At 39.5% G+C, this 143,792-nt stretch overlaps 8 protein-coding genes across 16 annotated transcripts in view; 4 read left to right on the top strand and 4 right to left on the bottom strand.

Moving 5' to 3' along the window:
- pcdh20 (protocadherin 20) overlaps positions 1–484 on the top strand; it is a 4,529-nt gene extending 4,045 nt beyond the window's left edge. Inside the window, exon 2 of the mRNA XM_036567919.1 lies at positions 1–484. This exon is cut by the window's left edge and continues 2,462 nt beyond it. Coding sequence (XP_036423812.1) covers positions 1–25 — 25 coding nt within the window. The 3' untranslated portion in view covers positions 26–484.
- A 23,841-nt stretch (positions 485–24,325) lies between these two features.
- Positions 24,326–37,255, top strand: plp1a (proteolipid protein 1a). Its single transcript, XM_036569360.1, has 7 exons — positions 24,326–24,421; positions 28,908–29,094; positions 31,013–31,169; positions 31,376–31,544; positions 34,819–34,892; positions 35,053–35,118; positions 36,681–37,255. The coding sequence occupies exons 1-7, from the start codon at positions 24,418–24,420 to the stop codon at positions 36,759–36,761; spliced, it is 738 nt and encodes a 245-aa protein (XP_036425253.1). The 5' UTR covers positions 24,326–24,417; the 3' UTR covers positions 36,762–37,255.
- Positions 37,256–40,673: 3,418 nt separating this feature from the next.
- rab9b (RAB9B, member RAS oncogene family) lies at positions 40,674–44,358 on the bottom strand. Of its 3 annotated transcripts, none has more exons than XM_036569362.1 (2): positions 44,309–44,358; positions 40,674–43,357 (listed from the first exon to the last, which is right to left on the bottom strand). In XM_036569362.1, exon 2 carries the CDS (start codon positions 43,314–43,316, stop codon positions 42,708–42,710), a length of 609 nt encoding a protein of 202 aa, XP_036425255.1. In that variant the 5' UTR covers positions 43,317–43,357; positions 44,309–44,358; the 3' UTR covers positions 40,674–42,707. The 3 variants fall into 3 exon arrangements, with proteins under 3 accessions (XP_036425255.1, XP_036425256.1, XP_036425254.1); XM_036569363.1 differs by having other exon boundaries at positions 44,224–44,315; XM_036569361.1 differs by lacking the exon at positions 44,309–44,358 and adding an exon at positions 43,436–44,195.
- A 1,450-nt stretch (positions 44,359–45,808) lies between these two features.
- Positions 45,809–55,390, top strand: fut11 (fucosyltransferase 11 (alpha (1,3) fucosyltransferase)). The gene is made up of 4 exons (XM_036569359.1): positions 45,809–45,968; positions 47,777–48,460; positions 52,502–53,124; positions 54,485–55,390. The coding sequence occupies exons 1-4, from the start codon at positions 45,966–45,968 to the stop codon at positions 54,630–54,632; spliced, it is 1,458 nt and encodes a 485-aa protein (XP_036425252.1). The 5' UTR covers positions 45,809–45,965; the 3' UTR covers positions 54,633–55,390.
- znf185 (zinc finger protein 185 with LIM domain) lies at positions 55,370–104,243 on the bottom strand. 6 transcript variants are annotated; one of them, XM_036569353.1, is made up of 44 exons: positions 104,044–104,243; positions 101,106–101,158; positions 100,531–100,642; positions 97,444–97,548; positions 97,307–97,339; positions 97,167–97,226; positions 96,984–97,031; positions 95,048–95,131; positions 93,758–93,838; positions 91,730–91,789; positions 91,550–91,648; positions 89,487–89,603; positions 87,894–87,950; positions 86,396–86,503; positions 85,060–85,158; positions 83,050–83,133; positions 82,566–82,658; positions 82,270–82,347; positions 81,903–82,010; positions 81,553–81,630; positions 79,649–79,744; positions 78,808–78,882; positions 78,485–78,580; positions 78,183–78,266; positions 77,629–77,718; positions 77,316–77,423; positions 76,851–76,919; positions 76,471–76,533; positions 74,746–74,829; positions 73,648–73,719; positions 73,509–73,565; positions 71,319–71,402; positions 71,056–71,130; positions 69,341–69,391; positions 69,199–69,234; positions 67,314–67,391; positions 67,132–67,191; positions 66,547–66,615; positions 63,628–63,654; positions 60,795–60,869; positions 60,653–60,712; positions 58,015–58,071; positions 57,613–57,715; positions 55,370–55,909 (listed from the first exon to the last, which is right to left on the bottom strand). In XM_036569353.1, the coding sequence occupies exons 2-44, from the start codon at positions 101,113–101,115 to the stop codon at positions 55,811–55,813; spliced, it is 3,282 nt and encodes a 1,093-aa protein (XP_036425246.1). In that variant the 5' UTR covers positions 101,116–101,158; positions 104,044–104,243; the 3' UTR covers positions 55,370–55,810. The 6 variants fall into 6 exon arrangements, with proteins under 6 accessions (XP_036425246.1, XP_036425248.1, XP_036425247.1 ...); XM_036569355.1 differs by having other exon boundaries at positions 87,894–87,947; XM_036569354.1 differs by having other exon boundaries at positions 104,169–104,218.
- A 4,122-nt stretch (positions 104,244–108,365) lies between these two features.
- On the bottom strand, positions 108,366–121,773 carry nsdhl (NAD(P) dependent steroid dehydrogenase-like). Of its 2 annotated transcripts, none has more exons than XM_036569350.1 (8): positions 121,711–121,773; positions 121,470–121,557; positions 119,914–120,075; positions 118,680–118,826; positions 118,356–118,484; positions 116,455–116,597; positions 114,676–114,778; positions 108,366–109,500 (listed from the first exon to the last, which is right to left on the bottom strand). In XM_036569350.1, the coding sequence occupies exons 2-8, from the start codon at positions 121,488–121,490 to the stop codon at positions 109,168–109,170; spliced, it is 1,038 nt and encodes a 345-aa protein (XP_036425243.1). In that variant the 5' UTR covers positions 121,491–121,557; positions 121,711–121,773; the 3' UTR covers positions 108,366–109,167. The 2 variants fall into 2 exon arrangements, with proteins under 2 accessions (XP_036425243.1, XP_036425244.1); XM_036569351.1 differs by having other exon boundaries at positions 121,470–121,533; positions 121,711–121,772.
- A 3,090-nt stretch (positions 121,774–124,863) lies between these two features.
- Positions 124,864–127,462, top strand: cetn2 (centrin, EF-hand protein, 2). The gene is made up of 5 exons (XM_036569349.1): positions 124,864–125,061; positions 125,240–125,398; positions 126,357–126,485; positions 126,564–126,701; positions 126,814–127,462. Exons 1-5 carry the CDS (start codon positions 125,059–125,061, stop codon positions 126,901–126,903), a joined length of 519 nt encoding a protein of 172 aa, XP_036425242.1. The 5' UTR covers positions 124,864–125,058; the 3' UTR covers positions 126,904–127,462.
- Positions 127,463–133,003: 5,541 nt separating this feature from the next.
- Positions 133,004–143,792, bottom strand: part of gcna (germ cell nuclear acidic peptidase) — a 10,907-nt gene continuing 118 nt past the window's right edge. The window contains exons 2-13 of the mRNA XM_036567918.1: positions 141,669–141,765; positions 141,194–141,374; positions 141,040–141,103; positions 139,646–139,695; positions 139,476–139,542; positions 139,314–139,390; positions 138,113–138,520; positions 137,777–137,936; positions 135,942–136,086; positions 135,717–135,852; positions 134,626–134,830; positions 133,004–133,356 (exon numbers count right to left, since the gene is read on the bottom strand). Coding sequence (XP_036423811.1) covers positions 133,125–133,356; positions 134,626–134,830; positions 135,717–135,852; positions 135,942–136,086; positions 137,777–137,936; positions 138,113–138,520; positions 139,314–139,390; positions 139,476–139,542; positions 139,646–139,695; positions 141,040–141,103; positions 141,194–141,374; positions 141,669–141,758 — 1,815 coding nt within the window. The 5' untranslated portion in view covers positions 141,759–141,765 and the 3' untranslated portion in view covers positions 133,004–133,124. The remainder of the gene's footprint in view (positions 133,357–134,625; positions 134,831–135,716; positions 135,853–135,941; positions 136,087–137,776; positions 137,937–138,112; positions 138,521–139,313; positions 139,391–139,475; positions 139,543–139,645; positions 139,696–141,039; positions 141,104–141,193; positions 141,375–141,668; positions 141,766–143,792) is intronic.

The following is a 143,792-nucleotide window of genomic DNA, read 5'->3' as shown; positions in this document are numbered from 1 at the left end:
CCTTGAAATGAATCTCTTAAAATAAAAGGAAATTGCTCCACACAAACTTTTTGTAAAGCTATGCTATAAACAGGACATCTGCAATGTTCATTGTACAAATATAATGTGGGTTTTTGTTTTCTGTGTTAATGAATTTACTATGTAAAACCTAACCTGGGCTGCTTCACAAAAGCATTGCAGCATAATAAGGTGAGCAATGTGGCAAACATCAGGTTGAAGAAATGTTCTCAATATTCCATACTTGTGATTTAGTTTGCAAACAAGATGGAACGGACAAAATACACCAGCAAAACAGCTGTTCCACATAAAAAAAACAAAGACTCTGAGTACAATTATTTTTTTTAGTTCACTGAGGGTGTTTATATGCACTCAATAATCCGATAACTGCAGAAAATCAGTTTTTGTCAGTAAACCGATCAACACGTGTACATGCACTTGAGTAATCAGATAATGGGGAAACTCTGGGTCTACATGAGTCAGGCAATAATCGGATTTCTGCTTTGCAACCAGCCAATAAACTCACAGAAGACGACGTGACGTAAACGTCATGTAAAATTCAAACTTCATACCGCAGTTTTTTTTTAAAACGTCGTGCCACTTTACCTGAAAATATGAACATAGATCATCTAGAATATGAAAAATATTCAAATCTTTATTTCGTGTTTGGTTTTAGCGTCACTCTAACAGTGTTTTGCTGCGTATCGCGACATCCACCATCTGATCTCACACATACAGACTGAGGAGTCCGACAGAAATCAGAGTAAGAGTTTACATGCACTGAGAAATCTGATTACTGAGCTGAAATTCAGCTCTCTTTATCAGATTTCTAGATCGGAGTATGGTGTTTGCATGACCATTTGAGTAATCGGATAACTGCAGAAATCCGATTATGATCGGATTATTGAGTGCATGTATACACACTGTTTGCAAAAATAAATTATCTGAATGAAGAAACAACGAAGAAAGAAAAAAAATTCAAACTAAGAAAATCATAAAAATCATAAAAGCTTATACACATCTTTAGTGTTTTTATTTTAATGATACAAGCTTCCTGAATATAAATGTGTTAAAAATTTTCGTATATAATTGTGATTTTATATACCCTAAAAAACACAGGCGCCATTTGTTTCTTCTTTTTAGACAAGGTGGGACATTTTGTCTGCAAAAGTGGGATAGTGCATTTCAGCCTATCAGGATTTTTACTATACTTTTTACTATAGCCCACTAGCAGTACAGCAAAATCCAGTGTACCCCAGTCACATTTGGCTAAATGAGTGATAATAATTAACTGAAGTGGCTTAATTCTTTTTAAAAAGCAAGCACTCATGAAGGACAGGCTCCAGTATGTTCCATGCTCTGCTCAGGCCTCCTTCCTGACTCAGTATGTTCTGTATATTCTTCCATACTTCTTCTCTGTCCACTCTCCATTCATTCTCTTCTCTCTTCACTAACATGCAACTCTCTACTTCCTTTATGCTGTCTTTTCTTTCTCTGTCTTCTCTACATTTCTGTTCTGGTTCAGGTGCCATTTTGCTAAAAGTGATAAAATGTTTGTATTAGGTCTATTTGCACCAACAGCTTATTGAAACAGAGCCTGCAGGCCTAAAAAGAATGATCTACACTTAAAGGTCAATGTCTGTGGGCTTCTTTATGCCACACTACACAGAAGTATTAATACAGCAAGCTAACACTAGTAGCCTAATGTTGGTAACAGTGTACATCAATAATTAGGCCTGTTATGAAATATGAATGTTATAGTGTTTGAGCATAATTACTTACTTTTAGATGTTAACACTAAGTAAAATGCTTCAATCAAAAATAACCCGTTTTAAATGTTGGTCGTTTTTAAAGAAACATAAACATATTGTATCTGTACCAGTATTGGCGGATACTCAGCATTTCAATATTGGAAAAGAAAACTGGTATCATGTCATAATGGATGATCTTAATATACCACAGTGGCTCTAAAGGTGTTCCACTATACCTGAATGCTGTGTCCCACTTTGTCTACAGTGTTGAGCGAAAATAAGACAGCACTTAATTAGAATTCTAATTATTTGTCGAATAATTATATAGTTGTATGCAAAAGTTTGAACACCCCTGGTCAATTGACATGATTTGTGGATTTTCTATGTGAAAACATTGCATCCTCTAGAGGGAACAAAACTAAATATGGTATTTTCTGCACATTTTAGTGCATAATTTTGGATTATTTGCTGAGTTTATTGGAAAAAAAAAACAAATTATGAAATGTGCCATCTATTTTGCACAGGCTACATTTTATGATTTACTGTCCAATATGTTATTTTCAGCGAAAAAACAGTAATTATCCGTTACAAAGTGCAGACGTGTATGTCCCCTGTATAGATGTGTGCATATTTTCACTTAGACATGAAACATGTAAATAAAACCTGCAGTTTAGGCAGGGGCACCCAAACTTTTGCACATGACTGTATATGTTATACATAAGTCTGTAATAACAACTGAGCAACTAATACAACTAACTAATATATCCTGTCTCTCAGAGAGCAGTGCTGCATGTAGCTTATTCGTCTCACTGAACCCGTCCTACTTAGACAAGCGTACAGAGCTGTAATTTGCCACGATGCTAGATCATATTGCTCACCCCTAATTCTGACTCCGTGATGTTTTGGGAAACGGAGCTGTTTCTTAGCCCTATAACAGATTTTCAACCTAATGTTCAGGGCTTTCCAGTCCCTCCGCAGCTTTATTATTTCAGCTCCCAGATCTGAGCCTGGTAGCTGATCAGCATTCTGCAGGCCTTCGTAACTACGTTTAAAGGTGCTGGAGAGAGAACAGAACAAAAATGTGGATTGACTGGGGTACACCAAGGACTGGGGGGAGAATCTGCACACCCTGCAAAAGCTCAAATGGTCTTAAGCTCAAACAGAGAAGTTCAATAATGAGGAGGAACTGAATCAATGTGAAAGTAAAGGCATCTCAAACACAGGAATGCACATCACCTAGCAGGAACTTCAGACTAACCAATTTTATTTCAGGTTTTCATGCCAACAACAGTTAAAAGATAGAACAGAAAGATAAAGTCACAACAAACATTATCGTAATTATGTGTTCACTACGATCTGTGGGAATTCATCTGTACGTGTGAAGCAATGTTTACTGTTTGGAGAGCAGAAATGTGCTTCTCTGCACTTAAATCATTCAGCCTGAAACATTCTTCGACCTGAAACAAATTCCTTACAAAAAAACTGGCAGTTTCTTATTATTATTATTCAGCGGTTGGTTCAAAGTCCACCTGAATATGTCAAGAGGTCAATAACTTAAATGGATCTCGTGCAAAAAAAACGATAATTATTAACACAAAGAACAGCAGGGATCAGCTGGTGATTACAGGGGCAGTGTTGCATGGTGTGGGTTTCTGTGAGGGCTGAATTCTATGAGCTGAAACGCTGGGCACCCAGAGGGTTTGGTAATCCTCCGTTGTCTTGATTGGCGCTCTCTCAGATTCCCAACAATAACTGATGGAAGTCTCAGGTATTGGTGTTCACAAAAGGCTCTAATGTTTCTCTTAAAGTGAGGTGATGAAAATCTCTCAAGGTGCTGCCTCAGAGGAGGCCGTTTGCACAGCGGTGAGAGAAAGTGCTTCGTCTCAAGTCACCTGTCATCCGATAGCAGCCCTTCTCATCCCACGTAGGTAGATCTGGCCCGGGGGGTGGCGGAGGCTCACCGTAATGTATTTCATTAGAACTTACAGTCATTCAAGATGGGCAGGAAGCATTTCTGAGTATGTTGACTTTGACTATCAGATCCTGCAGTTAGTCTGATACTCAAATGTCACTCATACTCCTATTTATTACAGAGCTGAGTGGATATCATGTTTCAAAATCACAGACAGATCTTATTAAATATCCTCGTCTTTGATATGGGAAAGCTTGGGGTAACGAACATGGGGTAAAATGTAACATGGCTTTTATTTTTATGTGGTTAAACCAAGTAAAACATGTTTTGGTCAACTTCTTGTATTCCAATGACACTGTAATCTGCATATTTTCATGAATATTTCTCAAGATTTCTCACTCTGGAGACTATTTTTGTACCATAAAAGTAAATTTTATAATTGTGTTTCTTAATTTATCTCTGTTGTTCCCTCTATAATCAGAATTCACCTATACGATTGTACTCACTTGGTGTAATTTAGCACCATTCTGAATAGGGCTGAACGATTTTGGCGAAATGTCTAATTTTCTGTCCAATATTGCGATTATGATTTAAATTGTGAATGTTTTCTATAAAATGATGTCTGAGCTTTTTTGGTTTGACTAAGTAGACCAGTGTATACATTTCTAGCTTGAAGCTTGAACACTTAACACAGAGCACCAGCCTGCCAGTTATTTGTGGTCGTGATGTCAAAGCACATGGTTGTTTGGTTGCTTCTGATTGGTCAAATTCATATAAAGCTGTTCACAAGGTCTGTGTGATTAGGTTAAATTTCCCTACTTAAACCTCGCAACATATTAACATTCACACTTAAAAAAGATGGTTCTTTATAGGTTCTTGAGTAAAGAAAATGGTTCTATATGGAACTATGAGCCCTTAAAAACCTTTGGCCTGATTAAATGTTTTTTTTGCATTGTGCAACGGTTCTTGATGGAAGATGTGTTGTATATGGTTCTATATAGCACCCAAAAGGGTTCTGCTATGGTTACTGGCTTGACACCGTAACAATAAACGAACGCTTTTGGGTTCTATATAGAGTGTAGTTAAAAAATAGACTCTAAGACTATGATCAAAATTGCAGCTCTTGTGATTTGAAAATTGCATTCTTTAAAATTGTGATTTTGATATAAAAACGATTAATCTTTCAGCCCTAATTCTGAAGCAGTTGAACTCACAGTGAGAGCTAGTGGGATAGTTTTAACAGGTTACAGACCTCTGACTGCCAAATATATATATATATATAATATATATATATATATATATATATATGTATGTATGTGTGTGTGTGTGTGTGTGTGTGTATATATATATATATATGCATACACACACACATATATATACAATGTAAAGGGTAACAGGCATTTTCAAATTATGTTAAAAACTGAAAAATGGAGATAAAAGGTTTTCTTCTGACAACAGCGATATACATACGTTTTTATGCACAGATCAATCAAAAACCTGAGGAATGATGTAGAACATATTTCAGTTTTATTATGCTTCTATTTTCTCAACTTGGTCCTCAGAATAAATTTGATGCAGATATTATTACATATTCAGATTGGAAAGCTTATCTGAGTCAAACAACAGAGATCTGCACTGAATTAATAGTTTTTTAATTGATTTATCAGACTTTTCAACCACCGCTACAACTAACCCTCAGCCTGTGAGAATCAGCCCCACATGTGGGGTAAGTTGTAACATTTGCACTCACTCCACTTTGTGGCTGAAGTGTTCATTCATGGTAAGTACTGGAACGTGTTTGTGTTCACTTGAAGTCGAGATATTTAGGTTGTTTGTGTAAAACAAGTCAGTGCAAGTCTAGTTTCGCTGGACTGTCATCGGCTGCACGGCATTTGTCACACAAGTGTCTGTGATACTGGTGGCAAATGCTGCCTTAAAGTTATGTCGGAAATATTGTATGTCATATTTACTAGTGGGAAACTTTTCATTTTTCCACTGAGAGTTCTGGATTAGGAACTTCCGAGTGTTTACCATGGATTCATTAGATAATTAATTTCATATCTGACATGGTCTCTACGGCTGTAGATGAATCCATGAAGACAGATTTAGCTACACTCTTAAAAAAAGATGGTTCTTTAAGGGTTCTTTAGTAATGAAAGTGGTTCTATATAGAACCACGAACACTCAAAGATCCCTTTGCATGGTTAACGAGTTTTCTGCATCATGAAATGGTTCTTTAGACTGATGGAGAAGATGGTTTTATATAGAACCTTTTTGAAAGGGGTTCTTTAAAACACCGAAAAGGGTTCTTCTATAGTTACAATGTTAAGCTTGTAACAATAGAAGAAACTTACTGCAGATATAATCAATATGACTATTCTATGATAGTGTCGTATTTACATGTATGGATCATTATCGATCATCAAAAGTATTTATGGGTCATTATCGGTATACTGTGCCTTTGGGAACTCATAACTATTCCTTTGAATATTCATCATAAAAGAAAACAGCCGTGTCAAGCTTAAGCACTTTTCATTATATATATACATACATATATATATATATATATATATATATATATATATATATATATAAAATGAAAAGTGCTTAAGCTTGACACAGATATGTGTGTGTGTATATATATATATATATATATATATATATATATAATATGATATTGTGTCCCCTTTCAACAGTAATTCTTATGGCTCCTGAAAATCTTTTAGAGTTATGGATTTGGTTATACAATTAGATCTTTTCCCACCGTATCCGCATCAGACGTCCCTTTTTCCCCAAACAATGGTAACAGTTAACATCTTTGAACTAAAAATTAGAATCGAATTTATTGACCCACTCTTATGTGTGATAAATTGAGTATAATGGTTTGTTTACCTGTGAAGAATTACTGATTTATCTTAATAAAACATGATGATGACAGGCTGGACCAGGATATGACAGGGCGCACAAGAACATTTCATATTTACTATTTACAAAAATGCCATTAGTTTCATAAACAGTGTGTCCAAAGTAAATACCTCAGCTCATATGTGACAGTGGAGGCTTTGGGTGTGTGAGTGACTGAATGTGTTTGCATTTTGGTCATGCTTAAACGTTGCCCTTTGCAGTGTGATGAGTGACAGGAGGTAAAATAAGCTGTTTTAAAACTTTGCGAAAACAGTTAGCCTCTTTTAACATCAGCAGTTTAACAGTTAAAAGAAACTATTATAATATTTATAATAATAAAAAAATAGGAAAACAACAAAGAAAAGGCATGTATGTGTCACCCTGTCAAGGCAAGATGCACAATAGGGTGGGCAATTTTAGCTAAAGTTAGCATTTGATGTACACATGGTTGATCTACTGTTGCAGACATGTATAAAATGGCCAAGATTATGAATTCCTAATTATATGAATCAAGAAAGACATCAAAAATAATCTCCTCTGTCTTTTTTTGTATTAATAATAAGAGCATTTTGTTTGCATCAGTCTACCAGCCTGTTAACATCCTGTTGAAACAGATTAATGTTATCGTTTGCCATCAACAGAGCTGGTAACGTAGAATCATCAGAATATTTCAAAATAAAAGCTTCATAATCATTTGTATACAATATAAACAGAAGGAGGACTTGTGGTGCTCCAGCATTAGTAATGGTGGGCAATGACAGTGTTTTATTTACTTTGACTTGCTGTACTGTTAGTAAAGAAATCCTTATACCAGTGAATAAGATGCGGATTAATATCTAATTGAACCATTTTTGATAGTAGAATATCAGGTCATATGGGGTTAAATGCAGAAGAAAACTCTGTATATGTATTAGGTTTGTCTGTCAACACAAAATGGACCAGTGTGACTGTGTCTTCAGTATTACAGCCATGTTTATATGCAAACTGACATAAATCTGATTTACTATTTGTTGCCTCGGTGAGATGCTGAACTAGAATACACTCACAAGATTTCATAACAACTGATGTGATCATTACTGGGTGTCAATCATTGTAATCTTTAGGATGAGATGTCTTAGAAATTGGTTTGGGATGTAACAGAATATGAGTATAGGAAACACGAATACAGAATACAGAAATTATCTGTAATTATCCTTTACAACTCCTTGAGACCACCAGTGGTTCCAAAATGCACTTCGTCATATTCTTCATAACATTCATATTTCATAAGCTACATTCTAAAGGTGGGGGTCGTATGAGAGCTGTAACTGTCTTCTTTCCAGTCAAATAAATGGGTGATGTAATTTTAAACCTTTATAATAAAAGAAGCTGAACTCACAGTTTTTTTTTCTACTGAAAGTTGACCCATTTTTCCACAAATCTGGGCTATAAACTATAAACAGATGGCATCTCTTCAGTGATCTGCTCTGTAAAAATTATTTTTATAAAAAAAATACAAAGAGTGTCTAAGATTTTTGGCTTTCAGCAGTAAAGTGTAAGCATATAGCAATATGTGTGATCATAAAACACATTCTGTTAATTTAAGGGAAGCTTTTACAAAAACAAAATATACCCTGGAGAGTAAGAGGATCTCTAAAGAAATTATATTAAGTATCTGTTTTCAGTCCAAATTACATTTTGTAAAGGCAGTATTCAGAATACAGTTACTTTTTACATTTTTAGGAGAATACTTTTAGAATACTTACCTACTCACTTAAAAAATAAGGTAACACTTTATTTGAATAGTCCACTTTAGATGCTTTGTAGACACTTAATGTACTTTCAAGTTGAATTCCACTAAATATCTACTCAATTGACCATAGTTTTCTTTAACTTTAATCCTGATTCTAATCCTAACCCTAACTTTAACCTCAACCCAAATCCTAAACCCAAACCTCATCCTGGTCCCAGCCCTAACCCTGGTCCAAATCATATCCCTGACCCCACCACAGTTTAGAACCACGTTTCAGTTTCAACAGATAGTTTGTTAACAGTTTGAACATCTGTAGATAATCTATAGGGGACTATAGTGGATCATCCAAAATGAGAGCAGAAATAATAGTACATTTTAAAAAGCACATCAAAACTTGTTTATTAACTATTTTTAAAATCATTGCATTTAGCCGGTTTGACACACTCCTAAAAGGAACTTGATGAACAGCTTCTTTGTAAACTTTCCTGCTAAAGCCTGAGTAGACTGATAAATCAATGTGATGATCAGTTATTAATGTCTGCGTTATTAAACTCTTTTGAGGGATGATTGAACTGAGCAATCTCTTCAGCAGTGGACATGTTCCCCAGCAGTGATAAGCTTGGGGGGTTGTGGAAGCAGCAGTGGAGCGATGAGTGCAAAAAAAAAAATGTAACTTCATGCAAATGATAAGTGGAATTTTTATTAAACATATAAACAGGAGGATTTCACAGAGAAAACTGCCAGCAAGGAACAGTGAGAATACAGTAAAAATTACACAGCAGAGTTTTTCCCATATGCTTTATCAATATACATTCTAAATGTATTCTGAATATGTTATTTTATTAAGCATAGTAATGGAATATGTTGCTGAATACATCAAGGAGTGTGTTCAGTATTCAGCCATCAACTCTGTCCATATTATAGGAATAAAGGAATAGTGTGTGTATTAATAGAAAATTGAAAGATTGCTTGCCAAGTTCTCTTGCAAACTATTTTTTAAAAAAACACTGATGTTACCTGGACTGGTAGGTTTCCTTGCACGACTGCATCTAAATGTACTTAACACGTCATCAACACAGACTGTTACCTATCAAAGCTGGTTGGCATAATAGCCCCGAGAATAACAATACATTTATCAGGAATTCTACAGGAATTGGAGGACATCCCTGTCATGTTCTTCATAGAGTCTCTTTGGGTTTTAAAAATATCCTCCAGTCTTTTCCTATATGCTGTTTCTGCCTCTCTCAGCTTCCCTCTCAAGGTTTTTTCCACCAGTTTAGCAGCACCCCAATCTCTAAAGGCCTTCCTCTTCTGATCGATCATGTGTTTGAAGAGGAACTCTACCAATTTTGTTGTAAACTATATCATTCTGAGTGGTTTGGTGGGTTTCTAGAGAAATTTACTGAGTCAGAATTGTTCACCATTATAGCACTAGGAACCAGACATCGTTTACATAGCTACATCCCATCATTTGGGAGCTGAGGAGACATTGCTATAGTTTTGAAAGTGAAATGTTTTCCCATTCTTGTGTGACATAGGATTTCAGCTGACCCGGTAAAACTGAACCAGCCTGACTCAAAATGAAAAATATTTTCAATATATGTGAAAAGGTGACTTACCTTGTCATTGCACCATGAAGGTCACTTCAGGTCTTCATTATAGTGCAATATTTTACCCCCAAAAATGCAAAAAGCATGTCAGAATAAAAGTCCTTTGTTGATGGTTGCGCTGCATGACATTTGAGTAATTAAGAATTCGTGGTTTGTTTTATGGTAAGTTTTGCAAAGAGGTGAATATGTTTAAAGCTGCCATATTTTGCAACATGTTATTAATTTAAAGGTTTCAAATATAAAATAATCTTTTATTTTGAATTTTATGAAACTAAATTTCCCTTTTTTAAAAAATGTGTATAAATGGCTGCAGAATAATATGTCATGTATTTATTAAATTTATTTTTAAGGAAAATAATTGTCTTGAATGAATGTCATATCATTGACCACTGTATCATATTAGTACTATACAATATTATAGTACTATATAATACTTTCACTTCTGTAGAAACTATTGTAGTATCATTATAGATAGACAGTTACATAGGAAAGCCACCTCTCATGACCTGTGCAGACAGACATGTGATAAGAAGAACATACACAACAAGTTGGGGCAGGAAGCCCAGGAATACACAGAATGTAACCATGAAATATGTTATCATGATGAACGTCCAGCACATTCAAAAAGTCCCTTTATCTTCCACTTTAATCTTCTTTCAGCAAAGCTGCCACAACAAAACAGAGGCTTGAGAAGGAGATAAATCAGATTACCTGGCTCAGGCTTATGTTGGTGTTAACAAAAAACAGCACAAGCTAGTGTTTTTGGTAAAACAGAACAGAGAGAATAAAGATTCAGATTAACCATTTCATTATTCAGTGATTAATATTAGGTCTTATTAATCACCTCTGGCATATCCCCTTTGTCTCAGAATTAATAAGTGCGCTTTTAGATGAGCTCTAAATGCTTAATATGTCGCTGTGAAAAACCTGTGTAAAAAGGTTAAATCCTCTGGGGTGACTTATTATGGTTATATATAGTTACTACAGCAGAGTAGACATTGAAAACGTCACGAATGAGCTTGAACCTATCCAATGTATTAATTATGCTAATGAAGATCCATGATAGGCAGCAAAACAAGCATCAGCTGGCCCTCAGTAACGGGCAGCACAAGTACCTGAGCTTGGATACAGAACCTGTTGCTCGACAACACATTGCCATCTGAGATAAACACCACCAGGATCGTACGTGAGGCGAGGCCCTGGATGCCACACCAGTAAGTCAGTCGCAGTACTCATGCCATTTCCCACGGTTCTCTATAACCCATGGTCCTCAGGTGTGGCCTCATGTTGTCTCTTGCCTGGCACTGTTCATGCAAAGGATACAGGTTCATTCTGGCTCACTGAAGCTACACTGATGCAAGTTTTAAGCAAAAAGACTCAAATCTAAATGAGTAAGCCTGTATAATTGTGTGTGGAGCTGTTAGCCTAAGCTCCTTTTGTTCTGTGCTTGACAGAAGCTAGCACTAGCTTAACAACAAGGCCCAAGATTTACACACAACCATGCAGGTACATTCTGGCTCCCTGAAGCCTCGCTGGTGCAAGTTTAGAGAACAAAGACTCAAATCTGAGCAGGTAAGTCTGTGTTTTTGAGTGTAGAGCTGTTAAGCTACATTATAGCTAAGTGAGAAAGTCTAAACCCCCAGAAATTCTGGCGCATTGATGCCACACTGAGCCAAGTTTAGAGGATAGAAGCTCAAATCTGAGTGAGTGAAATCAAATAAGTGGTGCCAGAGTGGCAGAAAGACAGAATCTTTCTGATTATTATTGTGGAAACTTATTTTTTTCTGTTCTGCCTCATTAGAATCAGGTTTGCTTGCACATACAAGGAATTTGGTTTTGGTTACAGGAGCTCACAGTGCACAGTATCAGACATTCACACGTAGTGAAAAAATAAATAAATAAATAAATAAATAAAATAAAATACAACACGCATTCCTACCATCACTCAGTCATACACACACACACACACACACACACACACACACACACACACACAGTCATGCCTGTAAACCTTACATTGTGCAAAGTATGAGTCTAAAGTTAAAGTGCTGAGTGCAGCAGCAGTTAAAGGGTGTAAAGTGGCAAAGAAAGGGATCAGTGAGGTAACAGTCAGATAAGTGGGGTAATAAGGCAGGTAAGTGGGGTAAGAAGGCAGGTAAGTGGGGTAATAAGGCAGGTAAGTAAGATGCTAGAAGAAACACTGGTCTGTGACTGTAGTTTCAGAGGATGGAGTTGAGTGCAATACTATACCAATATATTTAGAAGTGCTGGAATATTGTTTATGTGCAATATTTCATCTGTTCAGTCTGTTCAGTCATAGACTATCATAGAGATAGAGACAGTGTGCAGGGTTGTATGGGAAGGACAGGATTTAGAAACAGGACAAAAAGAGGGCATTTATAATTTGCATAATCATGCATATTCCTTCCTCACATCTTCACATTCCTAGTGGAAGTTCAGATTCAGGGATGCTCCTGTGTCATTTCTAGTAGTTTCTTGGACATAAAATATTTAACAATTTATGATTCAACGTAGATGGTATTTTTATATTTTGATTCAAGACTTCAGGGTACTTTTAAAATGTCAGGGTGTTTATGTCCATACATTTATAAAAGGTCTTCAAAATACCAGCCTGATCACAGTGCTGCTGTTTCTCATGCCCGAACTTGCCGTTTGTAACTTCCGCCCCTGCCCTCAACAAATGTCTGAAGTATGTCTGAAGCATGCAAACAACATCTGGATTAGCCAGAGGCATTCTGGAATCAAGTGCTGTGAACAGAGAAAGTAAAATATGACTTTTTAGCCATAATCACCAATTTATGTTTGGAGAAAAACAGCATTTGATGAAAGGAACACCTTGCCAACTGTTAAGCACGGGGTGGATCTATTTTGCTTCAGGGTTGGGTGGCAGCCAGTGGCACAAGAAACACTGCACAAGTAAATGGAAGAATGCAGTCTACTAAATTCTAGAAGCAAGTGTGACACAATCAATCAAGAAACTGAAGCTGAGAAGAGGCTGGATTCTACGTCTAGACAATGATCTAAAGCATATCTCAAAATCCACCATGAACTAATTTGAGAGACGCAAGCTGAGGTTTTTGGAGTGGCCCTCACTGTCCACTGACTTTAACATCACTGAGTGCATTTACATGCAGTTAATAATCTGATAACTGCAGAAAATTGTCTGTAATCCGATTTATATGTTTACTTGCACTTGAGTAATCAGATAATGGAGAAACTCCAACAGTAATTAAGTTTCTGCTTTACAACCAGCAAATAAACTCACAGAATAAGGCGTGACGTAAACGTAATGTAAACTCAAACTTCATGCCACAGCCTTTTTCGAAACATCGCACGATTAACCTGAACATATGAACATACATCATCTAGAAGATGAAGAATATTTAAATGCTTTATTTCGTGTTTGGTTTCAGCGCCGCTCCAAAAGTGTTTCCTGCGTCTCGCGGCGGCGCTTCTCGCTTATTTCTGGTACCGCCGACTGTTTTCACACATGTGCAGACTGAGAAATCCAAAAGAAATCAAAGTATGAGTTTACATGCACTGAGCTAAAATCCGGCTCTCTTTATCGGATTATTGAGTACATGTATATGCAAATCTGTGGGATCTTACACACGCCGTGCATGCAGAACAGCCCAGGACAATCTGCAAAGAAGAGTGGGTGAAATTCTTCCTGAATTCCTGAAACATGGATTGAAAGACTCCTAGCTGGCTACAAAAAGCATCTGGAAGCTGTGATATTAGCCAAAGGAAGTGTTACAATGTACTGATTTCAGCACATGCCATAATCACTATTTTATTTTTTCTATTTGTGAAGTTAATCAAATACAAAGTAACAGTGCATTAATATTAGCGAGACATACGATTGTTCAAAACAATTGCAGAGGTTATGCGCTCAGAATTTTGCACCGTATAGAAGAGAGTAATAAAAGTCTGGGGCCGTTTAAAGGGGTCATTTAAGGGGTAACTCAAGGTCTGGGTAAATCTGAGCTGTCTGTAAGCCCAGATAGTCTGTAGGCACCACGTCTACTGATAACACTGTGCAGCGATGTTATCAATCCTCGCACTTTCCTGAGACAGGTTTTGCAGCTCCTGTATTGTTGAGTGCAACATTTACATTTCACTTACTCATCATCATAAATCTGTTAACAGACTCAAACGTAACACAAATAAATTAACTCATTTGTCAGCAAAGCTCCTGATCTTTGCAGCAGCTCTCATCACATAACCTGTGAGTTTGTTTACATTTTTACAAATCCTGCATGCACACTGGCAAGATGGCAAAAGATTAAGCCAGCTTAAACATTCCTAGAAGCTTAACTTGTACATACCAAAATCCTTAGCTTTTGATTAACTCTTAAAGCGTTAATTTGCATCCAGTTGGACTTCATTCAGCACATTTGTGTGTGTGTGTGTATAAATGAGAACCAAGGAAGATTGAGAAAGTCTTAACTTTATCTCTAAGCAAGTAATCAAGAACTACAAATGCACATACAGTATTATTTATTCAACTGGGGATGTTGTTATCTGCAACATTCCACTTTTGCCTAAAGACCTCAGGCAAGGTATCAGGTATGACTCAGATTCACTGATCAAATGACAGAGCTTGATAAGCCAGTTACAGCAATCAGATACTGAAAACACCACTTCTTTTATTTTTTTTATTTACGCTTTTCCTTTTTTTGCTTTTTTCAGTCTAGACCCACATACACTGTATGTCCAAAGGTTTGTGTACACCCCTTCTTATTAGTAAATTCAGCAGCATTAAGTTGGATTCACTGCTGATACAGACGTTCAAATACACATACAGCTTGTATAGTCTCCAAAGAAAAGCGTTGACACTAGAACAGGTTGCTCTGGAACAGCCACACATGAGTCTAAGGTCACCATGTCCAATGCCAAGCATTGGTTAGATGGGTAAGAAGCCCCCCAGCATTGAGCTGTGGAGCTGTGGAACTGCATTCTCTAGAGAGATGAAGCACCAATACCTTTGGAATGAGTTGGAGTGGCATTTGTGATCCTTGTGAGCTTGTGCTTTTCGTAAACACAGTGGCAACAACCTGGGTTACCATAACAACAGCCTAGCAACACCTTAGCAACAACCTGGAATAACATAGCAATGGCCAAGAAACACCTTAGTGACCACCTTGGACACAGTAACAACAGCCTAGCAAAATCTTAGCAATCACCTGGAATACCATGGCAACAGCTTTGCGACACCTAAGCAACCCCAGCTATGGCTAGCAACATCTTAGCAACCACCTGGGATTTCATAGCAACAGCTTCAAGACAACTTGAAATTTGTTCATGAACTTTAGAAAGGATGATATCTTAGAATTATCAAAGCTTTACATATCATAAATCATAAACCCAGTTTAGTCTAATTTGTACATAGACACTATACAGTAAAATGAACAGTGTAAATTAGACTAAACTGAGTTTTTAGGAATGTTAAAAAATAGTGCTTAAAAAATAGACAAACATCCAAAGTTCTAAACTTATCTTTATACTGTCAAATCACATGACCCCTGATAGCAAGAGGATAGTGGACCACTGTCAGCCCACTGATGGCAAAGCTGGTGGTCCACTGGCCTTTTCCAGGCGGCCCACTGGTGGTTAAGCAGAGTAATATATTGTCATTATATGCTGTTACCTGCGCCTCCTTGTACAGTCACTATTGCACTGCCTTTTTCATCTCAGGTTATAGATTTTATTGCAGATTTTTGTATATTTCTAGTTTATATTTGTATATTTCTGTATATATGCCTGTAGATAGTTTTTACTGTTTCACCCTTTTCACCCCCTATTATAACTGTCCTGTGTTGTGTGACTGATACTGGCTGCTACGTTTCCTACGGGATCAATAAAGTCTATCTATCTATCTATCTATCTATCTATCTATCTATCTATCTATCTTTTTCCTTCCTTCCTTCCTTTTTTAGTTATACTTTGTAAATTATTTTAGTAAATAATTGTAATCCAGCACAGAGTCAGCAACATTTTCCATAAAATCATTTTATATCAGGCCTAGTCATTTTTTTTTCTCTCAGTTGTTTGTAATATTTGTGTTTTATTTTGTTTATTTTCTTAAACAGAAGTCTGTGTGCATTTAAAATCTGTTTGAGGAGATTAAAAACTAGGTAGAGTTCGTATGTAGGACAGTACTCTGGGTGGTCCGAGGGTGGACCAGCAGTGGCAAACAGCCAGTGGGATGCCGACCATGTCAAGCCAGCGGACCGATATATGCTCACTATCTGGGACAATGAACAATATCACAGCACTTACATTCCACAGCCTCTCCAAAGTCTTAGTAGTTCTTAGTGGGACTCTTAACTGTGGTTATTTCATGCTTAAAATTTGGTCAGCTCCTCAGTCAGACTGCCCTCAGACAGCACTGCATTAAAAACAGATTTTTTTTAACGGTGAACTGCTTTCACAGACAGTGGTTTTCGGAAGTGTTCCTAAGCCCATGGAGTGATTTCCACTATAGAATTGGGTCTGTTTTTAATGCAGAGGGCCTGAAGATCACAGCCAGCCAGTACAATTTTCAGCCTTGTTCCTTTGCATACAGAGATTTCTCTGGATTCTCTGAATTGATGAATGATATTATGTACCATAAGTGATAAAGTTCTTTGTTATTTTTCGCTCAAAACGTTATTCTTCAATTGTAATTCACAGTCTTTCACAGAGTGGTGAACCCCTCATCATCTTTACTTCTGAAAGACTCCGCCTCTCTGAGATGCTCTTTTCGTGCTCAGTCATGTTACTGACCTTTTGCCAATTAACCTGGTTAGTTGTTCCATGAGGTGCACAACTTTACTACCCTTTTGTTGCCCCTGTGCCAACTTTTTTTTAAATATCTTGCTGGCATCAAATTCAAAAGGAGCAAATATTTTTCAAAAAACAACAAAAATTCTCAGTTTCAACATTTGATATGTTGTCTTTGTACTATTTTCAATTAAATATGGGGTTTAAATGATTTGCACAAAATTGCATTCTGTTTTCTTTAGATTTTGCACAGCGTTCCAACTTTTTTTGGAAACAGCATTGTAAATTAAACAACAAAAAAACAACAAACAAAACTTGCTAACTAAATGTACAATTTTACATCCTATTTTTTCTAAATTCTAAAGAAAAATGTAATATAGACTAAGAAATATAAGTTAAATTTTTAGCTTAGCACACATGGACAGTGAAAAACAATAAACCAGTAAACAAAACACAGGAAACAGACACAGCAAGACAATAGCAACAACATAAAACAGCTGTAAAGGCAAACACCGTAAAATAAGATGTATTTGGTATCATCAATGTGTGTCCCTAACTGCTTTTCTCTTTAGGACTGTGCTACAGTCCACCCACTGATATTAATTATTATTTTGTTTATTTTCCAAAATAAAAGTCCGTGTGCATTTAAAGTCTGTTTGAGGAGATTAAAAACTAGGTAGAGTTTGTATGTAGGACAGTAATCTAGGTGGTCTGAGGGTGGACCAGCAGTGGCATACAGTCAGCTTAGCACACATGGACAATGAAAAACAATAAACCAGCAAACAAAACACAGGAAACAGACACAGCAAGACAATAGGAACAACATAAAACAGCTGTAAAGGCAAACACCGTAAAATAAGATGTATTTGGTATCATCAACGCGTGTCCCTAACTGCTTTTCTCTTTAGGACTGTGCTGCAGTCCACCCACTGATATGAATTATTGTAGCCACTGGGCAAAAAGGAACGGTCGAGTTAATGCAATGAGGAAATCGCAAATGTGTTAGCTGCTTGAGATTCCATTTGCCCTAAAGGCTCAGCTACATATCTGTATATTGAATATTTAGATAATACAGCATTTCTGCACATACATCATTTAAAGGGGCTTTCTGCATAATTAAACCCTTAATGTGTAAGCAAAGTCATTCAGAGTGATTTGATGTGAAATGCTCCATTCTAGAGACAATTACCAAGTCAGAATGGTTCACAGTGGTGGTGATGGGAACCAGACGTCTAAAGAGTAAAGCGACCTTACAGAAATGTTTTACCTGCACAAGTTAAAAATGTGCTGCCTGAGATTTTTTACAAAGGTTCTGAAATAAAGTTTTAGACCAAAACATGTTTAAATAAGTTCACTCTTGGTGGAGAGACACATACATGGTGCTATAAGGAAAAAAAAAACAGACATTGCGGACATTGCGACTCTTGGTTCCTGTCACCAGCTTGGTAAAGGATCTAGAACTAAAATCTGACTTACTCGAGTTGGAGACATACTTAAGTGGCCCTTCAACATTCCACTCAAATGAAAGTATGTAAACTGTAAAAGTAAAAGTACAGATACCATTTAAAGCTTAACAACTTAGTAAACATGTTTTGTGTTTTATTCCTAAGCTTAGTCTCAGTGAATTCCACAATCCTATCGTCTATTGAAATTTGCATGGCTATGTGAATGATTTTATACAACTTTATCAGTGCACTGTTAGAAATAAAGGTTCTATGCAGGTACATTTTCATTCATTAAGGTACAAACAGTGTAAATGTTCCCTCAAAGCTACAACAGTGGTTTTAAGGTCTGATTGTGAACCTTAAATAAGTTTTTCCAGGTGAAAAGTTCGTATTTGTACCTTTTCAAAACTGAATGTTTTAAAACAGAACAGTAAAATTAAAGCCTGGAGACGAGACGGGGTGTGTGGAGTCAGTACAGCTTAGAGAACATCATTTCAGTGGATTATGGTACAGTTACAATAGGGGAACTGCCCCGGTGACAGTTTCATACCTTTTTTTCTGAGAGTGTGGGTGTGGCTGTGGCTGGAACACCTGAACTCAATATTCAGGAGGGATGTCCACATACTTTTGGCCATACAGTGTAGGAGCGTTTCAATGCCATTTTGGAATTCACAATTCAGTGCAAGAGTAAGTTTTAGTGCAAAACCCGGGGTGACTGTAAAATCATTTTAGTAGTCAGCGAGACAAATCATTCCCCTTAATATTTCACATCTAGAACTAAAAATAACTGTGAATAAGATCCCACCACTGGGTTTTGTTTTAAAACAATTCAGTCACCTGTGTTTAGCACAAACGAATTTGCAGCAGAACATTCCTGCAAGTGCGTTTGAAGTCAAAACAACATTTGCTTTCTGCCTCTGCCTCGCTGATTTCCAAAAACCAGGAAACATGAACACAGTTTAGTAACTGAGATGCCAAACCAGCATCTGCATGGCCTCATTAAGGGCAGCATGACCACCTATGTGGAAAGAGAGAGAGAGAGAGACCTTGTTACTTCTCCCCCCAGTAGCTTACATAATCTCAGCTAGAAAGCCTAAAATGCTTTACACACAACCATGCAGGTACATTCTGACTCACTAAAGCCTCTCTGGCTCAAGTTTAGAAAAAAAAAGATTAAAATCTGAGCAGGTAAATCAGTGTTTTTGTGTGTGTTAAGCTACTTTTAACCCTTGTGTGGTGTTGAGTCTGTGGGACCCATTTTCAGTGTTTACCAAAAAAAAAAAGATGCAATTTATTATTATTTCAACCTCAGATTCTTGCCCTTTGCTTAGTTTGGTGTCCTTTTAAATATGCCCAAATACACAGTGTGCACTCAAGTTATTCTACCAATGCTGTCTCACAACACTGAAGCCCTCAAAATATGATATTTTTACGTCAGGTGTTCAGTGTATATATATATATATATATATATATATACAGTGAAATATATATATATACAGATTTTGTGCAATAATTTTCTGTAAGGGAGTTTATAGAGGTGTTAAACTCCTCAGACGCCTGTTTCCTATCATCACCAGTGTAAACTATTCTGACTCTCTACAATGAAGTATTTAACACCAAACCACTGTGAAGGACTTTGTGTACATCTCAACCATTAAATTATGTGGAACCTTTGAAAAATGGATGGAGTTCCCCTTTAAGTACACCTACTTACTGTTTATTTTATCAGCTCCACTTACAACATAGGAGCACTTTGTAGTTCTACAGTTACAGACTGTAGTCCATCTGTTTCTCTGCATACTTTGTAAGCCCCCTTTTACCCTGTTCTTCAGTGGTCAGGACCCCCATGGACCCTCACAGAGCAGGTATTTTTTGGGTGGTGGATCATTCTCAGCACTGCAGTAACACTGACGTGGTGTGTAGTGTGTGTTGTGCTGGTCTGAGTGGATCAGACACAGCAGTGCTGCTAAAGTTTTTAAACCCCTCAGTGTCACTGCTGGACTGAGAATAGTCCACCAACCAAAAATATCCAGCCAACAGCATCCTGTGGGCAGCGTCCTGTGACCACTGATGAGGATGACCAACACAAACTGTGCAGTAACAGGTGAGCTTTCATCACTACATGTATAAGGTGGACCAACAAGCTAGGTGTATCTAAAAGAGTGGACAGTGAGTTGGCACAGTGTTTAAAGTATATATTTATAAATAAATATATGCTGTAATTATTTTTTGGACATTTTGACCAAACAAAAAACTACTACATAAATAGTAGAATGACCCACATTTCAACATAGCAAAAGTCACTTAAACAGTTATGTGTGGAGTTGCGAGAGGACACTAGAGGTTACCCTTGAGCCAACTGCCTGATTGAATGTCACTGAGACTGAGTTACAAAGGAAGCGATCAGCATATGCTTAGTCTGATGGCCACTCAAGTATAGGATGTAGGACTGTGTGCATCCACTCCGCATTTTTAGTATTGCCCCCATCACATTTTCCTTTTCAAAGGTCTTTAGTGGATCTTAGTCCAGATGCTGGAATTCCCTGTAAAGTTTAGAAATGTAGTGGTCTATGAAGGACCAGATCTGCCCAAATGAAAATTAAATCAAATTAAAAAATAAATGACTCAGTAAATTAACATATGAATTAGAATTGCAAAGAATAATGATAATGAATCTAAAAATAAATAAATATACATAGAAATTAATATATTAATGAATAAAACATTACATACATAAATTAATGTCTGTATTTACTTACGTGTGTATTTAGTAATTTCCCCCTCACTAAATTTTTTACTTATTTATTTTGATATCTATGTTTCTTTATTACATTTTTTTTGTTCATTTATTTCCATAACTATTCATTTCTATATTTATTTATTTCCCTATTTATTTATTTTTGTATTTCCTTGTCCTTATGATAATAAAGGGGCTGTCAATTAATGATGTCACAGTGTCTTAATATTCCTATTGGTTGACCAATATCAGATTCTGTAGATCGATTGTTCATGTTTTGCTCTATCAGTGGTAACTAAGGACCAGACAGTACAGTAACGGCTGCTTACAGACAGCAGACAGTCAGAGATCTGAGAGTCTCGGCTGATCTGGCTGAAAATCAGGCACGGATTATTGACTCTTCGCTGGAGGCTGTGGGGACAGTTTGGTCTATTTAGCTGATCTGCTGATTCAGAGGTCGACCCTGTAGTGTTCAGAGCTTTGGAGGAGGCGGTTCATCGTCTTTTTCAGCAAAATTCAGATCACACAGACATTCGGACACCCGTCTCACACACGGCCTGTGGAAGCCATTGAGAGTTAGTTCCGGCCACGCAAGCTGATTGGTTGAGAAGCGTTCTAACCGTGCTGTATTTCACCATAACATCACGGGTTTTTCACAAACACTGTATCACTCTGCTGAGACACCGTTACTAAGGAACGACTTTGACAGCTGCAGGAGACGCTCAAGCCGTCTGAACATTTCTACTTTGTGCACAAACAGAAAATGGACCGACAGCCGATTTGGTCAGACTCTGAAGATGAGACAACACTAAATTCCCAAACTGTCATCACCACTGAGCAGCTTTTCAGTCGGCAGCTGTGACAGAAGAACAGCTAAACAACCTGGAATCAGCCAGAAATGAACCCAACACCATTCGCCAAACTAAATGGGCTGTAAGATGCTTTACAGACTGGCTGGAACAAAACAACATTAATACTGATCTGGCAAAAACTGACAAAACTGAGCTGAACTTGATATTGCAGCAGTTTTATGGCTCAGTCTGTACTTCAAAAGGTGAGGCTTACAGCAGACTGTGCAGCGAGTGGGCGGAGCTCGTTACTCTGACATAACAACGAGCTGCTTGTTAAGGAACTATAATTTGGTGAAGGAACTGCGAACATTAAAACATATTAAACGCCGCGTTCACGGCCCAGTTTATTAATTTATTACTTTATTTATTTAATATATAAATATATAACTGTTGTATAAAAGCAATACAACACTCGAGGAGTGTGTTATCGCCAATAACACCACGGCTGTGATGATCTACGGCAACCAAATCACAGCCGTGATGTTATTTCGCGATAACACACTCCCTCTCGGGTTCTATTGCTTAAGTTTGTCTGTCTGTGACACTGCAGCTCTTTGTGGAGTTGGTGAAAGAACAGTTTAATCAACTCTTCTCCTCCTGGGCTTGACTGCTAAGCCTGAACGTGAAAAACATGCCCCCTCATTATCATATGAACAAAGAAATACAGAAATAAATAAATGAATTAATGAAAAAATAAATAAACAAATGACAAAATGAATCAATAAGTAAAGCAAACAAAGCGATACAGACAAAAATGTAAAAATGAACATAGGCATTAATAAAAAAAGAAAGAAATTGAGAAATTTATAACTGCAGAAAAAGTAAATCTGTATATAATTACAATCAAAATATGCAATATAGACGTTATTTAGTTATTTTTATTTATTGTTTAATTTACTGAGTCATTTATTTATTTATTTTTTATTTTCCACTTTGGCAGACCTGGTCCTTCATAGCGGTCAGCCTCTCCAACACACCCACTGTAACCAAGTGAAGTGTGTTGGAGCAGGAAGAGCACTAAAATGTTTAGGGCATGGGCTCTACAGGACCAGAGGTTTAGAAACACTCCTGCACTGTGGAATTAGATACAGACCAAAAGCTATTTTCCACATCAGTGAACCACAAAGAAAGACGAATAAAGTTAATATTGCCTACATATTTTCAAAACCACACATGTTGCAGGCCTGTACGGTATTCAGTGAAGTGTCGAAATGTTCATTTCTGCTCTCCTAAGTCAAAAGGATATTGCCCTCTTTGTTAGTTAATGCCATGCAAATGAATGTCACTTCTCCCCAACGCTTTAAGCAGCCTGAGTCTCTGAAGGCAGGGAACCTTGACCTACTCATTCTTCTCCGTGCTGCACCCGGCCCAGTGCAGTGCGGCCACTGCAGTTCATTGAAAAGCGCCATTCAGCTGCCATCATCAGGGTCTGTTCATTGTTTGGGAGCCAGACGCGTTATTTCGTTCTCCGCCCGTATTCGCACAGACTCCGCCCCCTGCACTGCGATTGGCTGGTAGTTTATATACAAAAGCAGGCCGTCTGTCGCTCACAGGTGGGTGTAGAAAACGTACCAACAAAAAACAAAACAAAAACGAATCAGTCGTTGGAATAAAAGTGAAAAATAGTCCACATTTACCATATTACCAAAAAAGTTGGTGCTGCATCATAATCAGTTTTTTTTTTTGTTGCAAATGTTCCTCTGAGGCCCTGGCTCTGGGACCACCGGCACAATCCTTGATTTCCTGCATTAGCCTTCTCTATCTTTTCCAAGTCGACCAAGGGGGAATTCCACAAAGCAGGATTTCTCAGTTAGCCAGATGACTTAGGCCCAAAGATGAGGACTGTCCAGTGGGAATGTCCCTCAGCTCTTTTCCTGTTGGACAGGCTTGACCTTGGGCTGAACTGAGAAATCCTGCTTTGTGGAATACCCTCCAAGTCGAGGACACCACAAAGCAGGCAATCACCTGGCTGAAGGGAGTTGAGAATCCACAGCTATCCCAGGTGGTTGCTAGGGCTCTGATTCATAAAGATGAGGACTGTCCAGTGGGAGTGTCCCTCAGCTCTTTTCCTATTGGACATGCTTGACTTTGGGCTTATGTTATCTAGTTAAACTGAGAAATCCTGCTTTGTGGAATACCCCCCAAGTCAAGGACACCACAGTGCAGGAAGTCGCCTGGCTGAAGGGAGCTGAGAATCCACAGCTATCCCAGGTGGTTGCTAGGGCTCTGATTCATCCCTAACCAGATTTCAACATATGGAAATTTGCTGGTGACTACAGCATATTAGCTTCAATTGCTGCTGACCAGCAGACCAGCATCCAAATCACAGCATAGGCTGGTATTACTGGTGATCAGCCATACCAGTCAATGGTGACTACGTCACATGCTCGTCTGAAGCACCGCAGTTCTACAGAGTCACACAAACATCTTAAGTGCTGAAGCTTTGAGTGTGTGTGTGTGTGTGTGTGTGTGTGTGTGTGTGTGTGTAGGATACAGCTGGGCAGCCTGTGGGAGACTTCTAACCAATCCCAGCGCAGCAGGCGGGCTTTGTCAGAAAACGGGTGGAAAACAAAAATAACGCCAGTCCTGCTGAGCACCGACTGAGGCTGATAAAGGATCCAGCCTCAGTGGATTTGGGCACGTTTGCGCTGAGTTACAGGCCAGTTTGAACCAAGACCGCTTCCTTGCAGTGATGGGTGAGTAAATCACGTTTGATTATTAGTTTGGGCCAAAGAGTTCGCTGAGTTGAGAAGAGCTTCATTTGAAGTCAGGTTTCCATGTGGACAGCGTTCTCTGACGGTCACTTTCATACACTGTGGCCTGGTTAACTTTTGACCGTCCGTGTAGGTTCTGAGTACAAGTTTTGTTGAGAGGTTTAGCCTCTTGTACTGATGCTGTGTTAGCACTGGCCTAGAAGGCCTTTCAGTAAGTTTCTATGGTCCTTTAAACTCAGTTTGCAGCCTAGCACATCAGCTAAAAGGGCCTAGAGGTCGCTCCACTTTTATTTAGTGGTTTTACTGTGATATTTTAGTTGCTGGTGGTTTTAAAGTGCGCATCTTCCCACTCAGTATGAATGCTGCCCACACCAACTTCGATTTGTTTCCCATCCTCAGTCCTCGAATAGCCCACAGTTGATTTCACTGAATAAATGTAAGATGTAGGAGAGCCTGTAGACTCCTGTACCCTCTTCAAGGGCTCTTTAGTAAATTTAATGGTTCTATTTAGAACCTTTTCATATTTAAATGGTTCTTTGGATGGTGAAATGGTTCTTCAGATTGATGGGCAATGTGTTGTATATGATTCTATGTAGAAGAACTTTCAAAATTGTTCTGTATAGCACCAAAAAGGGTTCTTCTATGGTTACAAGCTTGACATCATAACAATAGAACCTTTTTTGTGCTACATAGAACCATTTTCAAAAAGGTCCTGTATAGAACCATATACAACACATTCAGTCAATCTCAAGAACCATTTAAGCATTAAGTGGTCTACACAGTAAAAAAAAAAGATGGTTCTTCAAGGGTTCTTCAGTAAAGAAAAGGGTTCTATATAGGACCTTGAACAGTGCATGATTAAAGGGCTCTTTTCATGGTGAAAGCGTTCTTCAGATTGATTCAGAATGTGTTTTATATGGTGCTATATAGAACCTTTTTGAAAATGGTTCTACATAGCACCAAAAAAGGTTCTTCTATGGTTTCAAGCTCGACATCGTAACAATAGAACAACCTTTTTTGTGCTACATAGAACCATTTTCAAAAAGGTCCTATATAGAACCATATAAAACACATTCTGAATCAATCTGAAGAACCATTTAAGCATTAAGTGGTCTACACACTTAAAAAAGATGTCTCTTCAAGGGTTCTTCAGCAAAGAAAATGGTTCTATATAGGACCATGAACAGTCAAAGAATGCATGATTAAAAGGTTCTTTGCATGGTTAAAGGGTTCTTCAGATTGATTCAGAATGTGTTTTTATATGTTGCTACATAGAACCTTTTTGAAGAGGGTTCTACATAGCACCAAAAAAGGTTCTTCTATGGTTACAAGCTTGACATCGTAACAATAGAACAACCTTTTTTTGTGCTACATAGAACCATTTTCAAAAAGGTCCTATATAGAACCATATACAACACATTCAGTCAATCTCAAGAACCATTTAAGCATTAAGTGGTCTACACAGTAAAAAAAAAAGATGGTTCTTCAAGGGTTCTTCAGTAAAGAAAATGGTTCTATATAGGACCATGAACAGTGCATGATTAAAGGGCTCTTTTCATGGTGAAAGGGTTCTTCAGATTGATTCAGAATGTGTTTTATAAGGTGCTGAGCGTTCTTCTTTGACATCGTAACTATAATGGAACCCTTTTTTGGTGCTATACAGAACCCTTAAGACATTCTCCTATATAAGACTACATAGGACATTCTCAATCAATCTCAAGGACCTTTTATGATGCAAAGAACCCTTTAATCATGCAAAGGGGTCTTTCAGTGTTCATGGTTATATATAGAACCATTTTCTTTACTAGATAACATTTTTTCAAGTGAATGTATATAGAACTAATGGTTCTAAATAGGTCCATTCCCTTCACTGAAGAACCCATGAAGAACTTCTTTTCTAAGAGTTTGGAAGAATGCACGTGTTTGTCTGTGTGGAGGGTCATGTATGAGCTCTGTACAGCTGTGGGAATGAGGGAAATTCAACATTGTGTGAAATTTAACTCCTATTGAAACAAATGGCCTCTCCTGGGGTGGATATCAAGCCCAATTCCCGTGTCAAGTGGAGCATCTCCGGTGCCATTGGTCCCGCATCCTGGGAAGGCTGGCATCCACCACTGCTTCCCCCCACCATCCCCATCAAGTCTTCCATCTCTCCTGCAGTCACAAGCCACCCCCAACCCCCCACGAGCCCAATATCGGCTTTCAAAAGTGGATCTGTTTGTGGCCGAGGTGGCTGTGGCCTTTTGTTTGTTTGACATTGCTTGCCCTTGTGTCCCTGAGCTGCTCGGAGACAAAGGCCATTGTCAGCGAAGCCACAAAAGGAGACACTCTCCCTCAGCGCCTTGGTCCTCCCTCTTTTCTCACACTCTCACACTCTCGCACCCCGGCCTGCTCCATCTTCCACACACCACGCTGGAGAAGTGCCCACTCGCCTGTTTCCTCTCTGCAGTTTTATGGCCCCAGCTGGCTGCTCAAACCAGCGTTGTGTTGTGTTGCGTGATGGAATGCCTCAGTGTTTTGACCTTGGCACGTGTTTACATGCATCGAGATGTAGTCATTGAGGCCTTTAATTATGAATAGAACTCTGTACTAGATCACAAGTCGTTCATGTAACTCTGTTTTAGGGGTTGAGGGTCTCGGGAAGACAAAGAAGAAAGCGGGACCTGAACTAAGGAAATATCCCTCTATGATGATCTCTAAGGGATGTAATATTTTTGGCACAGCTGTTCACAGAAAACCCTTTTGCACTGCAATTTCAATGACTTATGTTCAATTAATGTTACAGTTTACGAGAAAAGACAGAATGGAGATGAATCTAGGCACTGTTTATGATCATAACCAGACATTCACTGTAATCGAGGGTAATCTAGAATAATTTTACCCTTCCTGTTATGTAGAATGTAGTTGTTTTAGATCAAAAGGTTGTGTTCCTATTCCTATTATTTTGAGATGCTTGAATTATATGGGATCAAACTAAGTATATGATTTTATCCTTCGCCGCTTATTATACTCATGTTAAGCGGCAATTTGTGGTTTATATATGTCCGGAAAATAGTAAATGTGGGTGAAACAAATCTTTAAGAAAATGGAACCTGTGAACTTTACTGTGAGGCAGGTTTTCTACTCAGCTTTTAGTACTGGGATGTTAAGAATGACTCTTAAAGTTAGTCTTTAAAGTTTAGAACAGTTTAGTTTAGTCAAATGAATGAAATACGTGCCAAATTCTATTATGCCAGTAAAATCATGTTAGTTGGTGGCTACTAGCTTCAGCTCCCCATAAGCTACATTAGTATGTTTGATCTAACCTGCTGTTTCATTCCAAAATGCTGTATGTCCATTTGTGATTTTATTGATGTAACAAGTATTTGAAAGCAACAGGTGAACTATAATGGAAACATTTTATTTCTCTAATAAAGGTGGCATCAATAATAATATAGCACTGATATCTATGTGAAGCACACTCCCAACAATGTGTATAATAAAAAATGATTGTCTATAAAATGTTTTGCAGCTAAATCCTTCAGCTATTTTCCTGCCATATCAAGATGTATTTCTGAGTGAAACACTGCTTCAGGCTAAGTGTTTTCACTGGATGATCGGTGGGGGTGGTAGGAGGGGACATAACATTAAATTATTGGTTAATGTTATTTTTCTACACCTGCTTGTGCATGATGATGTAATAAAAACTCAAAAGATGTTTAGAATTTACATTTGATGAAAGATTATAGGAAAACTACGGAGCCCCGCTGGTGACATCCTATATAAATAAAAATAATGCAACTTAGTAAGGCGTGGGAACGAGATCATGGCTTACCAAGTTGTGGCCATGCATTAGAATCTCGTCCCCACGCGTTACTAAGTCGTGGCCACGACTTGATCATCTCATTCCCACGCCTTACTAAGTCGTGGCCATGCATTATTTTTGTTTATACAGGATGTCACCAGCGGGGCTCCATAGAAAACAAACTTTTTTTAGTTGATTTAAATTCATGCTTAGTATGACAAGGAACATGAACTACACTCTTAAAAAAAGATGGTTCTTTAGTAAAGTAAATGGCTCTATTTAGAACCATTACAAGTCATGGAACCATTTGCATGATTAAAGGGTTCTTTGCATCATGAAAGCGTTTATCAGATTGATGGAGAATGGGCTGCAGATGGATCCAAATAGCACCTTTTTGAAAAGGGTTCCATATAACACCAAAAGGGTTCTACTATGGCTATGATGTCAAGCTTGTAAGCATTTTCTTTACTAAAGAACCCTTGAAGAACCATTTTTTTTTTAAAGTGTGTAAAAAAAATGGTTCAGTTTGATTTCAGGTTCTCTTAATAGATGTGCTAGTTCACCCTACATAGAAATAAGAGAGGGAAGGATGATGCAGGAAGGTAAGTGTTAGGAAGATGACCAGACAAGCAAAGTTCTAGAAAATGATGATGATGATGAAGATGAAGCTTTTGTGGCTTGCAGGTTGCTACGAGTGCTGCATGCGGTGTCTAGGAGGGGTGCCCTACATCTCCCTAGTGGCCACTCTGCTCTGCTTTTCGGGCATCGCGCTGTTCTGCGGCTGTGGACACCAGGCGCTCACTGAGACCGAAAGGCTAATCGAAAACTACTTTGCCCGCAACCTGCAAGACTACATTACCCTAGCCTACCTGTAAGTGTCTATATTTAGAGGTATCCCTTCAGTACTTTGCCTAAAGGGTATAAAATACTCTTCTAACCCCTTTGCATCAAGTCTGGAAGTGTAGCGTTATGTTTGTGTAGATGTGACTGCCCAGTCATATGAAACTGATCAGCTATCAGCACTTTTGAGACACTACATATATGTTTCATGTTATTTGTGGTATTATACAGTATTCCCTCTGTATCCCTCAGCCACAATTGTTCGACATAATTCATGAATGTTTTGTTCATCAGTTCTCTCTCACTACAATACCCAGCATGCATCATGCAAATAAATAATATTGGGAATCCCTGTAGTGTCAACCAGTCCTGACTAGTAGCCCAGCCACCAATCACTGATCTATAGGCCAACAAATGCAACCAGACTAGCTTTACTGAACTCCTACCTTTTTTTTATTGCACTGCCTTTTTTATCTCAGGATAGATCTTATTGCATATTTTTGTATATTTCTAGTTGTATATATGCCTGTAGATATGTTTTTTGTATATATTGTTCTTTATATTGTATCACCCTTATTATTATAACTGCCCTGTGTTGTGTGAGTACTGGCTGCTAAACGTCCTTCGGGATCAATAAAGCATCCATCCATGCATCCATCCACCTCGGTCGTTGAACAAAATCGTAAAGAAAACAGTGATTCATCCTAATCTAAAATCTTCATTTGGTACAAAATGGACAGAACAAAAAGAAACAAGTTTTACCGGTTCAGCCAAAGAAAGGCAAAGTATCTGGAGAGCCAGGTTCCTTGTTAACTCTAGCTTTTAGCTTGTTGTGACTCATCTGACGAGTCATCTCTATCATTTGAGTTAATTTCCATTGTAATCATTTGAAGACAGATTTTCAGACTTCCTTCCCTCTGTCTTCACTGGAAAGCAAAAAAAAGAACATTTCAAAAACTTCGCCCCCAAAAATCCACCACGAAGCAGTAGTTTTCAAAAGTTCCTTCCACCTTCAAGATGCATCATTAGAAAGAGGTTTTGCGAGTCTTTAAACTGGAAATCTCACTCGAGAGACGGCTGTAGCACAACTGTAGGATTTGAGTAAGTATGTTCACAGTGAATGTAGCCATGGTTAAAATTTTATTGGTGTCCCATTAACTTTGAATGTAAACTAATGTAAAGTCATTTTTGTCTATTCGTCATGAAATTGAATGCTAACACATTGATTGTGTTTACATGCACTCAATAATCCGATCATAATGGGATAACTGCAGAAATCTGATTATTCAGTCACGTAAACACCATACTCTGATCAAGAAATTCGATTAAGAAATCTGATAAAGACAGTTGGATTTTAGCTGAGTAATCAGATTTCCCAGTGCATGTGTAATCGTACTCTGATTTCTTTCAGATTTCTCAGTCTGCACATGTGCGAAAACAGAAGGTAGTACCGGAAATAAGCGAGCAGCGTCAACACGAGACGCAACAAAACACTTTTGCAGTGACACTGAAATCAAATACATTCTCGACGAAATGAAGGATTTAAATATTTCTCATCCTCTAGAAGATGCATGTTCATATTTTCAGATAAAGTGGCGCGATGTTCCAAAGAAAGCTGTTTTATGTTTTATGTTACGTTTAATTCACGTCTTCTTCTGTGAGTTTATTGGCTGGTTGTACAGCAGAAATCTGATGAACTCATGTAGACCAGGAGTTTCCCCATTATCTGATTCCTCAAGTGCATGTAAACACGTTGATTAGATTACTGACAAAATTGGATTATTAAGTGCATGTAAACGCACTAAATGTAAAAGGCAGCTGGTATTTTCAACTAATGTAAAGAAAAAATAAAACCATTTAATTTGACAGCAGTGTTTTATGAATATCTCTCTCTCTCTCTCTCTCTCTCTCTCTCTCTCTCTCTCTCTCTCTCTCTCTCTCTCTCTCAGTATCGAGTATTTCCAGTACATTATCTACGGCCTGGCCACCTTCTTCTTCCTCTACTGCATTGCACTGCTAGCTGAGGGCTTTTATACCACCAGTGCGGCCAGGCAGACGTTTGGGGAGTTCAGGAGCACCGTGTGCGGCCGCTGCCTCAGCACCACGGTGAGTATAGAACTCTTTCTTTTCCATTTTTAGGAACAAATTTCCCTTTTTTTTTTTTTTTTTTTTTTCCCAGTGAAGCTTTTTGTCCAGTGATGCCCAAAAACTTGAGTCTTTTTTGATAAGAATCTTCCTCCTTATGGTTGTTCACCCAATCTGTTCACCATGTGTGGCGTCAGCATTACTCCCATGTCACCTTTCATTCACAGTTCATCGTGATCACATATTTCCTGGCCGTCGTGTGGCTGCTGGTCTTTGCCCTCTCGGCTCTTCCCGTCTACTTCTTTTACAACATGGCCACCACCTGCCGCACCATCGACGTCCTCTCAGAGACGCCCTCCAGCATCAACCAGCTGTGCGTGGATGCCAGACAGTATGGTAATGAACTCACACTTGAATCTTTTAATATCTTTATCGCACCTGTTTTGCCTCCTGTCTGCGATGGAATTTGATTTGGCCCCGTGTAACACTAATTAAAATTCCAAGGTTATGTCTTTTTTTGTGCTGCTGTAATAAGCAGGAAATGAGGCAATTACTAGGAAATGGGCTGTGAGTGAGGGAGAGTGGTCTTGATCTGTAAGCCAGATTCTGATTATTTGAGGATTTATTACTACTTTTAACTCCAGATTTCCTTTCAATCAAAGCAGGGCCAGCATACACTGACTTTATTACCTCCGCATAAATGCAATTAGTGATGGAACAATATTGAAACATTTGCATTATGTTGTAAAACAGACAATAACCATTTGCATAAATGGAAAAGAGTTAATTAGTTTAATGTTAGCATGTTTACAGTTTGTAAAGGCTGAATTATATTTATAGACTATATACTAAGAAACGTGTCTGCTAACACAAGCCCTGTCCTATTGGGCACACTTGCGGTTCTGCGGTCCTAGCTTGCACATGCCTGCAAGGCTGTAGGTTTCTCATTTTGATGTTTAAAGGGGCACGAGTGCCCTCTAGGTGCCCTTAGTGTTGCTTTTGTCGAGGAATGCATCTATATGGGCTCAGCATCAACCTCCCAGAGATACAGGCTGCAAACAGAGAGGAGTGCTTAGGTTATACTACCTGACTACCATGGTGGAGAAGTGATCTGAGGTAAAAGGCATTTGTTTATTAATTTATCATTGATTTGCTTTATGCTTGTAATCTATATTGAGTCACTGTAGATTAGCCAAATTAGGTCATTTTTAAAAATGCTGGGTACCGTAAGTTAAGTTAAGTGACCCTTATAAGTCCCACAACGGGGAGAGTTCACCTCTGCATTTCGACCCAGCTGTGCAGTGAAACACCACACACACACACACACACTAAGAGGCAGTGAGCACACTTGCTCACTTGTGGGCAGCCCTATCCATGGCACCCGGGGAGCAGTTGGGGGTTAGGTGTCTTGCTCAAGGGCACTTCAGTCACGTACTGTCAGCTCAGGGGATCGAACTGGCGACCTCCAGCCCACGACTGCCTCCAGTACATGTATTGTTTGTGCCATGCATGAGTCTGTCCGAAATGCATGTCCAGCGCTCTCAAGGTCTCTTGCCTTCTACATCCACACACTGTTGACGTCAACAAAGTGCTGACTTTAAGGAGGCTTAGGCTGCCTTTTGAGACTTATTCTTGCATGAAATGTGAACGTGTGCACTAGGGGGCAGACCAGAATGTGCAGAAAACAAAGAGGAAAGTATCATGTTTTTCCCCTCTCTTTCACTTGTAGAAACGGATCATAGAAACATTTCACTTCTTCTCCCAACCGGTTTTGAGTTTGCGCTAGTTCTGGTTTGGAGTATTGCTTTGAGTCTTTCCATTGCTTTTTAATAAACGAATGCCTCTTGGCTGTGTGCATGTCATGGCCTCTGCAAGCTATGAATCCCATCAAGATGCAGTGACGCAGAGTGTTTAAGGGCATCTTTGCTTAAGTATAAATCAGCCATAAAGGGTCCATATCCTACATTTTTCTAGTTTATTTCTTTCCTTGAGATCTGCTTATAATGTTTTTTTTTGGTTTTATTTACCATAAACATAAGCAACGTTTACATTACCAGGGTAAAGTGACACACATCCAATTTGTGACTTAGATCTGATGTTTTCAGGGCTGTGTGGACACAAATCTGATCTTTTCAAATCTGACCTGAGTCACTTTCATATGTGGTCCTAGATAGGATACGTATCCGATTCGTGGCCATGTGACCTTAATGTGACGCTCAGATCGGAATTCATGAGCTTTTTCTCCACTGCGCGTGCGCCATCATTCAGCGTTACCATGGCAACAGCGCCAAACAGAAGTTAAAGCCTGTAAACGGTGGAAAAGCAGCTCATCTCACCTTTTTCTCCTCCGTCTCGCTCTAATAATGAAGCTGAGAGCTGATCAGAGTTAATTATCTTCTCAGCGAAGCTCGTTCTGCTCGTTAGTTTGTGCTGATGATGAACGTGATTCATTCACGTGACGTTACTGAGTAGGATGAGCTCATGAGGGTCATTTCAGGACGCCGGTTCGTCACAATAATGACAGATTTGAGTCACTTACCTAAACGAGTGTGAACCATTGGGTCAGAGAGATCGGATTTGAGCAATGAGGCTTGTAATGTGAATTTAGCCATATTAGTTGTAATTCATCGTTACGTGACCCTTTTACAAATGTTTCTTTATCCTTTGGAATCAAACTGACTTTTTTTGTTACTGTGCTTTTAAGACCGTTACATGTAAATCACCTCTGCTCTGATTGCTCTGTGTTGTGTGTCATTGAAAAAGCACCCTGGTCTGAAACACTCCTTATAACTTCAATGAGCTTAGTTTCCATATACCCAGATAGTGAGCATATATCAGTCCACTAGCTTAATAAGGTCGGCACCCCACTGACCGTGTGCCACTGCTGGTCAACGCTCAGACCACCCAGATTACTGTCCTGCATACAAGCTCTAAGTATTTTTTAATCTCCTCAAACAGACTTGAAATGCAGAGAGCCTTTAATTTTGGAAAATAAGCCTAGACAAATATTAAAAACCACTGAGAGAAAAAAATAATGACTAGGCCTGATTGAAAAATGATTTTATAGAAAATGTTGTTGCTGACACTGAGCTGGGTTAAAATTATTTACTACACTAATTTACAAAGTATACCTAAAGAAAGAAAGGAAGGGAAATCAATAAACTAGACCTTAAATGGAAAACGAGCATTGACAAGTGGAATTTTGTCTGTTACTCTGCTTAACCACCGGTGGGCCGCCTGGAAAACGCTGAGCAAAACGCCAGTGGACCGCCAGCTTTGCCATTAGCGGGCCAACAGTGGTCCACCATCCTCTTGCTATCAGGGTATGGACTGGATGTGCTGGGGAGAATGCTGATTCCAAACTTTAGCACTTGTTACATGCTACATTTTACATACTATACAAACTCTTAATTAGACGAAGTAAAAGGCAAGTTCTGTTTTTGATGAAATGAGCCCTTCAATTCAAACAAAAAAAACAAACAAACTAAAAACCCACTAGGTTTGCTTACTTGCTTTTCTTCAGATGCACTGAAGCCTTTTACTAAAAGCTCCTGAAGCACTGAAACCGTACTGATGTTAGTTTGGGACGCTGTGTCATTTTTCCGTTGTTATTCTCGTGACAGCGAGTGATTTAAAAAAAAAAAGCTCAAAGACGTCTCGCTTCCTTCAGGTTTGCTTCCATGGAACGCGGTGCCGGGGAAAGCTTGTGGGATGACCCTGTCCAACGTGTGCAAAACAAGGGAGGTAAGTCGTGCCTCCGGGCGAAGTGTGATTCCACGTCTCGCTGCGATTCCTCGGAGAGCCAGCCTCAAAGGCTCGCCAGAGATGGAACTGACATCAAACGTTAATGCTGTGCCTGGGGGCGTCACAGCTCTGACTTTGTGGATTCTGTCTTTCTTCGCAGTTTTTCCTGACCTATGATCTCTACATCGCCGCCTTCGCTGGAGCTGGGATCACATTATTGGCCCTGGTGAGTACGAGGCCCAAAAACGTAGCCAAAATGCTGTACACAATCAGTCATGTGTCCCAGTGACGCCACACAGCAGCTGTAGGTGTGAAAGAATTCAAACCCTCCATCAGTTATGAGTCGTGTTTGTCCGGACTCAGAATGAACCCAATAGTTGTGAAAACAGCTTTTTGTGCATTTTCTCCAAATGTTTTGTGGTGGTTTCCAGCTCAGTTGAGAACGGCATGACCACATAGTGTCTGCATGTGACTTTTCTCTCAGCGTTTCTCGTTGGTATCAACCACAAAAGGGTTTTTCTTTTCAGTTTTTGCAAAATATAGTGTGGTTGTTGTGATCCAAGTCATTAAACAAATATATTATGTAAAAGTACTATATCACTGCCTTCCGCCGAATGACAGCTGGGATAGGCTCCAGCACCCCACCGCGACCCAGAAGGATAAGCGGTTTAGATGATGGATGTATGGATGGATGTATGTATGTATGTATGTATGTATGTCACTGCTGTTAGAACAGAACCTCATATCTCCAAAAAGGTAACTTTACAGGAGAAGGAAAAAAGTTCTTAACTTTGAATGGAAGTAAATGGAGAAATATATTTTTCCAAGACATTTTTGACAATTTCTGATGGTCCATTCATCATGAAATTTTGATACAACATAAAGGGCGACTGCCTTTCTTAAACTAGGTCAAAAAATAAAAAAGGTTTTATCCTGACAGCAGTGATATTTTTAACTAATTATGCTATTATTATTATTATTATTATTATTATTATTATGACATCTTGCTGTGTATGACTACTTAAAACAGGCAGATAATTATCATTTTTTATTATTTTTACACGTGTGTGTGTGTGTGTGTGTGTGTGTGTGTGTGTGTGTGTGTGTGTGTACGTACGTACGTACACCGATCACGCATAACATTATGACCATTAACATTATGGTAGATCATTCTCAGCACTGCAGTAACACTGACGTGGTGGTGGTGTGTTAGTATGTGTTGCGCTGGTACAAATGGATCAGACACAGCAGTGCTGCTGGAGGTTTTAAACACTGTGCCCACTCACTGTCCACTCTATTAGACACTCCTGCCTTGTCAGTCCACCTTGTAGATGTAAAGTCAGAGACGATAGCTCATCTGCTGCTGCACAGTTTGTGTTGGCCATCCTCTAGTCCTTCATCAGTGGTCACAGGGTGCTGCCCACAGGACGCTGTTGGCTGGATATTTTTGGTTGGTGGACTATTCTCAGTCCAGCAGTGACCCTGAGGTGTTTAAAAACTCCAGCGGCACTGCTGTGTCTGATCCACTCAGACCAGCACAACACACACTAACACACCACCACCACGTCAGTGTTACTGCAGTGCTGAGAATGATCCACCACCCAAATAGTGCCTGCTCTGTGAGGGTCCATGGGGGTCAATGAGTGTAGAAACAAGGAGGTGGTCATAACCTTATGCCTGATCAGTGTTTATCAAAGTCCAAACGTTTGTTTTTGGTGCTGTTAATGATGAAGCTGACTGTCTTCACTCTTGGGTTGTGTTTCCTCTTTTCTCTCTTTGTCTTTATAGCTCACCTATGTGGTCTCCACTACTTATAACTTTGCCGTGCTGCGCTATCTGGGGAGGAAAGGCTTAGGACCACGGTGTTAGGCTTCCTGTCCTGTCCTGCAGTCCACACTGTCCACTCTGTTACCAACAACAATGCACACCATGGGACACTTGAAGAAATCCTTTCCCCAACCTGTTCAGCGACGCAGTATTATCTCTGTTTAAAACTTTGGAGAAACCTTTCCTTCAAAATGGACATTTTAAAGCTACCCACTTGAGTGTATGTCCAGCAGGTGGTGCTGTGGTTCTGAACCATTGAGCCTTGTTTTGAAAGTTCTGAAAAATGTCTAATAATTAACACTGCTTTATTATTTACACTGTTACATGCATAAGTTTGACCACCTCTGGCCAGATTACATGTTTTGTTGAAGTGAAACTAAGTAAACGCACTCATGCTACAGGGAACTGAAATATGGCATTCTTCTGCGACTTTTTAAGTGCATAGTTTCTGTTTTTGTGGTTTAACATATTGGAAAAACTAAAACACAACATTAAATGTGCCATTTCTTCACATTTCACATTTTTCACAATTTTTGCACAGGCACATTTTATGTTTTAGTTTTTCCAGTGTGTTAAATTCATGCAAATAAACAGTAATTGAGCATGAAAATGTGCAGAAGTGTTCTCTATAGATGCGCCAACTTATTTTCACTTAGAAAATCAACAAGACGTGTTATTTGACCATGTATTCTGCAAATAAATTCACACTTTTGATAGTGCCTTTCCTCCAGTGAGGGACAAACGGCTGTCAGCCTTGACACTTTGCACCTAATCAATTCACAGTTTGGCGTTTGGTAGAAGAATTCTGTCATTTGCATTCACTTTTTCTATTTTTTGATGTAAATTGGTAAGAGTGCTGCTGTTTATATTTGTTTTGTGATTTGCAACTCAAATGGCATTCTTGTGTCTTTATCCTAGTGCCTGCATCCCTCTTAGGTGTGGGATGTTAGTTTTTCTCTAGTATCATCCAGTGTGGATGTCATTCAGTAGGATATTTAGTTTAGTAGACTTTCCCATGCATTCTTCCTGTTATTTTGACTTAAGGATAAATTGATTAGACAAGCCATCCACCAAGGCATAGATTAGCATTTACTTTTCTTTTTCTTTGCTTGGGGTGCACCAAAAAACAGGCCTCTCATGTTGCTGATGACTGGTTACTATGGTGACACATCGTCTTTCACATCTGGTTGCCATGGTGCCAGACAAACCAATGTGTGTCTAGTTGCTGTGACCTCAGCACTTTCTTTTTTCTCACAGTCTTGAGAATAAAAGAGGCCGGCCCGCTTAGTGAAAGGACCAATTGGAGGAGGGCCCTGTTACAAGCCCAGCACCCAGGGTCAGCTCCACGTGCAGGGGAAGACCCCATGACAAAAAGAGGGCAAAAACTTTTCAACTAGTTGAATAGAGCTCTTCTGTGACTGGGATACAGGGAGGGCGGGGTCCTCGGCGTTGGGGGTGATTTCAGGCTCCTGTTTGTAGCGGCTGTGTCGTAAAGACTGTTTGGCAGGTTTAGTGTTTTGTGTGTATGAAAATATCAGGGACTTTTTATTGGAGACCTAACATCGATGGAGGCTGGAGTGGAATGTTTAATATTTCAAAAGGCATCAGTCATTTAATGTTATTTATCAGAGGGAGACTTGTGTTGTGGAGAGCTGTGTTGGATGGATGCTTTGGCGCCCCCTAGTGTTAGGTGAGCATTCATGTCGAAAGACATAAAAAGCTGTGTTTTAGTTTCATCCCTGTAACCATCAGGAGAAAATGAGTAGTTATTGTATAACACTTTTTTTTTCTTAATTTAGCTAGAATTTTACTAATCCTAATGAAGATTTACTTTATTCATCAATTCTTTGATTTTGCGCTACTAACAACATTTGTTAGAACAATGTTTGTAAATATTGCGAATGCTTTACCCAACCCAGGTTTCTTTTCTTTAACCTGCCGGCTGGCCCCATGTTAGCTTATTAGGCTCTTTTAGGAGAGATTTGAGGAGACTTTGGTAATAAATGAAGTAAAATAAACAACTTTCAGTTTGTTTTTTTCCCCCTTGTGTGGGAGAGGCTTCTGGAACAGCTCTGTAAATCCATCAGGGTTTGTGAGGAGGTTCTGGATGGCGTCTTTTTCCGTTTAACAGGTTCACTGTCCTCTGCGTCTGGCCATATGGCAGCTTCTGCTGAAAGACCGGCTGATGAAGAGAGTCAGAGAGGAGGAAAGACAGTACGTCATGTTCGGCCTTCGCCTCCTGAAAGATCATAGCGGCAGCGCCTGTTCTCCTTATGCTCCCAACCCTGGAGGTCAATGATGGCCAAGCAGAACCACACATGAGTTAAAACTAAGTTGAACCATATGAGTTTACGTTAAAATATTAGGTTGCCTGATGTTAATGACACTGAAGATTGAAATTGCTTTGATTTTGATGGTTTGTGTTACCTTAATGATGGCATGAAAATAGGTTATGTTTTTGGCACTTAGTATGACTTAAAATATGTAATATTTGAAAACTTCTTTGAATTCCAGTAAAAAAAAACACAGTGGGTCTTAACTTTTGTCACTATTTAAAGATCTGGACCATTTTCTTTTCACAGAAATCAAGACACATTGTCGGTTGTAAGGTTTATTCGTCGCACTGGCATTGGATACTCGCAAACTGAATTAGTTTTGGTTTGTAAACAAAAGCAGTCTTGACCTCCTTTATTGCGCTGGGGGGGATGGGAGACAGTGGGTTGGACGTTTAAGGAGCTGCCCAGCCATTCTCAGGCATCATTACACAACTTGAACTCAGTTCAAAGCACATCAAGCAAATACTTTGCGACATTAGAGACAGCAATTTTCTATTATGTCAGTACAGCGTTTGTGAATGAATGCCCAGTGCAACACATACAGCATCTGACATCAGCTCGCCATGCCGCTGCTTACATTCAGGGCAGCGATGGCCCTCATGAATAACCAGAAACTTGACCCTCAACATCATCTCAAGCATACTATGTGGTTGTGAATAGGTGATAGACTTAAACAAGAATACTACTTCATGTGCAAATGACAAACTAATGCATACACTGATCAGGCATAACATTATGACCACCTCCTTGTTTCTACGCTCATTGTCCATTTTATCAGCTCCACTTACTATATAGGTGCACTTTGTAGTTCTACAGTTACAGACTGTAGTCCATCTGTTTCTCTGCACACTTTGTTAGCCCCCTTTTACCCTGTTCTTCAGTGGTCAAGACCCCCATGGACCCTCACAGAGCAAGTACTATTTGGGTGGTGGATCTTTCTCAGCACTGCAGTAACACTGACGTGGTGGTGTGTTAGTGCGTGTTGTGCTGGTACGAGTGGATCAGACACAGCAGTGCTGCTGGAGTTTTTAAACACTGTCCACTCACTGTCCACTCTATTAGACACTCCTACCTTGTCAGTCCACCTTGTAGAAGTAAAGTCAGAGACGATAGCTCATCTGCTGCTGCACAGTTTGTGTTGGTCATCCTCTAGTCCTTCATCAGTGGTCACAGGACGCTGCCCACAGGACGCTGTTGGCTGGATATTTTTGTTTGGTGGACTATTCTCAGTCCAGCAGTGACACTGAGGTGATTAAAAACTCCAGCAGCACTGCTGTGTCTGATCCACTCAGACCAGCGCAACACACACTAACACACCACCACCACGTCAGTGTTACTGCAGTGCTGAGAATGATCCACCACCCAAATAGTACCTGCTCTGTGAGGGTCCATGGATAAAAGGGGTCTAACAAAGTATCAGAGAAACAGATGGACTACAGTCTGTAACTGTAGAACTACAAAGTGCACCTATATAGTAAGTGGAGCTGATAAAATGGACAATGAGCGTAGAAACGAGGAGTTGGTCATAATGTTATGCCTGATCGGTGTACACTGTAACAGAACACAGTGTAAATGTTCAGTTATCACCCACTGGAAGTAAACACAGCTTAACAAAGCGTACCAGAAAGCAGGTTTTAGTCCAAACGAAAAAAATAAATGCAGCCATACAAAGTCAATAAAAACTCATTCAACAGTCTATAAACTATTATTACATTAAATAGACATTTTCAGCGTGTGCAGGACCAAGACAGCTTTGATTTACATTTAAGCAGGTACCAAGAACCTTCCTTTCAATACACCTGTAACAAATTAAATACTGTCAAACAAGATGTAATAAAACCAGATCAGAATCACAGTGAACACACTGTTGCAGCTTATTTCGGTACTTCAATTTAAAAATACCATCAGCATCTGGCAGTTAAATACCGTTTTCCAATACAGAGAAACAAACACCCCTATAGCTTTACGTACCATAACATTAGGGGAAAGCACAGTGCCTTAACTGATTCTGTTTCACAGTGACCGTTCCCATTAAACATCGCAAGGGCTGTTTTCGGTGGATGGGGACCGGCAATAAAAGGTTGAGCCTCACCATAAGCAAGCGGCAAAACGGTATCAGAAACTGTTGTGGCGTTTACATGCAAGAGCGAGCAGACGTGAAAACCATTCGCTGGGTTAATGCAACGCTGTTCAGGCTTGGAAGTGAGCAAACTTCAGTAAACTTTTAAGTGGAAGGAGCTACATCTCTTGCTTCGTATAGGCAGCGCTAGTAAATATCAAAATCATTACCACCACAACTGTATCAGGCAGGTCGATATCCAGTATGATTTAGCAAAAAGGAAAAACATGTTAACAGCTCGATAATATCAAAATATTAAGTACTAAAGCTGGGGTTTTTTTTGTCAATCAGAAACTGGGATTGTTCACAAGTACCTTTTGTAACACTACAAAGAGAATTGGCATTAAATGCAGAACGCCAGGGCAAATGTGCTTTGGTTGGTTTCACATTCAGATTAGACTGAGTTGAGGGAATGAACTGATACTGCTAATTATTTTTCCGTTCTAAAACAACCAAGGAAAAGGCAGTGAAGCAATGAGTCACAAGTATTTTTTGCTGACTTCTTAAAAAAAAAAAAAAAAACTGGCAGAGCACAAATGCCCCTTATGGTTAAACACTATGGTATCTAAATAGTGCCGACTCAGTACCAACTCTATCAGTACGCTCTGATATGAAAGACTAAATGTGGATCCACACTACTGAAAGTCATTCAGTGAAAGAGGTTCGGGGTTTGGAGCCCTCACTATTCCACAGGGAGCAAAACAGCCCTTATTTCCAACATGACGGTGCTGGAGCGAGATCAAAACACAGCGCTCCGTCTCACACGGACAGAACCACTCCAATTCACACAACAGACAGAATCTTAAACGAAGATTGAAAATAATAATAATAATAATAATAATAATAATAATAAGTGTACCACAGAGTAACTCAAGGTCAATGTACCTAGAAAAAATATGAACAAAAATTGTGAGCAACAATTCACATTGGTCACACTCTTAACACCACATTAAAAGATAATTCCCTTTTTCTCCAACATACACATACATATCTCAGTAAAATCTGACTTTTTGCCACCCAGTAGTAGAGACTCTGTATATCTCTGAGGTTAGGTTAACAAGCAAAAATATAGTACCAAGGACTGGCAATACAGCAGGAAAGTAATCTGTTTGATAAACTGAGAGGAACGTTAATGACAGGTCAGGCAAGAAAGAGAGCGATGAGTTGTGCAACAAAGCTGACTGTGCTCTTGGGGACGGCAGAGTGTTGTGAGGAACACAGGAGCCCAGTGACCTCCAGGGCAAGAAAGCAGCGTCAATAGAAAACCCAACACAGCACAAGCACAAGAGCCTTTGGCAGGAAAGGACAGCGTAGACTATGGCATTATAGGTGCCAGATTGCAGAAAGCAGACACACATACCTAAAAAATACAGTTATTCTGTTACATCTGTAGCTACGTAACCCAAAGGTGACGCCCAAAACAGGGCTACGCCCGGCCCATGCCCGTCCCCGTGTCGTGTCGTACCATCGGCTCTTGCGAGTGTGCAGGCATGGTCCACCGACCGCAAAGGCACCATGGTAACTGCTGGCGCCTCAGCAGCAGGAGGAGCGGGGTGCCTTGCGGTTGCCGTGGAGGTCGATGGTGCTGCTCAGCAAGGCGTGGTCAATCTGTTCCTCACTGGCCAGAACCTCCCTTACGGCCGCCTCGAAGGCAGCGCTCACGTTGGTGTCGTCCTTGGCACTGGTCTCGAAGTATGGGCAGCAGCCGTTCTCCTCGCACCACGCCCGGGCCTCGTCCTCGCCCACCTCGCGCTCCTCCTTGTCCACCTTGTTGCCCAGCACCACGAAGGGGAAGCGCTCTGGGTCACGCACATCCGAGTAGTACATGAACTCCTTCTTCCAGCAGGCCAGGTTCTGGAAGCTCTGCAGGTCATCCACAGCAAACGTCAGGAGGCAGCAGTCGGCGCCGCGGTAGAAGGGCGTGCGCAGGCTCTTGAAGCGTTCCTGGCCCGCCGTGTCCCAAATCTGCAGCGTGACCAGGCGCCCGTCCACCTCCAGGTCACGGTTTAGGAACTCCACACCGATGGTGTGGAAGGACTGCGAGTCGAAGCGGTCAGTCACATAGCGGTTCATCAGCGAGCTCTTGCCCACGCCGCCGTCCCCCAGCAGGATCACCTTCAGAAGGAGGCTCTTCCCACTCATGACGCCAGCGAAGGCTGGGTGACACGCAGGCTCAACATAACCTAAAATCACACAAAAGCAGACAAGTGATTAAGAAACAGCCGTGGTTCTCACAGTTACAACTCAAAAATAAGTCTAACCTTTCTGCAAGTGGGCGCCGAGCATGCTGAACGCAACAGAGCGGGTCTTATTCAACCAAAAAACAGCTGTGGCTGAGAAATGTTCATCTGTTTATCTGGGTGGATGACCCTGAGACTTTGGACAGGGCACCTCCCTCTTGCAGGACACGCAGAGATTGGTTAACTACAGTGATTTGAGGCTCTAAGTGTTTAGATTAGTTAAGTACAGTGCTTGAGGACATCACTGACCTCAGCCTGTTTTACTGGGGGGGGGATGCCTCATTAGCATACATTACAGTATTGATCCCTTACTTACCAAACTACCTGTCATACTGTGAGCCAACAGATTATAAGAGACATGCGTGAACATTTCTAGCTGGGCACTGGGTTCAACTCTTTATCAACATCTAAATGTTATTATAATAGGTAAACAACAACGAGTCGGTAAGATAAGCGCACTGAACAGGAAAACACATGATTTTATCACCCTCCTACTCTCCCTCTTTCGCGCATGCGCACACGGGCATGACAGGCAGCAGTATTTAAAGCCTGCAGCTGTTGAAACTCGGCTTTTTAATCTAGTTTCTCTCTCAAAGCGAAGGTTTGGGATTAAAATAGAACATTTTTACCCATCTACAATCTCGGTCTGCAGCCTTACTAACACCGTGTTGTGCAAAAACGAGCCGTAAACCTCAGAGCGGCTAATGTTAGCCTTCATATTTAGCTACATCATCCGGCGCCGCTCTGGAGAAATAAACGCTTTTAACCCGAGTTAAACCCGAGTTGAACCCAAACACGGTCTCCCTCACCGGCGGCCGGGACCAGCCACAAAACACCGAAGCCGAGGGTTTGTTCTCTCGCTTCAAAACGGCTGAAATGTCCCTCTTTCGTTACCTCATCCTGTGCGGTGGCGAGTCGCCGCGCGCTGCCGTGATTTTGACGCGATGCGCGCGTGAGGTCGGCGTCCCCGCGCGCGGTCCTAACGTCCATTCCTGCTGCAGGGCCGAGGTCGGCTTCCCATTCGCCAGCTTCTTGTTCGAGTTTTTCCCGTTCCACCTTAAATGGGCAGCGGTGACGCTCTGGCGACCGAGACGTTGCTATAAAAACCGCTCACCATTTAAGGTGGAACGGGAAAATTCCGACAAGAAGCGGAGCTCAGCTTCATATTCCTACCGCGAGCGGGGGTTTTATCAGATTATCATAAAATACTCACTTAGGGAAAAAACAGACTCAGAAACCTGGCATTATGTGAGATCTGTCAGCACTGAATGTTTGGGTACGGAGGCGTTGTGCGGCCACTGTTAATAAAAATAAAAATATTAGACTTCGAGAATAAAGTCGTAATATTTCGAGAAAAAAGTCGTAATATTTGGAAAATAAAGTCGCAATATTTGGAGAATAAAGTCGTAATATTTGGAAAATAAAGTCGCAATATTTGGAGAATAAAGTCGTAATATTTCGAGAAAAAAAGTCGTAATATTTGGAGGATAAAGTGGGCTAACTGTAGGGGGGTTGCCATAACGCGTTGGGGTCCCGGTTGCTGTACTGTAGGGGGGCTAACTGTAGGGGGGCTGCCATAACGTGTTGGGGTCTCGGTTGCTGTACTGTAGGGGGGCTAACTGTTGGGGGGCTAACTGTAGGGGGGCTGCCATAACGCGTTGGGGTCTCGGTTGCTGTACTGTAGGGGGGCTGCCATAACGCGTTGGGGTCTGGGTTGCTGTACTGTAGGGGGGCTGCCATAACGCGTTGGGGTCCCCGTTGCTGTCCTGGCGCCGGAGCTCCACTCACTCCTGCCTCTCTGTGGATCATTTTGATCATCATTCTCACTGTCTGTGAAACTTCATGCCCTCTTTGAATGGTGTGGAGATGGAGCCCCGATAGCCGTGTAGACGACCCTGCCTGAGATTCTCCTTCAACAACACAGACAGACAGTTTCCTCCGAGTCCGTCTGGCTCTTTATTCCAGATAAACACAGTTTCCTGCTCCGCCGTTTCAGCCGGTTCTTATACTAATAACAGGCTGGTGCTGATGAGCAGGAGAGACAGGGAGACTGAGTGTTTCTTTATGGGTGAATCGATATGAAAGTAGAACTCCACCAACTCACCGCCCCTCATTTAACACGAGGAGGGGCTGCCTTCAGTTTGCCTAGCCTTTGGCCACAATATTGACCTTTCCTGGTATTAATGCCACTTTAATGTCGTAATTCTGCGACATTTTTTCTCTAAATATTACGACTTTATTCTCGACGTCTACTAGTTTTATTTTTATTAACAGTGGCCCTAAAACGCCTTCGTATGTGGGAATATTTTGCCCGTTTATTTCCTAAGAGTTTATTAGAATCCCATTTTAGGGCGATAACGCATCCAAAACTGTAGGTGGTGACAGAGGACACAATTCCTTATCCAGTTCCCTTAAAATGGACGTGGAAGAAGAACAGTGTCCAGACCTTCCCCTCTGACTCTGTGCGGTTAAATTTCTTCTCTTTTATTAAACCTGTTGACCTGTAAACACCAGAGGAGTTCAGGCTTCATGGTACGCGACGGCCTTAAGAATGGTGAGGAGCTTTATAACGTTAGTTATTGACCGTTTAATGGTAACGACACAGTGACACAGTGGCAGCGTTGCAGGACCATCAGCTGCTCACGGCTTTGGGTTCTGTTTTAACCTGGAGGACTTTTATTTGGTGGTGCTTTTGAATTTGGGTTATTCTCACGAATGTGACAAATACTGTGACCCAACTTTAAAAAACTCTCAATGACAAACTCACTGCTTCCTTTTTTGGATATACAAACAGTGGGCGGTGGAATAATTAAAAGTAAACTTGATTTATTTGTTTAAAATAGAGTTTTAGTACCATTTTCCTATTTAAGTGACCAAATTCTTATTAGGGCAGCGCAGTAAGATCTAAGGATATGTGTAACTGTTTTTTTATTATTATTTTAATTGTATTTTTTTTTTTTTGCACTTTTACGGAGCCCCAGTGGCGACATTCTACATAAATAAAAATAATGCATGGCCACAACTTAGTAAGATCCTAATGTGTGGCTACAACTTAGTAAGGCACGGGAACGAGATCCTAATGTGTGGCCATGACTTAGTAAGGCATGGGAATGAGATCCTAATGTGTGGCTACGACTAAGTAAGGCGTGAGAACGAGATCCTAATGTGTGGCTACGACTGAGTAAGGCATGGGAACGAGATCCTAATGTGTGGCCACGACTTAGTAAGGCATGGGAATGAGATCCTAATGTGTGGCTACGACTAAGTAAGGCGTGAGAACGAGATCCTAATGTGTGGCTATGACTTATTAAGGCGTGAGAACGAGATCCTAATGTGTGGCCACAACTTAGTAAGGCATGGGAACGAGGTCCTACTGTGTGGCTGCGACTTATTAAGGCGTGAGAACGAGATCCTAATGTGTGGCTACAACTGAGTAAGACATGGGAACGAGATCCTAATGTCTGGCCATGACTTAGTAAGGCATGGGAACGAGATCCTACTGTGTGACTGCGACTTATTAAGGCATGGGAACAAGGTCCTAATGTGTGGCCATGACTTAGTAAGGCGTGGGAACAAGATCCTAATGTGTGGCCATGACTTAGTAAGGCATGGGAACAAGGTCCTAATGTGTGGCCATGACTTAGTAAGGCATGGGAACGAGATCCTAATGTGTGGCCACGACTTAGTAAGGCATGATCTTGTTCCCACGCCTTATTAAGTCGTGGCCATGACTTAATTATTTCATTCCCACGCATTAGGGTCTCGTTCCCACACATTAATAAGGCGTGGCCATGTGTTATTTTTATATATATGGGATGTCACCAGCGAGGCTTAGTGCACTTTTCCTGTTCACAGTCTGTATAAGATGTCTTATCCCACAACACTTTGACAGTCATTGTAATTTTTCTTTTTACTTATGCTGCATTTTGTTCTTTCGGTTCACATCCTCACATTTTACAAGAAAAACATTGAAGTGAAGCGCTTCAGCAGATAAAAGTATTACAAGCTCATTCTTTTCTAGTAAAAAAGATAAATATTGGTAATAAGAAACACATTGTGATGAGAATTAGTGTAGAAAAATACTTTAAAATAGAAATATGAACTTTATAAACCTTTTGCCATATAGAGCTTCAAATTATCACTCAAATATTAATGGACGTGTTTTGAGGTGGTTAACTGTTGCATTATATACTAAGATTCTAAGCATTTAACGACTGTCCACTGGCTTTTATTAGAAATCTGCTTTTTCCATTGAGATTGTAGTTTGCAGTAATTAACAGTTTGATCCAGATTAGATTGAAAAACACTGTGATTTTCCTTTTCATGCAAGAAACTAACCCAGCATCCGTTTTCCTTTTTCAGACAGGAGTACAGACTGGGCTTGTGCTGTTATGGTGGCTTGTGCAGCTATGGACAGTGCCATGCAGGGGCCAAGAGCTAGTAGACATGATGGACAAGGGTGTGTTCCAGCCCCAAAGTGCCCTCAGCGACATGGAGTTTGTCACCGTAAGCTCCTACCGAGGCCCTGGCAACAGTGACATGCGTAGCAACAAAGAATTACCCATCCTCCTGTGGTGGAGCGCCAATCTCTTCCCCCATTTCCCTGGCGACACTGAGCGGGTGGACTGCGCCCACTCGTCCTGCCTGGTCACACGCAACCGCAAGGTCCAGCTGCAACGCCGTACTACTGCCATCATTTTCTATGGCACTGACTTCCGTGCATATGAGGCACCGCTGCCTCGTCTGCCCCACCAGACATGGGCTCTATTTCACGAGGAGTCGCCCATGAACAACTATGTCCTGTCACACAGCCCCGGCATCCGGCTTTTCAACTACACAGCTACGTTCAGGAGGGAGTCGGACTACCCCCTCACCTTACAGTGGCTGCCATCACTGGACTACCTCCTCAAGCCTCCCTCAGTCTCTCTGCAAGAGAAGAACCGCTGGAGGCGGGCTGGGCTGGCGCCGGTGCTCTACATGCAGTCTCACTGTGATGTGCCTTCAGACCGAGACCGCTATGTCCAGGAGCTGATGAAGTTCATACAGGTAACCTGCCACTCCCATACTTCACTGTTGGGATTGTGTTTGTTGCAGAATGGGCAGTGTTAGGTTTGCGCCACACATAGAGTTTTGAATTTTGGCTGAAAAGCTCCATTTTTGTCACAGCTAACCACAGAACCTTGGCCAGCATTTTAACTGGTTACTCTGGTGCTTTCTGGAAAACTCCAGCTGTGCTTTTATGTGTTTTTTTTCAGTAATAACTCTCCCTAGCCACTCTCCCATATAGGTCAGTTGTATGCAGAGCTTTTGATATCATTGACCTTATCTGCTGAACTCTGTAGCTCCTTTAAAATAAACGTTGACCTCTTTGTGGCTTACCTCACAAGCTCCCCTTCTTGCTCTGATACTGTGTTTTGAGTTCACTTTAGGTGATGAATTCTAAGTTTTTGAGAAGAAGAAATAGATAATAACCTCACAATGCAAAGTTGGACTATAACATAGTAATAATAAACAGAATTTTAGGCTGTTTATTATTTAATGTAATTTTAATAAATGTATTATAAAGTATAATATTTTTAACATATGTATAAGGAATAATAATTAATAAGTAGTGAATTATAAGCAAATTTATTCTTAATTTATTTTTATATTCTGAAAAAAAAAAAAATCTCAATCTGGTCTCTGTCTCACCGCACCCAATTTCGGTCTTGACTCAGGCTCTTTCACTCAGGTCTCAGTCTTGACTCGTCCTCACTTCTAAAGGTCTAGACTGCAACACTAGGTTCTACCCCATGACTTCTGTCTTTGGTGCTGGCGTGAAGATGTTTGAGGTGGAACGGCACTGGAGGTTGTGCGGGTCAGGTGGGACGGTCGCTTTCCTGCATTTATGCTAGCCTTCTCATCTGCAGCCATTGAAGGAGAGAATGAGTGTGCTGCTCAGCTTTACCGGCTTGGTGATGGATCATTTGTCTTCCCAGGAAGCGTCATGGTGCTGCTGTGAATGGCTTTGTTCTGGAGTCAGTTATGCAGGTCAGGTGTGACACCTGTTTTCTCACATTTGTCCTTATTGTTCAGAATCTTGTCTGGTTCCAGAGCAACAATCAGTCACCAGTCAGAAGGTATTTGTGAGTCACAGATATCTTCGCTGTGAATTTCGGACAGACTCTGAGGAGCTGAGGAGTCGTTACTGGGGTATCCAGCCTAATGTAAATGTTTCAGCTTTTATCTGACTTTGGGGAGGGTTTTGTGGAGGAACGTCCAGTGAGTTAGTTTCCGTTTTAGTAGCCATAGTTTGCCCTATGTTATCCTTTCATTCTTTATTTCATTAATTTTCTTTGTCCTCCAAGTGAGTAGAATGTTAAAGGTTCTTCTCTAAAAACACAACTTATTTTCTCTGGAGGATACATAATAATAATAATAATAATATAATCATTTTTATTTCTATAGCACTTTTCATGCTGGTGGCAGCTCAAAGTGCTTTATAGACAGGTGATAAAACAGTTATACAAGAAATCATTAGTATTTATTTAGAATCAGAAGAAAATGAAAGATCAAAGTAGATGATAAAAACCACGAGACATAGAGTTTTAATTAAATGCTGAGTTAAAGAGAGACGTTTTTAGATGCTTCTTAAAAGTGAGCACTGAACTTGAGTGTCTAATAAAAGGTGAACTGAGCTCCACAGTTTAGAAGCAGAATAACTGAATGAGTCTCTCCATGTTTTCTGTATTTTACAGAAGGTGTTTGTAGGAGGCCACTCTCTGCAGATTATGTGCTGGAACATAAACAGACAGACACTCTGTGATGTAAGCAGTGCTTTTAGGTCATTTTGAGCTTAAAAAACTAGTAGCAGAACTTTAAAATCTATCCTGAACAATACAGACAGGCAGTGCAGCTCTTTTAAAACAGGAGTGATCTGATCTCTTTGTGTTGTTTTTGTTAGGATGCTGCTGCATTTTGTATGCAGTTGTAAGGGATGTATTGTATTCTTAGGAAGTCCAGTAAGAAGATCATTACAGTGATCAACTCTGCTTGTAACAAACGCATGAACACGTTTCTCTGAGTTGCTCTGAGAGAAAAAAGGCTGAACTTTAGTGATTTTCTCAAATGATAAAAAGCTGCTTTAGTGACTGTGTTTACATGCACATAAAACAGAGCTCAGAGTCTAAGATCACACCCAGGAGTCGTACTTCAGGTTTGCTATAAGAAGCTAAAGAACCGAGTTTCTCATAAATCATTTTTCTCTGAGTTTCTGTGTGAACGATCAATATTTCGGTTTTTTCATGAAATAGATTTTCTGTTCTGGGAATACTGGCTGCTGCGGTTGTAATCTTGGTCCTCCTCATGTTCTGGCTCTCCACCGCTGTGCATGACATACAAACCCGATTTAAAAAGAGTATGTGAAATGCTAATATAACCAAAAGCAGTGATTAGTAAATTCTGTCTGACAGGTCTGGACTACAGGGAGGCCAGTCTGGCACCAGCACACGCTGCTTACAGAGCTATGCTGTTGTAACACTGTATGTAGCTCAGCATGTCATGTTAAAATAAGCAGGGATGTAACTGAAAAAGACAGTGTCTAAAAAGCAGCATATGTTGCTCCCAACTGTGTTCAGCATTAAAGGTGCTTTCACAGATGTGCAAGTTGCCCACTAAAAACCTCTCGTACTATGAGAGACGTTGGGTTTTGAACTTTATGGTAACAATCGAGGTGAGTAATCCTGTAAATAATCCGTTAAATAGAAGAATAATATCCATGTAAACACCTGTATCTGATTACATTTCCAATCAGAAAGTTTAAGTCCGTTCTGATAATGTTCGTCGTGTCATAGTGAAAGTTTATACCGTTCAACATGTCTCCTACACAGACCAGTTTCTGCTCCGGTCTTTAAAAGACGGCGGTGGGACGGACGTCCAGCTTATGTGTCTCAGAACACGACGTCTTCCTCTCGGCCTTCTTTAATAAGGACATGTGAAGGACGTTTTCCTGAGTCTGACATCATTTTAAAGCAGTTAAAAACACAAGCACTGCTCACTGCTGCTCATCTCACTCTGACTGGACTCACGTGATGCTCATTGTCATGGTTACGTCTACACTAAATGATTCTCTACGCATGCAATGTGTAATTTTGGATCTGATTACTTGTAGTGAGCATGAAAACTGAGATTTTCCATCTGATTGTTGAGTAGAGTGAGCATAAAAACACCTCAGTCTTAATCTGTAATGGGAATGTATTCAGTCAGATCGTCAAAAATCTTTTCATGTAAACACAGCCGGTGTTGACAAGTGGCTTCTACTGTGCACGGTATAATCTTAACTCAGTTGTGGATGCAACAAAGGGTATTGTTTATTGACAGTGGTTTGTGAAAGCATTCCTGAGTCTATGTGGTGAAGCATGCAGGTTTTTGAATGCACTGCTGTCTGTGGAACCGAAGGTCACGGGATGTTTCTATAGATTTATTGTGTCTTTTCATGTTATTATACACTGTAGAGGTGAAATACATAAAATCCTTGCAATCGCTCGTTGAGGAACAGTATCTTTAAACTGTTGGACTATTTACTGATGCATTTTTTTTTTATTATTATTTATTCTGCAAAGTGGTGAGCCTTGACCCACCCTCGCTCATAACGGTCTGTGCCTTTCCTGGATGCACGTTTTATACCCAGGCATGATTTCATCCCCAGTTGAATGTTTCTTGTCTTAAGTTGATTCTGTCCCAACTATTTTGGAACATGTTGCAGGAATCAGTTTCAGCAAGAGCATATATTTACAAAAAAAAAACTGTGAAATTGATTAGATAAAGCATTACATATCTTGTGTTTGTACTGTTTTCATTCAAATACTGGTCAAAATAGATTTACAGTTGCCACTGCTTTCTGTTTTATTTGCATTTTTTACCAACTGTCTCAACTTTTTTGGAATTAGGTTTATATAATCTCAAAAAGCACTACCCATGTTAGCATGGCAGAGAATGAAAGGGATGGTGAAAGATGAAGTGAAGGGAAATAAGACTGAGAGGTCAAATTTATACAAGAGGATTCAGCTAACATAGATGGATATGTATTTCTGCTGTCTCTCTTTGTAGGTGGACTCCTACGGGAAGTGTCTCAATAACAAGCCTCTACCTGAGCATTTGGAGGACACCAGCACTGCCACTGGTGAGGACCGAGAGTTTATGAGCTTTGTCGGCCGCTATAAGTTCCACCTCGCCATGGAGAACGGCCTGTGTCCCGATTATATGACTGAGAAACTGTGGCGGCCCATGCACCAAGGGTGCGTGCCCATCTACAGGGGCTCATCCTCCGTAGCTGACTGGCTTCCAAATGCCCATTCTGCCATTCTCATCGACGATTTCGCCTCCCCACAAGAACTAGCTGAGTTCATCAAAACTCTGGATCAGGATGATGAGGAGTATTTGCGCTACTTGGAGTACAAGACACCCAGCAAGATCACCAACATCCGCCTCCTGGATGGGCTCCAGAACAGAGAGTGGGGTGTCAATGACATGAGTAAGCCCAATTACCTGAATGGTTTTGAGTGTTTTGTGTGCGACCGGGAGAACGAGCGACTGGCGGCCATGAAAGCTCACTGCCGGGACCCTGCAAAGTACCCTGCACCCCAGCCCAAAATGGCCAACAGCAGCCATATGGGCTGCCCACTTCCTAGCCCTGGCTATGGACCCATAGAAGAGATTGACCCCAATGATGGGTAAGTTCAGCCATTTTCATAGACTTCATAGACCTGGGGCTTAATTTAAAGCTATTAGTCTTAAGTGTTATTTTTCGGTAGTTACTAAGGCTTTACTCGGACAGCTCAGATCTGTTTTTTCAGCATCTGATTCAAGCAGGACAGATTTAATTTTAATTTAATTTAATGGCAAAAAGCCAAAAATGAAAAAAGCCACATTTTATTGTGTCTTCAGATCTGATTTAAATCGCATTCTGGACATGCAACACTGACCAGTCAGATCAGATTTCATCAGCATGTCGGTTCTTGATGTCAGAATGATATGTATATATATATATATATATATATATATATATATATATATATATATATATATATATATACACACACACTGATCAGGCCTAACATTGTGACCACCTCCTTGTTTCTAAGCTCATTGTCCATTTTATCAGCTCCACTTACTACATAGGCGCACTAAATGTCCTGCCGAACTAGCATGTATAGCGCAAACCTAACGTTCAGCATAAGGGCAACATGTTATAACATTAAAACCTTTATGTAAAGACAACAGATGCAAAAATAAGAGCAAGTACATACAAACCATTTCAAATGATTGCACATAAAGTTATATCACCTTGTAAGTTATCAGGATTTAAAACTTCTTGAAATCAATACCGATGACAAATTGTCCCGCCACATATTGGCCCTTGCAATTTAATAGGTTTAATAGAAACTGCACAAAAAATCTGTGTCAAACACAGCCGATCAGGCCAGTCTGGCCCACAAAATTATTTTAATTTTCTATTAATATTAGCCTGTTTCACAAAGTGCTGCACTGTGGTCCTCAGCATGCACTGCAATGTAATGTGCTCCAACTCTCCTACCCCAAAAAGAATCTATGGGACAGCGGTTACACCTCAATTCTACACAATTTTGTGCATTTCCACACCAGTCATATCACCGAAATGCATTTCAGCTTCAGTTCAACCAACATAAATACTCCACATTAGTTCAGCAGCTCAGAAACTGAGCCCAAGTCTTATTAAGCTTGCAGCAAAGAAAGGATGCCAGGAGTCTAGTTCAATTAAATAGGTAGGTTTAAAAGACCGAGCACCTGAGGACATTTACATTTGTCCATGTAATATTTCAAGGTCTACTACAAGTGTCTGTATTTTGCAGTTGAAGTTTTTGCATATTTTGAATAAACAATGGCCAGTTTGGTTTACAGCACAGCATTAATTAAAAATGAAGTAAAAGCTTTTTTTCTCTGACCCATTTTTTAAATTATGGCCCTTTTACTGGTTGAGTTTGACACCCCTGATGTAAAGCATGTAGCATGAAAATGTGAATATGAACATAAACATCCTGTGTTTGTGTTTAGCTGGCTTCAGATGTGGCCGCAGGACTACTGGCAGAGCCTGGACCAGGCGGAGGGTCTGGTGTCACTGATAAGCCACAATGAGTCTGACCCCACGCTGCTATGGCAGCACATTCACAGCATGGCTATGAGGAGAGGCAGCGGTCAATGACACGAGAGCCTCTCCAGGGGAGTATTTTACCTCATGGCCTCCTGCAGGGGCAGCGTTTTAAAATCATGGAGGACTTTTTCTGTGCCAAAATACGCCCACTGAGGCCAAAGCCAAAATATCGAAACCACTTAAGGTTCATCTTTTCCGCTTGAGTAGAACTACGGTTCTGTCCACACTCGGTGAAAATCTCTTGGTCAGTCAGGTAAGTTGGTCATCAATCTTACCACATTAAAAATGCTCAACGTGTACACGAGCATATGCGCTGAGAACGACAGCAGGTTCTACATCATGTTCTGTCTGAAGGCATCCATGTTCAGCATGTTCAGAACTGATATGCATAACTGAATGTAATTAGTTTGCGTTTTTACATTGTTCACGAAGTCACCAGGGTTTGTTTAATCCATGTTTATATGCAGACACCTTAGAACACGATCAGCACAGGAACAGAATCATTCTGGTTTTGCATTTATCAGTGCAGCTGTTACGAACAAGTCCTTCTGTGATTTATGAATAATATATTTGTCAGGCTGTCGAACCTGACATTCAGATTCAGCCGCTGCTCATGTCTAATATACAAGATGACTGAGTAACTGTTCAGGTTTTGTAAGTCTTGCAGGTCTTTTTAGCCTTTCAAATGTGCACATATGTAAACATTTTGAGTATGAAGTATTTATATATTTATATTTCTTTTTGTACTTTGCATATTTTGTAAGCTGGAATGACAACACAAATAAAAAGAGGATATACACAAACTTTTATTTGCCGTTTGGCTGATATTCTGTTAAACTATATGAAAGAAATACAATAGATATTTTCAAGTAAATGTATTCACAGTTTTAGAAAAATATTCGGCTTCAAAGGATTAAAACAACAGCAAAAAAAATGATATTTCATTCTTGATACTTCAAATTTCTTAATTTTTCATCTTTAAGATGCTAGAAAACAGTAAAAACCCTGAAACTAAATGATTCCATTTTTACCACCAAACACATTTAATGCATCAGAATCATGTTAAACAACAGGAATAGTAACAAGTTGTTGAAGGAACGAGGAAGAATTCATATAGAGAACATATTTCATTTCTAAATAATCAGAAAGGACAAACTCCCAGGACTTAAAAATGTCTCGAGATGTCTACATTGGTAACTAACATTCAGCACAGTGGTGACGAAGGAAGACTAAAGTACGTTAGCATAGCAGCTTTCACAATGGACTGTCCCGCGGTGCAAAAACATGCTGTGGAGAAAATCACCCATTGGTTTACTGCAGATGCCGCACTGTGGGGGGGAAAGAAGGAAATGAGTTTAAAATTCTAGTCAGGACTCTAGAATTGAGCTACTTCTGAATATTATTAAATTAAACTTATCACAGTTTATGGCTTTTACCATATCAGTTCATTTGCCTTGTTATATTAACCCTTGTGTGGTGTTGGGGGGTCTGTGGGACCCTTTTTTAATGTTTACCAAAATAAAAAATAATGTGATTTATTATTATTTCAGCCTCAGATTCTTGGCCTTTGCTCATTTTCTGTGAAGAACATATAAAATAACCCATTTTCAGTGCCTTCACTCTGTTCACCCCCCACACATTCATATTACACATGTGGTGTTGGGCTGAACCTGCGGGGAGTAAAAGTGTGGAGGTGCTGTGTCCTTCACTCTGTTCTCCCCCTACATGGCCTGCTGTTAGTGTGTGTGTGTCTGTGTGTGTGTATGTGTTTGTATATATATATGTGTGTGTGTGTGTGTGTGTAAGAGGGTGGACAACATGGACAGGCTGCTGACTGGCTACAGCTGCTAAAGGAGAACCCTACGCTGGACACATGATATTTTAAACATCTGGTATTTTTGTTATGGCTGTATTGATTTAATAACCAATAATGTGGTGGGTCCAGCAGACCACTGAGTAACACACACATCACAAGGGTTAAGCATGATTCATCTCATAATTTCAAAGAGAAAATTCTTGTTTTCCTGTGATGTTTGCTTGAAATGTAGTAAACTTTGTGAGTCTCTGATTGTCTAATACGGTCTTATGCCAGTGTTTGGGCAGCTACTGTCAAATGATGTTTTGTTGATTTTCTAAGTGGAAGCAACACACATCCTCCACAGGGAGCAAACGTAAATATGTTATTGTCCTGCTAATCTTAGTGCAAAATTTCTATTAATTTAAGTGTAATATATTGGAAAAAAAATTCACCCCCCCCTCCTATCATCCATAGGAAATGTTCAGCTAGAGACCCTCTGATCGTATTTTTCAGTCAGAAATTCATCCCAGTACAGAAGAAAATTGCATTATGATTGCAGATTCACTCTGGCTATAAGAGAAAGCATGCTCAATCACATATTTTTTGAAAGGTTGATCATGTAAAAAGTAGCGATTTCTGACTTTGAAACTGATTTTAGATACACTTCATATGCCAATCTTGAAACAAAATAAACATGTCCATATACACCGATCAGGCATAACATTAGGACCATACGCTTTCTACGCTCATTGTCCATAGAGGATGACCAACACAAACTGTGCAGCAGCAGATGAGCTATCGTCTCTGACTTTACATCTACAAGGTGGACTGACAAGGTAGGAGTGTCTAATAGAGTGGACAGTGAGTGGACAGTGTTTAAAAACTCCAGCTCACATCAAACCACTCTGAATGACTGTTTACATCTCAGTGACTGAATTTTGTAAAAAAAAATTGGTGGAATCTCCCTTTAAGTGAACTGAGATGGAATAAGCCATGAATGTTTTAACCACCATGCAAAATTTGAATAAAAATATTGGTGCCATCTAAGTGCAAAACAGCAACTTTACAGGAAAAGGCAAGTTAATGTAAACAGATTAATTTATAAGCAATTTTAGAGCATTTCTATTGGTCCATTCTTCATTAAATTTGTGCTCAAATCATGTAGAAAAATAATGGAGATGCTTGTTTTGTTTGGACAGTCGCAGTTTGTATAAATACTACACTGAAAAATACCTTGAAGCATTCAGGATGGCACGAGATGTTGAGGTGTTCGATGGTGATCTTGGCGTCATTCCCTACGGGGCCACCACAGTATGTGCAGGCGGTCATGTTTGTGCTGGTGATCAGAAAATATGAGGTCATCACAAAAATCAGGACTAATTCTAATACACATCTCATCATTTACTCATTCACTAAGGGCACAGCTTCCAACATTAGCTGCACTGCTGCACAGAATAGAAAATTGAGATTGCAATTGTTTGTCAGATTCTGAGTGCAGTGATATTACATATTCAGAGTCCTCTGCGTTTCATAAATGCTTGAGAGAACTTTTGTCATCCAGCAAAACAGCCTGTGTAATATGATCCTTCAGGCCTCGGGCTAGTCTTCATTAACCTAGGTAGTCGTGTATATTACCTGGAGGGGCTGCTGTATGCATAGTTGGAGCTGGCCGAGGTCACATAATCCAAGTCGCTGTGGGCGAGAACACACACATTGGCCTTTTTAATACAAGATGATAGCTTCATTCCCCGCTCGTTATATTGCTCGGTCCACTGCACCGCCAAATTGAACACAATAGCCGCTACAATTGCTTTGTGTTTTGGTGATATGATTAGTACAGTTGCGCATTGGCATGTTTTATTCTCATGTTGTTCAGCGCTCCGCTGCCTGCTGGAAGGTGCGTTTGAACTCAGAGCCACGTTTCAGTAAGTCTATACTGTTCTATGCTGATCTAAGAGCAGTAGTGTTGGTTTCCTTTGTAAAAGTCAAAGTGTCCACATTTTTTCTTGTGTTTAAATGATTAACAGGCATTTGTGCTGTGGTGGACAAAGTACTTGTATACAAACACTTGTATACTTCAGTATAAAGAAAAGTACTCTTAAAATATTATTAAGTAAAAGTACAAGTACTGTCAGTATTTCTACTTGAGTAAAAGTACAAAAGTACTTGCTTGTGAATGAGCTTAAATATATATATATATATATATATATATATATATATACATACATATATATTCATTTGAGTAATATATATAATATATAAATTGTCAAAAACTGAAAAACGACAAAAATGGAAAATGGAGATACAAGGTTTTGTTCAGACAGCAGCGATATATATATATATATATATATATATATATATATATATATATATATATATATATTTCCCCGATGATGATTACAAAGACCTGGAAACTGCAGACATTTAAAGCTGCATTCAAAACACCATTATATCCTAGGGTAGGATGTGGATTTAATGGGCTCCTGTTGTTAAACTGTGGAACGTGGTTTTTCCCACGTTTTTCCCACATTTGAAAAATGTTCAACTTCACCCAAAAAGCTGCGCTGGTCATGTGTCACTTTTCACAAGGTAACCAATCAAAAAAGAGGGTGGGTAAAATGAACCTGGAGCGTGCACACACAGGGCTTCACCGTAGGACAGGTTTGCTTGCATTTGCAAATAAATATTTACCTAGGAGTTAAATATTAATTTTTTGGCATATGTACCATCCCCTATATACGCCAGAGGTTTGCTGAAAACGTACCCTTAAAAGTAGAGGACAGGTGCCCCTCACAACTGTAGCTATATGATGTATTTGCTAATTGCATTGTTAAAGGTATTTGCTAAAGTTGCTCACAGGCTGGTTAGGAAGAATTAAAGAAGCACAATAAGGACGAGTCTATTCTTTTATATGATGTGTGATGTCATGTTGAACCTCCACCTCAGAACACTGACCATTAAGATCTGGTCCTGCTCTGCTTTGCAAAACTTGTCATGGCATCTCAGATGCAGATTTTTTGTGGAATATGCTTTGCTATTTCATGTCTGCAGCCACACCGGTCTCCTTAATACAACATTTTCATTAAAATAACATTGTACATGAAATATAATAACTCAAAGTGCTTTTACGTTTGTTACCTTTATAAGCAAGTATGTATAGAAATAGAAATGTAGAAAGGACACTTGTACTTTTACTCAAATCTGTTCATATAAATATTAAAGTATTGTATTTTGTCCACCCCTGCATTTGTACATTTTTTGAAAGGTCGATTATTTAAAAAGCAGCAATTTAATACACCAAAAACAGCCACAATTTATTTTTACATGACCATTTCCCAAACTTTAGAATTAAGCAGACTGTTTTCGTTACTGTGCCTTTAAGACTGATGTATGTAAATGACCTCTGTTCTGGTTTCCCTGTACTGTGCCTCACTCAAAAAGCAGTCCAGGCTGAAACGCACCTTATAACTTCAGTACGGATGGACAGGGTGAATATATGCAAGTGTGACATCACAAAAACCAATGAATTCAGAATCATCAGATCAGTTTCCATATGTGGACAATTTGTGCTGAGGAGTAAAACTTCAACTGTGTTACACATTACATTTTTTTTTGTAACCTCTTCAACTCCTTGAGATCACCAGTGGTTCCAAAACACACTTCATCATATTCTTCATAACTTTCATATTTCATAAGCTACATTCTAAAGCTGGGGGGTCATATGAGAGCTGTAACTGTCTTCTTTCCAGTCAAATAGACGGGTGATGTAATTTTAAACCCTTATAATAAAAGAAGCTGAACTCACAATTTTTTTTTTTCTACTGAAAGTCGACCCATTTTTCCACAAATCTGGGCTATAAACTGTAAACAGATGGCGTCTCTTCAGTGATCTGCTCTGTTAAAATTATTTTTATAAAATAATACAAAGAGTGTCTAAGATTTTTGGCTTTCAGCAGTAAATTGTAAGCATATAGCAATATGTGTATCATAAAACACATGTTCTGTTCATTTGAGGGGAGCTTATTAAAAAAAATAAATAATAAATAAAAATGTACATTTATTTCATGCAGTTACTGAATAATTTGCCTTACGATTTGGTCAAACCAAAATATACCCTGGAGAATAAGAGGTTAAGGAAGAAAATTTCAGTTTTCCATGGTATCGGCCCTTTAAATTTAGGTTTGATCTGTGGAATCTAGCTTGAAGGCCACCTGCTTTGGTCAGATATATCAACTAATCATTATTCTATACATAAGAATTCCATTCATCTTACCTGCTGTTGTATGTGGGCAGCCCAGGCGTGTTTACGTACTCTTTGACATAAACGATGCCCCTGAAAGACAGCAGAGGTCAAAGGTGTGAGTTTTATGTATTTACCAGTATATAAATAAAGATTCTAAAGTATGACTACTTACTTCTTAAGGTCACTGTCCAGTGACTTTGGCTCCAGGGCACTCCTGTCCACCCTTCTGGTGTAAGGTGTGTAACTTCTGTCCAAGATCAGATAAAAGAAAATGCAGCACTGAACTCAACTGGAACTGAACTGCTTTGCAATGTGTGCTTAAACACGTCAAACACCACTGGTCTTCGTTTGTTATTAGCAGAGCTCTTTAATCAGAATTAGTCTGGTTTTGAAGTGGATTACAAATTAACAGCTCAATCAAGCATGCTAATGTTGCTAACAATGAATGAAAACGAATAGCCACCAGTTAGCATAATGAAAATAGCATTATGCTAAACTGGTGGCTGCTTGTTTCCATTTATTGTTAGCCACATTAGCATTTTTGGTGAGGGTATTCCTTTAAAGTTGTTTCGAGTGTTTGCATAGAACAAGAGAGGGGCTTTTAAGGAGCCAACAACATAGACTGTCCTTAAAGGGGAATTCCACCGATTTTTCAAAATTTCTGCATAATTCCATCATTGACATGTAAACAAAGCTATGCACTGTAGAGAAACCTATATGTATTTTCTTTACAGTGGTGGTGACAGGAATCATGGGTGGCAGTATCTACAATGTGAATATACAGTCATGCAAAAGTTTGGGCACCCCAGTGAAATTCCACACTTCTGCACAATTTAATGCACGATTACTGTTTGTTTGCTGAATTTAACACATTGGAAAAACAATTGGCCTGTGGAAAAGTGATGGCACATTTTATATGTTATGTTTTACTTCTAATATCTTAAATTCAGCAAATTAATTATAATTATGCACTGAGGTTTGTTTAAACATGCCATATTTAAGTCTTATTTTTACTTAAAAAACCAACAAAACATGTAATTTGACCAGGCGTGTTCAAACTTTTGCATACGACTGTGGTACTTTTCTTTGCTAACCGAAATGACAAGTAAACCTACACATATTCTTTTATATGCAATGTTAATAATGGCAAAATGGTGCTAAAAAAACAAAAAAATGTTTCCTCTGGGGACTGTTTTGCCTTACAACGCCCTGCATTAACATCTCTGCCATGAATGTATTTTTAAAAATGATTTAGGCCAAAAGTTTAACACAGAATTATTGTGAAACAGTGTCTCTGCCATCAGCCGCATGTATCCATTTCATGTAATAGCTTTCTGTGAAATAGCTTTTAGAGCCATTTAATGCTTCGGAAGTCTGGTTCCTATCACCGTCACTGTGAACAGTTCTGACTCTGCATGCTTCTCTAAAATGTCACACTCTGATTTACGTCTTAACAATTTAATCATGCAAAAAGATAAAAGTCACTCAATTTGAGTCCCTCAAGTCACTTTAAAATGTATATATTCTTCACAGATTATCCCTTATCCCTTGTATAATATAAATATATTTGTACATAGCAGAGAGGATTTTTATTTTATTTTTGTTTTTCCCTTACATCCTTACATAGGTCCCCCCTGTCTCTATATTTTGTGTATATTATATTATATATCAATATTATATAATATATTTCAGTTTCAGTGTTTTCTTGTATTTTTATTTTTACTTGTTTATTTTCTGTAGAGTGATTATCTGAGCCTCGCCACAAGCATTTCAATGCATGAATGTCCTGACATGTTGCGCAAATGACAAATAAACTTGAAACTTGAAGCTTGATTTCCCTTTTAAAAACACATGTCCATCAAGGCAGGATGAGATCAGTATTGTCTGTGGACACAGAACTCAAAAGGGCTGAACTTCTCTTTACTTCTTTTCTGAAAGCTTGGCCTTAATGTGCTGCTTCAGCCGTCCGTCTCTTATTACGCCGTGCAGGTAGTGAACGGGAAGCACAAGTTAAGATGATCTATATCAAGACGTGGCTGGGGGAGCAAAGCGCTTGCACTAAAAAAGCCTGTCCATCGCTCATAATCTGGGACGTGTCTACATCCTGTAATCCTAATCCCTTGTTTTTAAAGGATTATATTCCGATGGGATTTTTGCTAATGTAAAGTGATCACACTGTAAATGACCCCCTTTCCACCAACAGCAAGATGCTGCCAGCAATCTTTATGCATCCAACTAGATGTTAAAGTGACAGTAATGATTGTACAGTGTAAAATGCACGTAGTGCAGTTAGCGGCGTCAGCACATCCTGATCTTTTGATTAATTTAGAGCCTTTTTTTTTAGAATTCATACTCTTGATAAATTGAGAGCCATTTTAGCATGACCTCAAACTCTAATCTGTTTAATCTCTGCAAGCATATTTTCAAATTATGACATAATGAACTCCTACTCGCTGGATTTCTGGAACAGAGGCAAAATCCAATTTAACATCAATACAGTTGGGTTATACTCTAAGGAGATGCCGCAGAGGGTCCTGTGAGCAATGCCCTAAAAAAACACTGATTCACTAAAGAACCATGTTTGGTACAGAGATCTGTGAGCATGAAGAACCCTTCAGAAGCTCTAAGAACCCTTATACAATGTAAACAGTTTAAGGGTTCTTCCTAGAAAGGTTCGCACATCTCATTTACAAAAAGTTCTCCAAAGAACCCTTTTTTGCACCTCTGATTTTAAGAGTGTTGGGTTAGGCATCTGTGCCTTTACAGAACACTCTTTCAAATACAGGTTCTTAATTGGTTCTTGGCTCAGATATACGGTTCTAGGAAAAAAAAACGTACAAGTTAAAAACTTATAAACTAATAAAACTAATAAGTGTAGAACGGTTCTCCAAGAAACCATCCACTGAAAGGTTCTTTAAGGAACCAGAAGTGGTATATCTATGGCATGGCCCCAGTAAAACATCTTTTTGGCCTCGTTGTTTAAGAGTGTAGAAAGCTGCACTTACGTATCCATTGGTTGCAGGTCAGCGTCCCTGTGAGGACAAAAATAAAGAAATCACAAAACTAGCCGTTTAAATGAGATCAAAGTGGTCTCCTATATGACAGATACGCAGTGTGTTCAGTGTTTTCTGGACCTGTGGTGTAGATAGAGCAGGTGTAGGGAGAAGGTTGGGCTGTCCTGCACCTGGCCTGCCTCCATCCCCCAATTTTAACCCCTTACTTACCACATATGTGGGAGTGCCTATTAATTTTACTCCTTATCCCTTCATTTCTAAAGTGTAGTGTGGAGAAATCTGATTCTTGCTTGAATTGAATGAGAAGTGTTTTTTAAAACAAGAGGACTGAACACTGCTTCAAAGGGGTATTCCATCAATGTTTTAAAATTTCAAATGGTTATGTACACAAAGTCATTCAGAGTGGTTTAATGGAAAGCGATGAATTATAGAGAAACGTACTGAGTCAGGACAGTTCACAGTGGTGGTGATAGGAACCAGACATCTGAAGTGTTTAATGCCTCTAAGCTTGACCTCACAGAAAGTTATTACATAAGATAGTTATGAATATGCTGCCTGATGCCTGAGACATTGTCTTTATAATAGGTTTGAGAAGCTTTTGGCCAGGAATCCATTCATGGTGGAGGGGTATGTGCAGTAAGGCAAAATAGTCCCCAAAGAAAATTTACGTTTTCACATGCATCACTATTTCACTATTTGCATCACTATCACTATTTTACCATCATTAGCATTACACACAAAAACTCAGAGGATGCATGCAGGTAATTCTGGATTGTAAATAAAATGTCTTTATTTTCATTGTAGACATTATGACCCCTGGTTGCGATCACCACCACTGTAAAACATCACAATTCACAACGAGCCTTATCACAACAAACCACTCTGAATGACCATTTAATTATTCACAAATGTTGAAAAATTGGTGGAATTCCCCATTTAAGCTCCAGTCAAAAGTTTGTGCCTCCCTGAATGAATAGTGTGTTTTTCATGTCATAAGACATTTTGACCTAAAGACTCGTGATTAAATTACGGCGCCCTCATTAAGCTGCTTGAGAGAATGCCAAAAGCTGCATAAAGGCAAAGGTGGCTACCAGGATCGTTCCTTAATATAAGCAATATAAGCAGCTGCTTCAGGGCCCTGAGGCACCAGGGGGCCCCACAACTATGTTTTGTTGTCTATTGATATTGACAGAAGGACAGCACTATGGGCAGCGACTGTGTTTCAGGAAGAAAACAACAAAAGCAGAATAAACACAAACCACAAACACACGTTCATTTATTTTAACTGTATTTTTTATACTTTGATTATTATTTATTGTTTGAAACAATTTAGTTGTTTTAAGATTCTATTTCCCCAGTGTACAGTTAATTAAGCTATTGTTCTATTGTGTTTACTTTAGAGTTTATTAACCTTGTTTTATTGAAATATGGAAATATTTTTTATTCTCGCTCTCAAAATGATATGACTGTGCTGGTTGGGACCCCCAAATGTCCAGAAACAGCTTAAAATTATGTCTTATAAGCCTAAAATAGACCGCTAAGACATATTTGGTTTGTTTGTTTAATCGCTGTGTTATTACATTGTTATGATGAAATTACTGGTGTTGTGGGACCCAAGACCGAAAATTAACGGCTTCGGCCTTGACTCAGTCTCAAAATCGTTTGGACCCGGTCTGGTCTTGCTCTTGGGGGGAGGTGTACTCAGAAACTATTCTCCAGATCGGACAAGTGCAGTGCTTCGGCATCTGAGGTGACTGAAAACTGAACTTTTCTTCTATCCTGATTGAAAATCAACAAAACTTTCAAACACAGTAAAACAATCCTTTCTTAACGTAATTAAATAAAATCTTGATGATCCAATTGATCTTTCCATGATGGCTTAACTGGGTGTTATTTATTTTGCTGAGGTTCCAAATTTCAAACATCCCTGAAAAATGGATGCATGTTGTTTGGTCTATATTCAGTCGACTATAGGCAGCGATTTCTGAATAGGTTTTAGAGAAGAAGCGACAGAGAATAACTTCACCAACTTCCAAACATTTACCATAACAATGCAAAGTTGGATTAAGACTATAATATAATAATAATTAATAATATTTTTAGGCTATGTATTATTTAATGTGATAATTTTACAAAACATATGATTTATCAGTATTTATCATGCATATCGCTGCTGTCAGAAGAAAACCTCGTATCTCTAAAATGATAACTTTACAGGAAAAGGAAAAAAACGGCTTTACTTTTAATGTAAGTCAATGGAACCAGACATGTTTCAGTCATTTTGGAACGTTTCTTTTGATCCATTCATCATGAAATTTACACACAATGTAAAGAGCAACAGGCATTTTGAAATTATGTCAAAAACTGAAAAACCACAAAAATGGAGATACAACATTTTCTTCTGACAGCAGCGATAATGAATTATAATGAATGTACAATAAACAACAAACTAATTCGATTTTTTTTTTCCCTTTCTCCTTTTTATTTTTTGTACTAAAAAAATCCTAATCTAGTCTTCGTCTTGTATCGGTCTCAGCCTTGACTCGAACTCAATGTGTCCAGATCTTGACTCGGAGTCACCTCTAACTGTCTTGCCTACAACACTAGGCATTAGTATTTACTTTCTATGGAAGTATTAAAAATAAGGAAAACCCTTCCGAACTCAAGTTTGACCCATTTAAAACAGCCATTGTTGGGCAAATGTGTAAACTTGCACTGTTCCATTTTTCATAAATTTGTGTTTGAAGTTTGCAAAACCAACCAAATGCACCAATTAGCACCTGAGACTTTAAATTATGTCTAAGATGAAGCTTTTTCATTGTGCCAAAGTCAAACCCAGAGTGTGTTAAACAGATCACCCATCACCTACATCCAACTGAAAAGCAAGAGCCTGATGACGTGTCATTGTACCTGTTCTCCGTTGTGGTGTTTAGAATAGGAGATGTCCATCTGTCCCATGGGGAGACATTGTCAGATGACCTAAGACATATAAATAACAGCTTCAGGCGGATACATTTCATGCATTTTCAATATATTCTGAGGGGTCAGTGGTGACGCCTGTGAAGGAGTAATTGGATACACTGCTGTGCTAAAGAATAGAGGAGGCTTTGCAATTTGGTAAAAAGCTAGGCCATGTCCAGGTTATTTTTATGTGAGCACCAGTGTACAATCAGTTCTAGGTCACCGAGCCAAGTGTGGGCATTAATAATACACGCAATGTGACTATTGTGGTGTTTTGAGGCGTGAGAGTGAGAGACTGAGAGAGTGAGAAAGAGAGAGAGAGAGAGAGAGAGAGAGAGAGAGAGAGAGAGAGAGAGAGAGAGAGGGAGAGAGACATGACTCACTCCATCTCAAATGTGACTGCAACGGTCTGCTGCATGCTCCTCTGACTCAAACACAGCATTCAAAGGTCACACACCAGACATACACACATGCAAACACACACACACACACCCTTCCTGCAGAAAATGTGCTCTAGAGGCTTTGATCACTCACCTCTGGTTTGCGCTGGGTACACTGCTGTCAGAAGGCTCCTTTGAAGTGTCACTGCTGAGGCTGGAACGCAAAAAAGCGACAGTCGCATGTTGTACTCAATATGCACCTTTGGAAGTGCCATTACACGCAGGTGTTTCCTGGACAGGTGAACGCACCATCAAAACGCTTTACAAACGCATTACCTTGTGAAGTCTGTGTCGATTGGAATGACATCTTTAGCCAAGGAGCTCAGGGCATCAGCAGGCAGATTCTCACTGGAACTGAAAATAATACAGTGGAACATTTAGCCTATGAATATCTGACCATGTTTGTAATGCATCAGGTTTCAGAACGGGTGCCAAATTGTATACTGAGTTGCCGGCCTATGTTGTATCCACACTCATTGGCCATTTTTTCAGGTACACCCACCATACACTGTCAGTAATAAAGGTACTGTGCAGGTATTTTTCGTTTATCAAGGTGCAAACAATGTAAATGTTCCCTCAAAGCTCCAACAGTGGTTTTAAGGTCTGATTGTGAACCTTAAATAAGTTTTTCCAGGTGAAAAGTTCGTTTTTGTACCTTTTCATAACCGAATGTTTTAAAACAGAACAGTAAAATAAAAGCCTGGAGACGAGACGGGGTGTGTGGAGTCAGTACAGCTTAGAACATATCATTTCAGTCGATTATGGTTCAGTTATGTTCCCTGACTAAAGGGACTGAGATGAACCCTTGAGGGTCCCACCCCAGTGACAACAGGGGCACTGACCCAGTGACAGTTTAGTACCTTTATTTCTGAGAGTGTATGCAGTAGTGTGTAAAAGTCCAACCTTCATTTATTTCATTTCCAGTCAAAACAGTTATTTTATTCTTATTTTAGTGTAAGATAAAAACAGGACTTACACAAGCCTCAACACGTAAATATAATACCAACATTTTCAGTATTTAGTTTGTTCACCCTTTGCCTTCATTACAGCTTCCATTCTTTTCAGACTTGCTTTCAGTTTTACAAAGAAATCTACAGGGATATTTTTCCACACCTCCAAAGTTCAGTCTCAGAAGTTGGTTGTCAGCCCCCGCTTCCTTGTCCATCAATAGGATAGGACAAGTTTAGGACCACCTCTTATCTGATTGTACTTGGGAAGTGGGCCAGTTGATGGTAATGCATGTTGGGCTCATAACAGTGCAATAAAATGGCCAATGAGTGTGTACAAGGTACATAATATGTCCAAAAGTTTGTAGACATGCTTTCTTCTTATAGAGAGGTTATAGAAGCTGTCTGTGCTTGTGTAGTGCACCTCGACTAGCTGAATCTACTTATTAGGAAGTGTTTGGATACTTTTGGACATGTACCTAATAAACTGGCTAATTGGTGTACGACAGAGTTTGAGCTTGAAATCAATGAGGCACAGGGCTGATGGACTCTTCCATAGCTTTCGAAGAGCTGGGATCTGTGGGACTGAATAATTACGTACACCGATCAGACATAACATTATGTTCTTGTTTCTACACTCATTGTTCATTTTACATACAGAGCAGGTACTCTATGAGGGTCCATGGGGGTCCTGACCACTGAAGAACAGGGTAAAAGGGGGCTAACAAAGTATCAGAGAAACAGATGGACTACAGTCTGTAACTGTAGAACTACAAAGTGCTCCTATATAGTAAGTGGAGCTGATAAAATGGACAATGAGCGTAGAAACAAGGAGGTGGTCATAATGTTATGCCTGATCAGTGTATATAGATCAAACCATGCCAATGCGAAGATCCCTTTCAATCAATCAGCGTCATCATTGTCATTCCAGTGGTGCCTCTCTTGATCTTACCCCTCTGAATGTTCATCATCTCTAACGTCATTACAGTCTTTGAGTTTATGTGTATTGCCATCTCGACTTTTCCTTCCTCAGGCTCAGTAATGTCATGGGCATAGTAATCATAATGATTTACCACTGAGCTGTTTTGACAGCATCTTTACCTTCATCCCGCCCACCTTTCACATTACCATAATAATTATCATTATCACTGTCATCACCATCATTACCATCATCATCACTCATCTGCGTTTATTTGTTCGGCCTGTGCGCGTACCTGTCCGACAGTAGAGGATCGAACAGCTCCACAGGGCTGCCAGAGAAAGGGAGAGAAGGTGTTGTATTTGTAATAGGTGTGATGTGTACACAGATGATTGCGTTACATTCGGAAATCGTCACCTTTAAGCCCAAATCATTACCTCTTTGTGCACTCGCTCACTATCGGAATAGGATCAAATGGATCAGCAGAGCTGAAAAAAACAATTTCACAGTGATTTCACTCCGAGAGGCGAGAACACACTTTGTCATATGCAAATTGAATTCTGATGTGACTGTTAATAGAGACGCTCCACTCCACTCAGCTGTGGGCAGAATGAGAGTGGCCTCTGCTGCCCCTAGTGGACAATCTAGTGTAGTACTACAGCACTGTGCCTCTTTCTGATGTGATGAGTGTGATGGGTTCGTAGTTCAGCAAGTTTTAAGTAGAATATCATCACTGTCACAACAAAACCTCACATATACACCCAAAAAGTGACTTTACAGATGGAAAAACCTTCTGAACTTTCAGTGTAACTTCATTTATCGTGAAGTTTGACATAGTGTTTCATTTTATGCAAAAAAAAAGGTTTTGGAGATGCAAGGTTTTACTCTGACAGCAACGGTATTTACAGTCATATGCAAAAATTCGAACTATCAGGTTCAAATGACACTACGTTGTTTTATTTAATGAAAATAAATTATAAGTAACAGTCTTTAAAGGTAACAAGCTTAAATATGTTGTCTTTCAATTTTAGTGCTCAATTTCTAGTTATTTGCTGAGTTTAATATATTGGGAAAAAATATAACATACAATATAAAATGCCATAATTTTGCAAAGGCCATATTTTATGGTTTTTTTTTTTTTCAAATATGTTAAATTTAGCAAATAAACTTATTTATATTTGTGCATTAAAATGTGCAGAAGTGTGTAGAGGATGTGATAGCATATTTACACCTAGAAAATTTGAATGTAATTTATAAAAAAGTTATTATTATTATTATTTTTATTATTACGTACACTCCAGAGCAGCAGTTTGGAAACAATACCTTTGTAATTGTAATATGTTTAATAAAATAGTACAACAATAATAATAATAATAATGTGTTGTTATCTATTAATGTATAAATTAGATGTGCACTACAGACCAAAACTAGATAAAAGTGCAATCATTGTTAATGAGTTTTAAAACATCTAAGAAAATAAATGTTGTATTTATTTATTTACTTACTTACTTACTTGGTTATTAGATGTACACTATATTAAAATACCTTAACATAGAGCAGAAATAAAGTTTGACAAATGTCAGTAGTTTTTAATAATAATAATAATAATAATAATAATAATAATAATAATAATAATGTGTGTTTATTTATTTGTTCATTTATGTATTTATTTACTTATTTACTTACTTTTTTATTAGATGCACACCCCAGATGATACAGTAATATATTTATTAATCATAATATAAATTTGACTAAATGTCAGCAACAGTAGTGTCAGACTGTCTGGCGGTTAATTAGTTTTGCTCCTGCAGAGTTTTCTTGCCTCCCTAATCAGATCCACCTGATGCTCCTGAAGGCCTGATGTTCTAAATGAGGAGTTTGTTATAAACAGTGACGATGAAGACTTTTCCTAAACAATACATTAGAGTAAGATGACATCACTGCAAATTAAACTTAAAGTGTCAATAAAGATGGATTGGTTTAGACTTCATCAGGCCTAATCTAAGTTGTTTCATCAGCAGTTGTTAGGTGTCCATACCTGGATGTGGAGTTACTGTGTTAAAGCTATTATTTCTCCAGTGTTAGTTCTACTGTACTGCTTAAAAAAAGAAAACAATATAATTGAACCAGAGTTGAAGTGTTGCTACTGTACCTCAGTAATTCCTCCTTCGGCCACGTCACAGTTTTGGTCGTCTCAACTTTGCTCTTTGTTTTGTCAGCGTCCAGTCTGGCAGGATAAGAAAAGAAAGGGAAATAATGCAGGAAGACATTACATAATCTTTAATAAGATACTTAACAAAGTTCTCTGTCATTTTTTGTTCTAAATCTGTAAAAATGCCTTGCTTGCAGTAGTTTTACCCTTTACTGTGTTTATAGAACATCAATAAGAGTTGCTCATTTAAGAGAAATGCTCACTTGTCCTTTTTAGTGTCAAAGGGGATGACATCAAACGCAAGAAGGTCCAAAGACTCCTGAGTCTTCTGTGATTGGGGCAGAGAGCTGAGGGAGCAAACAATGACATGCTGAGATCACGACACGAGGCACATACCAGTGACTCTCCATCAGTCCACACATTTAAAAAGAAAAGTCCAACATTTTCCTCAAGTTTGGGGCTTTTTCATTGTGAAATGTGTGCCTCTAGTGTAAGATACAGACCTCCAATACGCTTTTCCCAATGAGCTACTTACAATGACATCATATGTTCAGGTTAATGTATGAATTACGAATGAGCATTTTAACACATTCACCAGAAGCGTTTAGCATACTATTGTTATTCACTCATTAGCTTAAAAGTTAGCCTTCCTGATGTACAAGCTTCAGTTACTCGCGTATTGGATGCTTGTGATCTTCGGGCCCTCAGGCGGCACTGCATTGAAAACAGGCTTGATTCTGTACTGGAAATTACTGCATGGACTCAGGAACACTTCCAGAAATCACTGTCTGTGAACACAGTTTGCTGTGCAATCCACAAATGCAAGTTAAAGCTGCATCAGGCAAAGAAGAAGCCGTATGTCAACACAATCCAGAAACGCCGCCGCCTTCTCTGGGCCAAAGCTCATTTAAAATGGACTGAGGCAAAAGGGAAAACTGTTCTGTGGTCGGATGAATAAAAATTTGAAATCCTTTTTTGGAGACTCAAGAGGAGAGGGACCATCCAGCTTGTTATCAGTGCACAGTTCAAAAGCCTGCATCTCTGATGGTGTGGGGTTGCATTAGTGCCTATGGCGAGGGCAGCTTACACATCTGGAAAGGCTCTATCAATGCTGAACAGTATATAGAGGTTTTAGAACAACATATGCTGCCATCCAGGGTGCATCTCTTTCAGGGAAGGCCTTCCATATTTCAGCAAGACAAACCACATACTGCATCCATCACAACAGCATGGCTTCACAGTAGAAGAGTCTGGGAGCTGAACTGACCTGTCTGCAGTCCAGACCGTTCACCAGTATAAACATTTGCCGCATCATGAGACAAAAAATCTAGTAAAGAAGCCCCAGAACTGTTGAGCTGCTAGAATCCTACATCAGACAGGAATGGGACAACATTCCTCTCCCAAAACTCCAGCAATTGATCTCCTCACTTCCCAGACGTTTACAGACTGTTGTTAAATGTGTTGCTGCTAAATGAGTTAATGTTTTTCATGAAATGGTAAAATGTCTCACTTTCAACATCTGATATGTGTTCTATGTTCTATTGTGAATAAAATATGGGTCTGTGAGATTTGCAAATCATTGTATTCTGTTTTTATTTATATTTATTTATATTTTACACAGCGTCCCAACTTTTTTGGAATTGGGGTTGTTGTTCCAGGGCAGCTATACGATTATGTATGATCATGCACAGATCATTCAGGTAGATGTTATGCTTTATTATGTTAATATGGACATAATTAAGTACAGTTGTTGGGAAATGTTGCATCACTGCATTAATGGTATATTAGAGTTTCTAAAAGCAGTTTTGTTTCCTTCTGTGTCATAGAAGCCTCAAGAAAGTAATCATTGCATAACATCTTACTTTTAAAGCATGCATTTCACAAAAAAAATAAATAAATACATTTTTTAAAAACACTGGAAAAGCTGGGAAAAGGTTTGATGAGGAAAAATGTTTAGGACTATTTCTTTAAGGCGGAAACCACAGATATATTAATTTAAAGTAATTTAGTTCAAACTGCAGCTCCACAAAAACACTACTTAAAATAAATGAAGTATTCAGACTTTAGATATTTACATGGATTATGTTATGACATTAACTGAGACAGAGATAAGCTAAATCATCATTTATAGGGTACCTATTATAGGCAGGTGGCTGTCCCAAACCCTAATCCCTAAATTTCTCAACGTGTGAAAATAATACTTATTATTATTATTAAAAATGTTACAATTTTATGTGTGTACAACTGTGTAAATCTGTGTTTGTTAGTCATGCACTGTCTAGTGTTTTAAGTTCTGCTTGAAATGAGCTCAAATTAATGTTGAATTAAGATTGCATTGATGTTAAAAACTGACTTTTAATTTGATTTCAAGAGTTCATCTAAAATAAACAAATCAGGAAGAATCCTGGAAAGTTTCTCCAGAGGAATGAATGAAGGACCGTGCAGGACAGTACCTGTTCTGTGTGATGGTCTCAGTTTTGGTGGTTGTGGTGGTGACCATTTCTGTTGAACTGAAAAGACACAGTAAAATCAAAAGATAAGAAAGCAGAAAAAAATCTTTTTTATAAACGAGGGGATAAACTGATGCTCTACCTCTTTGGGTCCTTCGACTGCACAATAGTTTGTGTTGTCTCAATCTTCGTAGTTGTTTTATCAGTGCTTTGTCTGAGGGTAAGAAGCAAAAGATTAAAATGAGATTATCAGATTTAAAAAAAAATCCATCAAGGAAAAAGTCCAATCTGATAAAACACTAAAATGTTTATATTTCTAAGTGTTCCTTTAGCTGTCTGTTATATGAGTCATTCTACAGAAATGTCCACTTTTCTATCTGTCCATAGGAGTCACTGGTGTTACTGATCCTCATTGGTGTTACACATAATAAAGGGAACACCAGAGACATTTTTAATGAAAAATGCATTTTACAAAATGGCTGCTACAGAGCATCAAACTACATGTTGTCAATCATGGAATATCCAATAAAATATGTAATTTAATCCATTTGTATTCTATTTTTTCACAGTTACCTCAGAATAAAGTCGGTCACACCAGTGACTTCAGCTAAAACTTCATATGAAATCATGAGCTGAATGAGAAAATCTCTGATAACTGAAAGACACAGTGGACTCACCATGTGCTTTTCTTCATAGATCCTCAGAAAACAGGTAAAAGGAAGTCGAGTGATGTCATCGGTGTGACTTTTATTTCAAAATAAGAGTTTTTTTGTTACGCGGTAACACCAGTGACACGACTCCTGGCGACCATAAACTTTCATTATATATTTTATAATGTTTATTTGCCATTTGTTTTCTTTATATCATTTAATTTATATATTCCAAAGTCATGTGTTGATTATTGCAGTAAAAATTGCAGAAAAGCATGATTTCTACCTCAAAATATGGCCTCAGCCTTTACACATGACCGTGAGGATGAGCTCTTCTGTGGTGCTTGGAATTTTATATAACTGATTTAAAAACCAATATTGCTAAATTGAGGCTCAAGAAGGTGTAATTGTTAAAATAACTTATTGTTTTATTTTAAAATAAAAAAATTGTAAATTGTGTCATATGTGTAAACACTGGGGACACAAAAATGAACGTTTCCATAAAATGACTCATATACATTCAGCAAATGAGACGTACAGAGAAGTACATTAACTAATGTGTTGATCCTTCAAGAAACAAAGAACCTCACTTGTCAGGATTGGTATCAAAGGGGATGACATCGTCCGCAAGCAGGTCCAGAGATTTCTTGGTCTTCTCAGTCTTGGGCAGAGAGCTGGGGGAGAAGCACAAACTGGCCTCATCAAACTGGCTGACGTATTGACAATGCAGGCACTACAACTAACTACAGCTAGAGTGACAGGTGTGGGTGGTGTGGTTCAATAACCAAGTATTGATATATCTGATTTATACATAGAACCACTCTTTACCTAAAATATCAATATCAAATAATTTTCAATAGTAATATTGATCTTTGATTGATTACTGAAACAGAATGTATATTTAATACTAAAAATGGTACAAAAAATGTCCAAAAATAAACATGTATCTCCAAAATAGAAGCCTTTTAGTTATACATTTTCAGTAAGTTCTTCATTTTTTAGCATCAGAGAAAAAAGCTGAAAACATATTTAACAGAAAATTACACAGAAGCCTCAATAACTAAATATGTCAATTTTTTAAATAGTTAATGTGTCTTTACATTATCAGACATTCTCAATAAAATCATAACAAATACAGTCCAAACTCTGCTTCTAAAAGATGACTCTGGTAACCTCCACGTTCTCTGTGCTGGCGGCAATGGATACTCAGCTTTGTGGATATTATTAATATGGAACTTTCAACTGCAAGGATTCACGGAGCTGGAGGACCTTGAACTCTTTGGAAAGTGCAGCTAAGAGAATTGGTGACTTATAGCGAAACCTGTTTTGTTTTATTTGCTTGTTTTTTTTTCTAGCAGCATTATTGCATTATTACAGCTGGTATTATATTCATTATACTGTACTGGTTTGTTTGTATTACTCAATATGTCAAAGGGGTTATTTATTTATTTATTTATTTATTTATTTTTTCCTTGATCAGTTTATGGGTGCCATGTGGGCGGGGAATGTTGGGCGGGTTGGGTGCTCCATTTTGTTGCTATATTTTTTGTTGCCTACTGTATTTGATATTACATTGGAGCTTCATATTTAAAAGAACATCAGATCACAAAAAAATAATGTGTCCATCCTTTGCCTTTATTACAGCTTCCATTCTTTTTTGAGAAACTTGCTTTCAGTTTTTCAAAAAAAAACCTGGATGTTCACTTTAAAATAACTTTATTTTCATTGTTCTCAGTAATTTTAAAACCATCATCAGCTTTAATCATCATTCTGGATGCATAATGTCTTCATTTTTACAGCATTCTGCGAATTAGTTGCAACCCATAAAGTTAAGTCATACTGTAATCATTTGATACACGTATCTTCCACCAACTGCTTGTGTGTTATTACAAACGGTGATTCCAAATTTTTTATTTTTTGGGGATTTCACTGCAGATATGACACATTCTATCTTTTTAAGTGCCTGAGAGGACCTTTAAAAGGAGTCTGTTTTATTGTAGGAGTATTAGCCTTGTTATTTCTTGGTGTCCTTCCCATCCTTACATTAGATATTAAGTGTTTTAACTGCAGTGCTAGCTTGGATAGTCTTTCCAACAACTAGTCACTGTACTCCCATTACTTCAGACTACACTACACCACTGTGTAGGTGTAACCAATGGCATCCTCAGATCACTTCCAAATCCTGCTCGGCTTGTTATCCTAACGTCCTCCTACACAAAAGTCCTCCCACGGAATTCACACGAAAGCTCCAGAGGAGACGCAGCGAGAGCTATTTTCAGCCACCCCCCACTTTCATGCTGCGTACACTTTCTCACCTGTCAGCTCCTGACAGCAGGTCTGTGGTGGTGGGGACGGGGTTCACTGGCTTCTGAGGTGCACTGTAAGGGTTGACGGGGGGAGAGAGAGGCATGCGTGTTAACTGTGTGTGAAACAGAGTACAAACGCTCCAACATCATGACTCAAGACAACTATGAGGGAGGTAGTATCTCTGCAGCTTTCTTTGAAATGGAGCTGCAGCCAAGTACCACTCGACTCTTTTGGAATCGCCGCCACTAATAGAGCTCTAGTGCCCTCCTGTGGCCACTTCTGGTTCATTAAATGTCAGAAGGTTGTAGTGGCTGTGTATGAAATGGTAAACGCTAACATGAATGCGGGCATGACTTGTTCAGTGCAGCCTCTCATGTGTGACACTGACCTCTGAGTCAGCCCCAGCAGATCATCATCGTTCAAGCCGCTGGTCTTCTCGACCGGCTTAGGGTCAACCCTGAGGAGAGAGAGGCGGCCGCACGGAAAATAAGATGAGGAAAAATGCTTCAGATGGGCTTTTGATATGATTGTATTAGTGGATCCAAATGTGGACCATCATTTTCTGCATTAATAAAACACATTAAAACACGATTACTGCCAAAAGTACGTAAGCAGAAAGAAAATAAACTAAATGTAATACATTGTATTAATGTGTAAATACACAACTCTTTGTTTACAGTGCATTTGATCCGACTGATTAGGAGATAACGTGATTTGTGAATCAGTTTATAGACTTATTTATAGACTTACTGTGCATGGCGCATAAATAGAGATTTAGTGCATGAGCAATATTCGATTTATATCTATAGTACATTCAGCTCCGTATGTAAACTATAGTAAATATATATCAAACCTTGCTTTAGGAGTGGGCTCTGTTTTGGGTTTGGGTTCTGGTGTTGTGGGCGGGGCTTTCTGTGCAGCAGGAGCAGCTGGAGCAGCTGGAGCAGCTGGAGCAGTGACACTGAGGAGTGCATAGAAAATAAGTAATTCAGTCTGTAAGATTAATGTAATTATCTTGTGGTATTATGTGGACTGAATGGTTGAACACAACAAATAATAATAATAAGAAGAAGAAGAAGAAGAAGAAGAAGAAGAAGAAGAAAAAGAAGGAGAATACAGCCTGTGCACATGTAAAGTGAGCTTAAAATAAGGTAAATGTAATAAACCTTGCTTTAGGAGGGGGTTCTGTTTTGGGTTCTGGTGTAATGGATGGGGCTTTCTGTGGAGCTGGAGCAGCTGGAACTGGCTCAGTAAGACTAACGAATGAAAAAATTACTATTATTATTATTATTATTATTATTAGTATTATTATTATTATTATTATTATTATTATTATTCAATGTAGGTAGAAATATTAGAGAGCATGCCATGAGGTTATGTTGGGACAAATGAATGATGAAGGGAAAGTAAAAAAAATACAGTTAAATTGAATTTGCAAACATTGTAAACAATGTATTCTAATGTATTGTTTTGTATTTTTTCATTTTTTCTTTGTAATGAATGGCTGCTTTGAAAAAAGTACAAATGTGCTGTATTGTACCTGTCTTACATCACTAAACACTGAATTATTCCGAAACAATAATAATAATAATAATAATAATAATAATAATAATAATTATTATTATTATTATTATTATCATACATACTGTAACTACAATATTAATATATATGAACACTATAGGCACATATATGTATACAAAATGAGGTAAAAGTAATGAACCTTGCTTTAGGTGTTGGCTCTGTTTTGGGTTTGGGTTCTGGTGTTGTGGGTGGGGCTGGAGCAGCTGGAACTGGCTCAGCGACACTTAAGAGTTAAAACATAGAAAATAAGTTATGTAGGCCTATTGCTGTAATATCAATTACCAATGGGAGCAAAACGCACTATATGATTCTATTTTTATCTTGAGGTATTATGTGAATTGAATAGTTTTTTGCTACAAGAAGAAGAAGAAAAAGAAGAAACAGAAGAATACAGCCTGTGCATATGTAATTTCAGATTAAAATAATGTAAATATAATAAACCTTGTTTTCAGAGTGGGCCCTGTTTTGGGTTTGGGTTCTGGTGTTGTGGATGGGGCTTTCTGTGCAACTGGAGCAGCTGGAACCGGCTCAGTGACACTGAGGAAACATGGCAAATAATAAGAAATGCAGAACTGCAGCTCTAATAACAGGCCATTTTTACATCTTTATCCAATGGCAAAATTATTATGTCTGCTTCATAGTGTTATTCTAAGTAGTCATAGTATGTTATTGTTGCTGCTGTCATTCTTGTTATAAAGAATAATAACTTCCAACACTACAACTACACATATTTGCATACATAAAATAAGGTAAATGCAATAAACCTTGGTTTAGGAGCGGGCTCTGTTTTGGGTTTGGGTTCTGGTGTTGTGGACGGGGCTGGAACCGGCTCTGTGACACTGAGGAAAGAGAACAGTGCAAGAAATACATTTATTTTTAAATCAATTTAAAAATATGTCCAAAAGTTTGTAGACAACCAGCAATCAAGGGTATTAATAGGGAGTTTTTCCCTTTTCCTGCAGTACCAGCATCTACTCTGGGTGGTCTTTACACTAGATGTTGGAACATTGCTGTGAGAATTTGATTACATTCAGCCACATAAGCATTAGTGAGGTCAAGTACTGATGTTGGTTGCTTAGTTCTGGATCACAAACATCACTCCAACTCATCCAAAGCTTTTGGATGGAGCTCCATTATTGCAAAGAACACAGTTCCAGAGCTCCACAGCCCAGTGCTTGGAGGCTTTATGCCCCTCTAGCTGATGCTTGGCACTGGGTATGGTGACCTTAGGCTCATGTGCGGCTCCTCCAGAGCATCTCATTCTACTGGCAACGCTTTTCTATTGAGATTATACAAACTGTGTACACAGTTAAATGCCTGTGTCAGCAATGGGTGCACCTTAAAGTAGCTGAAATCACCACTGAATATCACCACTGTCATAAAGTCCTGTATCTCTGGAACAGTGCATTTACAGGAGAAGGGAAAATGTAATGGGAATTGTGGAGCATTTCTATTGGTCCATTCTGGACCAATCCATCCATTGGTCCATGGAGTGTTCACACCATGTAAAGAGCAGCTGATATTATCAAATACTGTAAATAAAATAACACAAAAATGGACTATGGACACTAGATTCCTATGTAAAGTAAGGTAAATGGAACAAACCTTGATTTCAGAGTGGGCTCTGTTTTGGGTTTGGGTTCTGGTGTTGTGGATGGGGCTTTCTGTGCAACTGGAGCAGCTGGAACCGGCTCAGTGACACTGAGGAAACAGAGAGCACAGAAAGTAAGAAACGGACGACTATATCAAGGGCCTGGGGTTACACATCCCTAGAGATTGCACTTCGATCTCAAGCTATTATGATACCAATATTGCGTTAATGATAATGCAAGGGTTGTAAGGCAGAAGGAGAGAAAATGGAGATCGAGAACAAAAGTGGAATGCAGGCTTGGGGCAACAGCATCGGAGGAGTTCTTGATCTGTGCTTGCTGTAACACAGACTACTAAATCCATTTTTTCAGTGTGGTAATAAATGCTTGTATCTCCCCTACTTCATAAAAAATACACTAATATATGTTCATGTACCAGGATTTTATTCCAAGTCAATTTGGACCTATTGCTCAGTTCATCATCAAATATTTACAAAACGATATGATAGCAATGGCATTTCAGCTTAGGAATTCATGACACAGAATCTATTTATCTTAATGTCACTGACTGTTATAAATGAATCATATATTGTGCCATGGAAGATATTAGAATGTCATGAGTGGAAAAGGCCAGACTAACAAGTATGAGATAGACAGCTACATACAGGAGCATAAAAATAGATGCATTTTTCAGTTTTTGACATCATTTGAAAATGCCTGCTGCTCTTTACATTGTTTGTAAATTTCATGATAACCGGACCAAAAGAAACGGCCCAAAATGACATGAAAAGATGTCTGGTTCCATTGACTTACATTAAAAGTAAAGTATGTTTTTTCTTTCTCCTGTAAAGTTACTATTTTGGAGATTGGTGGTTAGTTTTGGACCACAGAGCAGCTCTTGGTTGAAAATTTTGGTAGACTCACTCTCAAACTGACCAATGATCACTATAGTAGTGGCTTACAGCAGATGGTCTACAGTCTATAGTACACCTATATTGTGGCTTGTAAGGTAGGTGGAGCTTATAATGTGGCCACTGAGTGGAAGTACAAGGTAAGGGTTTCTGTTCAAGAGCAACCCTGTGGTCAGAAAGTGACCAATGATAAAGTAACTGTATACCAAATACACTACGTTCTACAGTAATACAAGATGAATTTCTACAGGAATCCTGTAAGAATCTTATAATAAATTCATGTAGTTACTAAAGTATACTGTATAATACTATATAAACAGTTTAGATTAATATAAGACAGCAATATTACATATTATTACACAGCGCTACAGTAATCTTACACAACTGAATGCAAAAGGTTGGATGCTCCCTGCCAAATTTCATGTTTTATTGATTTTGTAAGTCAAAATAAGTATATAATAACATATCCTCTGCAAAAAAGTTACTGGGCTGCTTTAAAATGTTGAGTTTATTGAATTTAAGTTAACAACAAGACATAGACTCTTGTTTTTGCACTTACTTAAATATGGCATTTTTCTTCAACTTTGAGTGTACAATTTCTATTTATTTGCTGAGTTTAACATACTGGAAAAAAATAAAACATAAAATATAAAATGTGCTGTAACTTTTGCACAGGCCCCATTTAATATTTTATTTTTTCCCAATATGTTAAACGCAGCAAATAAACATTACTTGTGCATCAAAATGTGCAGAAGTGTGTTCTCTGTAGATGATGTGTACTTTTTTGACTTGATTCAACAAAACATGAATCAGAGGTGCCTAAAGTTTTGCCTATGACTGTAGATGCTTAAAGTAATACTAGATATTTTTGTGTAAGTAGTGAACCAGTAAGGTAGGTGGAACTGATAAAGTGTCCAGTAAGTGGAAGTATAATGGATGTGTTTCTAATAAATACCTGTGTATATACCTTCACACCATGTACATATATTATGATGTAATTATAATGCACCTCGGTTTAGGAGTGGGCTCTGCTTTAGGTGTTGGTGTTGTGGACAGGGCTTTCTGTTCAACTGGAGCAGCTGGGACACTGAGGAGACAAAAAAACAGAAAGTAAGAACAGAGGACTATGATACGTTGTCATTGTACTATTTTTCCTTAAATATAGAGTTCAAATGATTTGTATATCGTTGAATTCTGTTTTTATTTACATTTTGCACAGCAAACCAACTTTTTTGGAAACAGGGTTGTATTACAATAGATCTTTTTGTAAAGATAGTGAACAGAAAAGATTCACGAAGTGGCAGTAAATGATAGAAGCATAAGGTAGATATTTGTAATTAGGTGGATGTTGTACTGCACCTTGGTTTCGGAGTGGGCTCTTTTTTGGCTTCAGGTGATGCAGTGGGGGCTTTCTTTTCTGCAGCCACTGGAGCAACTGGAGTGACTTGAGCACTTGGCTCAGTAACACTGTTTGAAAGAGACAGCAGCATGAAAGGACAGCTGTGATCTTTCAGGGATTGTGAGCAAAATTGGATTTTAATGGCACTATTGGTATGCATGGACCTTAAGATCAACTATGTGATTCCAGTCTGTTTTGATGCTATTGTTCAGACCAATAATCAGTTATATTACAGCAATATACAATTTACATCATCAAGTCAGTGGTCATTAATACATGCAAAATATATATATACGTGTATATGTATCTATATACATATATACAAACCTTTGTTTAGGAGTTGGTTCCTGTTTGGGTGTTGGTGCTGCGGATGGGGCTTTCTGTGCTGGGACTGGTTCAGTGACACTGAGGAAAGAGAAAACAGCAGAGAAAATGAGAAAAGAGCGACTATCATATCACAAGGGAGTGGAGCAAAGCGCTACTTATACACGTGACACATACAATGAGAAAGTCTAATAAAAATAATACACAAATAAATATATATATATATACTAGATATCTACATATACAATACCCACACATCATACATGCTGTAGGCTACTTATCTAAAAATGGTCACAAACCTTATTTTAGGCACGGGTTCCTGTTTGAGTTCTGGTGCTGCAGGTGGGGCTTTCTGTGTAACTGGAGCAGCTGGAGTAGTTGGGGCAGCAGCACTGAGGAAAGAGAAAATAGTAATATAATTTGACTTCCACACCATAAAGGATTTTAATAAAGATTCATTTATTTCTTTGATTGACTGCACTGTTAAAGTGGCATAAAATAATACAGCCTCTATATAGGGAATCTATCTAGACATTACCTATATCATTTTATCATATATATCATATTGTTGCTGTTGTAACAAAACCTCATATGTCCGAAGTGCTAACTTTATCAGAGAAGGTATTAATGTGTAATAAAATGTTATTCCATGTAGTTCTGGGCCATTTCTAATTGGTCTATTTATCATGAACTGTTTACAGATAAAGAGCAGCTGCCATTTTTTAAAATGTTTGATATAATGACCACAAAAATACACAGTAAAATAGAGTAAATGCAATGAACCTTGGTTTTGGAGTGGGCTCTGCTTTGGGCTGTGGCTCTGGTGTTGTTGCTGGAACTTTCTGTGGAGCGACTGGCTCTGTGACACTGTAGAGGAAGAGCAGCACAGAAAGAAAGAGCCTTTTATCGTGAGGACTTATCATGAGGTGGCACAGCAACTGATATTTCTAATTCTATTGCATGGATGAGACTGACGCTTTTATTCAGCCTATGAACAGTACTATTCTGGAAAAAAGTGTCAATACAGGCATAAAATATTGGAGTACACTTAACTGAAAGGCGTAGGGCTAAATGGCACATTCACTGTCAACAGTCATAAACCTACATAAATATTCATAATAGGCATCATATGTCATTACATGGTTTCTTATGTAATTCTATCCCGACAAAGTGTCCTGACACAACCTAAGGCCAAAAAACATCTGTCACCTCGCATACACTATAAGGCCAAAAGTATGTGGACACCTGACCATCGCACCTATATGAGCTTCTTGGCCATCCCTTTCCAAAACCATGGGCATTAATATGGAGTTGCCCCCCCTTTGCAGCTATGACAGCCTCCAGTCTTCAGTGGTGGACAGTAACAAAGTAAATGTAATTCGTTTCTGTACTTTAGTATTTTTTCGTGTATCTGTACTTTACTGAAGTTTTTCCATTTTGGGTGACTTTTTACTTTCACTCCACTACATTTCAAAGTCAAATATCTCACTTTTTACTCCACTACATTATGAGAAATCTGTTGTTCCTTTTGGTTTATGTGTGTATAAAAACTTTACATGTGAAAACAAAAGAAGCGTGAAGCAAGAACACCAATCAGGGCACAGCACACTTTGCAGCACACGGTTCAACATCAGCAGCAGCGTAAAATTTTGGGAGTGTCTATTCAACATAAATGATGAACTAACCTAACTTTGTGGGTAAACAGACCACAATATAGAAATATGTACACATATGCAGTTGTGACTGACATGTCTTTATTCTGAATTTATACAAACACAATTTCATTTTATAGTAAATTTGTTTTTGCTAGTTTATGTTTATGAACAGAGACATACAGATGCAGTTTAGTAAAGGAAACTCATTTGTGAACCTGAGTTTAAAGTTTTTATTAAATTTAAACTTAAAAATTTAAATAAATCTAATTAAATTTAATTTTGAATAAATCTTAAACTGAAACTTTGCTTGTTCGCAAAAGGTTCTTTCAGAGCCACTCAGTTCTACCTGATGTAAACTGTTTGCCTTCAGTGTTTTGTGCTTATGATAATTTTAATAGACATCAGCGTCACTAATTAATGACATTCTATTAAAATATTGGCGTTACAAGAGTGACACTGGAGTATTTTCACCTAAAATGAACTGATAAAGCAAGAGTCTTGTTACAAAAATGATAACAGGACATTAAAGCCATAATTAATCTTTTAGTACTTTCACTTTTGATACTTAAGTACATTTGAGGGCAAATACTTCTGTACTTTTACTCAAGTGGAGGTCTAAAGGGAGGAACTTCTACTTTTACTGGAGTAATATTTACCTTGGGTGTCTCTACTTTAACTCAAGTACATGGTTTGTGTACTTCATCCACCACTGTCAGTCTTCCAGGAAGGCTTTCAAGGAGTAAAAAGACCATTTGTTACGCCAGGCGCTGCTGCTGAACAAGAAGGCCTGGTTTGTGTTCCAATTCATCCCAAAGGTGTTCAGTGGGGTTGAGGTCAGGGCTCTGTGCAGTCCACTGCACACCAAACTTGTCAAAGACATGACAGATGTCTTTGTTGACCTTGCTTTTTCTACAGGGGCACAGTCAGGCTACAACAGGAAAGGGCCTTTCCCAAACTGCTGCCACAAAGTTGGAAGCATATAATTGTCTAAACGGCCTTTGTGTGCCGTGGTATTAACATCAGCCTTCACTGGAACAAAGGGACCCAGCCCAATAACAGCTTCAAATAAAGTGGCTGGTGAGTGAATACATTTATTCAAACTAGACTGCTCATCTAAAATTAAATACAAGTAACAAACCTGGGTTTAAGAGTGGGCTCTGCTTTGGGTTTAGGTTCAGGTGCTGTGGATGGGGCTTCCTTTGCGACAGGGACAGCTGGAGTGACTGGCTCAGTGGCACTGAAGAAGAAAAGACATTAATCCAGAAAATGAGACATGGTCCTCACGAGATTGTTCAGCCAATCATTCAGCCAAAAGTCGAAATGACAGTTTCTCCTCACACCAAATGTGGCATGTTTTGTGCTCAGTGTTTGCTGTTTTAGTTTTGCGCTGGGGCGATTATGATGCAGCCAACAAGTCGTTAAGTGATCTAAAATAGACTTGTTTAGGAGTTTCTGAAACTATATAACATACAGCTATCTAGAAAAAACAGACGGCAGATGAAAGTATATCTGAAAAAGATTGTAGCGAACATCTCAGAGCCTGAAGTTTGTCAATTTCACTTCTGCCTGAGCCATCTCTTTGGCCCAATCTCATTTCACCCCTCGCCCCCACCACTTAGTCCTACCCCTCCGTTTTGCACATTCAAGTCTAGGGGTAGGGTGTCCCGATCCTTGTTGAGACAGAGGGGTAGGGGGAAGTGTTAGGGCTACATGGCCCCCCAAACGGAGGTTTTTCTGAGGCACACTCCAAACAAGCGACCAAAGAAACCAACAAATGTGAGAATTTTCTCTGTTAAAAATTACAATAACCATTGTATTATTTTAGTTTAATGTTGTTTTAGTGTACTATGGTCCTTTTCTTCATAACGAGCATAAAAATTGCTAGTAGCATGCTGATGTCTCAGTAACTAGCTAGTTAAATTTTCCATTCCACCTTAAATAGTCCAGCAGTTCTGACACCTGAAGCGCCAGAATGTAACTGCTGCTCCACTTAAGTTGGAACGGGAAAATTCGAACAAGAAGCTGGTAAATATCTGACTTTAGCTTCATATCGCCGAAGAATTAGTGGTGGGTGATAATAAATAATTGCCCCCTCTTTGAAGGCATATGATGCCCTAAATGTAACTAAAGCCCAGCAGTGAGGAGCTGAACTTTACCCTCCTCTGCTGTCACTGCAGACTGGCAGGGTCGCCTACAGAGCAGCACTGGTAGCTGTTAATGAAGTGATTTTTTTTTTTATTTGAGGGTCCCATTTCAGAGGCAGATTTCAACCACTACCACTTGTAACTCAGTTCCAAGGGGCAAGGTGACACTCGAAAACAAGGAGTAGGGGTAAAAATAAGAAACAGGATTGGGCCTTTAAGTGCTCCTGTAACATTTCTGTCTGCTATGTAAAGTTGTAATAGCCTTATACTGGGATTATTAATGACTTTAATCTACGTTCAAAATCTAAAATAAGATAAAAAACAATAAACCTTGGTTTAGGAGTGGGCTCCGTTTTGGGTTTGGGTTCAGGGGCTGTCGATGGGGCTTTTTTTGCCTCTGGAGCAGGTGGAGTGACTTCAGCAACCGGCTTCGAGACACTGGAGGAAAGAGAAAGATAAGCACAGAAAATAAGATACGAATGACTGCAACATCTCAGGGATCTGGGAGGAAAAAATGATGGGACATATTTTATGTGCATCCCAGGAGATCACGCTTGTGATCTTCCCTCACACTGGTTTTGCTATTATTATGCAGTCAGAGGTTCTGCAGGAAAAAAAGAGCTCTATAAAAGGCTCATCATAGAGGAGGAGGAATGAAAGAGAGAGAGAGCAAGAGAGACAGAGAAAGGTGCAGGGGTAGACTCTATGATTCAGGGAAATAAACCTGGGCCTGCATGCATAAAGAGTTTCAGAACAAGAGGGCAGAAAAAAGAGGTCCTAGAAGAGCATCTCTGTACTCAGATCATCATCAACATCATGGTAAAATCTTGTATCTCTTTTGTTTTCTTTTTACACTAGTTGCCCTTTACATTATGTGAACATTTCATGATGAACAGACCAATAGAAATGAATGAATGAATGAATTAAGGCCCAGTCCCATTTCACCCCTCATCCCTACCACTTAGCCCTTAGCCCTCTGTTTTGCGCGTTCTCGTCTAGGGGTAGAGTGTCCTGATTTTTGTTGAGATAGAGGGGTAGGGCGAAGTGTTAGGGCTGCATGGCCCTCCAAACGGAAGTTTTTCAGAGACTCCAAACAGAGAGTTATGAGAAAAGAAAGAAAAACCGGCAAGATGGCTAAACAAGAGACCAAAGAAACCCACAAATGTGAGAATTTTCTCCGTTAAAAATTACGATAACCACTGTATTAGCTTAGTTTAATGTAGTTTCAGTGTATTTTGGTCATTTTCTTCATAACAAACATAAAAAATCATTCTAAATAAAAAGCACCTAAATGTTAGTTAATTCAATTGGGAAAGTACTTTTTGTACTTTCCCTGCACTGTTTTGTTTATTGTTTTATTTTTGTCCCATTTCATAGGGAAGATTTCAACCACTACCACTTGTAACTCAGTTCCAAGGGGCAAGGTGACACTCGAAAACAAGGAGTAGGGGTAAAAATAAGAAACAGGATTGGGCCTTTAAGTGCTCCTGTAACATTTCTGTCTGCTATGTAAAGTTGTAATAGCCTTATACTGGGATTATTAATGACTTTAATCTACGTTCAAAATCTAAAATAAGATAAAAAACAATAAACCTTGGTTTAGGAGTGGGCTCCGTTTTGGGTTTGGGTTCAGGGGCTGTCGATGGGGCTTTTTTTGCCTCTGGAGCAGGTGGAGTGACTTCCGGCTTCGAGACACTGGAGGAAAGAGAAAGATAAGCACAGAAAATTTTTGTTTTGTTTTGTTTATTGTTTTATTTTTGTATATTAATCCTCATTATGTTTGGTCTGTTGTGTATAATGAAAAAAAGATCCAGAAGTATTTTGGTACCTGGGTGCTGGGGTGGAAGACATCAGAGTATCAGAGAGGGCATCAAGGGCATTACTGCTGTATAAAAAAAGAAAAAAAAACAATGAGTTTAACAAATTGAAGCCTTTATTCATTGAGTAATGCTAATTTTTAAATGAATGAATTGATTCTGCTTATGGAACCACAATGCAAATTAAAATGATAAAATGATAAGATCTTTATGATGTGCATCTAAATACATTGTTTGGTCATTTTACTAGAAACACCTACCTTAAAAGTCCAGTTTTACATGGTAAAATAGTTTTACATGGTAAAAAAAGTTTAAAAAAGGTAAAGGTAACTTCAGCTTTTCTCAACTTAGTCTAATTAAAAGTTCTCCTCTAAAAAGCTTAATTAGTACCGCATCTTACGCTGCATAGTGAAGATTTAACTTTGGCTTATTGAAAATAAGGAGATGCATCACTATAAAAGTAAGACAGACCTTTTATCTAAACTAAGCTTTTAGAAAAAAGCTGTGCAAAAAGTTGACTTCTGTTGACCATCCATTAGCCACCCTCTAGCTTTTCATCAGTGCTCAATTTCTTGGCTTGCTATATCTTTGGGTGGTGAAGCACTGTAAGCCTAGCAGTGACATGGAGTGAGTTTACATGCACTCAATAATCTGATCAAAATCGATCAGATATCTGCAGTTATCTGAGTTTTCAAATGGTCATGTAAACTGCACACTCTGATGTCTTTGTTCTTACTCTGATTTCTTTCGGATTTCTCAGTCTGAGCATGTGCCAGAACAGACTACGGTACCGGAAAAAAGCAAACAGCATCGCCGCGAGACGCAGCAAAACACTTTTGGAGCGACGCTGAAACCAACTACATGCTTGACGAAATGAAGGATTTAAATATTCTTCATCTTCTACATGATGCATATCATATTTTCAGGTAAAGTGGCGGGAAGTTTGAGTTTTACATTACGTTTACGTCACGTCTTCTTCTGTGAGTTTATTGGCTGGTTGTAAAGCAGAAATCCGATAACTGTCTGACTCATATAGACCTGGAGTTTCCCCTTTATCTGATTACAAAAGTGCATGTAAACTCACTCATTGATGAGTGTAAAAACCCCAGCAACACCAGTGTGTCTGACTCATTGAGCAGCACATACTCCACCATGTCAGTGTCACTGATGTGCTGAGAATGATCCACCTACCAAATAATTTCTGGTCAACAGTGGTCCTGTGATCAGAAACTGGCCAATGACAAGAGAGACTGAGGATAGCTGTCAAATTGTGCAGCAACAGAGGAGCTAAAGTCTGTAATTTTACAGCTATACTGTGGACCTCATTTGAATGACCAATGAGTGGAAGTACAAGGTAGGTACAGTCGCATGCAAAAGTTTGAACACCACTTCCTAAGTGGAAATAAGTGAACACATCCACATCACACCATATATAAGGCATCTTTCTGCAAGTTTATGCACACAATTTCCATTATTTGCTAGTTCCTACTTTCTAACCCCCCCCAGTATGTTAAATTCAGCAAACACAGTAATTAATAAAGTGGTTAGTAACACATATGCATTGCATCTATTCCTAATCCAAAGCTAGGTTAAAAACAATAAACCTTTGTTTTGGAGCAGGCTCTGCTTTGGTCCTAGGTGTTGGTTCAGGTGTTGCAGATGGCACTTTCTTTCTGACTGGAGCAGCTGGAAGTGCCGGGCCATCCACGGTCATCTCCGCACTGTAGGATAACACAGGCAACAGTTGTGGACATACGCTACAATTCAAAAGCTTGGAATCAGTGCTTTCTGTAAGATACACATCGCTGTTGTCAGAAGAAAACCTCGTATCTCCAAAATAGTAACTTTACAGGAGAAGGAAAAAACCTACTTTACTTTTAATGTAAGTCAATGGAACCAGAGTTTTTCCCAAGTCATTTTGGGGTGTTTCTTTTGGTCCATTCATCATGAAATTTACACATAATGTAAAGAGTAACAGGCATTTTCAAATTATGTCAAAAACTGAAAAACAACAAAAACGGAGATGCGAGGTTTTCTTCGGACAGCAGCGATACACAGCGGGGTCCAAAAGTCTGAGATCACCAGTGTATACAACAAGCCTCTAATGGGCAGATCAACCCCAACTGAGAATCTTCAGAACACGAATTTCAATGGAAGAGATGAGACTCAAAAAAAACTTTTTTTGTATAAAGGCCTTAATGTGGTCACAACTTTGCTTAAACGTCAATAGTGACCAACTGAACTTTCAAAATTCTAAAACTTTCTGTCGTTTATTTCCAGGTTTAAATGAAAAAAATACAGATTTTCAATGTGATCTCAGACATTTGGGCCTCACTGTGCAAATCAATACTAAAACATCTGTCCTGTGAGGATTTTAGATGTGTGCAGAAGATTCTCAAATGACTCTGATTCTGAGAAAGCTGTACAGCCAGAATGGAGATATAACATATTTAATTCATATTTCAGAAAAATAAAAAGGGGTATTATCAGGGAGTAGATGTTGGAACATTGCTGTGAGGATTTGATTGCAATCAGCCACAAGAGCATTAGTGAGGTCAGCTACTGATGTTGGATGATTAGTTCTGTATCTCAAACACCACAATATCTCATCTTAAAGCTATTGAATGGAGCTTCATCACTCCAGAGAACACAGTTCCACTGCTCCACAGCTCAATGCTGGGGGGCTTTATACCCCTCTTCCTGACACTTGGCATCTCCAGAGCTTCACGTTTTATTGGTAATGCTTTTATGGAGATTTTACAAGCTGAATGCCAACTGAACACCTGTGTCAGCTGTATTTTGAGTTTACTGATTAGAAGGAGTGTCTGGATACTTTCAGATATATAGTGTACTTGAAATATTAATTAAACAACTAAAATATCTTATATATCCATAAATGTAGAGCTTATAGTATTTAAATCTACATTGTAAAAAATTACTGCATAGAAAGGCTTTTTTCCCTGGGTTTCAAACTGATTGATTTAGTAAGAATTAACGGTACCACTTTAGAATAAGACAACCCTTATAAAGGGTCCATGAATGGTCTAAAATGTGTTTATTAATGGCTATTACTTATAACACTTCATAAATAATTTATAAGCAGTTGTAACATAAATAAAAGGTGAGCTCATACATCTGATGAATATGAATGGGCGATGAAGCCAGCAGTTTGATGTTGACTGATGGATTAAGATCAGTAAGCATCAAAATCTGAGCTTTACCAATATAATAGTGGGTTCACTATTAGGCAATCAATAGCCCTTTTTATTTAAATGTTATAACTGCTCATTGATGATTATAAGGTGTTTACGGCCTAATTAATAACCATTACTAAACTCATTTTAACCAGCCTGAAGGGCAACAGTGATCTGGTGTTTGCCTAATAGTGAACCTACATTCATTTCTACTGTTAAACCTCAGATTTTGATCTTCACTGATTTTCCTTTGTCTTCTCCATCAGTCAGCACTAAACTATCAGCTTCCTCACATATTCATACTCATCAGATATAACAGCTCACCTTTTTGTTCATGTGTTATAACTGCTTATTAATAATTTTGACACTGTTTATGACCTAAATTATAACTGTTAATAAACTTATTTTAAACCACTCATAAACCCTTTATAAAGGTAGTCTTATTCTGAAGTGGTACTGAATTAACAGTGTACCTCTGTTTAGGTGCAGGCTGAGCTGGAGCTGGAGAAGCCGGGGCTGCTGGGGGTTTGACTGCTGGGTCACTGTCTTCATCATCATCACTGATGACAACCCTACACACACAGAACAGTGCTGTCAGCGGCAAGAACATCCTGTTTGTTCCACATGGAACTTTACCACATAAAGCTGTTTACCTTTTGGCAACAAAAGATATGACTGGCGGGTCAGAGCTGTCCAGTTTCTCTGGTGGAGACCTAAAACAATAGAGACATAAGGAGACATAAATCGATAAAAGTCAACGCCTAAAAATATATCACGAAATGACAACAATGAATTTGGACAGTGGAGTGTAGAGAAGCATGTTAGAACTAAACCTCATATCTCTGAAATGGTAACTTTACAGGAGGAGATTAAAAACGGGTGAATGGATGGATGGATAGATAGATTGTTCCTCTCTTTCACTAGGAAAACACTCGTGAACACACACTAGGGGGCAGTGAACACACTTGCCCAGAGTGTTGGGCAGCCCTATCCGCAGCGTCTGGGGAGCAGTTGGGGATTAGGTGTCTTGCTCAAGGGTACTTCAGTCACGTACTGTCGGCTCAGGGGATTGAACCAGCAACCTTCCGGTCACAAGGCTGGTTCCCTAACCTCCAGCCCACGACTGCCCCTTATTTATTCACTTATTTATTTCATTCCCTTTTCTTTCTATTTTTCTCCTTTTCTACCTTTCTTTCTTTCCTTCTTTCATTCCTTGCTATTTGTTCTTTCTCTCCTCTTCTTTCTTTATAATTTGTCCCCTTTCATTCTTTGATTAATTCATTAATCCTGCAGAAGGTTTTAATCTCCGTCAGGAAATCGAATTGATTTTTTTCCTGCTGAAAGACTTCAGATCTCTCAGTAGCAACGATTCAGTTCAATCGCTGTTGTTTTTAACAAACGACTCAAAGCATCACAAGATCTCAAATCTGACTGACTGGACTTATGTGGACTTATGTGGTAATGATATGACAACAACAGTATACATCATAACAAATTTGATTATTTGGTAACACTTTATTTGAAGGCTACCTGCATTAGGACTTCATAACACATGAATAAGTATTGAATTATGTAGTTATAAAGCAATAGTTGAGTATTTATGAACAGCTTATGCCATTAATCGCAGGATGACACAGGATGTTTTCTGAAGTAAACGCAGTAAGGCTGACATTTTAAGGTGTTGACATACGGGTCATAGGCATTTATTCCTTTTGAAACATCTTAAAAATTGAAGTTTTATACTTATAAATATATAAATAACTAATATAGTGTTTTATTTAGGCTTCTGCATAGCCTTGTACAGGGAGATCCACCCCGAATATTCTGTAATAACTCTCACTAGGATGAAGCAATCTGAACGAAACAATGTGCAATGTACTCCTCAGTATATGGAGCTGCGAACAACCCGGGCTGCCCCTGAGACGGAGCGATGAGGTGGGCACCGGAAAGCCGATGCAACCTCTGTTTGCACCTTCCGGGTGCATACTCCCGTACCCCTTTACTCAGTCATTCGACTTCTCATCAGGATGGTGGTGTACAGTATTGAGCAGCGCTTCAAGGTATGTAGCATATTTTTTTGGTTTAGGTTGCTTCATCCTAACGGGAGTTACAACAGAATGTTCGGGGCCTCTTTCGAGTGAATCTCCCTGTATAAGCTCCATCATTTGAGAAGAACATAGTTATAACAGTGTTATAAATGAAACAAACTGTGCATCATTTCAGTTTAAGGTCCCTTGTGCCAGTACAATGTTATTTACTTCATAAAACATGTTATGTCATCTTGCGATTAAAAACATAAGCTGCTCATTTATACTCAATACTCAAGTATTGCTTTATAAATATGTTATTCAATACTTATTCATGTGTAATGAAGTCCTTATGTAGGTAGCCTTCAAATGAAGTTTTACCGATTATTTTGATGCAATTCAGAAATATTTTTTTAAATACACTGAATGAACAATGTGACTGGTGGAATTAGTTGCATCACATTGGAATTGTAGACAATGAAAACAATACACTAAGCTTTTTCTTAGATTTAGATTTTAAAATAAAATAAAATCTTATTTTGGCCTAATAAGCACACACTCTATCAAATAATATTATAAAAATCAATACATTTGAATCGCCGCCTTTTTATCAATGCATCACGATGCATTTTTATAATTCAGAGTGGAACTTACTCATATTTCTTTGCAGCTGAAAGAACGTATGACCGCTGTCTGGCTGCTGAGCTCTTCAGGGCGTTGTTGGCCAGCTCAGTCCTAAACACACGCGACAGAAAAAGAGGAGCATCATAGAGCAGCGTTCAAATCTTATTTCAGTGAGAGAACATTATAAACAACGGACCATTTATCAAACTTATCAGCCTTTGCCTTTTACACAACACTGAGGAGAACTGTGACCTGAGGAGACTTGATCTTAGATCAGTGTTTTCACTCTGATATGCTTAGGGCAATGAGAGGCGTCAGAAAGTAGAACACCAATTCCAAAAAATTGGGATGCTGTGTAAAATGTAAATACATGTATACAATGCATAGCATTATGACCACCTCCTTGTTTTTACACTCATTGTCCATTTTATCAGCTCCACTTACTATATAGGTGCACTTTGTAGTTCTACAGTTACAGACTGTAGTCCATCTGTTTCTCTGCATACTTTGTTAGCCCCCTTTTACCCTGTTCTTCAGTGGTCAGGACCCCCGTGGACCCTCACAGAGCAGGTACTATTTGGGTGGTGGGTCATTCTCAGCACTGCAGTAACAACCATGTGGTGGTGGTGTGTTAGTGTGTGTTGCGCTGGTCTGAGTGGATCAGACACAGCAGTGCTGCTGGAGTTTTATAAATACCTCAGTGTCACTGCTGGACTGAGAATAGTCCACTAACCAAAAATATCCTGCCAACAGCGTCCTGTGGGCAGCGTCCTGTGACCACTGATGAAGGACTAGAGGATGACCAACACAAACTGTGCAGCAGCAGATGAGCTATCGTCTCTGACTTTACATCTACAAGGTGGACTGACAAGGTAGGAGTGTCTAATAGAGTGGACAGTGAGTGGACACAGTGTTTAAAAACTCCAGCAGCACTGCTGTGTCTGATCCACTCGTACCAGCGTAACACACACTAACACACCACCACCACGTCAGTGTTACTGCAGTGCTGAGAATGATCCACCACCCAAATAGTACCTGCTCTGTGAGGGAGGTGGACTACAGTCTGTAATAGAACTACAAAGTGCATCTATATAGTAAGTGGAGCTGATAAAATGGACAGTGAACGTAGAAACACGAAGGTGGTCATTATGTTATACCTGATCAATATATCAGCTGTTGAAAGTGAGACATTTTGAATAAAATATGGGTCTGTGAGATTTGCAGATCATTGCATTCTGTTTTTATTTACATCTATTTACATTTTACACAGCGTTCCAACTTTTTTGGAATTGGGGTTGTATCTGCAGACGTTCTCCTCACCTTCTTTCCTGTTCCTCTTTGCTGATAGCTGGGTCTGTCTCTCCAGCTGTGCTCTCCAAGCTTGGGCGAACAGTGTGAGGAGCACTGAGAAGAACACACAACATCCCACAGGTCACACAGACAGACACAAAATGCTTCATACACTGCCTGTCAGAGATTTGGGGAAATCTGAAGGTTTAAAAGGTTTTAAATGAGCAATTTTCTCTGCTGGTTTGCAAAAATGCATAATATTATCCTTCATCGCGCATACTTTGATAAACGTGGAGCCTCTTTACATATTTTGTTGAATAACGTCTTACTTCTGTTGGAGAAATTCTGCCGAAGGTGCGGTTTTCTAACTTTGAAACAATTCCACATTCGCGTTCATGAGTAGAAGACAACATTAATGCTGTGTGTAGTTTTGTTTTGCAGAAAGAAAAAATATACTCTATTATTACAGAGTTAAGTTAGTGCCAGAATGTTTTGAATAAAATAATAAAATTCCCAAGTAAAATATATAAAAGATAAGTTATTATCATTTTAAGGAGAACTGTGCCAGCCTTGGCCATAATTTTTATACATTTTTACATTTTTAAATATGACCTTTTGGGTTTAGGATCTGTCCTTTGCTTCTGCGATCTTTATTTTGCCTCTGATTGTTGACACATTTTTACAGGTGGGATGGTCTTAGAAGAACGCATTGACCTAAAGTGTCTATGGGTCCACTGTTCAGAAGTGAAAGGTCCTCTGACCCTAGCCACGCCCACCCTGTGAACTGTGGAAATACTGAAACGTTGAATAAAAACTGTAAAACATTTTTGGTATCTAGTTCATGATATTTAAATCTACATTGTACAAACTGCTTATTTATTAACTTTAATTCATTGTCCCTTTTCTTCTCATGTAAGATTATTAACATAATAAGTGACTTTAAACTTTTGAATGATAGTGTATATTGAGGAAGATTTTCAACATAAAAAATCTGTCAGCATTATTTTGGCAAAACTGAGTCTTCATACCACTTTGAACAGGAAGCAAAGTGTAGTATCTACACCATCAATGCAAATAACTAATAAATAGTAATTTGTTAATAGTGAAAACCTGAATTGCAAAAAGTCGATTCCAAGGCCAAATCCCATTTCTTATTTTACCTCTACTCCTTGTTTTCGAGTGTCACCTTAACCCCTTGGAACTGAATTACAGGGGGTAGTGGTTCAAATCTTGCCCTCTGAAATGGGACCCTCAAATAAAAAGAGCATCACTTCATTAACAGCTACCAGCGCTGCTCTGTAGGCGACCCTGCCAGTCTGCAGTGACAGCAGAGGAGGGTAAAGTTCAGCTCCTCACTGCTGGGCTTTAGTTACATTTAGGGCATCAAGTGCCTTCAAAGAGGGGGGCAATTATTTATTATCACCCACCATTAATTTTTTGATAATATGAAGCTGAAGTCAGATATTCACCAGCTTCTCATTCCACCTTAAATGGTGCAGCAGTTACATTCTGGAGCTTCAGGCATCAGAACTGCTGGACTATTCAAGGTGGAACAGGAAAGTTAGCTAGCTAGCTAACAAGACATTAGCACACTATTAGCAATCTTTTACGCTTGTTATGAAGAAAACGACCATAATAAATTGAAATTTCTCATAACTCTCTATTTGGAGTCTCTGAAAACCCTCCGTTTGGAGGGTCATGTAGCCCCAACACTTCACCCTCCCCCTCTATCTGAACACCCTTAGACGTGAACGTGCACAACTGAGGGCTAAGGGGTAGGGGCGAGGGGTGAAATGGGATTGGCCCCACATCTCAAACGGAAGCCGGGTGTCCCCAAACTTTTGACTAGCAGTGTATACAAACCATATTACCACTAACCCCTGTGGCTTGAATCTAAATCACAAAGAATGAGGTTTTTATAGCAGGTAATGAACGACTCAATCGGTCAAACACAGGAAATGCTTACATTTTCTTGTATCCCTCAGAGGGCTTTTTGTTGAAGCCAGGTGTCCCACTAAAAAAGAGAAGAGAACCTTTTACGATACAAGCCAGTTTCCCCATATCAACCACTGTGTCTGAAAGTTCCTGTTTTCTGACTGACGTCTAATGCAGCCAAACCTGCACAAGATTTGGAGAATTGCCTACGTACGCAAAGCCGTTGGTAGATCTCGGTGAAGTTGGTTTGGTGTCCGTCTTTGTGAAAACGCCTCTGAAAGATTTTGAGGTTAATAGCATGTAACGGTGTTATGACATGCCTCCAAATAAATGCAGCTAAAAAGCCTGACTTACCTGATCAGGTATCCAGACGCTGGTGCCTTAGGGCTGTAGAAAAGGTCAACGATAATAAATGCCATTTATGCAGCATTTAAAAACTGCCGGGCCTAAGGCTAGGCATTCTGATATGAAATAACGTAGCGGTGTCTTACCTGTCTGTGCTGGGCTTAGGCTGAGGCTCTGGTTGGGTAGGGGTGGTTTCTGGTGGGGTGTCGCTGAATGCACCATTGAGGCGACCTGCGCGCACCTCTACGACCCTTTACAATTCAGGGGTTCAGAAGAGATACGTTACTTTTCATATTTCTTCTCATTCATCAACCCTTAAACTCACAAAGGCCCACACACTACTGTTCAAAAGTTTGGTATCACTTTCCATATTAACAATTTTAATGATTTAAACCCCATGTGTCAAACACAAGGCCTGCAGGCCACGTCAGGCCCGTGGCACAATCCTGTTCATTATTTTAATTTTCTATTAATATTAGCCCGTTTCACCCCGAGCTGCACTACAGTCCCCAGCATGCTCTGCAACATAATGCATGCTCCGACCCCCCAACAACAATCTATGGGCCAGCAGTTACACGAAAAGAAAAGATGCCTGGTGTTTAGTTCAAGCAAATAGGCAGTTTTAAAAAAGAATTTATTTTTATTTAGAATTATTTTTGAATAAGTATTCAGTGCCTATTTTGCTGTTACAGTTCGGGCATAGTTTGAATAAACAATGTCCCATTCAGGTCGTGGCAAAATGTTAAGCAATAATGGAATAAAAACACTGCTGGCCCACGGCTTTGCTGAGATTTTTTAATATGGCCCTTTTCGTGGTTGACACCCCTGAGTTAAACAGTATGGATTTAAATATTACACGTGGCACGTGAAACATGGCACTTTGTCTAACTCTGCCTAACTAGCAGTGGACCACCAGGAAAACGCTCAGCAAAAAGCCAGTGGGCCACCAGCTTTGCCATCAGCACTATCCTCTTGCTATAGTATAATTATTTATTCACATTAGTATTTTCTGATCACATTATTTGCCCTGAGATGTGATCTCTACCTTAGAAATATGGTAAAGCTTGGATATTAATTTTATTCTCAGTGTTATACAGCTTTCTCACTCATTTCGCAATCACCTACAGCTTCATTTATTATTCTGGACTCTTAATTTGCATTTACAGCTTCCTGTGAAGTTGCAGAGGGCCTTTTATACACATATATCTGCACGCAAATTGACTTTATATTATTAAAAACACTGACTCTAACCTTTCAAACAGCTATTCCAAATTTTTGAACAGTAGTGTCTGTGGACCCACACCAATTCCTCACTGTCGCAACTCCACAACCTACATATAAGTTCCACTGAATAATGTCTTTAAGGTAAAAGGTTTGGCTAAAAATCTAATTTACAGAGTTTCCTCTGACCACAAACGTAGTCAATCAGCCAAGAAGTGTTTGGTGTCTCAGGTTTGTTTCTTTAGTTTTGCACTGGAGCCATGTGGCCAGTGTAGCTCACCAATAATCTAAGCCTATTCTCCAATTAGCACCGCGTAAACCGCAGGCTTAAATACTCAGAAACGTGCCTCTGATTACTGCGTGACACAATATTGTCTATAGAAATATAATATAAAATGAACTAACAGGCAAAATGAAGGCTTCAGGATGGCTGCCACTACTGTATTTAACTGTAAGGTACTATTGTAGCACACTTTTCACAGCAAGTCTATTTGGGATTATTAAACAATTGAACATGGTTTGACATCCCATACTTCCATATGTGATACCACATATGCACATACATCATAAAGAGTCAGGCATGTACTTCAAAAACTATATGTACATATGAGATGTGTACATATATGTGTCAAATATTGGACATACATGTGTAAAATATGGATCATACATATATGTCTGATAGCTGCATGAACACATATATGCATAAAAAATATATATATATGTGTCTGACACATGGGTGAATACATCCCAGTACAGTCATAATTATTACAAATTGTTATAAATATTATCTGTTTGCTTCTAAATTATTAAATTACATTATTTAAGTGTTTCAGGGAACAATATTTTCATTTATTTCTTGCTTTAATGATTTTTCTGCATAGCTTACAATGTGCGTGTTTTTACAGTTTTGTTATGTAGCTATTGCACTAAACTTCACATTATTAGGAAGTATGAGGAAGAAACAAAGCAGATGCTTTAATGAAGCTAGCATATATGAGTAATATATCGCTCTTGTCGGAACAAAACCTCTCCAAAATGGTAACTTTACAGGAGAAGAAAAAAACTACTGTACTTTTAATGTAATGTACTTTTTTCTAAGTCATTTTGAGCCGTTTCTTTTGGTCCATCCATCATGAAATTTACACATAATGTAAAGGACAACAGTCATTTTCAGATTATGTCAAAAACTGAAAAACGATAAAAATGGAGATGCGAGGTTTCCTTCCGAGAGCAGCGAAATGCATTTCATATATGAATATTGTTCACTATCATATACTGTTAAATATATGTGTTACACATATATGTTGATGTATGCCTAAAATAAAAATGTGCTATAATAGAAACTGGCCAATTTCAAATAAGCTGGCACATTCGTCACATATACACCGATCAGGCATAACATTATGACCACCTCCTTGTTTCTACACTCATTGTCCATTTTATCAGCTCCACTTACTATATAGGTGCACTTGGTAGTTCTACAGTTACAGACTGTAGTCCATCTGTTTCTCTGATACTTTGTTAGCCCCACAGTGCAGAGAAACAGATGGACTACAGTCTGTAACTGTAGAACTACAAAGTGCACCTATATAGTAAGTGGAGCTGATAAAATGGACAATGACAAACAAGGAGGTGGTCATAATGTTATGCCTGATCGGTGTACGTCCACATGTGACAAAGATAAGTTGGAGATCCACATATGCTAATAAATGTCATATATTTAGAATCCATATTTCCATATATCGATTTCCATATGGGGTGACAGTTTGCATGATGCTAATTGGTGGCTCAAAGCTGTGAATACTTATTAACCACATTAGCCTTGTAGCTCCAGTGAAAAAATAAAGAAGCAAATTTTAACCTGGTGGTTACAATCGGGGTGAGGGGAAACTATATTTTAAACACTTTTTTATTCTAATAAAGACATAAAGACATAACACACTCTCTCCCTCTTGGTCTCTCTCTCTCTCTCTCTCTCTCTCACACACACACAACACAGCACATGTCTTCACCATGGCTTCTCCTCCTCCTCTTCTTCAGGATCTTTGCGGCGTTGGATCCAGCTGTTGTCACCCTTCAGCGTGTTGCGGACTTTCGTCGTACGCAAAACAGACTGTCTGTCCCCTGCTTCACACAAACACACACACACACACACACACACACACAATCAGAATCTATCAGCATCTCATAATTTCACAGTTGTACTGGCTACGACCTCCCAGCGGATCTACAACTACAGATATGAATCAACACCAGCAATGTAACCTTGATAGATGCACACAGACTATTGTATATTTCCCTAAAGACACTGAGGGTGATGATATGTTGAATGACAGGTTTTGACTGCCAGTTCGCCCTGGGTTGGCGTATTGTGGTGTGGTCTGGGTGGATCCTGAATGAGGAAAGACACAGCAGCTGTGGTATTCATGCACACAGCATTGACTGCCTTCCATTAGTCATCATAATTCCGGGTTTGGAGCAAAGTGTCTTCTGCAATTGTGTGTGTGTGTGTGTGTGTGTGTGTGTGTGTGTGTCAGGTTAGATAAAAAGGGGTGTGGAAGGAATCAACAAAGTCCGTCCAACTTGCCTGTAGACATGACCGGCAGTTCTCTGTATCCAAAGTTCGTCTATAAGGAAAGCCTGGTTCAAATAAAGAAGGAAGCGTTGAGGTTAGTTGACACATACAAACGTAAATGGACAATCATCCTGCCAAAAGGGTCAGGCATTATCAATACACCATCTCATGTGTTTGGGAATGTAACTGTACCATACTCTATTTTATTCAATTCTATTTTTGTTCAGTTTTCTATTTTAAAATGTTAACCTATGAGCTAAAGTTCCAAATATGCACCTTTCCACTGGCAAAGTGAGTGTAATTTGCCTTTTAAACATAATTAATTTGGATCCTAAGACCACTGTTTACCTTCCCATACAGAAATATGATATATGGCAATATATGGATTTCAAATATATGACATATATTAGTATATGTGGACGTTTCTTATTGTCTTATATCCAACTTATATTTGTCACATATGGCCATTCACAGGGTGATTCAAAAAGATTCATCCGATTTCAAAATGATATATTTCACTTATAAATCAATGCAGTAAACTGTAAATGTTTTAAATGAGCATAAAGTTTATTATGTAATTGTACAAGGTCTCAGTATGAACCTCCTCCAGCTGTACAGACAACATCAATGCCATAGTCAAATTCAGCCCGTACTCGATTGAGCGTGTCGGGTGTCGCTGCACTCACGGCTCTTTCAGTGCGATTTCGGAGATCATCCAGTGTTGTGGAACCAACAACGAATGCTCTGAGCTGTTGGAGCTTCACTGCCCACGAAAATCACACTGCACAGTTATGACGGATTCACTTTTATTGAAGCGGAGAACGCAGAACGCTTTCTGCTCAGGGGTCTCATCTCCTCTCAGACTGAAGGGAATCAGTCAAAAACTCTGTGACACCCTCTTTCAATTGGATTGTGATTGGTTCCTCAGCGCCTCACGGTTATAAAAATACGGTGCTTTGAAACCGGATGAATCTTTTTGAATCACCCTGTATGCGACATTTATGCCAACTTACTTATCGGCCATTTTCAATTATGGGACATATATTTCAGCCATATATCAACATATATGTCTAGTGCATATATTTAATGGTATATGATGGAAAAAGATTTTTGAAGCATTTGCTTTGTTACTCTCTCATGCTTCCTAATAATGTGAAATGTAGTACAATAGCTATATAACAAAACTGTAAAACATGCACATTGTAAGCAAAGCAGTGAAATCATTGATAAACATTATCATAAACATTGCCTTTGTAGTTCCCCTGTTGGAATAAGGAAGTAAATTACGTAAATCATTTTTTTTTCACTGAAGTAAATAAACTGCCGCCCATGCTTTGGGGGGCTGTTTACTCATCCTTCTGACATCTGGAATTCCTGACTCACTGCTTAGCCATGCTCTCTAGCCTGTCCAACCACTTTCACACCACATTCTCTCTCTTATGCACACATATTTAAGATGACATCCAACAAAGTACTTTAGTTGATTATCAATCATATTTGTAACTGTACGGTTGTGTTCAATAAAGGCCGAAACGGCTTTCTGCATGTCTTCTTTAACAGACAGCACATAAACATACAGCATTTACAGTATTTTCACATATCACATGTTGTTTATGAGCAAATTCTATGTAACGTCTTATAAAGAGCGCAACTGAAGACACAGGTTAGAGTTAATTTAGCGTGGGTTTGTCTTGGCCAGCTATATGAATAAAAAACAAAACAGAAACCACCACAGAGAGCTCCAACGAGACAAAGAAGCCCAGTGTGAGAGCTAAGCCTCTCTGCAAACCTCTCCTGCTCCTAAAAACATCTGCATTTTTGAGTTTACAGCAAGAAATACATTGAATAGGAATAGGATATTACCACAGAAGAAACCACTGATTCTGTCCTACAGACTGGAATACTTCCTGCACTTCTCCATCAAGTAGCATCATTCCATCCACCATTTGTGTTGTTTAAACCCATAATTTTATTCCTATTCCAAGCTGAGAACCATTTAGGAACCTTTACTTTAAGACTGCACTGTAAAATATTGCGTGTGTTGTAAAAACAAGCCCATCTTTATTTATTATTATGAAGATCAGATAATGTTTTGGAAACTCTTCATGCAGGAAAGTAGACCAAAGGGCTTTTAAACTTTAAACACAGTTAATATTCCAACACTGTGGACCCAATGCCACTGATATTCCAATTATATTTCCATTAAAGTGGGATCAACAGCAGTGACATCCAGTGAAATCTGGACAGTGCTTCTAAATCAGAGGGTCAAGTTCAAGAGCTAGAACAGCGTCTTCCTTGCTTGACCACACATGACTGAACTCATGAAAGGCTTTAATGAGCTTCAAGCTTATTAAGCTCTGCCTTGGTGAAGCCCTCCAGAACCGAAGCACAAATTAAAGTATGAACATAATCAAGTAATTGGTCTGTATAGTAAATCTGAATGCATTTGACTGCCTGATCCAAACTCGTGCTTTTGTCTAAAATCCATTGTGCACCAAACAATGTGAGGCAAGATTAAACATTGCGACACAGCCAAACAAAACGACTTCCAAAGGCAAGCACGCAGGACTGGACGAGAAAAGCAAGAAAGCAATCATGCCTAGCAAACAGAGTGGCAGGCAAATGGTTATATGAAGGCAAACAGTCTTAGAGCAACACTCAGCGTCAGAGGAAAGATCCATAGCTCATACATGCTGATCTAAGATCATCTATCCTATCCATCCTATCTATATCTCTTTAAGCCTATGATATGATAAGCATATCCTAGCTCAGCATGCTTGAATGTGCCCCCATGAAAAGTTTAAGTGTGTCGGAAGGCTCAGCTGGCCTTACAGATGATAAACAGATGTTTTAAAAAAGGCATTAAAAACGTCTCCAACAACGGCAAACATTGCTCAACATTAGCTGAACCTTGTAACACCATAAAAAGCTCTTTCACAAACAATCTTACCTTGGTCTTAGAAAATACACATCCAAAAAAAAAGCTGAATAACACCTGATTTTGGCCCAGGGAGCTACACGAAGCTCAGGCTGGATGAAGGACTGAACAGCAGGAGCGACCCTGAGGAAGGCTACCTGTTTGACAGCTGTCTCCTGGAGTGAGCAGGTACAGGCGTTGGCATAGACTGACTAGCTGAGCCAGTTAGAGAAGCCTGACTGCCTGGGGTGGGCGTGTACGCGTCAGGAGGAGTGTAATAGGAGGAGTCCTTTTCTATATACCTAAATCTCACATTTTTTTTCTACGTGTCACCTGCCCAGACAAAGACAAGAGGTGTGAGAGATAAACAACTCATCACTCAGCAAATATCTCACCCAGCACCACAGCTGGTCTAGGATCGGTTCTAACTGCTTGACCCCTGAATTGACCTTGCACGTCTGAAACGCTGACACAGCTCCAAGATCAGTTCAAGTGGAAGATGCGTCCAGGTTCCAGTGGGACCAATCGCACAAAGCTCACTGAAAAAGCACACAGTGTGCATGGTCTTAATTGGAGCAAGGCCTCATGGGAATACAGTCACATCACAATCAAAACCAGAAACTGAGTTTGAAATTGCTTTCTGTGACAGAAATAGCTTCCTATATGATATATACAGCAATATTATACGGCACATCTTGTCAATATATCTAATATTTCTAATTATGAGAGAGGGTTGCAAATTTGCATAATTTGACCTATTTCTAGATGTTTGTTACATTAGTTCCCTAGAATGTTCACTTTATAGTGAAACAAACACTATGTAGTAAATAGTCAAAGAGTTACAGAGTTACTTTATTGGCCAAGCATGTATGAGGAATTTTATCTTGGCAAAATTCGCACTTACATAAATGGACAATACAAGTGGACAGTTAAAACATTAACAATTTGGCTTTTTAAAAAAAAAAAACACATGGGACACACTAGTAATGGCCTAGCAACACCTTAGCAACCACCTGGGACACACTAGTAATGGCCTAGCAACACCTTAGCAACCACCTGGGACACACTAGTAATGGCCTAGCAACACCTTAGCAACCACCTGGGATTTCATAGCAACATCCTTGTCAAGCTAAGTTGAGTGTTAATCATATTAACACTCAACTTATTAATAGTGTTAATAGTGTTAATAGATGATTAATAGTGTTAATTATCTATCTGGTTTCCAGAGCACCTAGCATTAAAATCAGAGCTCAACAACAAAAGCACAGGAACATCACAAAACTGAAGGGAAAGAAAATGGAAGTGGGGCATAGTATTCATTAATATTCTGACCTAGTTGTCTACCCAATTATTTATGTCTGTGATTTATTTTTTTATATTTTAATCTTAATTTTTAATTTAATATTTTGTGTACAATGTCCTTGGGCACATACAAATAAAATTCTATTATTATTATTATTATTAAGAAATGTTTCAGTGAAATACGTAAAACTTAGTTTATCGGCCAAGACAGTTTGCCTAGTCCTGCGCTGGAGGTTTGAAGCTAAAGAAGTCTTTATCACCCACATAGATTTCTATTACTTTTAGCCTTAAAACATCAGTGCAAAACTAAAGAAGCAAACTTCAGACACCAAACATGTCAATTAGATATCATACAGCATACAGACAATTGTACATATTTGATTTTTTAGTGAACTATATAATATAATATAGAATCTCATCTGTGCTGATAGCAGGATAGGAAGAGAACGGCTGAGTGGCTCCCTGTGGAGAAGTGAGGACAACCTTATTTACCTACAGGATGGGTATCGTTGTCAACGGTAACACAACATAGAGGGAAGAGGTGTGGCTCCAACAGTGCTCTCTGTTTAATGCGCTGAGCCATTGAGGAACATTCTGCAACTTTCTAGAACAGTGTTTTCAGGCTGAAAGGCCCACCTGCACTGCAGTTGTGTAACTTCCCTGCAAATGAGCCATTTCTTTAGAAATAAGTAATGAATTATTGTTCATAACTCTTTATCATTAATAATAATTCAAGGAATCCTCCATCATTTTCAACTCATCACTCAGTCTAACTCAATCTGCAGCATGAGGTCAAACAAAACCATGAACAGTAATTTTCCTTTGAGTTAGCTTCTGTTATGTGTTTCAAGCCAACTTGTTGTCTGGTATTTCTTAGTACAGAAAAGGACATCAAAATGTACAACAAAGTACATCAAAAACAGAAAAATACACCATATGCTACAGATAAAAGTTGCTTTCTTTTAAGTGAATATGGTGCTACACAAGTGGCTCTTTTAGGGAGTATTTCAAAAAGCAGAACTGCTTATTTAGCAAGATTAAATAAAAGGGAATTCTGTCAATTTTTCAGATTTTCTGCATAAATAAACCATTACGATGTAAACAAAGTCTGTTGGAGTGGTCTGATGTGAAATTATACATTCTTAGGAACCTCTGGTTCCACCATCACTTCAAAGAATCTGAGTCTGTATATTTAAGCAGTAGAACACAGAGGGAGTGTGTTATCACAAAATAACATCACAGCTGTGATTTGGTCGCCGTAGATCATCACAGCCATGATGTTATTGGTGATAACACACTCCTCGAGTGTTCTTTTGCTTTTATACAACAGTTAAATAAATAAAGTAATAAATTAATAAACTGGGCCGTGAACGCGGCGTTTAATATGTTTTAATGTTCGCAGTTCCTTCACCAAATTATAGTTCCTTAACAAGCAGCTTGTTGCTACGTCAGAGTAATGAACACCGCCCACTCGCTGCTCAGCCAGCAGTTCGTTCTCCAGCTCCACACAGACCAACTGACAGTTTGGGAATTTAGTGTCGTCTCATCTTCAGAGTCTGATCAAATCAGCTGTTGGTCAAATGTGATTTTAAAAGTGTCCATTTTCTGTTTGTGGCAAAGTAAGAAGTAAAAACGGTCAAATGGCTCGAGAGTCTCCTACAGCTGTCAAAGTCGTTGCTTAGCAACGGCATCTCAGCGGAGTGACACAGTGTTTGTGAAAGACCCGAGATACATACATACATACATACATCATCTAAACCGCTTATCCTTCTGGGTTGCGGTGGGGTGCTGGAGCCTATCCCAGCTGTCATTGGGCGGAAGGCAGGATACACCCTGGACAGGTCGCCAGTCCATCGCAGGGCAGACAGACACACACAATCACACACACCTAGGGGCAATTTAGCATGTCCAATTAGCTTAACTGCATGTTTTTGGACTGTGGGAGGAAACCGGAGTACCCGGAGGAAACCCACGCAGACACAGGGAGAACAGGCAAACTCCACACAGACACGACCCTGGTCGCCCGGCTGGGAATCGAACCCAGGCCATTCTCTCTGTGAGGCAACAGCGCTACCCACTGCGCCACCGTGCCGCCCCAAGACCCGAGATGTTATGGCGAAATAACAGCACGGTTAGAACACTTCTCATATTCTGTTGTATAATGTTCTACAATGGACTCTTCACATCAAACCACTGGGAATGACTTTGTTTATATTACTGCAGTAGAACTATGCAGAAAATCCAGTAGCAGAGGCCAGGGGCGTTCCTAACGATTCTCATTTTGGGCTAAAGTTATCCAGCTTTACGAGCTACCTCCCAGAACTGCAGTTGAGAAACGCTGTTCTACAATATTCATTAACTCAATCAAACTGCCAGCAGCGACGGCTGTGCGTTCACCCTTCAGCGGACGGCCCTGTAACAGTTTCACCCCAGCTACCACCTTACCCACGGCACAAACAGGTCGGACGACCTGCGCTGATGGCTGTGAGTCACAAACTCAGCTGCAATGTGTATCATTGTTCCTGGAACTCCAGGTATCTCATCAACATCCCCCCTCTGTCACCATGTTGAGAGCAGGAATGCCAGTAATGCACCGCAGGACAGGCTGAGCCGCATGAGTATCTGCATGGTCACTGTGATGTATTGTGATGTAGTGGAGATAAAGGGGTAAAAGGATTCGGCAGAGCTGGAGAAGGGCGTTTGCGACTGAGGGCGTGGAGTGGGAATATGTGCAGGGCGTTGCGCAACGCTAGCAAGCAGACAAATTTGGCCCATCCCTATTACTCTAGAACTTTCTTTAACTTTGTTTACATTCATATTTTCACTTGAAAATGAACAGTTACTACTTAAGATACAGTAAATGCTTAGAATAGTTAAGAGACTTAATGACGATTGAAGATGTACAGTAAAACGTGCAAAGCCAGTTGTTGATTTGAAGTGTTTGAGATTTGAAGTGTAGAAAATTGATTTTTCTGAACTGTAACCTATTTATTTCATTGTTTTTCACACTGTAACACATCAAAAATGAGAAAAATGAGTCGTCCATAGCAAAATGGAATTTAACAATGTATTTATTGAGAAATATACAGGAAAAAGTGAACTGATTATATAAATTATACATATTCCTGCTGTCAGAACAAAACCTCGCATCTCCATTTTTGTCATTTTTCAGTTTTTGACAATTTAAAAAAGCCTTGCCCTTTACATTGTGTGTACATTTCATGATGAATAGATCAAACAAATGTCCCAAAATGACTTGGAAAAAAGTTTGGTTCCACTGACTTACATTAAAAGTCAAGAAGGTCTTCATTATGGAGATATGAGGTTTTGTTCCAACAGCAGCGATATATATGAGATAAAGTGTTCTTAGAGCCATTCAATGAAATCATCATTCCAAGATACATAAAAAAACAGGCCTGACCAGCTGAATATAACACTTAAAGACTATTCATATAGACCAAAGTCAAAAAGAGTGTAATATTGGGGCAGGTATGAAAAAGTGCTTTGTTAATATACAGGCCTCTACAGCAAACATGGGTAATCCAGGACATTTGTCAAAAGGCTCAAACAGCAGTTTCATAACTGCAGCAGGGCTGAGATTCACAAAGCATCTCGGAATACAAAAGCTGTGTATACACAGGCAAGAATTTGACTGCAGATGAGCATTCGTCTGCATTACGCTTCATGAATACCAGCCCAGAGATTATAAATGACCGTAAACTGACTCTGCAGCCAGCATTATGAACAAAAGCACTGCTTATCAGTCCCTGAGATCAGGATTGGCCTAAATAAGCATGATCAGTGTTCCTACTCCGAAAACAGACCCAATGCAATTAAAATGGACTTGATAAGACACTAGCTTCCTTTCCGCAGATGTGGGTAGCTGGCCACGGTCCGTGTTATAGCCTCCTGCAAGCTCACCAGTGGTTTGTAGCCCATGTCCTGCTTGGCCCGTGCACAGCTATAGTAGTGGTAGGTTCCGGCCAGGGCCACACGCATGGGGGTGAAGGTGGGCTTTATGGTCATCAGGGGGCGGAGCAGCACGGTTAGCAGCCAGAGCAGCAGGGCTATTCCATAGACCAGCATGTAGGGCAGGTGGTAGCGAGGGGCATCGTAGCCCAGACCCACCAGCACTTGAGACATGAAGTCCCAAAAGCGGATTGGCTCGTCGTTGGTTATGTGGTAAGCCTGTGGGGAAAGCATAACAAAAAGATACAATGGATTTAGGGAAGCATGGCTGCATTTTTCCCCTATTCTGACATCTGAATGGCCAAGTTTAAGTAATGATCCAAGAGCTGCTATTCATCCCTGGAACTACAGGTCATCACCCTGACCTTGCCATCTCTATCAAGACATTCATGGACTTCCATCTTCCATTGGATGACCAAATCTCATTCTTAGTTCATACTGCAAACCTATACCATCCGGAAGATTCGACCATTTCTTTCTAGGGAGGCCACCCAGGTGCTGTTCGGCCTCTTGACATCTGAAGACTTGCTCCTGGCTGGTCTTCGTATGCAGGCCATCGGGCCCTTACCGCGGATCCAGAATTGGTCACTTCACTGTTGCGTTCCTTTTCAATGGCTTTCTCTAGCTGCCCCTATCAGATTTAAAACCCAGAGGCTTACCTCCAAAACCAAAAATGGACCAGCCCCTCTCTCCCTTACGCCAATGGTCAAAACTCATTCCGTACCTCATGTCTTTTGAGCTTCAAGTACAGCTCGGCTTGACCTGCCATCCTGGAAAGACGAGCATCAAGTCTCTTCCCTATCTTGGCACCCAAGTGCTGCAACGAATGTCCAGATGTCCGAACAGCAAAGTCTTCTGAAGACTCTCTATGTGAAGCGCTAAAATAAACAGTAATCTAACATTTACCGAAATGTTTTGCATTGCACTTTTGCTACGTCTTAATTCTGTATTTTGTAGCTTTCTTTCTAGGTATCAGCACCAGCTCTCATTCTCCCAGTGTCTTAGCTCGAGTGTAGTTGGACTCTGAGTGGACAACAAAGCACTTTTGTAAGTCACTCTGAATAAGAACGGTTGCTACATACCATTAATGTAAACGTAAGAAAACATGGTCCCAGATGTTCCCTTGCCTTAACATTAAACCTACATAAAAATAAATGCCATTATTAAAACCGAAGTTTGGGAGGATGTCCATGCCTTAAATTCCTCTCCCATTCAATCTAACATTTCCCATGACAAAGTTTTCACACCTCACCACACCCCACCTCCTCTTTGTTCCTCTGTCCTCCCTCAATCGTATCTTTACTCATCCAGTTCCTACTCCTCTTACAGTCACACAGTCTTTCAAACTCCACCATTTTATTATTACTTCATTTATTATCATTCAATTATTAGTAGTAGTAGTACTGATACTGATACAGTAGATTGGACTGGTGTATTATTAAACGGAATAGGGGGATACTGAGGAATAGTGTGCCAGAGAGTATTAGACGCCTGTGGGGTCATGTTTTTCCTTCTATAGCTTTTGCAGTCATATGCAAAAGATTGAACACCCCAGAGACAAATTATGTTCTGTCGATTTTCTAAGTAAAAACAAATTAATACATCCCACACACTGAATAACCTTAAATATGAACTTAAATTGGCATTTTTTGCAAACTTACTGCAGAATTTCTAAATATTTACTGAGTTGAACATATCAATAAAAGTAAACTGTACAATGTACAAATGTGCCCTGACTTTTACACACATTTTATGTTTTATTTTTCCCCCAGTATGTTCCATTCAGCAAATAAAAAAGAAACTGCATTAAAATGTGCCGAAGTCTGTTCTCTGTCGAGGATATTTTCACTTAGAAAATCCACAAAATGTAATTTAACCACCGATGCCTAGACTTTTGCATATGACTGCAATTGAGCTGTTATTTTATTTGAGTGGTAATATCTTGTCTTTCCAATGTCTTACGCACCTTCCTGCGTAACGCACTTTTTTGTAAGTAAAATGGAAAGTGATCAAGATGATGATGATTATGGTAACACTTTCTATGAATGTCACCTTTGTAAGCATCTATGTAATGCATTCATAAGGCATTACAAACATGGCTATAAACATTTATAAAAACGCATTACACATTATAGCCATGCTTATTATGCATTATGAATTGTTAACATAATACATTATAAGTACTGTTCATAACAAATTATAAGAGCTCATAAGTCGTATTTGTCCGCTCTAAGTAAAGTGAAGCATACTGTACTAAAGCCTCCTCCAGTGTTAAGAGTGAGGCTTCAAGTTGAAGTATTTACTGAAGGATTTACTGAAACACTAAAACATACATAATAAAGCACATTACAGGCTTCAAATGTCAGAGTTTAAACTAGAGCTGCCCTCAGTGTTTTACCCAATGTGGGAAAGGTAATGTACACCACCGTTAGCTTGGTATTTGTCTTTACTTTATGCTCTCCAAGCTGAGACTGACTTCTTTGGCACTGACAGTATAACATGTTATCAACACTACTTATAATGCATTATATTAACAATTCATAATGTATAATACACATGGCTGTAAAGAGTAATCCAGTGTAATTCATTTTTATAAATGTTTATAATCATGTAATAACGTTATAAATGTGTTTATACATACTTACAAACACGACATTCATAGAAAGTGTAACCATGATGATTATTATTATTATTATTATTACTGAATAGGTAACACTTTCTATGAATATTATGTCTATAAGAACCTATAAACACATTAGTCCGCTCTAAGTAAAGTGAAGTGTACTGTACTAAAGCCTCCTCCAGTGTTCAGAGTGAGGCTTCAAGTTGAAGTATTTACTGAAGGATTTACTGAAACACTAAAACATACACAATAAAGCTCATTACAGGCTTCAAATGTCAGAGTTTAAACTAGAGCTGCCATCAGTGTTTTACCCAATGTGGGAAAGGTAATGTACACCACCGTTAGCTTGGCACTAACTTAACACTGCATATCCAACAGAATGCTAGCAGAAATTAGCATTACTGTACCGTAGAGCAGTGATGTTACAGAGTGAAGGGTTCTAGCGCTCGACGTTAGAACCAGCGAGGGAACAAATTACAATGACAGCTCTCTACTATCTCCCCTCTCCCTCTCCAGGCCTTCACTCCACAGTGACTTCATGCTGAGTGTGATGTCAGAGGGGGTTCAGGGGAGGGGCTGATAGGTACTTGGTTTTCTTCATAAGTCATTATAAACCATGTTTATAATGCCTTATGAAGGCATTATAATGTGTTATGAAGGTGTTCATAGATGCTTAAAAAACATGACAAATGAGAAATATAAATCTGTCACACTAAACGTTCCGTGCTGTTTGATGTCATGTGCAAAAAACCTTGGTAGGCGACGCCCAGTTCCGGTTCTGAAGGGCTGGAATCCAGAACAGTTTGGTGACGATCCTGCTCAAACACATGGGACACGCCCAACACGCCTTCTAAACTGGGTAATTAACTAAGGAGTTGAATCAGGTGTGCTTGAGCAGAAAAGTGTATGATAAGCACAGGGCACACTGAAAATTAGTATTATTACTTCACAGTTTCTTCTTTTGATTAGTTTACCTTTTTTTAAAAAATAAGAAGAATAGAACAGATCTATTCACTACACACCAATTGACCAGTTTATTAGGTACACCTACCATATAGGTGCACTTTGCAGGTGAACGAATAGCGACTGTTGCTGTACAATTTGCAACCTACTTCACTCTACAATGGAAAGACACCACCATAGGACCACTACTGGCCAGAGATCATTGGGGTCGTCAACCATTCTCAGCACATCAGTGATAACAACATGCTAAACAAGTTACTGTGTGATGCATAAATACGAATGTCCAAGAACAAGCACAGAAACACTGATGGGGTTGGAACCAGCAGTCAGTAATTATTAAGGCTTGATTGATATAAAAATTGAGACCCTCAGGGGCTTTAAAAAAACCCTTCAATAACGAGTAATATTGGCTCTGAAGTTGTATTTAGATTTTAATATTATACTCCCAATAGTTTTAATTCAAAAGCGCTGACAGATTTGACTGTCAGCACTTGCACTTTGCTGCCAGATGACTTTCAGTTGTCGACTGTGAATTGTGAAATATAAGTGTCAGTTCTCAGTGGTCACGTCTCAAACAGCAGAAAATAACTGTATTGTATGTAGGGCTGGGTGATTAATCGAAAAGTAATCGAAACCGACATTCAGAACCTCTAACCAACGTAATCTTGCCCATGTCGGTTATTTAAATTCTTTTTAATTCTGTTAATCCTTTCCCCACTCTGTGTGTTCATGTACTGTCCCCTTAAAAACTTACTACCGTGTGTGTGGTCGTGTGACTCCGCCATGTCCAGTCTGGGACATGGGAGCTTAGGCTACGTTCACACAGCAGGTAAAAGTGGCCCAAATCTGATTTTCTCACCAAATCTGATTTTTTGTTTGGCTGTTCAGATTATCTTTTAAATGTGATCTGTATGAGACATCAGTCTGAGCAGATCAGCTCCTAAACTGACCCACATGCGCAAAAGAACAGAGCGTCACGCTGCTTCACGGCTCATTCAGAGGTAAACAATCACGACCGCCAACGAACGCCAGTCGCTCCCGGAGGATCAGCTTCATCTTCACCAGCATCACAGGAGCCATCATGAAGCTTCACTGACTGACAGCTGGGCTCATCACCCAGAATGTGTTCAGCTCGCCGTAAAAACGGCGCGGTCACTTCTTTGGTTCGCGTCCTCGGATTCTTTAGACTTAACTGTTCTTTGACGCTGCAGCCTCGTTCTCCTACAGCCGTGTTCACTTTCTGTATGTTGAAAGAGCTTATTATGCTATTAGGTACACATAATTTTACAATTAACTGATGTAATCACTGACATCTGTAAGCCTGGATTCATTTCCAGCTCAATTCACTAATGATCATCATTGATGTCAATTCAGTTATTTGTGTGCAAGATCTGAATTTGAAGAATGATTATGTGCTTCAACTGGAGAGTGACAGAGTCCTCTAAATGGGGTAAATGGGGCCTCGAGACGTTTGTCCGCCAAGATGGATCCGTTCTCAAAGCAATCCCTAAACAAGGTTTCAAGTCATCACTGATGATGTCATTTCAGGATATAAAACAAGCATTGATAGGCAGCTTCAACTGCCAGTGCCCTACCTTCCTGACCCAAGTGTGAAGCTCTGGCACCCAGCAGAACATCACTAATGGTGGGTATGGTTAGTGTAGTGTACAAGGTAGGAAACTCAGTGTATATCAAATTTAACACTGTATTCCTTGTATACATGTGTTATAATATATTCTCAAACTTCCCTTTGCAAGTCTCCTGTATTAAGGACACATAAAAACAAACGAACAAACACAGACACACACCTTTCCACAAAGTGGGGAGTCTGGCTTCAGGTGCTCTGCAGCTAGGATGTGACCATGAACTACATTCTCCACAAAAGTGAAGTCCACCAAGTTTGATCCATCTCTGCAAAATTCACACAAAAGATCCACATCATGTCTCCGGATGGAAATATCCATCTACAGCTTCCTGTGCAGCCTAATGGATATCGGCAGGCAAATGAGTTCTCACCACACATCACATATTGATCTCATCTTTCCCTCCAAGCCAAATAATGGAATCTGTTCCTTCAATTTTCTGATTCGCCTTTCAGCAAATAATCCTGCCACACAAATCCGATCAAGTTCATGAAATGGTTGTGAAAAGAAAATCTCACAGGGCGTTTCTTTCTGTGTAGTGTCCTTATACAGATTAAATGTCCTAATAATATTAAAATGCTTCTTATTAACTATGAATGATTAAGTTTTAATTTTTACCCACTAAAATCAATGAACATACTTGGGCCCAATCCCATTTCACCCCTCGCCCCTACCATTTAGCCCCTAGCCCTCTGTTTTACATGCTCTCGTCTCGAGATAGAGGGGTAGGGCGAAGTGCTGGGGCTACTTGGCCCCCCAAACGGAGGTTTTTCAGAGACTCCAAACAGAGAGTTATGAGGGAAAAAAAAAGAAAAACCGGCAAGATGGCTGAACAAGAGACCAAAGAAACCCACAAATGTGAGAATTTTCTCCATTAAAAATTACAATAACCACTGTATTAGCTTAGTTTAATGTTGTTTCAGTGTATTATGGTTGTTTTCTTCATAACAAGCATTAAAAAAAAATCCCTAATAGCATGCTAATGTCTAGGTAGCCAGCTAGCTAACTTTCCCGTTCCACCTTAAATAGTCCAGCAGTTCTGAGGCCTGAAGTGCCAGAACGTAACTGCTGCACCATTTAAGTTGAAACAGGAAAATCAGAACGAGAAGCTGGAGAACAGCTGACTCATCAGCTTCATATCACTGAAGAATTAGTGGTGGGTGATAATAAATAATTGCCCCCCTCTTTGAAGATCATATGATGCCCTAAATGTAACTAAAGCCCAGCAGTGAGGAGCTGAACTTTACCCTCCTCTGCTGTCACTGCAGACTGGCAGTGTCGCCTACAGAGCAGCGCTGGTAGCTGTTAATGAAGTGATGCTCTTTTTATTTGAGGGTCCCATTTCAGAGGGAAGATTTCAACCACTACCCTGTAATTCAGTTCCAAAGTGACACTTGAAAACAAGAGGTAGGGGTAAAAAGAAGAAATGGGACTGCGCTGTCTTTGTTGAGATCTGACCTCCCATGAGGTTTAGTCTGTGATGTGCGTCTGTTTTTATAACAGGATATTAGAAAAAACAGAATTGATCATAAAATTGATCATTTCTGCTGTGGTAATTGTACTAAACGTTCTCTGATCACATTTAGCCAGAGTGCAACAAAGGCACTGAGGTACTGCCTATGTCCCTGAGGTCAGTGTGCCACCTAGTGGTTGTATGGTGGAGTGGTTGTATGGTTTAATGCAACAAATAAAGTGGTTCTTTTTAGCCTATAAATATCACCAGCATAGCTACAGCAAAACTGAACTAAATAGTCAGAAGCACCAGAGCACAAAGTTATAAAAGCCTAATGAAACTAAAGGAGGCACAAAAGAGCTGAAGGGTCACGTGATTGGAGACGCAACGTTTGATGATTTAAAATGATATGACCAGCCAGAGAAGACGTACTGGCTGGTTATAGGAGCTGTAAAGTATCTGACGAATCATCCAAAATCGCTCTTACTCACCCAATGATGAACTTCATCTTGCCTTGCCGGGCTGAATCAACAAGAATGGGTACAAGCTGGGGGTCTCGAGGGCCAAAGATGCCATGAGGACGGATCGCTACAGTGAAGAAACCTTTTTCTTTACTGGAGGCCTCTAAGACAAGCTACAAAGCAGACGAAAAGAGAAAGAGAAATAATTTATTAACCAGACATTTGAGGCCCTATTGAAGTGCATCCAAAGTCTAGTCCTACTGTGCTAATAAAGTCATGCAAATTTGATGACGAGACTGGCAAGATGTCATTCTGTAAGCTAAGGCGAGTTGCGAAAGAGCTGAGGAGAGCCTCACTCAGCTGAAAAAAGCCCACGCTCATCACACGTGAATGTACAACCCTGTTTCCAAAAAAGTTGGGATGCTGTGCAAAACGTAAATGAAAACAGAATACGATGATGGGCAAATTATTTAAACCCTATATTCAACTGACAACAGTACAAAGAAAAACATATGCCATTTTGAATTAGCCGCAAACAACACGTTCCAAAAAAGTTGGGACAGGGCAACAAAAGGCTGGTAAAGTTGTGTAATGCTAAAAGAAAACAACTGGTGGAACATCTTACAACTAATTAGGATAACTGGCAACAGGTCAGTAACAAGATTGGGTTTAAAGGAGCCTCCCAGAGAGGCTGAGTCTTTCAGAGGTAAAGATGAGGAGGGGTTCACCACTCTGTGAAAGACGAGCAAATAGTGCAACAATTCAAAAATCATGTTTCTCAACATAAAATAACAAAGACCTCATCATCTACAGTACATAATATCATTAAAAGACTCAGAGAATCTGGAGAAATCTCTGTATGTAAGGAACAAGGCCAAAAACCAGTATTTACTGGCTGTGATCTTTTGGCCCTCAGACGGCACTGCATTAAAAACAGACATGATTCTGTAGAGGAAATCACTGCATGGGCTCAGAAACACTTCTGAAAACCACTGTCTGTGAACACAGTTCATCACTGCATCCACAAATGCAAGTTCAAATTCTACCATGCAAAGAAAAAAACATATATAGGCAGGATCCAGGAACGCTGCCGCCTTCTCTGGGCCCAAGGTCATTTAAGATGGACTGAGGCGAAGTGGAAAAGTGTCCTGTGGTCTCATGAATCAAAACTTTAAATTCTTTTTGGAGATCATGGACGCTGCATCCTCTGGGCTAAAGAGGAGAGGGACCATGTGGCTTGTTATCAGTCACAGTTCAAAAGCCAGTATTTATGATGGTACAGTGGGGCATTAGTGCACATGGCATGGGTGACTTACACATCTGTGAAGGCACCATTAATGCTGAACGATATATACAGATTTTGGAGGAACATATGCACCATCCAGACGACGTCTTTTTCAGGGAAGGCCTTGATTATTTCAGTAAGACGATGCCAAACCACATTCTGCATGTATTACAACAGCAGAGCTCTGTATTAAGAGATTGCCTGTAGTCCAGACCTGTCACCACTGAAAACATTTGGCGCATTATGAAATGAAAAATATGACAAAGGAAAACTTTCAAAACTACAGCAGCGTCTCCTCAGTTCCCAAACACTTACAGAGTGTTGTTAAAAGAAGAGGCGATGAAACACAGTGGTAAACTTGACCCTGTCCCAACTTTTTTGGAATGTGTTGCTGACAACAATAACATTTCTCAGTTATAGCATTTGATATATTGTCTTTGTACTATTTTACGTTAAATACAGGGTTTAAGTGATTTGCACACCGTCGCTTTCTGTTTTTATGTACAATTTGCGTCCCAACTTTTTTGGAAACAGGGTTGATTGTCTCACAGCAGAAATAAATTTAGTTAAAGAACAGGGTATTGAAAAGGCATTTATGATGTGGGCATGTCAAGAGTGTCACTTATGAAAAACAAGACATATTTACCTTCTCCTGTTGGATTTTGGTCTCTGTATAATAATCAATGGGCTTTTTCGCATAAGGCAAATCCTCCTTTCCGTTCTTTATGTCCGTTCCTTCAAATACTACACTGGCACTACTGGTGAGGACGAGTTTCTGCACAACATATAATAAGGCCAAGACATATTAGACAAACAGTCTCCATGCTTTCATTCCTATGACCATAGCAGACCATCCTGTGTTTTGGTTAGGAGAGTATGACAATCAGTAAAACTTAACTGGCTTCAGCAAAACCTGAAATAGACATATGTTTACTCTCTTGAATCACCCCAGTGTGTCTGGAGCTCTTACCTGCACTCCAGCCTCTTGGCAGGCCTGGATGACTGTACGCGTGCCCTCGACGTTGACCCTCTGAAATAGAGCTCGGTCATCACTGAAAGGGGCAGGAGAGGCACAGTGAAACACAAGGGACACATCCTTCAGAGCTGTGAGTAAAGCCTGGGGAAAACAAGAAAGAGTCAAGGAAGGGGTGTAAAATGAAAAAGTGCAATATTCTACATTTTTCTTGCATTTTATTTTTTATACTTATGACTTTTGTGGTGGTTCATTAGCCATTTAAATCCACGCTCAATAAAAAGACAGTTTTTGATACTGTTCCTTGAAGACTGACATGTAAATGACTGGCTGGCTGCCTCGTATTGTGCCTCAATGAAAAGCAGTACAGGCTGAAACACTCTTTATAACTTCAGTGTGAATGGGTGGGGCTAAACTGTATGATGGCGTTTTAGGGCCACTGTTAATAAAAATTAAAAAAGTAGACTTCGAGAATAAAGTCGTAATATTTCGAGAATTAAGTCGTAGAATTACAACACTGAAGTGGCATTAATACCAGGAAAGGTCAATATTGTGGCCAAAGGCTTTGCAAACTGAAGGCAGCACCTCCTCGTGTTAAATGAGGGGCGGTGAGTTGGTGGAGTTCTACTTTCATATCGATTCACCCATAAAGAAACACTCAGTCTCCCTGTCTCTCCTGCACATCAGCACCGGCCTGTTATTAGTATAAGAACCGGCTGAAACGGCGGAGCAGGAAACTGTGTTTATCTGGAATAAAGAGCCAGACGGACTCGGAGGAAACTGTCTGTCTGTGTTGTTGAAGGAGAATCTCAGGCAGGGTCGTCTACACGGCTATCGGGGCTCCATCTCCACACCATTCAAAGAGGGCATGAAGTTTCACAGACAGTGAGAATGATGATCAAAATGATCCACAGAGAGACAGGAGTGAGTGGAGCTCCGGCGCCAGGACAGCAACCGGGACCCCAACGCGTTATCGCAGCCCCCCGACAGTTAGCCCCCCGACAGTTAGCCCACTTTATCCCCCAAATATTACGACTTTTTTTTCTCGACATTTTACGACGAGTCTACTGTTTTTATTTTTATTAACAGTGGCCCTAAAATGCCATCGTAAAACTGCTGTAGGCTGAATAGATGCACTGGTTTTCATGACACTACAAAAACAGTGGATTAAAATTTGCAGCTTAGCAAATTTTGATAAACACCCTTTAAAGGAGCACAGCCTGCAGCTCACCTGTTTATCACAGAGATCTCCTTGGTGAAATGTGACTCCTGGAAGCTCGTAGCTCTGTCTGATGTCAAACACAGCAACCGAGTAGCCTTTGTCCACCAACCTCTCAACAAGGTGTCGACCCAAAAAGCCAGAGCCTCCTATAACAGCGCACCGCTTGCTGCTCTGGTGAGAGTGAACATAAACCCAGCGGTTGACAATCAAAGGGTCACTGTCACAGCAGTCAATAACTATCTATCTCCTATGTGTCAAACACAAGGCCACGTCAGGCCCGTGGCACAATCCTATTTAGCCCACAAAATTATTTTAATTACTCCACTTACTATATAGGTGCACTTTGTAGTTCTACAGTTACAGACTGTAGTCCATCTGTTTCTCTGATACTTTGTTAGCCCCCTTTTACCCTGTTGTTCAGTGGTCAGGACCCCCATGGACCCTCACAGAGCAGGTACTATTTGGATGGTGGATCATTCTCAGCACTGCAGTAACAATGACGTGGTGGTGGTGTGTTAGTGTGTGTTGTGCTGGTACGAGTGGATCAGACACAGCAGTGCTGCTGGAGTTTTTAAACACCGTGTCCACTCACTGTCCACTCTATTAGACACTCCTACCTTGTCAGTCCACCTTGTAGATGTAAAGTCAGAGACGATAGCTCATCTGCTGCTGCACAGTTTGTGTTGGTCATCCTCTAGTCCTTCATCAGTGGTCACAGGACGCTGCCCACAGGACGCTGTTGGCTGGATATTTTTGGTTGGTGGACTGGTTCTCAGTCCAGCAGCGACACTGAGGTGTTTAAAAACTCCAGCAGCACTGCTGTGTCTGATCCACTCAGACCAGCGCAACACACACTAACACACCACCACCACGTCAGTGTTACTGCAGTGCTGAGAATGATCCACCACCCAAATAGTACCTGCTCTGGGAGGGTCCATGGGGGTTCTGACCACTGAACAACAGGGTAAAAGGGGGCTAACAAAGTATCAGAGAAACAGATGGACTACAGTCTGTAACTGTAGAACTACAAAGTGCACCTATATAGTAAGTGGAGCTGATAAAATGGACAATGAGCGTAGAAACAAGGAGGTGGTCATAATGTTATGCCTGATCGGTGTATTTTAACTTTTTAGCCGTTGAGCTCTATTTACTCCCATTCATCGAAGACTCGCTCGCGGGCGCCCTCTGCTGTTTTGAAGTCCTGCTGTTGATATAAAACAGGCTCTGCTATCGGACAGCGCCAGGTGTCCAGTTCAAGCGAGTGGGCAGTATTAAAAAACCTACAGTACACTGGGGACATTTAAAGAGGTTTAACAGTTCTCTGCAGCTATTATAGTATATTGTTTATATAAAGCAATTTGTTTTTATTTGAAATTATTTTTTAATTGTTCAAGTATGCAGTGCCTGTTTTTTACGGTTGTAGTTTTGGCACATTTTGAACACATAAATGGCAAAATGTTAAATGAGAATAAAAGAAAAACACAGCTGGCCCACGGACTTGACTGGACTGAGATTTTTTAATATGGCCCAAGAAATTCTACAAAAGTAGTAGATGTAACACTCACCGGCCGGATACGTGTCGCCATAGCCAACGCACTCTCCTATACGGAGTGGACTAACGTTACAGCCCTGAGAAGCAGCACAGAAAGAAGGCTTAAAGTCAGCTGCACACAAAAATGTCAGGTATGTTACACAGATGAGATTTCCGAAGCTGATAGGAATGAGTTTCAACAATGACGAACTAAAAACGTCGAAAACGAAAGCAAGTAAACACACAGAGCAGGTAGCGCTGGCTTCTCAACTCACCTGTGGGGTTCAGTGAAAGGCCTGCAGTTCAGCGACCCGCGGGTGGGAAATACTTTGAACACGGTCAGCAGAGAGTGGGGGGCGCCGCTATTGGCTGCACGCCTTCTCTGCTGTCAGCGTAACATACACGTCTGACCAATGACTACGAGCTGACGTCAAATTACACCATCCTATGGACAAATCAGCGAACGGCACTACCTACAGCCCGCCTTTAGAGGCGGTCCCTGTAGATTTGTTCTGAAAGAAAGCGACTTTAAACAGACAGAAGACTGTACACTGATCGGACATTACATTATGACCACCTCCTTGTTTCTACGCTCATTGTCCATTTTATCAGCTCCACTTACTATATAGGTGCACTTTGTAGTTCTACAGTTACAGACTGTAGTCCATCTGTTTCTCTGCATACTTTGTTAGCTCCCTTTTACCCTGTTCTTCAGTGGTCAGGACCCCCATGGACCCTCACAGAGCAGGTACTCTTTGGGTGGTGGATCATTCTCAGCACTGCAGTAACACTGACATGGTGGTGGTGTGTTAGTAAGTGTTGCGCTGGTCTGAGTGGATCAGACACAGCAGTGCTGCTGGAGTTTTTAAGCACTGTGTCCACTTACTGTCCACTCTATTAGACACTCCTACCTTGTCAGTCCACCTTGTAGATGTAAAGTCAGAGACGATAGCTCATCTGCTGCTGCACAGTTTGTGTTGGTCATCCTCTAGTCCTTCATCAGTGGTCACAAGACGCTGCCCACAGGACGCTGCCCACAGGACGCTGTTGGCTGGATATTTTTGGTTGGTGGACTATTCTCAGTCCAGCAGTGACACTTAGGTGTTTAAAAACTCCAGCAGCACTGCTGTGTCTGATCCACTCAGACCAGCGCAACACACCCTAACACACCACCACCACATCAGTGTTACTGCAGTGCTGAGAATGATCCACCACCCAAATAGTACCTGCTCTGTGAGGGTCCATGGGGGTCCTGACCACTGAAGAACAGGGTAAAAGGGGGCTAACAAAGTATGCAGAGAAACAGATGGACTACAGTCTGTAACTGTAGAACTACAAAGTGCACCTATATAGTAAGTGGAGCTGATAAAATGGACAATGAGCGTAGAAACGAGGTCATAATGTTATGCCTGGTCAGTGTATATGTGCTGCTAGTTTACTTGATGTACTGAGGTGGCCTATTATAGGCACGTGTAATGTTTTACAGCAAATGTGTCAAGGAAATCAGAGGTGGTTATCGTTCTAATCATAAACCTGTTACATCAACATAGTTTTGTCTGTCAGTTGACTTTCGGCTATAATTGTGTTGATGTAATATTTTATTCATGTGGAAATGATGGAAAGATTTAATTATGTGCAGAGAAAAAAAAACAACGCATCACTTTTTGTGTTATTTTAACATGGTAATGCTTTTTAATTTTTTTTCTTAGTTGTATGCCACCCCAATAAAAACTCTGAGTCATATGTAGCCACTGGTTCTAAGTTCTAGCTACGCCCTTTCCTTTGCCAAGAGCAGAGGACACTCAGCTAAAGCTTCTAGTTTTCAAACTTCTATTTTTGCGGTCAGAATGACCTTTCGCTGTACATAGGAAGTTTTGACCTTAGTTCAGCTCTGTCTGAAGTCTTGCCATCCGATTCCAGTCACTGCGGTTAAGCCAGACGCCTGTCACCAAAACACGGTTAAACTAGCCGCACGGAACATTAGAGTGCGCGAATACTACACACTTAGCGGTAAGAGCCACAGCACATGCAGACCTGAGAAAGAGAAGCCCTTCATTCAGAAGTCAATTTTACCGCTTTATAAAATTGTGTTTTTAAATAAGTAGTTCATAAAACTAACAGACATCAGTTCAGAGTTTATCATACTGTGTACATATGAATTATGAAGTGATTCTACCGTACAATCTTTAAGTAATTGCCAGCCAAAATCTCTACATCTGTCAACCGTATTTTAATGAATAGTGAAACATCATAAAATGGTCATTTCTAATAAGTAGTCCATAAAATCTTCAGATATCAGTTCAGAGTTTATCATACCATGTATATATGAATAATGAAGTGATTCTACTGTATAATCTTAAAGTAATCAGCAGACCAAATCTCTACAACTGCTTGTATATTTTAACTGTAAGTAAAATTAAACACATTATAAAATGGTAATTTCCAAAAAATAGTCCATAAAACAAACAGATATCGGTTCAGAGTTTATCAGACCATGTATATATGAATAATGAAGTGATTCTACTCTACAATCTTTAAGTAACTGGCAACCAAAATCCCTAAATTTGTCAACTGTATTTTCATAAATAGTCAAAACCTTATAAAATGGTCATTTCTTACAAACAGTCCATAAAACCAGCAAATATCAGTTAAGATTATCACACTATGTATATATGAATAATGAAATGATTCTACTGTACAGTCCAAGTAATTATTAGTCAATTTCCCCACAATTGTCTGTATATTTTTATTATAAGTAAAACTAAGAATATTATAAAATGGTCATTTCTAGTAAGTAGTCCACAAAACCAGCAGATGTCAGTTATACTATGCTTATATGAATAACGGAGTGGTTCTACTGTACAATCTTTAAGTAACTGGCAGCCAAAATCCCTACATTTGTCAACTGTATTTTAATAAATAGATGCAGTTAAAACCTAATAAAATGGTCCTTTTTTAATAAATAGTCCAGAAACCCAGCAGATATCAGTTGAGGTTATCACTCTATGTATATATGAATAATGAAGTGATTCTACTGTACAGTCTAAGTAAATATTAGTCAATTTCCCCACGTGTCTGTATATTTAAATTACAATAAACTTACAAACTTTATAAAATGGTCATTTCTAATAAGTTGTCCACAAAGCCTATCGCGACGTCACGATACTACGTAATCTCCGTGCCCACGCCTACGTACGTAATCGCCATAGCAACCATTCTGCAAGCGACAGAGAATGAAAACACGGCACGAATTTAGATCCGATCTGATCGCTTGCAAACATATCAGTGAAGACAGTCAGATCGGCAAAGAAACCCGAGCTGTTTTCCGTGTGTGGAATGCCATGTTGCTCTCCAGTACCTTGAGAAGGTGGTCCGGAAGACCACACAGACCAATCAGCGCTGGCAGAGCCCACCCAGCCAACCGGAGCCCACTGTACGGTGAACACAGGGAGGAGGGTGATGCTGCAAGCACGGAGGTGTCGTGAGGCTCAGTGATGTAGCTGTGAATCCTCTCCAGATCCGTTTGACATACGAAGAAGACACGGACGGTGTTTCGGCTTTAACACACCGGCGTCTTACTGAGAAGCACCGCTGACCGTTTTGCTGGTGTCCGGACGGCTGTAATGGTGGGTCACTGTATCAGAGCCAGTGCTAACTGCGACCTGTGTACATTATCTAGCAGTATTTCAGCTCTGTGGCTTTACCTTCTAGTGATTCGCATCATTTCTACGGTTTGTGTAGCCTAATAGGTTTCAGTAGCTCTCTCGTCGTCGTTAATGGAGGGTCTCTGCTTTTTCCTAATAGGCCACTAGCGCCAAAAGGCCATCACTTGGGGCCGTGGCTCCTCGAAAAAAGACCAGCCCTAAGCCTGAACTGACCGAGGAAATCAGGCAGGAGATACGAGAAGCCTTCGAGCTGTTTGACACTGACGGCTCTGGCTACATTGAGGTGAAGGAGCTCAAGGTGAGTTGCTGAAAAAGCTGCTGAGCAATAATTAAGCAGTAGAACCCGAGAGGGAGTGTTGTCGCGAAATAACATCACGGCTGTGATTTGGTCGCCGTAGATCATCACAGCCGTGATGTTGTTGGCGATAATACACTCCTCGAATGTTCTATTGGTTTAATATAACAGTTAAATAAATAAAGTAATAAATTAATAAACTGGGCCGTGAACGCGGCGTTTAATATGTTTTAATGCTCGCAGATCCTTCCGCCAAATTATAGTTCCTTAACGAGCAGCCGGCAGTTCGTTCTCCAGCTCCTTACACTAAATTCCCAAACTGTCATCAACACTGAGCAGCTAAACAACCTGGAATCAGCCAGAAATGAACCCAATACCATTCGCCAAACAGTCTGATCTTCAGAGTCTGAACAAATCAGACTGAGCCATAAAACTGCCGCAATATCAAGTTCAGCTCAGTTTTGTCAGTTTTTGCCAGATCAATATTGATGTTGTTTTGTTCCAGCCAGTCTGTAAAGCATCTTACAGCCCATTTAGTTTGGCGAATGGTGTTGGGTTCATTTCTGGCTGATTCCAGGTTGTTCAGCTGTTCTTCTGTCACAGCTGCCGACTGAAAAGCTGCTCAGTGGTGATGACAGTTTGGGAATTTAGTGTCGTCTCATCTTCAGAGTCTGACCAAATCGGCTGTCGGTCAAATGTGATCTTAAAAGTGTCCATTTTCTGTTTGTGGCAAAGTAAGAAGTAAAAACGTTCAGATGGCTTGAGCGTCTCCTACAGCTGTCAAAGTCGTTGCTTAGCAACGGCATCTCAGCAGAGTGACAGTGTTTGTGAAAAACCTGTGAAATAACAGCACAGTTAGACGCTTCTCAACCAATCAGCTTGCCTGGCCGGAACTAACTGTTGTATAATATGAGATAAATGCTGCAATGCATGTATGTAAATGGAGTCTTTCATGGTGCAGGTGGCCATGAGGGCCCTTGGGTTTGAGCCCAAAAAAGAGGAAATCAAGAAAATGATCACAGAGGTGGATAAGGACAACACGGGCAAGATCTCTTTCAACGACTTCCTAACAGTCATGACCCAAAAGATGGTGAGATATACATTCTGGTTAATGAGCTTAAAGTAACATGATTGCCCAGCGAGTTTACCTGTTAGCATTCTTTTAAAGGCTGAAAAGGACTCAAAAGAGGAAATTCTAAAGGCCTTTCGGCTGTTTGATGACGACGAGACTGGAAAGATATCATTTCGTAACCTGAAGCGAGTTGCCAAAGAGCTGGGGGAGAACCTCACTGATGAAGAGCTTCAGGTGAGAACTATACTTAACTGAAAGTAGCTCACACTTATCTGATTCATCGCTTATTGTCAAAAGTAAGTTCTCTCTTTGTTTCAATACAATAATGCCTGCGATTTATCATCAGGAGATGATTGACGAAGCAGATCGGGATGGCGATGGAGAAGTAAATCAGCAGGAATTTCTTCGGATCATGAAGAAAACATGTTTGTACTGAAAGAGTGGAATTTAACAACGTTTAGGAAAGACAGAACCCTCATATCGAGCAGCACTTCTATTCCATCAAGGCAAGATTTTAGACCATAAAATGCACAAAACAAATCAGTTGACTAAAGCATCAGTGCAAAGATGGGAGCGTGAGTCGCATTTGAAACTAACATTTAGACGATCTTAGCTTAAAAATGACAATACTTTGTGAAGCTGGCCCAGAGTTTCTGGATGTTTACCGAGTTTAGATGGTTTACAAAAACGAATACACAAATCCTTTAATACATTTTGAAGGAAATATGACATCTTTATTACTCTAGTGTTCATCAGTCCTCGTCCTGGAGATCTACTTTTGCAGAGTTATGATTCAAACATGCCTTCGGTTAATTAGTTGGAGCAGGTGTGCCAGATTTTGGTTGGACTCCACAGGTCTTTACGGCCAGGGTTGGTGCCGACTGCTCTAGAATGTACCAGAATCTATTTTACTTATCGCTGCTGTCGGAAGAAAAACCTTGCATCTCCATTTTTTTGTTGTTTTTCTGTTTTTGACATCACTTGAAAATGCCTGTTGCTCTTTACAATATATGTAAATTTCATGAAGAATGGACCAAAAGAAACGGCCCAAAGCGACTTGGAAAAAAATCTGGTTCCATTGACTTACATTAAAATTAAAGTACTTTTTTTCTTCTCCTGTAAAGTTGTCATTTTGGAGATACAAGGTTTTCTTCCGACAACAGCGATATTTAATTTTCCCACGTTAATACATACAGTCATTCTCAAGAGACCACCTTCTCTTGGAGCTTCTAACCAATAGTTTGTGATCAGTGTTACCTTCCGCAGTGCCTAGGACAGCCTTTAGTGGAACACAGTAAGTTTTGACCTTAGTGTTAACCCTGTCTGAGGGTTTAGATTTTTTCTCCCCCCCCTTAACTGTACGCAACTATTTAGCCTGACTGTGCTGCTTGCTACTCATCTGGCTGTACTTTCAGGGAGCTCTTTTGTGTATGATCTTTGTGCTGACCTAGTTTGCCTGAGCTTTTGAAAGAGGGAACATCTTTTTAAGATCCACAGCGGTTCTGTAAAGTGATCTTGTGGTTGTATTTTTCCACTTTGCGTCTGATGTGTGCCATTTATACTATCTATTATACTAATTAACTGGTATTAAGTGTTTTGTACAGACCAAAACTGATGTGACTGTTTAAAGCATAAATAAAATATATCAAGCAGTTGTTCTTGTCACTGGATATCTCATGCTCTGGCAACCTATACTCCATTAATGAGAAAATAATCACCATACACAGCAAGGCAGGGGACATAGTGATAATAATGGAATATTGAACACAAACCTTTTCAAATGTACCACCCAATTGGGCAATCAAAACCAAAAATAACTTGCCATGTCCCTGTATGGATGGTTATAGTTTATCGTAGGAGTAGGTGATGCGGTGGGTGGGTTGGTGTCACAGCAGCTTCATGTACTTCGCATCTTTTTGTTCATTTTTATGTGTCCCAGTTGTTTTATATCATGAGTTCCTATGTCTCTATAATGTCTGCTTTCACTATGGTTGATGTATGCTGCTGTTAACACCTACACCTCAAATCTGGGATCCATAAAGTGTTAACTTATATGGGAAAAGTATGTATTACGATACTTCAAGACCTTTTCACAATACATGATAAGTATCACAATATTTAATTTTTGAGATTTGGTAAGTCAGAATGGAACCATACAGAACAGGAGTGCCTGTAAAAAACACTCGAATACTAGCAACATTTCATATACCACACTGTACTAAATCCAGTTAAACAACACTAATCACACTGTAATGAAACACGTAGTTAGTCAGTCACTAGTAAATGCTTCAGAAGCATTTTGTGACAAAAATGATCATGATAACTTTATATTGCCCACCCCTAGTTTGGTGTCACTCACCCAATTCGATCCCCATTCCACCTCCAATATTCATTTTTTAAACCTGTGGTAAAAGCCAGGTGCCCTTTAAATTGTGTGGCCATTTCATGATCAGAAATGGTCCAAAATTACTCAGAAAATATTGATACATTAACAAACATCAAAATTAAGTTTTCCTTTTCCTATAAAGAAATGATACAGTATATGAGTATCTGTTCAGAACCCCTTTCTATTATCTTTGATGCAGGTGAACAAGACAGCTGCAGATGGCAATATCAAACTGGTATAAAACAAAGGTGAGACTGAGATGAGACACTGCTTTCCATGGGCTCCCATCTTCCAGCTTCTACAGGGTACTCAGGGTCTCAACATCCACGTTGCCCTAGCATGGTGGTAGTGGATGATCACTGCTGCCTTGACTTAAGGGAGTGTAACTGAGATCACCTGAGACCCAGAAAAATTAAAGTTTGAGAATTTCAGTAATTTTAGGATAAAACTTCTCACAGTTATTTTTTTTTTTTTTTGAAAACACTTTTTTTTTTTAATGTAATGGCCTTTATTGTGGTCAACAGGACATTGGAAAGTAATTATGTTGTCATTTTTCTTGTTTCCTGTACAGCATCTGAGCAAAACCAACATCAACAACAACTTCAAAACCCTTGTGATCAGTCTTCAAAGTGCTTATCACCAATGTACTGCTCAAAGTAAATCCAGGGCACCCAGTGAATTCAACATTGGGTGTTGTAATTTATCAGCAAACTGTTCCATGGTAGGGATGAATCGTAGGTATAAATGGAGAGGGAAGAGAATTGGTTTATTTTTAATGTTTTAATTTTTAAAATGTACAATTATGTAAAAGGAGATTTTCTAATAAATTAGGATATTAAATAAAGCTCAGATCCTGAGCTTAAATGCCCGCATACACTTATTCCAGCCATCCATTTAGCAGTAAGAGTAATACTTAAAATACTGGCGGTGCAAAAAATGAGGACCAAAAAAGAAAAAAAATAGATCCAGTAATATCACAGTGATGTATTTAACTGCTCAGCTTAAGCGTTGTTGCTTCTAACCCACAATAAGGTGTCATCATCCTTTAATTTCCTCCACCTCAGTCAATTTTCTATCACCTGTGATACCACAGATTTCATATAAAAACAGACTAAGTTAGTTCCGGTGTCACCACAGAGGACATCAAAAAAAAAAAGTATACTGTTAGGTGGTTAAACTTTTATGCATATTAATAAAAAACTGCTCTGATTAGCTAAAACCAAAAGTGTCCATGACATTATAGATCCAGGGGCCAGGACTGCCGCAGATGAAAAGGTCACAACATTTTCACTGCCCTTTCAACATAAATAGGTAATATAAATGAGATTCAAGACACAATGAGCGTAAATGAACAAAAATTCAAAGAGTTTCAAAGCAGAGTCGCTACTCTTCTGAGACAAACAGTGCAGATCCATTGCAGGTTATTTGGTTGGCATGGTCTAAACCAGGTGTGTCAAACTTCGCCAGTTAAAGGGCTGAGTTAAAAAATCTCAAGAAATCTGTGGGCCAGAGAAAAAAAATGTTTTTATTTCATTTTTAATTAATGTTGTGCTGTAACCTGAACTGGCCATTGTTTATTTAAAATATGCAAAAACATCATCAGTAAATTACAGACACTTGTAGTAAACCCTGAAATATTACATGGACACTTGAAATATTCAAAGTTTAAATGTCCCCAGGTGTTCAGTCTTTTAAACCTACCTGTTTGTTTGAACAAGACACCTGACATCCTTTCTTTGCTGCAAGTTCATTAAGACTTGGGCTCAGTTTCTGAGCTGCTGAGATAATGTTAAGTGTTTATAGTGGCTGAACTGTAGTTAGTGTGTTCGATGATATGACTGGTGTGGAACTGTGCAGACTTGTGTAGAGTTGAGGTGTAACCGCTGTCCCATAGACCGTTGGGGTAGGAGAGTCGAAGCATATTACGTTGCAGTGCATGCTGGGGACTGTAGTGCAGCACATTGTAGAACAGGGTTTATATTAATAAAAAATTAAAATACTTTTGCAGGCCGGACGCTGTGCGATTGTGTGGCGGGCCTGATCTGGCCCACTGGCCTTGGGATCTAAACATTTTGAGCCCATGCTGCAGCTGCCTTGAGCAACAGCTGATATCATCGCCATCATTATCATATCATCACTTTTATTTATATAGCGCTTTTCCCATGCTCAAGGACGCTTTACAAATCAAAGAACATGAACGCCTGAAACAATTAACAACAAAAGAACAATACAGGCATAATGTTCAGTATAAACAGGACAATGATAACAGTGAAAACGAGTCTTTAACAGAGATTTAAATGAAGATAGAGAGGTGGCATCCTATTCCATAATTTGGGAGCTACTACACTACATGATCAATCACTCACAGAAGTCAATTGAAACCTTGGAAAACCTTGGAATTTTGTGATCCTGAAGTACAGGACAGAACGTACAGATAAAGTTCAGCCAGATTTTGAGGAGCCAGACCATGCAGACCTTTATATGTAATAAGGAGAACCTTATACTGAACATGGAATGTAATGGGCAACCAGTAAAGACTCTGAAGGACAGGGATGATGTGGTCATTCTTCTTTGTAAAGGTGACGATCCGAGCAGTGGTATTTTGCATATACTGCAACCTACAGAGGGCTTGGACAGGGAGGCCAGCGGTCTAACCGCAATGTACGAGCAGTATGAGTGCCTCACTGTAAATAACATTACCTGCCAAGTCAAAGTTTTCACTGTGTAGCGTGATGGGCAGAACTTGCACCATGAATACCACATATATGAGCGACTGCACCATCTGTAGGGTCAGGGTCATCGCTGCACACCTGCACCTGTAAACCAGGCCTACTGTATCCTAATAAAGCGGCGCAGACAAGCATGGTCAGATAACACAGAAACAGCACCAATATAGTGGTCAAGAAGCAGAACACTTTTGGTTGGGCTGGGAAGACATACATGGCCAGACAGCTACAGCAAGGCAAAAGGGCTTTCACCTGCACTATGCTTAGAACTAAACAATGCGATTACGCCTATAAGCAAGGCTAGAATCCATGTAAGTTCCACAGTGGTGAGAGCTGCACTGATCAGCATGACCATGAAAGACAAACTATAGGATACAAACTAGAAGCCCAGACCGTGAGTCAAGAATGGTCCCAAGAAAGGTAAACATGGCAGATTTGGTAAACAGCACCAGCAGCTGGAGGTTTTCACAGAACAGTAAATGGGTCTGCAGAACCAAAGGGAACGTAGCAGAGAAGGTGGGTGGGAGATGAACAGAAGGAGAGGAACACTCAAAAGTATGTTGGCTGTGCAACTCAAGCTCAAGAACCGAGCCTGATGTCCATCTGATGTCGATCCTCTACTCCAGTCTTCTTACATACCCTGACTCCAACTGCAGCGCAAAGCAAGAATGAGAACAGGTCTGAAACTGTTTATACAGCCAAACTCCAACTGTATAATCTCTGGGTAATCACACTGGCAGTAGACTGAAACACTGAGAAACACTTCATCAGCTGCGCTTTCTCTTGCCTTTAATTAGAAAAAAATTACTTTCCAAAGGAATACAGCCACATGGACATAAGATGATTAACAAATAAGAACATGTACTCAAGTACTTAGTATGTAACCACGCCCCTCTCCTCAATTTCACATCATTTAGTTCAAGTTTAACAAATATTTATTCAGCAAAGTGCTGTCTGCCAACACCAGTCAATATTTATATAGCTGCATGTACCTCTCACCTACATGAAGACAAAAGAATAAGCTCCTGTATGTAAACAGATTCATGGTGAATGACTGTATTCATTTATTTGCTACTCATATCAGTTCAAGCCAATATGATTCTATACATACATGTTTCAGTAAGAATGAAAAAATATTTATTTTATTGAAAACAAATGGCATTTGAAGATTCCGCAACATTAAAATTCAAACATACCAAACTTGACCTCAAGAACACAACTACAAACAATAACAAGCTACATTACTGACAAACACTGAAATGCATGGTCACTCAAGAGGATTCATTGGCTGTCCAGTTTAAATAAGCATTTCACAGTGTATTAACAGGATCTGGGGAAAGGGATCTGAAGCATAATGCCCAACACAAAAAGTGTTTTCACTGAGGTATGTAAGGCCAGATTAAAAAACAAACGGTCATCTATGATTAGCGCAGTTGCATTCAGAATAGGAGAAGCAAAAATCACACTGTACAGCAGCACTCTTGCTTATAAATTTGATAGATTTCACTCGTAGGACAGCTGGAGATACGTGAGGTTGATCCAAGATCAGCTCTGGCTGAGGCGTGTCTTGCTAGCAAAGTCGGCGCTGAGCTTGCGCATCACCTCGGCGTGACTCTGGCCGGTCAACTCCTGCCGAACTGTCCCGTAGTTCTCCTTCACGTAGGTGGCGAAGGGCGTGGGGCCCCGTGACTTAGAAGGAGTGAGCAGAACCAGCTGCCCAGTGCACAGGGCGCACACATACTTCTGGGTGTCCAGTGATTTAGAGTGACGGCCAATCCTGGAGATGGTCACAGGAAGAGATGTACAGGGAGTTTCAAAAAGATTCATCTGATTTCAAAATGATTTATTTCACTTGTAAATCATTACAGATCAGTGCAGTAAACTGTAAATGGTTTAAATGAGCATAAAGTTTATGATGTAATTGTAGAAGGTCTCAGTATGAACCTCCTCCAGCTGTACAGACAACATCAACACCATAGTCAAACTCATCCATACTGGATTGAGCATGTCGGGTGTCGCTGCACTCACGGCTCTTTCAGTGCGATTTCAGAGATCATCCAGTGTTGTTGGGAGTGGCACATAAACAGAATCCTTAACGTACCCCCACAAAAAAGTCACACGGTGTGAGATCTGGTGATGCTGGTGACCTTTTTCTTGGAACTGTTGGTACCAACAATGAACGCTCTGAGCTGTTGGAGGTTCACTGCCATACTGACAGTCAGAAACTCTATGACCCCCTCTTTCAATTGGATTGTGATTGGTTCCTAGACGCCTCACGGTTGTAAAAATACAGCGCTTTGAAATCGGCTGAATCTTTTTGAATCACCCTGTATTTTAATATTTAGGGGTAAGCATTCAAGGTGGAATGCTTAAAGTGTTACTCGGTCTACCATTTATTGATTAGGGAGGCACAATGAGGACTCATTTTGGCATCAGACATTTCAGGAAGTATTTACTGCTCTCCTGAAGAGCAGAATGAAGCTGGGTTACTATGCTAAAACGTCTGTTTCTCTGTAATGCTAATCCAGGTGGATCTACTTCCAATTTCTACACTTTATAAACGTTTATGTATTGGCAGGGGCAGATATGTACTTGTAGGTTAATATTGGTAAAACAGTGGTAAATCTAAAAATTTTTTTTTATTTTTTGCCCCGTCATAAACAATGTCTGTGTGTATTAATAAACATTTTGTTTTATAGCTTTCTCTAAGGTAGCTTTTACAGTCATTCAACATTAGTCTGGTTCCCATCACCACCACTGTGAGCAGTTCTGACTTGGTGAGTTTCTGTAGAAAGGCACATTTTATATCAAATCTTCTTGAATGACTGTTTACATGTTAATGAGTTAACTAGGCAGAAATATTTTAATATTTTCCTATTTAATCGATTCTTTCAGTTTAACATGTAAGAGGTAACTTAATCGTGTGCATTCTTGTGAATAAAGTCTGTAGTTAGTTTAAACCATGCTATTCAATTCAGGTATAAAGTGAATAATTAACATTAACTTCAAAAGAAATTCTTGCGAAGCTGTGAAAAGTCACACTTACGTGTTCTTGCAGCGGTTACACTGATACTGGTACTTGTAGTTGATGTCATAGCTGTGGCAGCGGGTGACCATGGGCAGCTCAGGGTGAGCCAGTGTGGCTTTACGGGCATAGATCTTCCAGAAGGGTCCGTGGCCATCCCGCACGTTGTTTATCAGCCACGTGGCCGCGTGGCACATTTCATGAACGAGCGTATCCCTTAACCGATCTGCAAGGGTTCAGTAGGATATCAGCAACACATCGGGAGAAATACACAGATAGGGCATAACATTATGACCACCTCCTTGTTTCTACGCTCATTGTCCATTTTATCAGCTCCACTTACTATATAGGTGCACTTTGTAGTTCTACAGTTACAGACTGTAGTCCATCTGTTTCTCTGCATACTTTGTTAGCCCCCTTTTACCCTGTTCTTCAGTGGTCAGGACCCCCATGGACCCTCACAGAGCAGGTACTATTTGGGTGGTGGGTCATTCTCAGCACTGCAGTGACAATAACGTGGTGGTGGTGTGTTAGTGTGTGTTGTGCTGGTACGAGTGGATCAGACAGCAGTGCTGCTGGAGTTTTTAAACACTGTGTCCACTCACTGTCCACTCTATTAGACACTCTACTTTGTCAGTCCACCTTGTAGATGTAAAGTCAGAGACAATAGCTCATCTGCTGCTGCACATTTTGTGTTGGTCATCCTCTAGTCCTTCATCAGTGGTCACAGGACGCTGCCCACAGGACGCTGTTGGCTGGTGGACTATTCTCAGTCCAGCAGTGACACTGAGGTGTTTAAAAACTCCAGCAGCACTGCTGTGTCTGATCCACTCAGACCAGCACAACACACACCAACACACCACCACCACGTTATTGTCACTGCACTGCTGAGTCCATGGGGTCCTGACCACTGAAGAACAGGGTAAAAGGGGGCTAACAAAGTATGCAGAGAAACAGATGGACTACAGTCTGTAACTGTAGAACTACAAAGTGCACCTATATAGTAAGTGGAGCTGATAAAATGGACAAATATATGTCATAATGTTATGCCTGATCGGTGTATGTAACACAGTTCTGGTTCAACAATAAGAATTCTTCAGCGGAAATATTACCTGCAGAGTCGCAGACTTTAACTGACAGTTCAATGCGGGCGTATCGTTTGCCTGTGACGCGCTCCTGCCCTGTGACACAATATCCTGCAGTCTTCCTCATTTTAGTATTCCAGGTGACTGACATGTCAGTGGGCAGCTAAAGAAATCGATGTTTTAAATTAGAACCAATTCTTTAAGTGCATGGTAACCATTATCAAGTGTGTACTTCAGATCAGACATACTGACCTTGCTCTCAAACACACTGGTGTTATACAGTTGGTAGAGCTTCTTGGTGAGCTCCTCTTTGTTCTGCTTGAAGCTGCGGCAGTACGCTGAGTCGGGGACGGACAGAGACTGCAGGAAACAGCCTGGAGTTTTACACACAGCCACTCTGTAAGATAGAAAATCAGTTCAGCATCACAATCACATGATATAAGTTTAAATACAGCACCAAAAATTGGAACATCTGTAACAACTACTACCAACACAAGTTTAGTTATGTTTACAGAACTAATGCAACTTAAGAATAAAGTTCAATAAACCAACACATTATGATCTCAAAACCTAACCAGTCATATATTACAGATATATTAAAGCACTAGTGACATTAATGAATTCCATGTTTTCTTTCTAAGTAGATTGTTCTTGTGGGCATACAATATACACGTGCAACTATGGGCTATGTATTTTTCCAAAATTCTCCACTTCCGATGCAAACTTGGCAATTCTAGTCTTGTGTAAAGCTCTACTCACCAATCACAAAGCTGATGTGGCTTTTAGGACCCGTACTGATTAACTGTTCCCTTATGGTCTGGTCTCTGGATGAGTTAAGCAAGCTAACCTAACAGACATAACTGTGTTATCAAGCTAGCTCATCTGTCTGCCTGTCAGCTGTGTGTTTGTTTGCTTATTCATCTGCCCATTCATTGATTTTATCCAGCCATGTCAGCACAGCCCTGGATGCACATGCAGCAGTAAAGTGATTAAGAACTTAAACTAATTTAAGTGTGGTTCTACAACTCAACTTGCAGAGCCTTTTTAATTCATTTCCCTCCGCTTGTGCTGTTGTATTTAACTCTGTCCAAGTCTCCCACAGCAGGCAGGGAGACTTGGGCCCAATCCTATTTCTTAGTTTCACCCCTACCCCTTGTTTTCGAGTGTCACCTTGCTCCTTGGAACTGAGTTACAAGGGGTAGTGGTTGAAATCTTCCCTATGAAATGGGACCCTCAAATAAAAAGGAGGGTAAAGTTCAGCAACCTCACTGCTGGGCTTTAGTTACATTTAGGGAATCATACGCAACTATTATTTATTATCGCCCACCCCTAATTCGTTGGTGGTATGAAGCTGAAGTCAGCAATTCACCAGCTTCTTGTTCAAATTTTCCTGTTCCACCTTAAATGGTGCAGCAATTACATTCTGGTTGCCTGGTTGGAAATTTAGCTAGATAGCTACCGAGACTACTAGTGACTTTATATGCTTGTTATGAAGAAAAGGACCATAATAGACTGAAACGACATTAAACTAAGATAATACACTGGTTATCGTAACTTTTTTAACAGAGAAAATTCACACATTTGTGGGTTTCTTTGGTTGCTTGCTCAGCCATCTTGCTGGTTTTTCTTTTTTTCTTGTAACACTATTTAGACTGTGTCTCTGAAAAAACCTCCGTTTGGGGGGCCATGTAGCCCTAACACTTCACTCTACCCCTCTATCTTAACAAAAATCAGGACACCCTAACCCTAGACGTGAATGTGCAAAACGGAGGGCTAAGGGCTAAGTGGTAGGGCCGAGGAGGGGTGAAATGGGACTGGGCCTTGGACTGAGTAGGGTGCTCATAAAAATATTACAACCATACCCACACAGTTCTCAGACAGGCCTGATCAGCTGTTTTATTTCCACCTCTCTTTTCCCCCATTCAAAACTTACTGCATGCTTAATACAACAATTTTAATATCATATATAGATTTTGTTGTTTTACACTTTGTTCTTTAGGACTTTAAGAACTCTGAAGAGCAGCAAAAGAAAATTAAAATCAATTTTAAAAGAAAACAGCTGAAGCAGATATGAACACTCCCTCTACCTGCTGCTGAGGCCTGCCCTGGCCTCAGTCTGGCTCACAGGTCTGCTAACAGGGAGCTGTGCTGGAGTCCTGTCCACCTGGGATCCTTTCACTGGTGCCCGATCACTCTCTTTTGGACCTCTCACAGATGGGGTCACACAGGCTGTTGCGGCTTTAGGCTCTAAACAGCAAAGCATAGACAGAGAAACACAGGAAATAAGCTGCGTAAAGCAAACGTATGAATTCCACCCCAAAATCCTTGATAGTTGACTGTATCCCACTTTCCAACTTAACCTAGCTTTGACATGGATGCTATGAGAATTTCCATTAAGCTCCAGAAAGATGCAGTGACTTCACCTGTTGGAGGCTTAGGAGAAGCATGAGTGCTACTGCTTCCTAACTTCTGGGTCTTCCTGATGCGGTCCAGTAAGGATTGAAACTCATCCTCAGAGCTGGCCGAGTTGTCCCGCCACCCAGTGTGCATGGGCGGGGCTGAGGAAGGCACGGGTGTGGGGACAGAAGCAAGAGGAGAAGGAACGTACGAGGTGCTCCTGGGTTCTTTATGTGAAATGTCTCTCTCCTCAGAAGACGGTCTGCTTGTGGACTGGCTTGCAGGCCGGCTGTGCCGCGTCTTCCAGGTGCTTTTGATTACTATGTCACTGTCGTCATCACTCTCGCTGAGAAAGACTGGGGAGTTGTACTGAGAAACAGGCTGCTTCTCCAGCCTTTGCAGAGACTTAGGGGTTTTGGGCGTCTTCAGTTTTCCTGTGTAAACACCACATTTCAGTCAAAAGTACATCAGGATGCCAGCATTAATGTATAAGGCCCTTTAATGTAAGTCAGGGGTGTCAAACTCAACCAGTAAAAGGGCCATATTAAAAATCTCATTAAATTTGTGGGCCAGAGAAAAAAATGTTTTATTTCATTTTTATTGTTGTGCTATAACCCGAACTGGCCACTGTTTGTTCAAAATGTGCAGCAGACCTTGTCATATTAAAGAGACACTTGAAATATTCAAAATTTAAATGTCCCCAGGTGTTCGGTCTTTTAAACCTACCTATCTGCTCGAACTAGACACCTGGCATCCTTTCTTAGCTGCAAGTTCATTCAGACTTGGGCTCAGTTTCTGAGCTGCTGAGCTGATGTTAAGTGTTTATAGTGGTTGAACTGCAGCTGAAATGCATTTTGGTGATATGACTCGTGTGGATTTGTGTAGAATTGACGTATAACCGCTGTTGCTTTGACTGTTGCTGGGGTACGAAAGTCTGAGTACATTACGTTGCAGTGCATGCTGGGGACTGTAGTGCAGCATGTTGTGAAACGGGCTAATATTAATAGAAAATTAATATACTTTTGTGGGCCAGATAGGATTGTGTGGCGGGCCTGATCAGCCTTGTGTTTGACACATGGGCTGTAAGTCTTACAGTGGTAGCTCTGTTGCTGAGAAATGAAGGTGTTTTTAAAAAGGTCAGTGCACACAGATACAAATAACAGCTCTAGTCTTTTATATTACACAAAGCAGGATGCAAATCATAGCAAGAGATTTTCTAAAGGTTACCTTTAGAAATGGACGGCTTCTTCTTCTCCACAACAAAGTCATCATCGGACGAGTCATCCACTATGAAATGTTTAAGGCTGTAGAATGAAATATTGATGTGAATCATCACTTTATATCAATAAATATAAAAAAAACTAAAACACCAGCAAAGCTGTCACTGACCCGTCATCACTTCCACTCCCAGACTGCAGGCTGAGCTTAGCCTTGGGTGTTTTTACACGACTCAGAACTACAAAAGAAAATAAACAGGTTTAAATATCTCCCAGCTGCAGCCATCAACATGAATAACAACCAAAACAGGTCTAGAAACAAACAGAGAAGAAATAACTTACAGTTTTCAAAAGTATCGTCATTGTCTGAAGAGGAAACAAGAATAGGCTCTCTAGAGAGAGATGAACTGAGTTAGTATGGACCAAACTGCATCAATATCATCACAAAATCAGTCAAGTCAGATGCAGTTCTCTGCTATTTCTGCATATCGTTGCTGTCCAGTGAAAAACATGTATCTCCATTTTTTGTGATTTTTTACTTTTCTGCATCGTTTGAGCTCAGCAGATGTCCTTTACATTGTCTGAAAACTTCATGACGATTGGACCAATAGAAATGCTCCAAAACTGCTTAGAATAAAACTTCTTTCCATTAACTTACACTGAAATAAAGAACGTTTTTGCCCTCTCCTGTAAAGTTACTTTTTTGGAGATTCTTTGGACAGCGATGATACATTACATCAAGGCTCTCGTGGCACGGTTTTTAATCGTGCTACTCCACTTTTAACTCTAATCACAGACCAAAGCAAAGGCTGCTTCAACAGCGTTAGGCCGTAAATCTCACTTGTCAGTCCACCCTCTCCTCCTTTGTCATCCCCGAGTCCGGGAAATGTTGTCACATTGTTTTTGAAAGTCACATGATTAAAAATGAAATACCAACAACTTTCTTTTTCGTATTTTTGATACGATTCTGTAGTATATTTAGACGTACACCAAACCTGATTCACAAATACATATTCGTGGAACTTTAATATCAATACGGTTGATTAGTTGCCCAGCTAATATTACCGAGGCCGTTCTCAGAACCTCCATCAAGCTTGACTGGGGTGGAGGCAATGTTTATGGTTATTTTAAAAAAGAAAATCAGCTGGCTGTTTTGATTGCTAGCAAATTTGTGTTAAATTTTCTCCGTCGTTTACTTTTAAGGCATCTCTTTCGTCAACAAAATCACGTGTTTGTTTTCTTATTGTATTTACTAATAATATGCTGGCTTAAGTGTTTTAATAACAACACTATAAAATCGCTCAAATTAACTACTTAACTACACAATAAAGAACAGGGAAAAATATAATTAAAGCAAGCGTTTAGTTTTTTTATTCAAAAAACTGCAGAAAGAAAACTCTCAGGCTCTATTCGCAATACTACCCCACGACACTAGACGTCAATAATGGCAACAGCGCCACCTCCTCTCTGGGGCCTCAGACAGGTACCACAGGAGAGGTAAGCCTCAGGAATGAGATGTGCGTACAACTTCAGAAAGGTGCCATCAGCTTGGACAAGTAGAAAATAAAAAATAAATGACTGATGGTTTTACACTCTTATGGAGTTTTTCCTGCCACTGCTGTCCTCAACTTGCTCTTTGTGATATTACCTATTATAAATAGTGCTACACAATTGAAAGTGAGTTAAATTCAACTGAACTGCATTACTGCTTTATACTGATAAAAAAGCCCACTCACTTTGCTTCCCTAGCAGATGAGACTGATTTGCAAGCAGGTCTGGGTGTAGCCTTCCGTGCCAGAACTGAACAGAGAAGAAAAACAGACATGACAGGACATTATTCCTAACACCCACTATTCCTTCCCTGCTGTCGCATCAGACTTCCTAACTTACTTTGATCAAACTCATCATCACTGGAGTCCAGATTTAAATGTGTATTTCCCTTTCCATGCTGATTCTCCTTGTCAGAGCTTTCGCTGTTGCTGTCAGAGAGGAGCGGCTTGCGCAGAGGGTCTCCCCCGAGAGCAGAGGGAGTAGCCACAGCGGGACGCCTGCTTTTCAAGCTCTTTCTCAACTGAGCAAAGAAGAAAAGAGCAGATATAGAATAGAAGACAACATTATTGCACAGCCAAAGCAGGAAACTTGTCTTTGGCCTCTCCAAGCACAGCAGACATAATGCAGTACAAATTCTAGGCTGACAACAAAACACAATATTCAATATACACATTAATGTACGCCAGTCATGAAAGAGTAATGAATAAAATAATATTTACATTATCAAATTTACTACATAAAAAAAGAAAAAAGAGAAAAAGTAGTCCTGGCTACAACACAATCACGTCTATATAACTGACTTAATCATATTTACCTCTTCTCCAGCTCGGTCCAGAACACCAGGTTTGTCCCAGCTGAATTTTCCTGCAACTCTCTGAAACAGCTTTTGGGGGCTCAGCTCCATTTGCAGTCTGCAAAATAGGAAACACATAAGCTGTTATCACTGACTTCTTCTGTAAGCTGTGAGTTCGGTTAGCTACTTAATTGTCCAAGCTATCCATAGATATATTATCATTCCTTTAACCTTTTCAACTCCTTTTCAACTCCTTCGTCATATTCTTCATAACTTTCATATTTCATAAGCTACATTCTAAAGGTGGGGGTCGTATGAGAGCTGTAACTGTCTTCTTTCCAGTCAAATAGATGGGTGATGTAATTTTAAACCCTTATAATAAAAGAAGCTGAACTCACAATTTATTTTCTACTGAAAGTCGACCCATTTTTCCACAAATCTGGGCTATAAACTATAAACAGATGGCGTCTCTTCAGTGATCTGCTCTGTAAAAATTATTTTTATAAAATAATACAAAGAGCGTCTAAGATTTTTGGCTTTCAGCAGTAAATTGTAAGCATATAGCAATATGTGTATCATAAAACACATGTTCTGTTAATTTGAGGGGAACTTTTACAAAAAAAATAAATAAACTTTTTACATTTATTTCATGCAGTTACTGAATAATTTGCCTTACGATTTGGTCATGTAGATCAAGATGGAAAAAACAAAATATACCCTGGTGAATAAGAGAAGATTTACTAAATGGCAAATTATACCGATTTGTCAAATTGCATAACTAAGTGGTTACTGATTCAGAGGGGTTTGATGTGAAATGGGCTGTTCTAGAGAAACTTGCAGAGTCAGAATTGTTTACAGTGGTGGTCAGAGGAACCAGACAGCCTCTAAAAGCTCCCTCACAGAAAGATATCAGAAGAAATGGCTACAGATACTTTCTGATGCTTCATGATGCCTGAAACACTGTGTTTCGATGGTTTTGAGGTAAGTTTCTGACCTGAAACAAGCAGAGCGTTGTAAGGCAAAATGAACCCCAAAGAAAACTTTTTTTCTTTTATTTACCACTATTCTACCATTATCAACACAACTTATAACAGTATGTAATATATATAAATGCACAGGAAGTTCACTGGTTGGAGACCTTAGGAAAATGGCCATATTTGCATTGTAGATATGAGACTCCTGGTTCCTATTGCCACCACAAAGACGAAATCCAAGTTGGCACGTTAACCTACAACACCACTTCCCATTAGGGCTGCAACTGACGATTATTTTCATTGTCGATTAATCAGTTGATTACTTTCTTGAGTAACTGATTAGTTGTTTGGTCTATAAAATGTCAGAAAATGGTGAAAAATGTTGATCAGTGTTTTCAAAAGCCCTTTTTTTGTCCCCAACCTAAAGATATTCAGTTTGGTGTCACAGAGGAGTAAAGAAACCAGAAAATATTCAAATTTAGGAAACAGGAATCAGATAAATGTTAAATTTTCACTCAAACCGATTAATCGGTCACCAAAATAGTTGGCACTTAAATGAATAGTCAACAACTAATCAATTAATCGATTAACTATTGCAGCTCTACTTCCTATCAAACAGCTCCTAATGACTTTGCCTACATTCCCATTTAAGAGATTTCCCTTCGTATTTTTAGGCTTCGGTATGCTATAATTTTCAGTCTCTCTCGGTCCAAAAGTGCAGAGCAGACACGTTTCTAAATGTAAACAACCTTGTTCTCCTGTAGAACTCAGGAGGAAAGCGGGTTTATAGGAAATCTGGCTTTTAAAGTTTAAAACGTTAAGTGTATTTTACATTAACATTTGTATACAGACGTTCACGCGTGGATATCTGACCGTTTATCGTCTAAATTAACATGTTTGAAAAGGCAACAAGCCTCTTATTCGACAGGATCTTGTTCGAATTTTCCCGTTCCACCTTAAATGGTGCAGCAGGTAGCAACATTCAAACTAGAAGCCAACTTCAGCCAAACTAAACTAACTCAATCTAACGTTATATAATCGAATCCGTGAATAGAAACAATGGTATATGTTCGCTATATGCTACATAGCTAGGCTAGCCAAGTTAGCTGAACTCAGTGAAAAGCATTTTGTATCAACAATAAACAACCCAACCAGCGGTCAGAACACCAGG

This window comes from Colossoma macropomum, unplaced genomic scaffold (assembly GCF_904425465.1).
Source record: "Colossoma macropomum unplaced genomic scaffold, Colossoma_macropomum, whole genome shotgun sequence".
Taxonomy (NCBI): Eukaryota; Metazoa; Chordata; class Actinopteri; order Characiformes; family Serrasalmidae; genus Colossoma; species Colossoma macropomum.
This window is presented reverse-complemented; position numbering and strand designations above follow the sequence as displayed.

Bases quoted from the DNA above. Each gene is read 5' to 3' on its own strand.
- rab9b (XM_036569361.1), bottom strand. From the start codon at position 43,460: ATGCTCGGCGCCCACTTGCAGAAAG. The intron at 43,358-43,435 runs GTTAGACTTATT...GTGTGATTTTAG, and splicing joins CGGCGCCCACTTGCAGAAAG to GTTATGTTGAGCCTGCGTGT.
- znf185 (XM_036569353.1), bottom strand. The intron at 77,424-77,628 runs GTTTATTACATT...TGCACTCCTCAG, and splicing joins GAACCCCCTCCTAAAGCAAG to TGTCACTGCTCCAGCTGCTC. The intron at 60,870-63,627 runs GTAAGTGCAGCT...GATCTTGGACAG, and splicing joins GACCTGCAACCAATGGATAC to AAGTTACACACCTTACACCA.
- cetn2 (XM_036569349.1), top strand. The intron at 125,399-126,356 runs GTGAGTTGCTGA...TTCATGGTGCAG, and splicing joins TTGAGGTGAAGGAGCTCAAG to GTGGCCATGAGGGCCCTTGG. The intron at 126,702-126,813 runs GTGAGAACTATA...ATTTATCATCAG, and splicing joins TCACTGATGAAGAGCTTCAG to GAGATGATTGACGAAGCAGA.
- fut11 (XM_036569359.1), top strand. The intron at 48,461-52,501 runs GTAACCTGCCAC...CTCTCTTTGTAG, and splicing joins AGCTGATGAAGTTCATACAG to GTGGACTCCTACGGGAAGTG. The intron at 53,125-54,484 runs GTAAGTTCAGCC...GTTTGTGTTTAG, and splicing joins GAGATTGACCCCAATGATGG to CTGGCTTCAGATGTGGCCGC.
- nsdhl (XM_036569350.1), bottom strand. From the start codon at position 121,490: ATGGCGACACGTATCCGGCCG. The intron at 120,076-121,469 runs GTGAGTGTTACA...CACTCTCACCAG, and splicing joins TGGCGACACGTATCCGGCCG to AGCAGCAAGCGGTGCGCTGT. The intron at 118,827-119,913 runs GTGAGCTGCAGG...TGTTTTCCCCAG, and splicing joins GAGATCTCTGTGATAAACAG to GCTTTACTCACAGCTCTGAA.
- plp1a (XM_036569360.1), top strand. The intron at 29,095-31,012 runs GTAAGTGTCTAT...TCTCTCTCTCAG, and splicing joins TACATTACCCTAGCCTACCT to TATCGAGTATTTCCAGTACA. The intron at 31,545-34,818 runs GTAATGAACTCA...CGCTTCCTTCAG, and splicing joins CGTGGATGCCAGACAGTATG to GTTTGCTTCCATGGAACGCG.